Consider the following 144,179-nt stretch of genomic DNA (forward strand, 5'->3'; position numbering starts at 1 on the left):
CAAGTAGCTCTAACAGGGAAGCACAGTGACTTATTCATGATGTGTGTACTAAAACCACTTTCAGTAGGAAAGCATAAAGCAGGGTGAGCAAGGAAGGAGCTGTTAGAGTAGCAGGTACCCGACCACATCTCTTGCAGCCTGAATTCTCTGTTATACAACAGACTGGTCCTCATGGACAGACAGATCCTTATAGGAACAGAACACAAAATCCTTTGATGTAATAGGGAAGCTCTTGGCTCTGACTTGCTGGGCCACAGATTCATGAGTATGAACCTCCTTGATAATGCCCACAACAACGATTCTCCTCTTAGGTGCACATTATAATAAACTTTAAATGTAGTCTACAGTTTAAAGTACCTGGCTTGGAAATTGAAAACAGCCAACACATTTTATTGCATGTTTAAACTAGCATTTGCTGAGAGCTTACCCTTTACCAGGGCCTGGGCTAAGCACACGTGCGTAGTTTACCAACGAGAAAGCTGATGCTAACAGCTACTGAGCAACTTACCTAAAGCCACACAGCTAACAGGTGACAGAGGCTGGAAGCCACACAGTCTGTTTCCTTATATCATTAACTCTGCTCTGTGAAATGGATGGAAGTATGATGAAATTTTAAATTCAGTTCAGATTATTCAAGTATATAGTTCTGAGTCAATATTCCAAGTCAAATTTTTGCAGTCATACTGCATATTGTAATACAGTCCTGGAAAAATGCTGAGTCTCAGTAATTGATGTCCAAATGTTCTGTGATAAATTACTTATGAGATGAGAGATTTCAAAGACAGAAAAGAAGCAGAGTGCAAAACTGCTGGAATATTCACATCATTAGAGAGGTTTCCTGGCCCCTTTCCTCTTTCTTCTAAGGTGAAAGTATAAAACTCACTCTTATTGCAGAATTCTTAATTCTCTAAATTAGGAATCAGCTGTCACTAATGGAAGTGGGTGGAAATGAAAAGTTGCTAGCTACTGGCAGGAGAAGAGCCTAAGGGCTGACACATGGCAGTCACAGTTAGGGGAAAAAATTAAATACAGTATAAAAAGTAAAAGCAGTCACCAATATCAGGAAGTCAGTTGAAAGCATCTGGGTCTAATGAAGAATCCAAGTGTAAAAGCTGAGAAAGTTTCGCCATAAGGAAAGTATCAGGAATTAGAGTAAGAATCTAAATAGGAGATGTGGATGAAACATAAAAAGAAATAAGAATTTATCTAGGAATAATGTCATGTAAGGTATTACAAGTCCTACGTCCCTAAGATTACCAACAGACCCAGCCATAAGTATAGGCAAAAGACAGAGTGTTTACATCTCGTTGTTCTTTAAAACTCTATTTTATTTAAAATAGTTTCTACTGGTCACTGGCATATTCATATTCTCTCTAGCTTAAACATCTCACCTTAAGCGTCGCCATTCCTTTAGCTTAAGACAAAATTTATCCTTATAAGTCAATTATTAGATTCTGTATATATCAGGAGAGAGTTGGCAATTAATAATTCCTGGTGAATATATTAGTATATTAGTATGGATTTGTTTATTCAGTTTGGTAAAGTTGTTGCTTTGAGGGAAAGAGAGACCGTAGGGAGTAGAAGAGAATAAGATCTGATGGGGATTCAAATGTGGTGATGCATTGTTGAAGGATAGGAGGAGAAAGCTGATTGGTCTAGATTACATACACAAGACAGAGCCACAGGATTTGGATAAAATCTTGGAAGTCAAGTATGTTTTAGAATGCAGAATTTTTCAGCATTTAGGGTGTTCGTTACTATTAGCCATTTTTACAAAAAAAAATATAGCACAATAAAGTTTAGACTCATAACACATCTACTCTGCAGACAGAAGTTAATCAGTACTAGATGGATTTAACATATCTTAGGGGTGTTACATGTGAACTGCCAAGTAATTTAAATAATTTTACTAGGCAGTAATCAAATGTCAAGTTTAGTTATCTAGGTAGATAAATTTATAATCCATCTTAATATATTTAAGAATCTTTTCTATTCTATTACCAAAGTTACTACTCATTCCTAAGATTATATTTATTTGTGTATTATATAATTATGTGATTATTTATATATATACATATCATTATATGATTATACATGTTTACATAGAAATACAATTTTGTATGATAAAATAGTTCCCTTTGTTGACCATTATCTTTTGATTACCTATAAAGATGCTTAGTCTAGTGATAACCTAAAAAAGGGATGAGAATAATTTATATTTGCCTTTGCCTTTACAAATGTTAATTATGCCTTCTACAGTAGACTAACTTCTTAATTATGTTCTTCTATTTTTTGTGGGAAAGTGGTACATTCGGTAAACATACACAAAGCAGTGGGTAGGTCCAGTTTTGGAGGCCATTCACTCACCCATTATGCTCTGTATACCTCCTAAATGTCAGGCACTATATACATTCTAAGTGGTATAGATACATGTATGGGTTATATTCAAAATATTCAACCACTGGTATTTACTATGGGTACCAATTAATCAGAACAGACACGGGCTCAATACCACCCTGGAAATGACTGCATACAAAACAGAGTCTCTGCCTCCAAGGATCTTACCATTTAATGGGGAAGATGGAGGAGTTAATAGCCAGTCACTAAACAGTATGACAACTGACCTAATGAGGGTAAACACAGGACAGTAAAACTTCTTCAAATAATCCATAAAGTTGTTTTCTCCCTGTTTATACTTTCGCCTATTCGATAATACTTGATGCATTAAAAATTCACAATCCTGAGGCATCTAATTAACAAAAAATTATCTTCATTACATGTGATTTAATTCGAAATTACTTTTAAGAGGTTTTTTTTGAGAGAGTTAACTTTTGAAGGTAACAGTTTTTTTTTTTTTTCTTTAAACAGGACATAAATTTCTCACGGCTGCTAAATCATCCATTCAAAACTACCTTGAAGATTTTTTGCTTTCAAGTTCTGTTATTTGAATATAAAGATTATAAAGATTATAAAGATTACCACATGGATCATATTTCATGTTGAATTGCTTTCAGAAAATGCAGTGGTTCAAAAACAGAAATTGAAGCAAAGAAAAATAGCCTATATTTACCTGAATCAACCAACTAAATTATCTCTCACTCTACTTGTTCTGATTTGGGACTTAGGCAGAAATGCTCAGAAGCAAATGAGTTTAAGGAGAAAATGTTTTTGTTAATTTCTAAGACTAAATTGACATAGAAATATTTGACATGTTAGGCTCAAACATTTTCAGGGTCCTAATTAAAATTCCTCCTCATTTTTAATTTTAAGTTGAAGAATTTGCCCCCAATGTAATCAAATGTTAGGATACCTATTTTCTAAAAGTATTTCTAGATATTGAGGAAAAAATTAGAAGTCAAGCCCTAATGCATAAGCAAACCTATATGCAGTTCTAATGTTACTTACAAATAAACATAAAATTAGACACAAAAAAATATTCTAGGGCCACCAGTTAGTATGGGTTTTGTAGGTGGTTCACCTCATTTACTGAAATATGAGAACATTTTACATGTTTTTATTCTTAAGTATGTCACCAGGTATTATGCAGCATGTGTGGTGCATTGCAGATGTTGCTTTGACTTATAATTTCCCCTAGGTGGCGATCTTTTCAAAGAAGCGTTGCCTGCACCTGCACCTAAAAGAACTGAGCTGGTATCAGCACCTAATATTTATACCCGAATCTAGTTGCTATTTTCATCTCCACCGGGAGAAAAAGAAGATACAATTTGGGGACACAATATGATTTTGAATTTTGTCTCCAAAATCTCAATATATTGAAGAGATGAATGTTATCTACTTTAAATTTTAAATGCATGTTTGAGAAAAGATGTTTCAAAAACATTAGTTTGAATTAAGCTGGGGTTTTAATTAACTAAGGTGGTAACTGAAGCATTTTACTCAAATTTTAGTTTCTGAACTGTCTAAAACTCCTTTTCTAAAATCCTGACATTATTATTTAATGAAATGTTCATCGATCTCTTTAGATTGGTAAATTTATTTTTTTCTTTTACACTGTCCACAGTTGCTCTTTTGTGGGTATACCACTGGTGAGTGAGAGAAGGTGAGTAAGTAGGGCTAAGCCCCCTTGCATTTTAGACTCTTCCATACTATATTGAAAAAGAGAGAGAGAGAGAAAATAACACAGAAAAAGAGAGACTACTTAGATGTAAGAACATGATATGAAGTGAAAAATATTCTAAAATTCACAAAGATACAACCTTTTTTTTTCCTCTTCCCACATTCTTTTTACCCTGATATATATCTTCTAGGACAGTCACTCATTCACAATTGACATTCATATATATATCAACTTAGTTTTCATCTGATTTGGAACTTACCTTTTGTTTTTGCTTGGTTTGTGTTTAAATTTTTCATTTCGTCATCGAGAGGTTTAACCTTCAAGAGACATAGGGCTGGCAATGATGAAGCATGACTCCAGCATCTCTCTCCTAAATGCTGTTACAGAGTAATTTGAAGTATCCCATACTCCTTCAAAAGAAAAAGAAAAGAATATAGAATTAAAGTACCGATTAATATTTATGTAGCTGTTTGCAAGGCAATTTCACATTTATTAAATACTTTAATGCTTAAACAATCCTGAGCAGTCAGAAAGCAGGAATTATCACTATCCCCATTTTACAGATAAACTTCAAAGAAATTAAGGTCTGTAATCAGAGTTAAAAATTGGGGTTTTTTTTAGCACTCAAAGCCTGTTCTTTTTTCCTCTGTAAGCTCAGTGGTTTGGGTTGTATCCAGCTCTTTACAATGAGACCCAAATTCTGTCCCCACTGCCTCTACCTACCCACTGGCCTCTACCTGCCCACACATACCATGAGTTTACTGTTATATTCCACGAGAGGAGCTGTTTCCAATATGAAGTGCAGTTTCTCTAGCTAAATGACCCCTGGGAAAGGATTTATTGAACGAGCTTGTAAGAACCTCTCAACTTTCTGTTTGGTACCCTGAGCGGAAGCCATCAGCAATAAAACTGAGCATTAGAGTTCAGTCCACCTACACTAGACTTGTCCTAGAGTTCCATTTAGATCTGTGACAGGGTAGCTTCCATGTCTTTCTGTTCCTCAGCCACTGCTCAAAATACAACGTCCACCATCCCCTGTTGTCTCAGCTTATCAATCCATCCTCCTCCTCTCCTAGGGTCTAACTGATGCCTCTTCTCACCAATCCCTCTACTCACTATTGCTCTCCTATCATCTTTCTCGTTACCTTTGGAAACCTCCAGTCAGGACCTGCTACATAATTTGCAGGACCCAGTGCAAATGAAAATGTAGGTCTCCTTGTGCAAAAAAACAAGGGGAAAAAACTTATTTTTTCCTTTCTTTTGTGATCTCTCTCTAAACCCATTCTGGTGGGTTTTATTATTATCATTCTGTGTCAAGCTCCCTTAGGCAAGGGGTGAGTATAGACTTGCCCAGGAGCCCGGCACAAGTCTGAGTGTGGGGCTTGCATTGCTAATCCCCATCCCTCCACAAGCCCCTTGCTAGGTCCCCTGGAGGTGGCAGCATCACTGGACAATGGGGTGGGAGCCGGGGGAGCAGGTGGCTGAGGTCTTGCCCAGGGAGGCAAGATAACAGGTGAGCTGAGGTTCTAAGCCCCCTATGCATTCTCCACCATCCCACCAGATCAGATTTCACTTGGAAAACACAAATTCAGGAATAGAATTGAGAAGAATTTCAAGGTGATATCCAGAATGCAGAGTCCCTTTTGAGAGCGAGATCCTGTTTGTGGGCCCTAGGAGCACACATAGGAAGCCCAGTGGACCCCGCCATGGTGAGCAGCTTTCCCAGCATTCCCAGCATTTTCTCAGACAGAGCCTTCTGTCCTCCTGAAATCTGGTGCTCCCTCGAGGAACTTGGCATCTTTTGAAGCTGCCTGAGGGCGCACTGCTTACTCTCACATGCCCATGGGAACTGGGGTTGGGGTGGGAGACACAGCTCCCAGCTCCATGATGCTGCCTCACTCAGAAACCATTACTCTTCCAACCTAATGTAAACGAGGTGCACAGCATGATGGTAGCCACCATACACTTTCTCTTCATCCATCAGCCTCCTGTATGCTGTCCATCTTCCATTGATCATTTACTGCCTCTAGATCACAATCTTCCTTTCCACCCCAAACCCTGCCATCTTCCCAGCCAGGTTAGAAACCATGCACCAGTCCCTATTTCATGGGCTCTTGGCCTCAACCCCATTGTCCTTCAACCCCACCTAGTCACTTAATTTGTTGTCATATCCTCAGACTTGCCGTAATTGAGAGCCACCAGGCCAATGAAATCTTAAATTTTAACCTCCTGTACTTTGGCAACTTTCTTCTCTTATTCTGTTCTCTAACCCCTTATGCTCATAAAGAGTGAGAGGAACCGATTCTTTGGATGCAGTTGATTTTGTCTTGAGGGTTTTAAATTGTCCCATATCAAATTATCCTGTGTCTTATATTTGACAACTTTTGTAGTTGATATCATGTACTTTTGATAATGTTATCACACTTCAAACTATTATAGACACACACACACACACACACACACACATACACACACACACACACACACACACACTTCCATTCCAGAAATTAGAGGAAAGGGAACACACTTTCTTCTCCACTCTCCATCCTGCCAACTCTCCATGTAGGCTCACTACACATTTTTCTTTGACTTCTTTGAGACTCTCAGACCCTCCAACACTCATTTTTCTTTCACTCTGCCAAGTCTTCACGTTAATCAGTAATATGTCTAAATTTCACGATCTATTACTTGAACTGCTTTCCTGAAAATATCCTCAAATCCTTTGCTTTTCCATTGAACCAGCCCAGAAAACTGGTTGAACCCAAGGTTAACAATGATCAAAAATAGTACAAAACATCACATGCTTTACATGTATTGTCTTGATTTTATCTAATTTAATCTTCACAATGATTGAATGAGGTGAATATAATTATCCCCAATTTACAGATAAAGAAACTAAGGATCAGTGAGGCTCAGTAACTTATTCATGTTATTTCTAAAGTTAGAATTTGTGGTTCTCAAACTTCAGTATATGAAAATATCATCCGGAGTTCTTGTTAAGTAGGGTTTCTGGGTCCTGCCATGGGAATTCTCATTTGGGAAAGTCTGCACGTGGTATGGGATTTCTGCATGTTTCATAAGCTCCCCCAGTGACTCTGACTGTGACACTCACTTTGGACTTCCATAACTATCTTTCCTGTAGGTGTTTGTTTGGACACTTTTGGTGAAGGGGAGACTTACCCAGAGGGGGATGGCAGCTTGGCGAGCCTCATTTTTACTTTTGGACCATGGCTGTCCTATTACTATTGCCCTCTTGAGAGCAAAGTGAGATTAGAGTGATCTGTGTCCAAAACCAAATTGACTTTGAAAAATAAATCATGCAATGAATACCATAAAATATCAACTCTCACTACCAATCATATGAAAAATAATTTTATTTAAATTATTGACTCAACTTGAAATTGCAGTATTATTTATTAGTAAGTATAATGCTTTTTCCTTTGTTTAAAACTGTTTTTCTCTATTGTGAGTTTAAAAAATTTTTCAACAGTATCCATAAACTGTTGCAGCACTTCTTGTTCTGACCATGAGAAAGTAAAACACGTGGAGATATGCACTGACTTCTCTGTATAATTATTTGCATAGTGCTATGAGTTAGAGAAACGTTATAAATACTATCATAATGAAGTTTTACATGAACATCCTACAGATAAACATGTCGTGATTTTAAATACATCAATAGCAGAAACATCCAGCATTTTGTTTTTGTTTAATAATCTGTGATTTTTTTTGTTGTTGTTAATAATGTATGTGTAATAAACAGTATTGGCTTTGAAAGTCTGGGATTCTATGTGCATTATAGGGAGTTTCAGTCTTCCACAGTCCCTACACTTGCATGTCAACCTGATTTAACTGCATTCACTTTGTTCAAAAGTCTGCAGTGTATCTGAAGAACCCTTGAAATGTTATATTCCATTCCTTTTTTTCCCCTTATGTCAGTGGCTGCTTTATTAGATGTAGACAGCTGGGATAGCATATGTTTCTTTAAAAGAAACCTTTAAAATTAAAATTTGGAGAGCACACTTTTAAAAGCCACCAAAAGTAGGGTGAGTTTTCCTTCTTATGAGACATGAGATGTCTGGAAGGATTCAAACATCAACATGTAAGAAGCTTCACTCTACACTTGAAGGTACACTGTAATAGAAGTTAAGTCCAGAGATATTTTAACTTTTGCTGCAGTTTCATATAAAACATTTAGATTAATGGTATTATATGTCTTCACTTATAAATTAAAGATAATAATGTTTGCCGTGTTACCTTAGAGTACATTTTTAAAGACCGAATGAAGTGATGAAAGTAAAAGCCCATGGATAAAGATAGGATACAAGAGAGGGGAGAAGAAATAGTGTTTATTAGATGTCCATTGTGTTCTAATCATTATGCCAAGCACATCACATATATTTTTTTCACTTAATTCTCACAATCTGCTCACTGGGGTAGACATATTGGCCCATATTTTAAGGAAAGAATACTAAGGCTCTAAGAAATTAAGTAGTTTGCTTAAGGCCAAATAGTAAGTTGTGGAGCCTTGATTAGCAAATTCTTTTAGTTCCACCTTCCAAATGTATCAAGAATCCAACCACCTCTCACCACCTTCACTCTTACCACCGTAGTCCAAGCTATCACCAGTTCTCTTCTGGACAATTGCAATAGCTTAACTCTTATCCTATTTTTGTCTCTGTCTCCCTGCAGTCTGTTCTTAACACATAAGAGGGAGCCTTTTACATTTTGTCAGATCATTCACACCTCTGCTCAAAACCCTCAGCTAACTTCCAAACTCATTCAGAATAAATGCCAAAGTCCTTAATGAGTCACAGAGCTCCTGCATTATGTGGGCTCCAATATCCTATTATTTCTTTGGCTTTGATCTCTTACCATTCTGTTCTTTGTAGGCTGTGACTCGGCCACACTGGCCAGCTCCACGCCCTCCCCTCACCTGGCAATTCCTCAAACATTGCAGTCATGCCCCTACTTGGGGCTTTTGCACAGGACTGTTTTCTCCAACATAAATTCTCTTTCCCCAGCTGTCCTCATGTATCTCCTCCTCGTCTCTTTCCAACCTTTGCTCAAATGTCTCAAAATCTTAATGAAGCTTTACGTAAATTGCCTCATACCCAACTTTCCCCCTTGAACTCCCTCTCCCTTGCTTTACTTTTTTTTCTTACAGCATATCACCATCTGCCATAGGGAAAAAAATCATTACGTTGACAGTTTCTCCCATTTATCCACTAAATAAGCACCATGAGGGTAGGTAGTCTCACGTATCTTTACACTGTTTGTATCCCAGGCCTCATCCATAAAAGGGATTATAATAGTACCTTTCTCAGAGAATTTTTGTTAGGATTAAATGAGATAAAGCATGTAAACCCCATCCTGGTCCCTGGAACATTTTAAGTTCTTGGTAGCTACTATAGAAATAATTATTACTGTTACTATTTATGCAAGAGATGTAGTCAACTTTCTAAATCAAGAGTCTTTCTTCCCATAGCTTGGTTCAGATCTATTACCAGGTGAGAATATTAAGAAGGAAATAAATGGAGACACTTTTCTTCATCTTCCTTAGGAAAATACGTGTGAGAGTGAAAGTGAGAAATATGAAAATAGTCATGATGGACACAGGTTAAATAGATTAAATAAAACTATAGTCACAGATTTCTAGATCAGAAAAATAATGTAATATACCAGTAAGTATTATAATCCTGTTATAGTGGTTAAAAGGGCAATGAGTCCAGCCCACTCTTCCTAGGCTGGACTTAGTTAAGTCATTCAAAGCGTTTGTCATCTAAATGATTCTAATAGATAGGTATGAAAGAATATTTCAAGATCTTTTGCTGAAGTTTGTTCCAGTGTTTAATCACTGGATCATCAGATTCTCCTTCAAATAACTTCTCATCTACTTCTAGAATTTTAATCTCTTTTACCCAGTTTTGGCTAGTATACTAATGCAGGACCACTGGTATCTGTCCTTTGAGCCTCAACTTGAGTACTTCAATTAATCAATGAGCTATTTACTGAGCCTTGTGCCAAGTATGGGGCTGAGCTTAACAACAAGTTCTAATTCATGATCCTCTTTGCTGTTCTCTGACCTCCTTGGAGTCCCCAGAGGCCCTTTCATCTTTTCTAATGGTCTCATTTTCATTTTTGTTGATCTTCTTTGAATGAGCTCCAATTTCTCTACAACTCTCATAAATACTTCAGGAAAGCCTTGATTATTGCCAAATATGGGAGAAAGACTACTACTTGTGATAAGCCTGACATACTCCTATTAAAATATATTCCAGCATAATGTTAGCTTTTTAAATAATTGCTTTATGCTGCTGAGTCATCAACTTGTGTTATATGACGAGGATTAAGCCATCCCCCCACCTCCACAGTACTTGAGCACACAAAGTCTTTCTTAAACCAATTGAGTTTGTTTTTTTTGTTCCTCACTGTACTATCTTTCACTCAAACTGATTAAATTCAGTCCTATTTTTTAAAGTTGTTTTTCTACATATTCAAGTTACATTCTCATCGTTTTTAAAATTAGCTCTTCTTCCCACACCCTTCCTAGTTCAGTTCAATGCAATGCAATATTTGGCACGTATTATGTTCCAGGCATTGTGCTAGATATTAAGGCTACAAAATGGGTAAATGTAAGCCTTATTAAGAAGTTCTCAATATAGAGGAGACAGAAAATGTATTAAATTCCATGTGCCAAGATAGAGGAACGCATACTTTCAGGAGATCACTTAGTAGGCTTCCTGGTGGAGCTATACTAACTTGAGCTGTTAGGATTAAATGGGAATTAAGTAATGAAGAAGATAGTACAGCATTGCAGGCAGAGGGAACTATATAATTAAAAGTTTAGAGGCTTAAAACAGTGAATATATGTGGCAACTATAAACAGCTCCTTACCTTTAGTATAAAATGTGAGCTGAGGAACTGTGAGAAACTTAATAAACATCATTTCAACTTCAGTAAGAACTAAAAAAAGATTATATAATCTTTGGCTGCCTGGTGGTTGAATTGTCCTTAGTACAAATGAACCTCATAATTTGCAGATTCCATATTTGTGAATTCCTCTACATGCTAAAATTTATCTGAAACTCCCATATCAACACCTTTTACCTAGACACGTGCAGAGTGATGACAAGTTTAAGTCACCCAACCTGCACATTCCCAGCTGAGGTCAAACAAGGCAACTCCTCCGTCTTCTTCTTTCAGCTCTCATACCGTAAACAAGTATCCTGTTCGAGGTCTACTTAGTGCCATGTGCTTCGTGTTAGTGGTTTCGCTACTTAAAATGGCCCCAAAGCATAGTGCTGAAGTGCTATCTGGAGTTTCTAAAGTGAAAGAAGGATGTGATGTGCTTTATGGTGAAGATATGTGTGTTTGATAAGCTTCACAGTTAATAAGACTTAATTAACAAGAAGTGAGCTCCATCTCCCAACAAAATCATGGCAGTGCCTAAACGTCTGCATTTTATCAATGTGAAGAGTAGCCGTAGCTATCTCATTTCATTATTTAAATGCATTGACATTGTCACCAAAACTTGCTTAACTTTGACCATCACCACCAATGAAATCAGGGAGTAAAATCTGCATTGGGTCTGTGCTGACAGCACTCAGTTCTACCAAACTGGGCATGCCTTGAAATTGCAGACATTCAATGGTTCTTTCTTGATAATGAATATACTGGTGGTGATGTTGATAACCAAAAGCAGAAAGGTGCCTGAGAAAATCTTTCACATTCACCTAAAATGGAACAGCTATACCCCCATTAGGAAAATACATGCTTTGAGGGTACGTTCAATAAAATTAAATAAATCTGATGCTTAGTGAACTGCTTCTGCATGCATGATTCTGCAGTAGCATCAGTTATGGACAGCATAGCCTCTGCCCACAAGAAGTTTAAAATCTAGTGCATTTTTGAGGATAAGACAATTATTTACTATAATGTACATTAAAGACGCACAGAAAGAAGGGATTAAAATGCTGTGGAGTTTTAAAAATAGAACTACCACACAACCCAGCAATCCCACTACTGGGCATATACCCTGAGAAAACCATAATTCAAAAAGAGTCATGTACCAAAATGTTCATTGCAGCTCTATTTACAATAGCCAGGACATGGAAGCAACCTAAGTGTCCATCAACAGATGAATGGATAAAGAAGATGGGGCACATATATACAATGGAATATTACTCAGCCATAAAAAGGAACGAAACTGAGTTATCTGTAGTGAGGTGGATGGACCTAGAGACTGTCCTACAGAGTGAAGTAAGTCAGAAAGAGAAAAACAAATACTGTATGCTAACACATATATATGGAATCTAAAAAAAAAGAAAAAAGAAAAAAAGAAAGAGAAAATGGTCAGAAGAACCTAGGGGCAAGACGGGAATAAATATGCAGACCTACTAGAGAATGGACTTGAGGATACGGGGAGGGGGAAGGGTAAGCTGTGACAAAGTGAGAGAGTGGCATGGACATACATACACTACCAAACGTAAAATAGACAGCTAGTGGGAAGCAGCCACATAGCACAGGGAGATCAGCTCGGTGCTTTGTGACCACCTAGAGGGGTGGGATACGGAGGGTGGGAGGGAGGGAGACGCAAGAGGGAAGAGATATGGGAACATATGTATATGTATACCTGATTCACTTGGTTATAAAGCAGAAACTGACACACCATTGTAAAGCAATTATACTCTAATAAAGATGTTTAAAACAAAAAAGAAGAACCAAAGATACATTTTATCAAATTAAATAATTTCTCTTAAAAAAAATGCTATGGAGTTTTAATGGTGATCGAGACCATAGTTGGTAATGGGGAAAAAGATATCAGAAAAAAGCTTCATAAGGGAGATGATGTTCCTGGAAAGAACACATTCCAAGTCCGAAAAATATGAGGCATACTAAGACTTTGTGAAGGTAAGAGATAGGAAATGTGACTGAAAACCAGGCTGTGCTTGTAAATGTAATTGGAGGTTTTTGATCAGAGGAATATTATGAGGAGCGTCCACTTTAGGAAGGGTCATCCTACAGCAGTGTGCTGGAGGAAGCCCATGGAGCAGGTCAGCGGATTTGGATATAGTTCCTGAGCAATTTTGAGGCCTATGAAAGGGTGAGAGCAGGAGAAACAGAAAGGAGGACAGGCACGTGAAGCTTTGCAGAGGTTTCACACCTAGAAAGCTAAGCCTTACAGCCTGAGTTACTAAAAAAACATGTGAGCCATTCATGGTCATAGGAAATTCAGGAGAAGCAACCAACTAAATTTCTTTTCCTACCAGATATATGTGCCAACAGACATTTAAGTGGAAATGTAAGAGTGGGAAGTTGGTAAATTGGGTATGGATCATGCAGGAAATTGGAAGAGGGTTGATTACTTGGAAGACATCTTCAAGAAACAATCTTAAGTCCTTTAAAGTAAAAATCCTTGTGCTATAAAGTGAAAGCAATCAATGTATGTTATAAATGTAGAAACATGTTTGCAAAATACATAGCATATGTATGTTGTTAATTATGTGTTCAGATGTGCTGCTTTATTGAATCCTCAGCGTAATTCTGTGGGACAGTTGTTACAGAATGAAAAGTAGGGGGAAAAGTCTTTCATTTAGAAATCGAGAAAAGATATTTTTTAAATGATCCCCCCACGTCCCCCCTACCCACCAAAAAAGAATGAGGAGGATGAAAATGAGGCTGGAGGGTGGTAGAAATGGCTTTTATTTGTCAAAGACCTTTCCTTGCTTTTGTCTTACTCCAGGTGCCTATTACCTCTCATCTGGATTGTTAGGAAAGGATTCTTACTGGGTTTTCCTGCCTTATAATTCATTCATGCTCCCTTCATCTGCCAGGCTAATCTTTAAAATTTCGGCTATAACATTTTGGCCTTCTGCTTAAACACCTCCAGTGGCCCCTTCTTTTTTATTACAACATTAAAGTCCCTCCCGTCTCATTCCCACCATCCTTAGCTCCAAGCTCACTCTAGGGCACTCAGCATTTCCCAGACCCAGCCATGTACGTTCAGATCTGTGACACTTTTCTGGTGTTGTTATTTCTGCCCACAAACCTCCTTCCTCCCAGATACTCCTAGCAAAATCTTACTTAGCCTACAAGTTCCAGATCAAATGTAATACCCTGAGACCATTTTCTGATTTCCATACCCCAAGCAAATGTTTAGTCCCGTGTTGCCCAAGTAGCCAGACCAGGCTGATGTTGGATTAACAACTTGAGCTAAATCTCTGTGCTCATAAAAGCCTGTCAGGACTGAGTCCTTTGAGGGTACCTTATTGCATAAAATTTAGCAAACGGACATGGTATAACTCTAGGTTTGTTTGTTTCTTTGCTTTTAGCAAATGTATTAGGACACTTGCAAATTTGAAGCTATACCTATGTTAATATTATCAGAATAGATTTAATTGAAACTGGCACTGGGTGTATATGAAATCAAAGTGCAACCAGTATTCTTTGCATTTTGTACAACATACACCTGCTCAGACATGAAGAGTGTCATGACAAATGGCAGCTTCAGCAAATATTTTCTGCAAACCAGGGTCTGCTTTAATGTCTGTCTGTTTTGGAAAAGATTGTATGGTCTTTCAGTCAGACTCTCTTCATTACATACACAGTCAGATTATAAACATTGTCCACAAGGTTATATTTGCATTTCGATCACATCTGTAAGGGTATGATTTATAAAATAATAAAAATGTTTAGTTTGATTCCTTTGGGACATGACTCAATAGGCAGGAAGCCCATATTCAACTTCTAAATATTACTCAATAGGTGTGATCCTAAAATCAGTGGTCTAACTGCCTATGAATTGAATTCTCAAAGCGGATAAAAGAATGTTACATTAATGGAGACACAGCAGAAGCAAGAGAAATTTTCAGAGCTCCGAGCCATTAACATTACATTTCACTTTTGTCCTTTTTAAAATGGACAAAATGGTATATGAGCTCCAGCATATACCATGTCACATCAGAGTCAACACAACTTTCTAAGCTCCACTATAAAGCAAGAGTTCTGTGTGCTAGCTAAACTGTAATGCAAATGTGTATTTAAAAAAGTTAATCTACTGAAGATAATTTGCATGTTGCACTTTCTAAGAATTTTTCCAGAGAGTTTTATTGTTGTTGTTGTTACAGAACTGGGAAATATTAAAAAACATTATGGTTTGGGGAAATAAACTTTGCAAAAAACAAGTTAATTAAAATACTAGTGAACACTGAAGAAATTTTAATAAGCATTAGGAAAAGGTCACAACTTCGGACCTTAATAGAAATTCTATTTCATCTTTTGTTCATGATTCCTTCAATCCTTATAGTTGACATTTAGATTTATTTTATAGAGTTGAGACTATTTGTCACAAACAATCAACACTAGGGCTTCGGATGCTACTGCATGAAACTGAAGGACGCTAGGACTGGAAAACAATTACTATACAAGATGATTCTAACACATAATCAGAGGGTATACAAAAGGGAGGATGATTGGCATGCAGTCCATAAAGGCAAAGAGCTTGAGAACTTTCCACTTGAGGAATAAGAGTATAGAGTATTCTAGGCCATCAGCATAAGGAAGGAGGTTTAGGGTGGTAAAACAGATCCTCCTTGAGGGACTTGGTGAATATCTGAAAAGCCATAACATAGGATCTAAAATATAGGCTGGGAACATGGGAGAGGGACAAAGGAAAAGAACTCTCATCACTCAGATCCAAAGAAGGTGGGAGCATTACTAAGCACAGCCTGAGCAGTAGGTGTAGAGCCCAGGAGCAAGAATGATCTTGATGCCAAATAATGTCTTATGAGGTCAGGAGCCTAGAGCTAAACCAGTTCTAGGAGGCAGGAGGTAAACTGGATCCACTAAGAGTAGAAATAACCCTATGGTGGGAGGGAATAGGGATGAGGATAAGAATGAAGAAGTGAAGAGAATAAGCCAAACAGCACCTTGGCATAGGTTCTCTCATCCCTCTTCCCTCATGTCTTTGCATCAACATATATTTATATCATTTTAAAATTTTCTTCAGATTCACAAGAGAAAATTTCTCCAAAGATAGCTATTTAACTAACTTTTTTTTTTTTTTTTTTTTTTTTTTTTTGCAGACGGGGAGTTTGATCTTGAAGAGTCCATGGAGGATTTCTTGAAATATTTTAATATTCTCTACTTAAAAGCTGTGTTTTACACCAGGACAGACTCATGATTTTAGTTATCCATGCACGGTTAAGGGAAAAAGAAGACAACAAGGAACTTATTATTATATTAACATTTTATTGACCTAGGAGGAGTGAACAATAGTCTCAATTTAGATTCATTGAATAGTTCTTAGCCTATAAATAGCTGTGGTTTCATATGAGTTTCTCTTTTTATTTGTTGTATTTTTAATACTTCACACCATTCACTTGGATTAGAATATGGAAATCACTCTGCAAAACTAGAGAGGCTTATTTGAAGGTTAATTAATAGCAAAAAAAAAAAAAAAGGAACAAAATTATAGGATGTTCCTGAGTCTCTAACAGCTGAGGCCCCCAACAGCCAGTACTTGCAAAATCCATAATAGTCTACTAATAAAAAATAAAGGTCACCATTCCACCTGGATTGTAAAGCAATCTCTTTCTACTTCCTTCTAGAAACGTATTCTTACAGTGCTCTCTCTAGCAGTCTCATATGGGTTCCTGACCTGCCTTCAATTTTCTCCACTCTTTGTCTTATAAAAAGTTAATTTTTTTTTCTACTTGACTGTATTTTCATTTTAACTCTCTCTCTTCTTTTTCCCGGCAGCTTTTAAGTCAAGCACCTGCCATTGTTAGAACGATATTGAAGAAATTGTACTAAGTCATGTGGACCTCTCTCTTTAATATAAAAAGTCTAGCCAATGATTCTTAAATGTTTTCTTGTAACAAAGTCTTATGATTCTGAAAACATAAGTTTTTAAAGAGCTACAGTTTTAGAGAATTTTTAGAACTAAAAACTATAAAAGATAACTTAGTTGAACTCCCCATTTTACAAAGAAGAAATTAATTATTGTTTAGGATATAGTATATGCTTGAATAATATAGTTTTTCTTCACAGATTTATACTTTCCCAATTCATAACATCAATATATTCTAGGTGAAGGACTAAATAGGGATCTGTATATCTTACTTTTAAGAAAATGAAGTACAGCTCTTTAAGTACATATAGTAGAATACCATTGTACAAATATTATACTCTTTTTCAAGGTATCTGGGATTTAATACATCCAGTAACTGTTGCACTAAAGTTCCAGTTTGAGAAATGTGTATATCTTTTGTGCTCATTAATTATGGTAGAGGCTAGTATAAGGTATTTTGACCTATTTACTCACTTTACTGGGTAGAACGGGAGACCAAAGGATGTCATAAAAATATCCAACATGTATACAGTACTTACTATGTGTCAGACACTATCCTAAGCACTATATATACATATATATGTATGTATGTGTGTGTATATATATATATATATATATATATATATATATATATATATATTCATTCAGTCCTCACAACAACCCTACAAGATACCTGTTTTTGAGATGAATAACCTAAGGTTCAAAAAGGTTAAGTAACTTTCCCAAGGTATGTGGAAAATTTGGAATTCAAATATAGCAGTGTTTCCCATGATTTTTGCTTCTAAGGATACATTCCTATGTCTCTTCTAAGGATCCTCTGTCTATTTCCCAGCTCTGCTTGTCTCTTCTTAGCTTGATTAACATGCTATCTCCCTTATTCCAAAATGGCCACTGGCAATCCTGATGGAAAGATAGAAACTTTACTCGCAGGTGAAAAGCTCCAGGAGGGAATTTAATCAGTCTAGCTCAGTCACTGTAGCCAAGGAAAATGTGGTACTGTGATTGGCTGGGTTTCAGTCATGGGACAACACTTTAACTGATCAAAATCGATTCTACAAAAACCACTTCAAGATAGATATTAGGATATCCCTATAATTTTAAATATAGCAATCTTTAAAGTAGAATGTGGATTGGGCTAAATGAGAATTGAGGACTCTGAGGAATAAACTCACCTCAATTCACTGGGATTTTTCTTTTTTCTGGTCAACGTAATTCAAATGCAAATTTTAAGAGCCAGAGAGAAACCCAATCACATTCCGTGAGTTCTCAGTTAATTGGGCTGACACAAGATCTTCTGGTCTGGTTATAGAAGTTTTTATGGCCCCAAATCTTTCATGGTCTTCCAGAAAAATATTTGTATATTACATATGCCTCTGAAAGATATTGAAAGGAAAAGAGATGGGAAGAAAAGACTTTTGGTATGCTTTATGAGCATTGTTCACTTTTTGGTGTTTTGAAAAACAAATTTAGCATAAAGTTGCATTTTTCTCCAATTATTCTAGATATCAGACTAACGTTTCTTTGAATGGAAAATGACAAAAAGAGCCACAGGATGCTTGGGCTTTATACATTTTATTATTTATATATAATTTATAACATTATGTTTGCTCAAGACTACTGTGCCTATTAAATGACGTAATGTATGTAAAGAACATAAGAAAAAATTAGCATAGGTTCTTTCCCTTTCTTATAAGGTTAGAAATGGGGACAGGAAGAATCAGTCATCTGCATTCCTCTTTTTCATTTTCTAACTTGATGTGTGTCACCTCCACATTCTTGTTCCTGAAGTTCTCAAAAATACTAAGTCCAACATGCTGCAAAGGGTGATTGCAGAATGTGGTTTCTCAGATCAGCATTATCAGGATCACCTGGGCACTTAGAAATGCAAATACTGGTGCTCCGTCCCAGACTGCTGCGTCAGAAACTCAGGACAAGGGGTCCCAGCAATCTGTGTTTGAACAAGCCTTCCAGGTAATGCTGCTGTACACTGACAAGAACCATGGGCACAGGGACTTTTTCCTTTGCAGGGCCTCCTTACCTGGCCTCGGGGATAAGAGATTGCATTTACTAATTAGTATTAAACAGAAATTTATGCCATATATTTAACACGATCCATCCCATATTATTCTCTTCCCAAACACAGAAGGTAAGCCTAGTTCTTCAACACCAAATTGAGAAAATATTTCTTGTCTTAGCTATTTTGTGCTTGCCAACAACACTCTAATTTGACATGAATACTATGTTCCCCATGTCTTGTTTATGGTACAAGGTGTTTATCCCTTTGGGGAATGTTATGGTCTGCTTCGATGACTGATCCATAAGTTCAATGGGATTCTTTTTATCCATAAATTCAATGGGATGCAGTTTGATTTCTCACTGGGTGAAGTTCCCAGAGTCTCTTTGCATGGCCCATGTAAACTGCAAACATTCGAACAGTAGAACAGGTTATTGAGAGTCATTTTTAGTGACTACTCTGGACAATTTATCATTTTTCCTACAGTATATCTCCAGCATATTATTCATAAATATTTGGTTGACTCTCACAGGCTAGACATCTCCTAGTGGATGATATAAGATGATCTAAAGTAGATGCTTTTGTAATAACCAGCTAGATCATCACGCACAATAACTAGCTTACAGTCTTCCATTGACACAGTGTACTCAGCTTAGAATCAATATACAACAAGCCCCATGGAAGACAAATAGGTCTTCCTGGTTTAGGTAGGTTTATCTTGGCTACAACAGTTAAAGTTATACATCACTATGCATTTACTCTCTAGTTTTAAGAATGAATCCATACTTACTCACCTAAGTAGCTTAATAGCTTGACAATTTGCAGGTAAGCTATTCAACAGTATATACTTTTCTGCTGTAAAGGACAAGCGTATGCCTCATATTTGCACTGGGTCTGTACAGAGGTCTACCTACATCCAGCTATTTCAGTTACAAATAATATTTAGTTGAGTGATTTCAAGAAAAATATTTGTTTTAAGTATAACATAGGAATCTATTTTCCAATATCTTAGGTGGGATGCCATACTATTTTTATTGCATTATTCAAATAATTATGCAGAAGTTCCTTTCAACATTCTACTTAGGGTCTAGTCTTCCCTGTTGATGTCACAGTTCATGAAACCAGCTTCTGAGCATTTAATTATGTTCCAGGCATTAATTTCAGAGCTGAAGGCATATTGTGGGGAAGCATCCCATGGGAGAGTTCAGAGGTGGCTTGGGTTTGACATTATTCTAGACACACACTTGGGTGCAGGTGGTTCAAAGCCTGAAAATGCTGAAAATGGATGACTTCTGCATAGATGATCCCCTTCAGGTGAGGCTATGCAGGCAGTCCTCTAATGAAGACTTTGCTCCCACACAGCTCCTGTCATTCAGACAATTCTTCATTCCCTGGTTAGTACCTTCTGGGTCTCATCTTCACTTATATTTGCTCTCCAAGCTTGGGCCTCCCGGCATTCAGGCTTTCCTCCTTGCTCTTCCTTTCTTCCCGGACTGCTTTGGCATTTTATACATACTCCTTTTTTACTCCTCCATATAAAAACCAATGGTTCTTTTTGGCCAATAAGATGGATCCTGCTCATCCATTCAAACTTGCACCCCAATTATTAGCAAAGGAACTACTTCTTCCACTGCCACTAGAGGGCAGTGAAAGCTCAATCTTCCTAAAGACAGCTGCTTGGTATCCTTTGGAGAGTGTCAGGCTCTCAGGTGGTTTTAATCAGATGGCTTATTCTAGAAAGAGTTCCAGAAAAGGTGAGGAGGGTGTTTAGGAGTAGGGAATGGATTCAATATAAACTCCTCCTTTGGAGAAATACTTTTTATTCCTAAGATCTAACCAATGGGCTTTTCTACCTTCCATGCCCAGTGTGTAAACAAAGGAAGCCATGGATGGCCTGAGTTCTGAGTGCATTATAGGAAAACATCAGCCAGTGTGCTACATAGACATTGGCTGTAGCACCTTCCCTGACCACACTCACTTCTAAACAAGCCTACCTCTGTGACAACATTGGCTGCTTGAGCTGTCATGTATCTCACAAATGGTCCTTTGACTATAGGCTGGCCAGGCAACAATAAGCCCTATGGACTTGAAAAGATGACTCAGTTCTGTCTAGTTCTTGCTTCTATAAACTTAAATTTGGAATGAGAAACACATGAAATGTTTTCCAGTGAGCAGTGTGAGTTTAAGGTGAAAAGTTATGATATAGAGAAAAGGTCCAACAAATTGATATACAAACTCAAATTATGAGGAGCATAAAATAATGAGAAAGCTGATGCGGTGTAGAGAAGGAGATACAACCCGAGGGAGGAGAAAATAGGTGATCGCCATAATGAGCTTTTTATGGCTTTCCGCTTACAGTATATGCATGTCTTTCTTTATATAACAGGATATGTACTCTCAACCAGTTTTGATTTTAAAAACTCAGCTCCTTTTTGATATATTTTAAATAGTCATTGATCCTTTCTGGGTCATTCTCTACCAGGTTCCTCTTGTTCCCAACAGTATTCAGAGTCTTATCAGTTTCCTCATCATGCCAAAGGCCTTCCCTCTATAGTTAGAGCTAAAGCCTTTTAAACCTGCTGTCTTACTGCTGGTAATAGCACCACCTTCCCAGCACTCTGCTGATGACCCTTGTCAAATGGCCTCTTGCTAGAAGTCTGAAAAACTCTTTTCACCACAGAGATGGAGTATTTGGTTGACCTTTCCCAAGATGATCCCCTTAATTGGTGATTTCTCAGCTGGACATCTCTTAGTTCCTTTCCCTCTTTGCTTCTGGCTCCTGGCATGGTCTTCTCTTTAAGACTGTCTTGCTCTGAGGAGCTTGTAAGCAGTCTAAGCCTATCTTGTCAGATCTTTCATGAGCTAGCCTAGAATTATAGGCTTTCATTTCACCCCACTTCTTTCCATAGACTCTACATTCAAGGTCATTCAAGTTGTTGGCCAAATTCAGTTCTTTGTGGTTGTATGGTTGAAGTTGTCATTTATTTGCTGGCTGTCAGCTGGGGGTCGCCCCTAGCTTCCAAAGTCACTTTCTGTTCTCGCATTTTCTTGTAGGAGCCTTGCATGTGGGCTCCCACATCTCAGAGCCAGCACTGAATCCTTATCCCTTGTAGACTCTCTTGGACATTCCCTTTTTCTGTACCTCCCTTTCCTTCCTCTTCTTTCACATCTCTTTGACTCCACCTGAGAATGTTCTCCACTTGAAAAGGCTCTTGTGATTAGATTGGGCCCACCCAGATAATGCAAGACAATCTCCCAATTCTAAGGTGCAGGTCTGTAACCTTAATTACAATGGCAAAGTCCCCTCTGCCATTTAACATAACATATTCGCAGGCTCCAGGAATTAGGGTTTGGACATCTTTAGAGGTCCATTCTATCTTTCATGTTTGTCTAGTTCCTGTATATGAATCAGTTTTCAGACCCAATCTTATTGATCTTTCCCAGCAGGAAATATCTTGCAATACTTTGACAAATGAACATGGTAACAATCTTCCCCATTTATTCCCAGAGGTAACTATGGCCATTTATTCTGGTAACTGCACTGGGGAAAGGGTGATGCTTGTACATTTGGAGGACTATTGAACTTACCAATCGTGGCCTTCCTGTTTGAGTGTGTACATATGGGACCAGGTAATAAATGGGGTTCTGGCCAATATAAGACCACAAGGGATCCACTGAGCTTATAGACACAGATGGTGGTTATTTTATCACTCTCTGAACGTATAATTGGAATAGGCATACTTGGTAATTGGGATAACTCTCACATCAAGTCCTGCTCCTGTGAGGTAAGAGCTATCATATTAGGGAAGGCCAAGAAGAACCCTCTGAAAATTTCCCTCTCCAAGATAGTAAAAAAACAATATATCTCTAGTTTATCATCAAACACTTGATAAACCAGACCAGGTTCCCACATATCATTAAATCAGACCAGGATGATACACTTTACATCAAAGGAGAAGTGGGAGTAGGCTTATAACTATGGGAACTACTAGTTATAGTACATACCAGATCACTCAGAAACTGCAGCCTGATAGACCATTGGTAATACCTGTGAAAGGCACTGCAGAAACTCCAGCTGCTCTGGATGTAGAGCCTGTGGGATGGCCTAATAATCATCCTGCACCCCAGCTCTATCTTAGTGTCTGCCTCTCAGACAAATCAGCCTGCTACATGCTTTCTAGCTATTCAGCCAACATTTGTTGAGATGCACATAGCTAAAGTTTCTTCATAATCCGATGCTAATATACTCTGCAGCGGACATTATGCTCAACTCCTCCATATGAATGCCTTCCAGAAGATCAGTTTAAACAATGAGGGGTAGTCCACTCAGCTGGCTAGAGGTTAGCCATTTCACTAGTTTCACAATGTATTCTCAATCCAAACCACTTCTGATCGTCACCACTATCATCCTTCTCCAAGCCACAATGTTCTTTTCACCTGTACTTCTGTTCTAGTCTCCTATCTCTGATTCTGCACTTGCCCCCCTACAATCGATTCTCTGTGGGCAGAGTGATCCTTTTCACAATGTAAATCACATCACACCACTCTCCTCTTCAAAATCATTCAATGCCTTCCTATCCCCCTTAGAATAAAATCCAGCATCCTTACCAAGGCCTAGGACCCATTGTGATCTTCCCCCATTGCTAACTTTCTGACCTCACATATTCCTTACATATTCTAGTTTTCTTATCCTGTTCTAGACACTTTACCTTCCACAGTGTTTCTTGAGCTTTGCCAAACTCATTCTTGGCTCAGGGCTCTGGACTTGCTGTTCTCTCTGTATAGAAACAGCTTTTCTGAGATATTCACATGGCTCCCTCCTTCAGTTCACTCAGGTCTCTGCTTAAAAGCCACTTCCTCAGAGACTCTTTCTCTGCCCACCCAAGCCCAAACTCTTCCCCTGGTGTATATCTATTCTTCTTTCTCTATTACACTACCGTGTTTTTGTTCACAGAATTTATAACCTGACATTGTATCTGTTAATTTGTGCATTTTTGGTTTCCCCAACCAGAATATAAATTCCACGGAGGCAAGGGTTTTACTTTTTTTAATGCTGTAGTGTTTAAAGATGCCTAGGACAGTGCTTGGTGACATTAGATGGGCTCACTAAGCATTTGTTAAATGAAGAAGCTACTCAGAAATGGGCACGTGGTCTAACTCTGGTCTATGACATGTGAGGGTAAGTGTGTTAAGTGTCTTCTGAGAAGGTTGATTATTTCTTAATGTCTTCTGAGAAGGTTGATTATTTCTAAGCTAGACCCACAGGAAGAGACAAGAATCTCTCTTCTTCCTCTGGATGTGTTAATGTTGAAAATGTGAGGCCTGGAATTGTAGCAGTCATTTTGGAATCAACCTGAGGAGGAAGCCTATGTAACAATTGAAGGGCATGGAGAGATGGAAAGAACATGGGTCCTTGATGATATTACTGAGCTGCTGACTCATCTCAGTCTGAGGCATCCCTTCTAGGGGTTTTCAATTGTGAGAGGGAGTAAATGTCTAGCTGTTTATGCCAGTGTTTTTTTTTTTTTTTTGAGGTACGCGGGCCTCTCACTGCTGTGGCCTCTCCCGCGGCGGAGCACAGGCTCCGGACGCGCAGGCTCTGGACGCGCAGGCTCAGTGGCCATGGCTCACGGTCCCAGCCGCTCCGCGGCGTGTGGTATCTTCCCGGACCGGGGCACGAGCCCGTGTCCCCTGCATCAGCAGGCGGACTCTCCACCACTGCGCCACCAGGGAAGCCCTATGCCAGTGTTTTTAAGGGTAAAATTTCATTCACGGTTTTAGTCCTCACAGCCAAGAACAATCTGGCTGATGCATGTACCTTTTCTAGCTCTTCTCACTACACAATCCCGTACACCTGATTTTTAGATACATCAAGACTCCAGATGTCCAGCTAACTGTTCATCTGTGCTTTAGCTCAGTCCTTCGCTTCTACACATGTAACAATTTACTCATTTCTAACACTTCCTCTTACGTGGACCAGCGTAGAATTTTCCTTCCCTGTCATGCCTCCCCAACAATTCACTACTGCGTTACAATCACTTTCTCTGCTGTAGCCCCATAACTTAGAGTTTATCTTCTTCCTGGTTCCTATTAATTCAGGTTTCATGCTACAGTGGTTCTCCCCCATTCTCACCTTCATTCATTCATGTAATCATTTGTTCATTCATCTGCCAATATTCATTTAACGTTTATTGCCAGGCTTTGTGCATATGTCCATAAACAAAACATATAAAAATTTCTGCTGTAACAGAGTTTATATTCTTGTTGATGGGGTCGGGGTGTCCATTCAATAAACTAATTAAGCAGCACATCAGGGGATAAGTGATATGAAGAAAGGTAGTGCAACAGAGGGGTGAATAAGGAATAGCAGGGTGTGGGAGGGAAGATTGTAGTTTTCAAAGTGGAAGTTCAGGGAGATAGTTCACCTCATTTAGAAGGTGACACAAGAGCAAAGACTTGAGTAATGTGAAGCAGCAAAAGCCATCTATCGGGGGCAGAGTGCTTCAGGTGTAGACAATAGGCCCTAGGGCAGGAGCGCCCTCATGAGTTTGAGGAACAGCCATTTTTGCCCGAGCAGAATGAGTACTGTCGTGAAAAAGCACACTGCCCCAAGGACCCAGCACAGTCACTCAGCCACTGAACCTTCCATAAGTGATTGTTTAAAGGGCATCGCATTTTGTATCAAATAGTTGTTTCTATTGACTGGATTTGTGATTATGTACGTCATCCAAGTATTATTCCTAATTTAAAAGTTAATAGGCTATATTATGAACCAGATTTGTTTTCTACCATTCAGGGAGCTTTCATAAGAGAATTACAAGTCCCAGTGTTCAGACTCACACTTCAGTCTTAACCCCTCCCGCCTCAACATTAACTCCAGGTCTCAGATTCATTGACCTAAGGCTAACAGATATCGCAATCACACTTAGAGGTAAAATAAGCCACAACTGCAAGATGGACAGTACAACGAGTACTCCATCTGCTAATCCTGTGACCTCCTCTCTTGCCTGTGTGACACACTGCTTCTCATATGAAAGATTCTGTCCTGACTCCACCACTCCAGGCTCATCGTAGCATTAGTCATCAGGTGTGCCCCTTGCAGCAAGACCATCTCAGCTTCTACTGAGTCACCATACCACAGCCATTGCTCCTGCCATTCTGTTCCAGTAGCATCACTCTAGATGTCTGGTCAAGAACTGAGTTATCTTCGTTACTGCCTTAAAGAGCACTATATCATTCCCATTCCCCATTGGGAGGACTGGGGCAGAGCTGTCCGTCAAGAAACTTTTCCAGGACAAAGTCCCACCCCACTCAAGATAATCTAGGCCTTGGTGGTTAAGTCTGCACCATAAGTCTAGGTGTCTGTGCTCTCAGGAGAGCCTTGGACATCCTTTCCTGTAGGTCAGGATTATCTCAGAATACCATTGTGCCACAAAGTGTTTGGATCCCATGATGGGACCTAAAGGTTGAAAAGGGTTCAGTCATGAGGATAATTCCAAGAAGAATGATTCCAAAAAAGGGAAGATGCACAACCCAGACTGCAGTTACAGATATCACTGCACGAGGAAGTTTCAACTATCAAACGCTTCCAAATTCTTTAAGTAAATATATAGAATCAAATTATCTTCCAAGAAAAACATATCCTCAGACTATGATTATAAAATTCTCAATTTTATCACTGTCATTTCCCGTTGTGATCGTGTAGCAGATACTATTTTGGATGTTTGGATGATCCGACTCCTACCCTCCATGGCCTTGTTCCTGGAGGTGACCGTCTGACACAGCTCTGGCCAATAGAATGTCAAAGGGAGCAAATTGAATGGGGCTTCCTAGAAGCTCTGTGCTTTTCTGATAAAGTGTCTTTTACTCATCTGTTCTGTACTCTTTTAGACAGATAACTAAAGCCTCCTGTTCTTTAAGATGAGAAACATAGGAAAAAACCAAGAGGATCATGGAGATTCTGGATATTGCTAAGCTGAGGAACCATCACCAGTAGCTGTCAACCTTCAGATTTCATATTATGCATAAACAAATAAACCTTTATTGAAAGTGTTACTATTTGCATATTCTGTTACTAGCAGCTGAAACATTGCTCACTGATACAAGCATGTGTGTTCACTTGGTCACTTTGTTGTGACATCTATTCATTCCTCCTTGCTTATGCCCTTACTTCCATTAATTTTTTTCTTCAGTGATGGGGAACTAAAGCTTAGGGGAAAATATTTAGCTTTATGCTTTTCATGTATACTCAGATTTTATGGTTAATACTGTTTCTTTATGAATGATTTTTAAATTGTGTTGTTAAAGTCTTTCCTTCATGTCCATTATTTCTAAAAGAAAAAAAAATAAGAATCATGCTTATTTTAGATATTTTTCCATAGGTGTAGTATTGATTAGCTTAGAACTGAAACATACAATATTATCATCTTTCAAAATTTGATAGATTATAGAATTGGAGCTGGGAAAAACCTTTCTCTAGAATTCATGAAATAATACTTTACTTTGTGGTTCTCATCTTTCTTGCGATGATTCTGCTTTCACACAAATTGCTGTTCAAGAAGGATGACTGAGTCTAGAAACGAAAGAGGGAGGTGAGTCATTTTTTTCCATCCCTGCACAGAATAAATGTTACTGAATTTAGCATCTTGATTTGGTTTTCCCAAAGCATTGACTTTCTTAGATTATTCTTGTATTTAAATTTGAAAATAAAACCAAATAACCAATTATATTAACAAATATTTTCATTTCACCTATTACATTATTTAAAAGATTTTGAAAATCTCATTTTTACCAGATTTAATTTTTTTTATATTTCTTCTATATGGAGATTATTGTTAATAAAGGTTACTAAAACCAATTTTTAAAAAATTTTTATTTATTTTATTTTTGGCTGTGTGGGTCTTTGTTGCTGCATGTGGGCTTTCCTCTGGTTGCGGCGAGCGGGGGCCACTCTTCGTTGCGGTGCGTGGGCTTCTCATTGCAGTGGCTTCTCTTGTTGTGGAGCACGGGCTCTAGGCACGCGGGCTTCAGTAGTTGTGGTGCGTGGGCTCAGTAGTTGTGGCTCGTAGGCTCTAGAGTGCAGGCTCAGTAGTTGTGGCGCACGGGCTTTGTTGCTCCGCGTCATGTGGGATCTTCCCGGCCCGGGGCTCGAACCCGTGTCCCCTGCCTTTGAAGGGGGATTCTTAACCACTGCGCCACCAGGGAACCCAAAACCAAATATTTTGAACATATTTCTGTATTGTATGTTTGTTAGATAAAGTAAGAGGAGACCCAGTGGTTAGAGAATAATGCCTTGGTGATTCAGAAATCTGAAGGTCAGCCTCTTTCTGTATTATTTTTTTTAAATAACCTCAGACAAATGGTTTCACGCTCTGTTTAACTTGTTTTAAATATGGTTATTCGATTTGTCTTCTACCAGATGTACTCATTCAATAATTTATTTATTTTGAACCTAGAAAAAAATGTTATGCCAGCCTCTGTAGAAGAAAATTTATGTATATACATACATATATGTATATATGTATATATGTACGTATATATATGGTATAGTCACTTATTTTACAATCTAGCTGAGTGAATAAATAAAGTCTATGTGAGATAGTGTATGCTATGTTTCATGAGTGGTACTTACCAAAATAACTACAGGAAATCATAAAGATCTCCTTTAGTCAAGTAATAGAGAAAGATTTCACAGAGGGGATATGTTTTGAGCTTTGACCTAGACATTTTTGAAGGCATTGAGAGCATGGATTCTAGAGTAAGACTACTTCTGTTAAACTTCAGCTCATCTAGACTGTATGCCTACTTATTTGTAGACATAATAATACCTATTTTATAGAGCTGATAAAATACCTAAAGAATTTAATATATGGAAAGTCTTAAAACAGTGTCGCTCATGTTATATGAGCTTAAAAATTCTACCTATCATTTTAGTAGGTGGAGAGGTATGGTGAGCATCAAGGGAAACCACAGGAACAGACATCTTCAGGAAGACTTGATTAAGTCTACTGTGTTCGTTTCCTAGGACTGCGACAACTCAGTGCCACAAACTGGGTGGCTTAAAACAAGAGACATTTATTCTCTCACAGTTCTAGAGGCCATGAGTCTGAAATCAAGGTGTCAGTAGGGCCACACTCCCTGGGGAGGCTTTAGGGGAGAATCCTTCCTTACTTCTTCCAGCCTCTGATGACTCCTGGTGTTTCTTGGCTTAGATAACTTCAATCTCTCCCTCCATCTTCACATGACCTTCTCCTCTATGTCTTCTCTCCTTCTCTTCTCTTGTAAGGACACATGTAATTGAATTTAGGGCCCACCCCGATCTAGGATAGCCTCTTCCAAATAGGATCACATTTACAGGTTCCAGGTAGACATATCTTTTAGGGGGCCATCATTTAAGCTAATACAACTATTTGTAGGAATTTAAAAGTATATAAAGGGGAGCTTTATAATAGACTTAGAAAAGTAAGAAGTGGCTTTCAATACCTGGGCACAAAGTTAATAATTTATTTTATAGATATTGGTAAACCACTGAAACTTAGAGTCACAAGATAAGATCTATCATTTAGAATAGTAATCCGATGGTAGAGTCCAGAATTTGCTGAATAGGGAAGAAACAAGGAAAAAGTGGTGGAGAGAGCTATTGTGAGGAGATGATAATTTTTTTGTGGGACATTTGAATTTGTGTTGGGAATTCAGGGCTATATCCTAAAAAAGAATAAGGACCTGAGATATAGGTTTGAGAGACACTTTTATAATTGTGATACATGAAAAAATGAGATTAGGTAATGTTCCTGAGAGTTTATAGCCAAAGGTTTTGAGAGAGAATCTGTTCAGAGATTATCTTTAAAATGCCATATACAGTAATGTTGTTATTTGGGAACCTGGCTAACAAAAGAGGGAACCTATAATTTATCTCTAATTCAACCATTCTGCCAAAATTGATCCATATAAGATAAAATAAATACAACAACTTGCCTCCCTTTCCACCTTTATTAGGCAAATGGCTTAACTTCAACTGGCCTTGTTTCTGAGCTGTAATTACTTCGGTGACTGTGGTATCTGGTCATCTCAGCATAAGCAGCCTGTCAACATTTTGGGTCATTTCAATCCATCATCTTGATAAAGGTCAAGCCTGACTTCCCCCCACCACACACACACACACACACACACACCCCAAAATTGTTTTTCTCTTCTCTTGGCCAACATACTTGCTTTCTGTTTCTTTGCCATCCTAATATGACAGCTGATATCAACTTTAGAACCCCTCTCAGTATTAATAGCATGATGATATGCTTTTCCAAAAGAGTAACACTTCTTTTAATGAAGAAAATCTACTCTCCTATTGACTACATTATTGTCAAGAGCTGTATCATCAGAGACAGAAAAAAAATATGTAATCTGTAGAGCAGAAAAACATAAATGACAATTCACAAATAAATGATAAATTACTAACTCAAATAACATCAATGGGTTGGTGAAAGAGGGGAAAGGAAAGTGGGTGGAAGTTTAGCAAAAAGTGGTAGAGATGCAGAGAAATCTGCACAGAGCCCACATCAGCAGGTGTACAGTCAGAAAGGACCGTCTGCAACTTAGTGTTTCTCAAAGCATGATTCTTGGGCCACCACTACCAAAATGAAATTAAGGGCTTGATAAAAAGGCAGATATCTGGACCCTAACTTTAGGAATTATTTTGTTTCTGAAAAAATATCTGCTCTGTAACTATAAAAATATTACTCTAAAGCCCTTTGGAAGAAGCCAGTGAAGAAGGAACCTCAGCTAGCCAATAGCCAGGAGAGGCCCGAAATAGGCAATTAGAGCAGTTGCAGCCTCTCCCGCCCTCAGGTCATTCTCCACCAAAGAGCAGCTCAGCCTGTTGGGAAGCAGGAACCTCCTTTCAGCCTGCAGTCACCCTCAAAAGAGGTTAAGTGAGCTTTACCTTCAAAGCCAACCAGCTGATCCTAATAGGGCTTTCCAATCCCTCACAGCTCATCTGCAGTCTGAAGCTTGTTTTCAGTAAAGTGGAATTCTTTGACTCTTTCAGATCACAAGGAGACAGGACCTGTTTAAAATAAATATGTCCTGTTTTAGGCAACCAACTGTTGTGAAGTAATTTTAGTCAAAGTATGAATTAGATTGTGTGAAATAAATAGAAATGGGCTTGCATTTTGACAGCGGCAGGGGGCAGTAAAGAGACCTGGAAGGCAATAGATGACTAACACGATATAATGGGGACAAAGTGGACATGAGGATGAGACATGGATTCAACTCTGAAATCTTATGATGTAGAAATGACATTGATTCTTTTGGACCCTCAGTTTCCCAACCTATGAAATGGAGATTGTTACCACCAGCATCAGGATTGCTGCATGGATTAAATGTGAAAATATTGTCCTGGGGCACTCCAGGTGCTCAATGAAAACTATTTCTTTTTTCTTTCCTGGATTTGAGGAATATTTTATTCTCAAGAGGAGACAAATGGTTTAGAATGTAGAGAAGAATAAGATGTAATCACACCTTAAAATCTTCACATTTTGCTCAAGATATGCCAGGCAACAGCAATGGAAACGGCAGGTGGGAATGATATGACTGACACTTTAAAAAGAACCTACTCCCAGGCATTAGCAACATGACCTGGTTCTTATGGAACCAGGAAATATGAGATAGGAAATATGAGATAGCCAATTTAGGACAAAGGTCCTGACTCAGTCATTTTTAAAGGCCAGTCTCACCAATCTTTTTTTTTTTTTTACACTCCTGTCCCACTTACTTTTTGATTCCCTGACTTTAATGATCCTCATCTAGGATATCAGCTAAATGACTTTTCCTGTACCCAGATCCATGAACACTTTGTCCCTTTCCCTCGGTTTTAATAACTACTTTATACATTTGTCTCAGTCCACAGTTGCCTCCATAGGTAGGGAAGGTATACTGGTTTCAAATAAAATACTTTACAAATCAAATGTCCAACAATTCTATCAACAAACGGAATCTTGGCAATGCATTCATTGGTTGGTTTTTTTCTTAGATTTTTAAAGCCTGAAATACATTTCTCACATGATTAATGATTTATTTTTAACAAGGCTGATTTTATGGAGAGAAAGTTTGGATCCAGAGGTGTCTTTGTAAACTGATTGAGATGCTAGCTTTTCCCCTTGAACCCAGCCAAGTGTAGTTGAAATAAAACGTTTTAACCAGTGGAAGTCATTAAATTGAATAAAAGTTTAAAAAGGGTTTAGTTGTTTGTGAATATAATACATAAAGATGTCCAAAATATATTTAAGCGTGTTTTCTCGTGTTGTTCTTGTATGTGGTTAGGCCATAATTTTAAAAGTATTTAATGGTCAACTACTGGACAACTTAGCTATGAAGGAAAAAAAGCACTGTGCTATGAGAGTTTGTAATAGGGATCGCTGATTTACTTCTGGAAGTTACACAAGCCTTCTCAAGGAATTGTTGATTGAATGGAAATCTGAAATATGAGTTAACTCAGATACAGAGTTGGGAACTTCCTGCAGGGAAAAAGCATTATGTACATGGTCCTGGTGTGGGAAAGGGCATAGTGCCTACCAAATGACCTGAAAGAAGTTGGGCAGAAGAGTAAAAATTGAGTGTTGATACTGAAAAGATAGGCAAGAAGTACCAGCATATGCAGCCTTGCAAGTCTTATCATAGATTTTGGTTTTTCTTTTAAGAGCAAAGAAAGTTACTGAAAGGTTTTAAGCAGGAAATTGACACGATCAGACTTGTATTAACAAAAAAAAAAAAAATACTACTCTAAGCTACTGCGATTAGAAAGGCAAAAGTAGATAGAGGGAGACCAGGGATGGAGTCCTTGCAGAATTCATGAGTAAGAAGCTAACTTCAAGGGTAGAGGTAAAGGTTGTCCTAAGGGCATTTATAGGGGTAGTGGTAAGAGTCATGCCTTGGATGCAGAGAAGCAAGTAACTTTTAGAAGCATTTTTAATATAATATGACTCAACCATTGATTACATTGGAGGAGTGAGAGAGATATAGAGATTTCAGTTAACATCAAGTTTTGGCTTCTAGCTTGCTCAGCTGATGTGTGGATAAAGCTTTGATTCTGGTATATACACATGAGGATATACAGATAAACGCTAGATAGTTAGATAGGTTTTATATTCTGTGTAGTATTACTCCAAACATACTAACAGAAAGGAACATAGTATGAGCTTATTCAGGAAGACTTTGGGCACCCTAGGATCAGGACTCTTCCCTTCTGGTCATGGGAAGCTGATATTCTTTTCAACAATCCCAAAAGATGTAAAAAATGATAGCACTGTCAAATCACATGTTGCTGCCCACTGTGGTTCTTACCAAACACATATGTATATGAACAGCTGTGTCTTTTACCCATCCATCTCAACCAAATACATTCAAAGCTCAAACCAACAGTTGCACCAATGAGGCAGTGTAAGAAAATAATTAGCATGGGGATTTTAGGACACATATTATTGATATACAAAACCTTGTTTTGATATTAGGATCTTGAATAATTTATATACTCTTTGTATGGTACTTTTCTATAAAAATAAAAAATTATTATAATAAAACTTATTTCATAGAGTTGTTGTGAGAAGTAAATGAGTTAATACACGTAAAGTACTTAGGAAAATGCCTTATGTTAGAATTACTGGTCTCTACTTATCTTTTCAGTGTTGTGGTGACTGTATTGAGTCCTATACATGTCACTAGATCTTGGAAAAGTCTAAATCAAAGATTTTCTTAGAATATATTCCAGCTAAACTAAGCAGGGCTGCAGGAGGATAAAGTTTCAGAACAGAAATCATGACTTCCATTTGTGGTATGTTTATTTTTAGCTGACTATGAGGTATTAAAGTGAATATTTTGAGACATCTGTGAGATATATTGTCTGGCTTTTGGAGGAGGTCTGAGATAGAGATAGAAATTAATGATTGTTAGCATATAGATGAGAAAGGAAACTATTGATATAGATGAAATCACCAATGGAGAGAGCATACAATAATGTTGCACTTTGAGTTTCACAGGAAACAAACTCTGTGATGTGAATTAGCGTGTAGGCAGTTTATTAGAGGGTATTCTTAGGATCAAAAAAATATGAAAAAAAGAAGAGTCAGGATAGGGCAGTGAGAGAAGTTGCACTATGATGCAATATAAAAGGCCTCAGAGAACCTGAAACCAGAACAGAATTTCAGAATTGTTCAAAGTTAAGGGAAGGTTTCAGGACTTTATAGTCCTATGTAGACCAGTCATTGAATGAATCCTCTTCTAACAGACAAGGGCTCTCTGACAGATATTCCCAGAGAATGGGCCCTACCATGCTGAATTTGAGAAGCATCCACCACAAGTGAAAGAAAAGATGCTACAACCAACCCTTGAACACCTCTAATTTTTAAAGTTCCAGGATGTGAAGATAAGCCAGGAAAATAGAATTAGAAGGGGAGGGGAGGCCAGATAATTAAAAAGATAAATGATACGTTGGGTAGGAGACGCTAAGAAAGGGAGTATAGTATAAAGGATGGAGTGTTATGCAGTGTCAAATGTTGCTGGGTTTGGAATTTAAAAATTCATTGTAAAGAACGAACTAAACGTAAAAGAAGAAGACAGAAGAAAATACTAAAGTTTAGAGTAGAGATAAAAAGAATGCAGAAGAGAAAATCTATCAAATCAAATGTATTTCTTTGAAAAAATAATCAATAGAGTTGACAGATTTGAAGCAATACTGACCAATTAAAAACCAGAGAAGACTCAAATAAGTTAAATTGAGAAGGAAAGGGATCCATTACTACTGATCTTATAGAAATAAAAGGGCTTATAAAGAAATACTGTGAACAACTGAGAAATTAGTTGATGTAGATGAAATGAGCAAATTTTTAGAAGGACGCAAACTACCATAACTGACTCGAGAATACATAGAATGTCTAAATGGGCCAATAATAATTAAAAATGTTGAGTTAGTAATTTAAAATTTTTCCCACAAAGAAAAGTTCAGGACCTGATGGTTTAACCAGTGAATTCTACCAAAACTTTAAAGAGGAATTAATATCAATCCTTCCCAAACTCCTTTAAAGCATGGAAGAAAAGAGAAGATATCTCAGCTTATTCTGTGAGGCCAGTACTAATCTGACACTAAAACTGGAAAAATACAACATGAGAAAACAAAATTATAGACCAATATTCTTTATTAATATCGATACCAATATCCTCAACAAAATACTAGCAAACCAAACCATTAGCATATAACAATGTTTTTATACCATGACCAAGTGGGATTTTTCTGAGGAATACAAAGTTGATTTAACACTCTAAAATCAATCAATGTTACAATATTAATATAATAAAGGACAAAAGCTTCATGATTAACCCAATAGATTCAAAAAGAGTATTTGACAAAACACGTGATAAAAACACTCAACAAATTAGGAATAAAAGGGTTTTCTTAACCTGAACTTTCTTAACCTGATGAAGAGCATTTATGAAAATGTGGTGAGATCTTAATTCCTTTTGAGTTGGTGTGTTGGGCAGGGGGAAGGGCATAACTTGTGTATTAAATTAAGATTATGCAGATTATAACTTTTAAATGAGGAGGCATAAGCCCCTCACATAGGGCTGGCAGACAGCTCCCTCAGCTTCTGAGCTCTCACTTTTGGGAAGTAAAAACCCCTTGGTCATTTTGATTGAAGGTGCAGTTTCAATACACCCACACAAAAGAAGTCAAGTCACCAGATTTGTTACTTACAGATTCCAGAAAACGGGCTAGGGGCATCCAACGAGCTAGTGGAAGGGCAGTCTTCCATCCCAAGTCACGATCGAGCAGGAGAGAGGGAGCAGGGTAACAAGTACCTATTACTTATAAGATGTTTGGGTGGAGGTCACTAACTTTTTGTGGACTCACCTCTAAGAGGTTATTTTAAAAGGTGCCTCAAGAAAAACAAAAAGGAACGTGTGGTGGGAATCCTAAGCTCAGGTCCTTATTTAACTATCCAAACTCTGGGTAAATCAGGGTTGTCGTACTGTAAAATGCCTAGGCAGCAACTAAAAACAGCTGTTTTCTCATCACATTTCTTGGACATTCAAATGGAGATATTGCCTAGGCAGTTAGATTACTAGTTTGGAGTTCTGGAGAAACATGAGAGATGAAAGTGTACATTTCACAGTCATCTGCATACAGATGGTATTTAAAGCCAGGGGACTGGATATAATGTAAATTGAACATTATAGAATTTACAGAAATGATATACTTGACGGATACCTTATTGGATATATTGTGATTCCAAAAATGGGTAAGGTTTGAAGCATAAGTAGGTTGTGATTATAATAAAACTAAGAAAAACATTGAATTATGTAGGTGGGCACATCTGAAGGATGATTGATGCCTTTGATTTTAGCTAGTTGAATTTTACAAGATATAAAATAAGTTTTGTAGCAATGTATTAGTAGGCAGTTGGGGTAGAGAGAGCAGAATTTGGAAGAGAGAAAAGGGTAAAATATGAAGATGTTGGTGCTCTCAACCAAGATGCGATATCTGAAGTTAAGAGATAGGATATAATGTCATGATATCAGCAAGAAAGACTATGGAGGGATTTTCAGATTCATAACTGATTGCGGCTGAATAATAGCATTACAAAATATATCCATGTCCTAATCTCTGGAACCTGTGAATGTTACCTTATAAGGCAAAAATGACTTTGCAGATAGAATTAAGTTAAGCATCTCAAGATGGAGAAGTTATCCTGGATTACATGTTGGACCACACGTATCCTCAAAAGAAAGGGACGTAATCTGAGAATACAGATTCCTTGAATAGCAATTTTTATATTTAGATCTCTATTAAATATTCTTATTTTTATATTAATGTATATAGTATAAATGTGACAAATTGTATCAATCTGTTATCAATAGTTCCACGAATGTTTATGGGAAGAAATTAAAATTTAATATACATGAGCATTATAGAGATGTACCTGAAATGAACAGCCATATAGGAAAAGAAAACGATAAGAAAACTATAAAGAGAAGCTTGCGAAACAGTGATGATCACAGTAAGGTAGTTATCTGTTTTTGTCTTAAACAGAGATGTAACTGAAATATATTTACTAATGACAAATTAAATCAACAGTCAGCAGACACTATATTTACTGGTTGCCTAATACATACTTACACCTGATGCTTGGAGCTACAACAATGAACAAGACTGTTCCTACCATGAAAAAACACCACACATTAGGGCAATGTTCCTTCAAATGTGATTATAAGGAACCAGAATCATCAGTAATCCACTTCAGCCCTCTTACATAAGAATCTTTTGGGGAGGTCTCAGAATCTACTTTTTTCCCCTAAAAATGGACTTTATCTTTTAACAGTTGATTCAGGTATACAGAAAAATTGGGAAGATAGTACAGAAAGTCTCTGTATACACCTCACATATTTTTCCCCTATTATTAACATCTTACATTAGTATGATATGTTTGTTACTACTAATGAACCAATGTTGATGCCTTGTTATTAAGTTCATACTTTATTCAGATTTCTTTAGTCTTTCAAACCTCATGTCCTTCATCTGTTCCAGGATCCTATTACATTTAATAGTCACATCTCCTTAGGCTCCTCTTGTCAGTGAATGTTTCTTAGACTTTCTTTATTTTTGATGACCTTCACAAATTTAAGGCATACTGGTAAAGTATTATGTACAGTGTACCAACATTGGCAGTTTGGGGATTTATTTGATGTTGTTCCCATAAGTAGATTAAGGTTATGGGTTTGGGGGAAGAAAATGGAAGAGATAAATTTCCATTTACGTCACAGATCAAGGGTACATACTATCAACGTGCTTTATGATTGTTGATATTGACCTTGATCACCTGGCTGAGGCAGTGTTTATCAGGTTTATTACGTTACTCTTTTTTCCCCTTTTTCATACTGTACTCTTTGGAAGGAAGTTTCTATACTCACAACACCCTTAAGCCCACAACTCCTTTTAGGGTAGAGTATCTACATAAATTATTTGGAATTGTTATACATGGGAGATTTGTCTGTTCTCTCCAATTTTAATACTTTATTCAACCATTTATTTATATCACTATGTATTCATGAACATTTATTTTATACTTTGGGCTATAATCTTATATGACTTTATTCTGTTTGATCAAATTATTCCAGTGTTGGCCATTGGGAGCTCTTTCAGTTGTCTTCTAAGCCCCTTTGATAGTCTCTATTAAGAAGGATTCGGTTTTAGCACTTTCTTACTTTCTGGCAGTGTGAGATGCTCTTGGGCTCACTTTTCCTGTCCCAAGTGTAGAATCAGCCATTTCTCTGAGGTGCCATGTTTTATTTTATTGCAGAATGGCATTATACACCAAGATCTCTGTGCTAGGTGTGCTCATTACATCTGGGGTCTCACTTTTTATAGGTACTCTCAGCTGACAGAATAAGAAAATATATATGTTTATACTAACCTGTGTACATACACATATCTATAAGTATTTCAGTATGTAACCATCTGTGTTTAAGCTATTAAGCTAACTATATTAAACTAAACATGAGCTTTTCCTGATGTCTTCAACTCGATTCCATCACTACATGAATCATTCTTTTTCTCCTTGCTTACCTGTAAATTCTCACTTCAACAGTGAGAAACCTGAATCTTACCACCCACCATCCATTTATTTAATTGTTCAACTGCAGTGTTCATTTATAGCAGTATCAGAATTGTTAACCTGTACTCCCACACTCTACATTTTTTTAGCAAGCTTTTCCAGTGCTTCTACACATCAAAGTGATGATGGGTTAACCACACTGAATAAATAATTTCTGAATCTAATTATCCATACTTTTTTCTTCCTTTATAAGATTAAAAATATGTCTTCTTAAAATCATAATTTTGATTTTTTTGTATTTTAAATATTTAATACTAAGCATTAAAATTAAATGTAATTTATATTAGCTTTAATTTTGAAATTAATCAGTAATAAAAGGGAAGTAAATAGTCATAGCAACAACCACAATAATTTTTTGTTTGCTGCATTTCATCTCTGTTTGTTAATAACAGGTAATAGATTTCTCACTTTGAATGTAATTAAGTGATATTGTCTGCTTCTGCAGACTCTACTTATTAATAGAAATAATGTAATTCATTAGGAAATGTAAAAATGTGAGTAGTTCACTGCCTAAGAGATGAAATACTTGAGTTAAGCTTTAGGATTTAGCTATCAGTGACCTATATAAACTAGTTTATGGGGAAAATAATGCAGAAGTGGTTTAGATTAGGGCTGTCTCATGGGAACTCAAGGGAGGAACTCAGGCAGGCCTCAGAAACATGCTGAAATAAGGGACTGCCATGCCATCTTGACTTTGGTTTCACATCTCTGTTCTTCTCTGTGTACCTTCTTTATTTTTCCCTCTTGGCTTCTCTAGTTCATATGTCTGATAAAATATGGTCATTTTATGCTTCCTGTACTTGTACTTTACTGTGTTAGTTACCCAAAACAACAGTCTCTTCTATGTACATATTCTCAGTCAGACTCTCAGTGGCTTCTGTTTTAATCAATCAAGACTATAAGCAGAAGGGATGTACTGATCTAAATGGGTGCCAAGGTTGGTCATTGTGGAGGAAACAGGATGAAGAAATTGTGGCTGTAACTGGGCAGTATTTCCAAAAGCGTCTGCTACAAAGCTTAATAAGACATTGAACGTGGAGTTCTGTTCACCAATAAAGTAGCACTTCTGCCTAGTTCAAAATGATTGGTTGATTTCTACCTTCTGAAGGTTAGTAGGTATATTGCCTAAACCATTTCTCTGGTATGTTATTTTTTCCAATATCTTTTTGTTTAATCCCTGTAACATTATATTCATTCATTCTTGATTAGTTATATCCAGGGCCACCCTCTCCACATTCAGAGAATCGCTACCCCCAACATCTATCTGGCTGTGAGAATTGTTCCTCTCAGAGTTCTCATAGACTAAAAAAATTGCCCGGTGTGATTCCTCATTATGTGTCTTATCCCAAAGGATAAACATCCCTGCTTTTCCATGCTTCTCAAAACTCAAGATGTTCTACTCCTAGACCATTTACTGATCATGAAATAGCCATCATTCTAATACATTGGAGAGAGCCCAGCTAAACTCAGTGAATATCTAAAAAGAACAAAATAAAAGTCAACACAAACACTGCACAATACCTATGTAAAGACACCTTAAGAATTCCTTTTCTCACTATGTTTTGTGATTGAATCCCGCAAGTGAGAGAAGAATTAGCCTGCGTGGTTTACAAATTAAAGTACCTGCTTCAGGAGTTAATGAAATGTGAGGAACACATACTTTTCCACAGGAATATTTAAAAAAAACCCAAAACTACTTTGTTCTGGCCCATCAAAAGATAATGGAATCTTATCTTCCTATCTCCCACTTGACTTAAAAAAAAATCAAGTGCTGTAGAGGTTATATAATGTGTTCTTATATGCCTAAAAAGAGATCTCCTCACTTTTTTTTTTTCTCCTCACTTTTTACATCTATTCTTTCTTTAATTTCTAGAGTTTACCTGGCTCCAAGTCATGTAAGATGGCATACTTATTAGCAGACAACAGAGCTGTACTCTTAAATCACACATGCTTCTTGACATCAAGCATACAGTCACAGTAATACATTCATAAAGAGCACGTTGGCTTTAAGAGGTTTTGTCATTGAGACTTCCTAAGTTGCTAACATTCCTTCTGAGCCCTTGCATACCATCAAGAATCATCCATTTAATGTCACGTTAATTTATTAACTTTACAATTCATTCTTAGGGACAGGGTTCCCTAAGGCTGATGCTGTCTTGAAATTAATATTAGACTAATACATAAATATATGGTCATCAAAACTGGAACAACTTAAAACCAACCAGGAACTTCCTACAGAGACAGAGAAAGGGAGAAAGATGAAGGGGATGAGACAATTTCCTTTCTGAAATACAGGAGTTAATACTCTGTATAGCTGCATATGGAATATATTGCTTACATCCATTTTTAAGTCTGAGTACAGTAACTCATAAGGATGGACAATTTTGCTGGTAGCAAATACAGAGAGGCCTTAAGGCAGCAAGTATATGCTAAATATTAGGTCCTAGGGGAACACAGCACTAGTTACATATGGCCACCAGCCTTAAGAATGTTACAGTGATGCCAAAAGCAATGCCAATTTTTTAATATTAATACTAGTTAAATTGAACATATTTTACAAAATATTTTTTTTAATGTGAGAGCCAAAATATTACGCATTCATTGGTATTGGCAACCATGACAAGAGAATATTTTAAAAGAAACATACTAACAAAAAGAAATAAAGATGAAAATGTATTTCTAACTGTGTTTATAGAGTTCCTGAACATGAAAGAAAGGAAAGGTGGTGAAAAGGGGGAAAATCTCTATTTTAGGTATATATGAATACGTTATGTAACTACTGCAGCACTGAAATTTTTAAATTTGCATATAGCGTCACTTGCCAGAAGCAGATATTTTATGCATAACCACAGATGGAAGCTGTTAGCTGGGATTTTGTCTTTAGTTTATCATCATCATTAGATATTAATTGGAATGGATTGGTACCTACCTGCAGGCTTTCACAAGAAAAGGAAAAGGGCAAAGTTGATCAGTTTGCAGATCACAGTAATAACATCACAAAAATTTTTATGGGAAATATTTGGCATATATTCTTTAAATTTAAATTGGTGGTACTTGATTTGTTGCAGAGTGTTTAAAAAGAAAATCTGATACTCCAAGAAGCCAAAGTCAAGAATATGGAAGAAATGAGATTCACCATACTCTCCTACTGGTTCCGGCATAATCCCCATGAAAACCACTTACCAAGACAGAGGCAAGAGAGAAAACTGGCCCTAACATTTCAAAAATAAGCTCCCTCCCTCTGAATTTTACCCATCTAAGAACTGTTTGTATTAATGTAATTCACATATATCCTATATTAAGGTATTGTTCACATTACAGTATATAATCCATCTATTCATTTTATTCACATAATGAAGGATATAATGTTTTTTTTAAAAGAAAACTGCTCTATGCCTCAGCTTTTATCTTCGGAGTGTTTAGTGTCTTCTATTTATTACTTAATATTTAAACAACCTCAGTGTAGTAGAAAGGAAATTTAAGGACTAAAATTAAAAAGAAAGAAAATTAGGATACAAAAAGTAGAGAAATATGTTATTATTATTTGCCTCCTGGTTTTATATAGTTACTTGAAGAAATTTGTTTCAGAAAGTCTAGATTCTGAACCCACCTCCATCACTTTCATTCACCTCAATGCTCAATTTCTTCACTCTGCACCATTTAGATGCTAAATTCTATAGAATTCTATAGAACCTTCACAAGGTTCTTAGGCAGATCAAATGAGACTGTAACTCTGAAGTGCCATTCAGACTGCACATGAAAAATCATTTCTCGAGCCTTATGCTCAGGTGGGGGAAGAGATAAGAAAGAAAGACATACTTAGAACAAGGAGACTGTTCCAGATTAATTGGTGGGGGAAGGAGAGATGGTATAAAGAAAAGAACTCTTACACACCATTTGTCATCAAAGTGCCATTTTCCCAACTGGTTTCTTCTTTCTTCCTCCCGCAGGAGTGTGCACTGGTAGTCCAAATTTGTTTATTCATTTCCTGGAGGGTAGGTGTGTGTAAATGTAGTTCTTAAAGACAGAAGGCAGGGCTTCCCTGGTGGCGCAGTGGTTGAGAGTCCGTCTGCTGTTGCAGGGGATGCGGGTTCGGGCCCCGGTCCAGGAGGCTCCCACGTGCCGCAAAGCGGCTGGGCCCGTGAGTCACGGCCGCTGAGCCTGCGCGTCCAGAGCCTGTGCTCCGCAGCGGGAGAGGCCACAACAGTGAGAGGCCCGCGTACCGCAAAAAAAAAAGACAGAAGGCAGAGAAGCATGATGGGCATATTTAGGAACCTTCTCTGGTCAAGTCTGTCTACCTGGAAAAAGCTACGTAAAGTTCTGACAGTTCCATACATCTCTCAAATATCAGTTCTTTGCAATGGATCATTTTGCAATGAACTTTGCAATGAATGAAGTAAAGCAATGGATTCCTTTTATACAATAATAGTAATAATCATCACCTAATTGTTTCCCAAGCTTTAGTGTTTAAACGTTGGCTTTATTAAAGGAACCAGAAAGTATCAAGTGTGGTCTTGGTATTACTAATCGGTAAGTGAGAGAGAGACTAAAGGAGATTAAGTACAGCATCTTCTTGAAGAATTTGCAATCTTTTTTTTCTAAAAAAAGACAAACATACATACATATAACCTCCAAGCACCAAGTTATATGATAGTAGGTCTAGAATGTTGTAGGAAATCAGAAAAGAAAGGGTAAGATAAGGCAAAGAGCTCTGTGGCCCATACAATTTCTAAACAGGAAAGGAACTTAGAAATCATCTACATAAACCCTTGTTTTATACACAAAGAGAGTTCAAGCTCATAATGCAGCTTAAGTTAGAAGTGACCCAGAACGAGAGAACCGTTATTTTCAATATCCTAGGCACCTAACAAAACTGACCTTGGTAGTGAAGGATGGGCAGGCTTTAGATGACAAGAGGAATGAGTATTTTAGGTAAGCGGTGGGATAAACTGTCAATAGAAGTGTTTTATGGACTGACTACATTGTATTGCATCAATGGATCTATTATGCAAGTAGTTTTACCGATTTAAAGTTTTACTGATGCAAAAAGAACTTTAACACATTGCAGAGCCACCAAATAAATATTTGCTGGATTACAACATGAAGATAATTTGACCATGCAAAGAAACCTACTTTGTGCTTCTATCCTTTACAAACCTATAAGAGTAGATGACAGAAACATTAGTAGCCTTACCATCAATATTTTTGACTGAGAAAGAATGATTGTGAATTGTATGTTTGGAGATTGAATTTCCATCCCTCAGTCTACCGCAAATGCAGTTGTACAACCTTAATATTATCATCTGAAAAGGAGGGGTAGATAATCTCAGATTTCCTTTCTGAGTCATCATTCAGACTTTATGAATGAAAATTTGTTTGGGTGATGCAGAAACATTATAAGTAAGCTAATAGTTGAAGAAAGAACAATGCAATAGAAATTCTAAATGCTTACTTTATATTCTTCAGACTAGTTTTTTCTTTGATTTCTAATTGTTTAAAATTCTTATTCATAATTTTGATCCTGCTTTCATTGGTTTTCTATTGATTCAGGAAATATTTAGCTCATACTCTAGATCAAACATTGTACTAGATACTGAAAATATGGAGCTGAAAGGCAATTGCTTCCCCAAATAAGGAGATAATTAAGGTACAAAAAATAAGGCATCTTTTATGATCTATTATACCCAAGATAACTTAGATCTTATTTAATTTAATTCTGATAAAAATCTATAAATTATTATCCCATTTATAGGAGAAGAACTGAAACAGTACCTAACATAGAGTAAAACTCACACAAAATTAGGCAGAAAATAATGTACATCTTATATAATACAAACAGAAAAATGGTTTTGTATTTTTTAAAAATCTTTGAAAAAATCACCTTAATTTTCTCATCTTATATTGAATTTAAACCTATAAAATTTACAAATGCAATTTAAACATTTCAAAAATGTTCACACGCTGAAACAATTACATTTAAATAAATTACTGAAAATAAGTGTGTTTTACTTATTCTTCCAATTGTTTTTGGAGACACTTCTGCTTAGGAAAGTGCATAAGCTTTTACAATGCAGTGAATAAATGGAAACTATTCATTTATATATTTAAAAAATACACAAAGAAAAATAGAATAGTGACTGCAAGATTAATTGGCACGCAAACTGTTTAGCCTTTGGTCCTGTGCTCTAACAAGCTCTTAGTCATCCTTTAAGACCCATCTCAAATGCCCCTCCTATTCAACTGTCAACACATTTTATTATGAGTCATATTGATGTATTAGATGTTGAAAAAACTAGATGAAAAGATAAGTTCCTTGACCTTAAGATGCTACTGTTCTATTAAAGAGACAGATATCAAGGAAATCATTAAAATATAATGCAAAAATTGCTTGAGGTTTATGTATCAGTCAGTGGAAAAAGCCACTTTTAATTACCCAAATATGAACACTTAATATAAGGAAATAGAAGCTTAGAAAGTTATTGGGAGGAGGGGTAGACATTCTCTTTCAAAGAAGTTCTGCAGATATTTGGGTGGGCAAACAGCTTCAGGCTGTCATCATTTTAAGGACTGTTTCAGTTTCGAGCACCACCCACACCCCCATCCAAGGTCATGCTATTCCTGGAACAGCCACCTCTGATAACTGAGCCAAGAATGGTTATACCTACACAGGAAAACAATTTGAAAAAAATAGATACATGTATATGTATAACTGAATCACTTTGCTGTACACCTGAAACTAACACAACAATGTTAATCAACCGTGCTCCAATATAAAATTAAAATTTTTAAAAAGAGTGGTTATAAAGTTGAACTATTTTAACCCAATGTAGAACAACTTTAATACTCAACAATTCCTCTAGATCTCCCTATCAGATTGGCTAAAACTGTTTCAGGTCTGCATCGAAGTTTGGCTTCTTTTATTTTTTCCTATATTGCTTCTTCCCTCTTTCTTGCACAGCAGATCTGTGATATACAGCTCACATCCTAAATATGGTCTCAGTGTTTGATTCTGGAAAATCCCTACCTGTGTAGAAGGACTGGGGGATCTGAAGTCAGAAAATTTGCCACGGAGGATGTCAATGGGCAACACCAAAGCCTGCTTTTCTGTCTTCATCGCCTCATTGACACTGTTCTGATAAAAGTTAGTAATGATATCCTTGTTGCTAAAACTAATGAGATTCTTTCCTCCCTGTATTTAACCTGCTGACCATTCCCATTCTCAGAACTATATCTTCCCTTGCCAGGGTGGTGGATAATGAACTCAGACTCAAGTCCCGTCTCTATTACTGATGAACTGCGAGACCTCAGGCATTTCACTTAGTCTCTCTGTGCCTCGATTTCCAGTCTGTAAAATGGTGATAATCATTGTATCTACTTCATAAGGCTGTTGTAAAGATCAGATGCTTAGAATAGTGTCTGTCACATAATTATCACTATATATCTGTCTTCTATTTATATCCTGTTATACCATTTTATCTGTTTCTCCTTCTTCCTCTCTGACAGCTCCTTCTAAGCCCTGTCCCGTTTTCTTTGTGTCCCAATCACCACCACAAATCTTGATGCTATCTTTCTTTGACTTTCTTATCTTTCTCTAAACCATCTGACAAATGTTTAGTTTAAATCCAGCCTTCTAAGTAGCAGATCCATATTTTCAACTCTGCTGAATATCTACATTTAATGTCCATAGGCTTTGAAACTCAACATAGCTTAGTATGGATTAATTTCTCCTCCTCCTTCCCCTCAAAAGCAAACACAAAACAAAACACAGTGAATGGTACCACTGAAGGTACATATACTCAGGTGCCCAAGTCAAAAGTGTAGAAATAATTTCTAACATTTTTCTCACCCATATTTGCCTTTTCCCTAGAGCATACAGATATATACATACTTAGCATCTTCTGGATTTCTTACCTCCTCTCCAGATCCATTGCCATTACCATTCCCTTAATTTAAGTATTTTTTGTTTATTTGTTTGTTTATGCAGTGTTTACCAACATCATCAGCTCCTAACTTGTCATCCTTAGTCTAATCAATCACTTTCTCCAATCCGTTCCCCGTACTGCAGTCTGCATGACTTTTTTGAAATGAACATCTCAGCTTGTCACTCTCCTAACTTAAAGCACTTTTTTTGTTCACCTATGTCCTTAAGGATGGATACTTATATCTTTTATGTGGTGTATAGTACCCTTAATAATCAACCCCGTATTAATGATTCCATCATTTTAATTAAGCTTCCAACTTTAGTTAAGCGCCAATAAATTTAAAGAACTTATAGTTCTCCAAGTGCCATTCAATCCTTTACACATATTCTTCTATGTGTCTGAAATACCATCTCCACCACCAAACTTCCTGCATCAGTTTGCTTCACTATTTATTGGACAACCACAAAATCTGAGTGGTATTTATTTACACATCTGGGATTCAGCTAGGATTTGGCTTATTTAGTCTGGGCTTTTTCCTCTGTGTCTCTCTTCCTCCTCTTGGGGCTTGTGGGCTATCCTGTGGGCACGTTCTTTCCATGGTGATGAGAGAGGTGCAAGAGGGAATGTGGAAGCATGTAAGACCCCTTACAGCACAGTCTCAGAACTGGACTACCATAAATTCTGCCTAATAATTGGCCAAAGCAAATAACATGTAGGTATCCAGAGTCAAGAGGAGGGTAAATATACTCTGTCTCTTTTGTGGAAGGAATGGCAAAGTCATATGGCAAAAGGTGTGAACATAGGGAGGAGTGCTGCAGCCAGTAATGCTATCTACAGTACATCACTCCTTGCCTTGCCTACTGGTTCTATAGGTTTCATTTCAGCCGTCGCCTCTTCCAGATACCCTCACTGACTCTAAGTTGGCTTTTGGTGCTCTGAGGTGCTTCCCTAGTTGCCTGTGCATACCTATATTTGTCATCAGGAGCAACTTTAGAATTGTAATTTCCAGTATCTATTTTTTTCTTTCCATTACACTGAAGATTCATTGAGAGTAAGAATTGTGTTTTGATTTTATTTCCACTCACTTATCTAGAACATATGATGTGTATTTAATAATGGTCTGTGGTATTATCAAATACTTGAATACATAAATGACTGAAAGAAAATGTGAATGAATGAATATTGCAAGGAAAAGGAGATAATGGCCTGAACCAGAGCAGTGTCAGTGAGAACAGACAGAAGGAAATTAATTTAAGCCATGTTTAGGAGGTAGAATTGTCAGGCCTTGGTGACTGAGTATAGGGGAAAGGGTAATAAAGATAAGCAAGACATTTAGGATATCAATTCTCCAACTGTTCAAGCCTAAACTCTATTCTCCACTACCATCTTCCAAGAGATTAATCTGTTACATATTTCCTGCTGTGTGTAAGGCAATTTTGTACAGTTGCTAGAGATTACCAATATCTCTAATTGATTTGCATAATTTATGACCTTTCTAATGTACTCACTGAAATTCTTCCATCAGCAGTAGTTGTAACACAACTTTTACTATTTTTCCCTTCCCAGTTTTTGTTTGTCCATATGCAGATAATAAAACAAATAGAGCAAAATTTCTGTCTACAGATGACGTAATTTATGCTTTTCTTATTCTGACATAGTCCTTCATTGCACCTGAGCAAAAAAAGGTTATTAAAGTATTAGATGAATGTAAATTAAGGTCAGAGGAAAAGGTAATAAATACTTAGAAAATAACAGTTTCAGAGAAACTCAAAAAATTAGAAGAAAAAAGCCTTACTAAACCCTTAAAAGCAACATTCACTTGCAAAATTTCATCTTGTAACACAGCTAGTTTCTACAGAACTCATGAATAAGCCATCAATTAGCACTATTACTGAAATAATGCATTTGAATATAATTTTATCTTTAGAAAATCACTACCAGGTTAATCTTTGCATAATTATTTCAGTGAAAGGCAGTGTTGCAAACATTCACTTCATGTCACTTTTGACCTTTAGGTTGTGGACTCAATCAAGCCTTGGAATTTCTTTCTTTCCCCCAAACTTGATGGTGCTCCTAAAGTTAAGGTTTTGCTTTCAGTATATATGTAACACTCTCAAGGTAAAACATTATCACCTTGGAAATCATTTTATGATTATTGCATATTTTAGTTCTCAGTTTAGACTGGAGTCTTCCATCTTAATTTAATTTGTGAATTTCAATTGATTGCCAAAATGCTATAGAAGCAGGGAGGGGGAATTGTGGACAATTCCTGGGTTGTGGGATTCCAAGCTGCTGTTTAGCGGTTTCCTATGTTTGATGAAATCAGCTTGCAATACTGCTCATTTTTGGAAGCTGCTTGATCTAAGAAGTGGAGAAATTTAAAGATATTTAGAAATCAATTCTACTTTGTGTACTGAAAAGCAGGTTGAGATTGCTAAAGGGATGCAGTAGCAGGGAGATAACTGAGCCTTTTCATCTTTTGTATCATTTTGGCAGAATCATTCTAGAACCAAATGTTTGCTTCATTCCAGAAGCTGATAACTATAATTCATTTTGCATGCATACACTTAACACTTGAATTTGCTAATGAATATAGTACATTACTTTTCAAGTCAGATTCCATGTCTCTCTTGTTCGAGTGCATAAGACTGTAAACAATTTTTGAATGCCCTTTCAATCATTTTATCTACATTTATACCTCCCTCACCATAGAATCTTTCGAGAATAAAAAGTCCATGAACAAAACAAAACTCATAGAGGCTGTGACCAAACATAACAAAGTGAAATGGAGAGTTGAGAAATTATTGAATGAGTTCAATCTCTCCAATATACCATTTCTTCACAAAGCAGATAGTCTTCCTGCCCTCTTTTCCCCTGACCTTCCATCTCCCTCCCCCATCTTTGCACCAAATTATCTTGTTGCCATACTCATTCTTCTGATGTAATGGTGATGATGATGACGTATCACCATCTACCAAGCTTGTATTATATAAAATCTTCTGTGCAAAAGCATTTGGCACTTTGCAAAAGATGAGACTGACAAGGGGTTAATCTCCAAAACATTAAAATAGCTCATACAGCTCAATAGCAAAAAAACAAACAACCCAATCAAAAAATGGGCAGAAGGCCTAAATAGAAGTTTCTCCAAAGAAGACATACAGATGGCCAACAGGCACATGAAAAGATGCTCAACATCGTTGATTATTAGAGAAATGCAAATCAAAACTACAATGAGGTATCATCTCACACTAGTCAGAATGGCCGTCATCATAAAGTCTACAAATAATAAATGCTGGAGAGGGTGTGGAAAAACGGGAACCCTCCTACACTGTTTGTGGGAATGTAAATTGGTGCAGCCACTATGGAAAACAGTAAGGAGGGTCCTTAAAAAACTGAAACAAGAGTTACCATATTATCCAGCAATCCCACTCTTGGGCATATATCTGGAAAAGATAAAAACATTAATTCGAAAAGATACGTACACCCCAATGTTTATAGCAGCACTATGTACAAGAACAAAGACATGGAAACAACCTATGTTTCCACTGACAGATGAATGGATAGAGGAGGTGTTATATATATATATATATATATATATATATATATATATATATATACACACACACATAATAATGGAATACTATGAAAAGAATGAACTAATTCCATTGAAAAGAATGAACTAATGCCATTTGCGCCAACATGGATAGACCTAGAGATTACCATACTAAGTGAAGTAAATCAGACAGAGAAGGACAAACATCATATGATATAACTTATATGTGGAATCTAAAAAAATGATACAAATAAACTTATTTACAAAACAGAAATAGACTCACAGACATAGAAAACAAACTTATGGTTACCAAAGGAGAAAAGGGCGGGGAGGGATAAATTGGGAATTTGGGATTAACATATACACACTACTATATATAAAATAGATGAACAACAAGGAACTACTGTATAGCACAGGGAACTATATTCAATATCTTGTAATAACCTATAATGGAAAAGGATATGAAAAAGATTATATATATATATGTATGTGTAACTGAATCACATTGCTGTACACCTGAAACATTGTAAATCAACTGTACTTCAACTTACAAAATAAAGCACTCGGCACATTTTGTCTCTTCTAATCCTTTGAATAACCCTGAAGTTAGGTAGTATTTTACAATTAGGAAAAGAGTTTCAGAGAAACTGAACTATCTGAGTTAAAAGCACATGTACTAAATAGCAGAGCTAGGATTCAGCTTAGGTAGGTCTGTCTGCTTCAGCATCTCTGAAGACTCAGGACTCAAAGGACCTAAAAAATTAGACAAAATATCCAACTTAAAATTTCACACCCTATAAGAATGCAGTTTTCTTCTATTCAAAGCATTTTTTTGTATCAGTCTGAGTGTGGTTAATTGTAGCCCTATTTGTATGCATGACATTGATGATTTTACTACAATTTTTAAGTACAAAAATAGTCTTATTGTACAATTATATTACATTAGATAGCAAGAAAAATCTTTATTAGTTAGCTTTGGGATATAGTGCATTTTCTCTCTTTCAAGTTTCTCTCTTCAAACTTCATCACATTTCTGAAATATATAATAAAGTTTATACTGAGAAAAAACTTAAATATCTCAAGATTCATGTGTGTGTGTGAGTACCTATATTGTCACACATACATATTGCATATTGCATGCATATAAATAACGTACATACACATTTACAAACCTACCTAATGCATATATGTAGTATCATATTTTCTTTAAGGAACATTTTTTAAATGCAAAAAAGCATTAAATATTATAAAAATTAGAAAATCAATATTCTTTAGTACAGTCCTAGGTATTAAACTAGAGTAAAATAAATTCTAAAAAATGAAATTGAAAGAAAGATGCTAAAACCATGAATTTAAAGTGAACCTAATTTGTCCCTAACTGCTGATATCGAGTGATATTTATTTGTTTTTACAGTGAAGCAGAATAATTATCACAACTCCCTTAATTGTATACAGTAAAGGAAATGTTGGTTGTAAAAAATCATCTGATTTTATATTTGACTTTTACAATCTCATGGCGTTTTAACCTTGATTATCAATCTGGATTTTTACCTTAAAAAAGAAAAGAAGAAAAAAGAAAAGATCTTAGCACCTCAGAGTAAATTACAGGAAAGTGACTTGTTTTTTCTTGTTTGCCTTGAAGAAGTATTGTGCTCTATAAGGTTTTCATGTAAACAGGACCAACTGACTCTTTCCTCCCTCTCACCCTCTCTCCATTCATCCCCTCATTCTTCCTTCTTTTCAATAGTACTAACTTGTTTATTGTGAACCAATACTGTCCACAGTAACCGCCATGGTTTGTGCAGCAGGAAGTTGTGGAGTGAATAAGCACACACGATGTCTAACTTCTCACTCCTTCTCAGTACCATTGATTCCAGAGCTCTGGGACCATCTTTTAGCTGGAAGCTGAATTGATTAAATACTGATCATAGATTTCTTCTTCTGTAGCAAAGATTTTTGTTTGTTTAATTTTGTTTTTGTTTTTTAAGACAAATGATGGTAAAGCTTCTAAATGCTGATGATTCATTTTCGGACATTTGGGCATTAACTTGTAAAACTAAGTTCATCAAGTCTCTCATTGTGCCAAAGGAGCTGCAGCATCCTCCCCCTTAAGGACCACAGTTTGTTATGGAAAAGAACCAAATAATGTCAGATAATTTAAAATGTATTCTTTGGGGCTTCCCTGGTGGTGCAGGGGTTGAGAGTCCGCCTGCCGGTGGAGGGGACACGGGTTCGTGCCCTGGTCCGGGAAGATCCCACATTCCACGGAGCGGCTGGGCCCGTGAGCCATGGCCGCTGAGCCTGCGCGTCCGGAGCCTGTGCTCCGCAACGGGAGAGGCCACAACAGTGAGAGGCCCACGTACCGCAAAATAAATAAATAAAATAAAATAAAATAAAATGTATTCTTTGTAATACATTCAGCGTCGGGAGGGAGGACTTTTTCAGGAGCAATTCTGTAGGAAAAATCAGGAAGCTTTGCTAGGAGGAAGGCAATGCAGGAGGTGACTGCACTTGCTTTTCGGTATGAAACTTCAGAGTCATTTCTGTACGTTTTAGAAACATTAAAACAATTGGCAGTCCTTTTGAAGAAAATGCCAGGGCTCCAGTAAGAGGAGGCTTGCTGAAAAGAATTAAGGTGCAATAGACAGAGATGCGGCAGCTCTTGCAGAACTTTGTTCTATGACTCATCTGCAACATTTTGCAAAATTTGATGTGGCAAAAGTACTGCATTATTATGATGTACCATGTGGTATCCTGATTTGTCATCTTCACTTGACATATCTTTTATTGAGGGGTACAAGAAGAAACCCCACATTGGCTGAGGAAAATTTTTCTACTTACATCCCACACGGAGATTTAAAAATATATTCCTAGAATTTGGCATTTACAGGAACATGTTTCACTTTTGTAGTTCTGGAAGAAGAGAGCATTTTTACCCTTTGAGTGTAAGAATCTATAATCCTAATATATCACCACTAGAGGGCCAATGGAATGCACCTTAATTTGGTAAATGGTGGTGGTGAAGGAGCAGTAAACAAACATCTGAATATACTTTGCATCTTTTTTTTTAAAATAGATCACCAGTTTATTATTAAAAGATATAACTCGAGAACAGCCAGATGGAAGAGAAGCAGAGGGTAAGGTATAGAGAAAGGGCACAGAGCTTCTATCTCTCTCTTTACTTTGCATCTTTATCTTTTTCAGTTGACTGGTTTATTATTTAAAATTATATATATATTTTTTGCCTTGTCACTTTGTTTATTGAGTTGAACAATATGTTCATTTTTTTCATGCACTAAGCCAGGTCCAATTTAAATTTTTTTCTTCCACAGATAAAACTATTGCCTTAGAAGACTCTACCATCTCAAGCTCCATAATTTTCCCATATAGTTATTTAAATTATTATGCAACATAGTTGCTACAATGGCACTTGATGTGTGAAGGTAAAGAGAAAAAATATTAAAATCTACTCAGTGTAACAGCGATTGAAAAAAGGCATTCCTTTCATTGTGAGGAATGGAGTAACTTCCATGGTACAACTTTATGGATGAGAATGCCTTGTAATAAAGTTCTTTGACATATTCAGAAATTAAACTTTATAGAGACAAATATAAACATCTCAAACATAATGCTACTAAAAGCACTCAGTAGAAAATGTTCTCATACATTTATTACTATACTATGTCTAATTCTAGGTAACAAGTCGACTTTAAGAAACTTAAGACAATGACATTTCTGCTTTCATGGACTAATTCTTATTAATAATACTGTATAGAGATAAGATGAATGATGATAATTTTCTAATATAAACTTTGCAGTTAACTTCAATGTTTTAACCTTAAGGAATATTATTCATCTTTCTAAGTGTAACAAATATGTCAGAGATAACCCCAATATGAAAGACCCAGATTAATTTCTGGGTTGTATCGAATTTCATTTGGTTTGATTTCTAACTAAACACCTGGATCAAGTAAAGTAATTATTACATATATTTTATAATGTATATTATCTATGTATTATATGTACATAATATAAAATATTTATAATATACATAATAATTATTTTACTTAACAATGTGATGGCCTGACTTGCAAGTACACTTAAAATGAATAAATAAAGAAGCAAAGAAATGACTTTCACTATAATATTTTCCTTGCAGTTTTTCTTCTTTGATTTCTGGAAGAATTAATCAATTATATACTATTTCGTCATCCTTTATACCTATTTTAATGTAATTGCAGCATGGCTTTAGATTGTTTATATGATGGTTTCCCGTATTGACGCATGAGTTTCTTGAGGGAGCAGACATTAATCTCTGAATCTCCATACCCATTTGTGGTGTGGCCCTATTGACGGAAATGACCAATAACTAGTCTATAATAAGAATAGAAGAGAATGTTATTCTAGCTAAACTGAGGACTATGGCCTGGGAGACAGCCCCTCATACAGCTCTGAGGAACTGTTCCAAAGAAGCATGGTTTTCAGCACTGTTTTATATCTTGTCAGAACAAAGAACATCAAACATGACAGGTATATTCCCTTAAGGTTTCAAAAAAGGCAGATCAGCATGTACAAAGAGAGTATAGTATGGCCTCCCACTTGGGCACCTGGGAAGGGAGCCTCATCTTCAAAGGAATACTAGCACTTACATCCCAGGAAGGGAGACATTTATCTCTATCTTCAAAATGAACATTTTTTACTTCTGGGCAATGTACGGTTTTCTTTAATAGTTTAAAGCAGATGTACAATGTATGCTTAATAGGCCACAAAACAGGCTGTCCTAGTTAGCATAAAGTTTAAGTTAAATCATGTATAAGGTAGAATGACTTCTCCATACTTCAATACATGAAAATGTCTTCCATCAGCCCTTAACTTAGTAAAGTTAATTGGACTTCTTTTAATGATGGTAAATTTAAGACAAGTGGTATAGACTTAATCTTTTTCCCTCAGTGTCCTTGAAGGATGCCTGTTTTCTAGTCACCTAGAAAGTCACACTCTCACATAGAGAGCAGGTCATTTATCCATCACATGCTGGCAATGTGCCCCAGTAGTGCCACATCAGGGCTGCTTTCCACTGCGCAGCAGGCATGTCTTTCATGCTGTCTTTCTTCATCCTACTTACTAAAGAAAGCTTAAAGAACCTTACATTTTACTCAGAAGCTTCCACTTGTTTATAGATGTTTATTATTCTTTTGAGATAGTTTATAACCTAAATACAAAAGCACTGCTAATTTATAATGACCCTATGATGTATAAGATGCTCTTGTGTCTGACAGAACATGTTCTAATTTTTCTTCACTACTTTATAGTAACAGTGATGTTAACAACAGCTAACACTTACTGAGCAGTTACTGCAAGTCAGGAGCTCCTGGAAACACCTTCTACATGCTTTAACTCATTCAATGCCTTGCTAAAATTGGGCAAAATGCCCATTCTTCATTTGTAAACTTGAGGTTTGTCCTTGTCTGGCATTAATGACATGCTGAGTATAAACACCTGTCACAATTGAGTTTCCTACTGATAATAGTTTCCCTCCCCTCTTTCCATTAATAAAGCTCTTCTTGTTCAGTGATGGTCATGAATCCATCATTCACTGCTCTACCACCACTTGAGCACTTGCACTGAGCCAGGAATGCCACTAGATGTTTTATGTAAAGTACCTTATTTCATTTTTACAATAACCATAGGTGGTAGCTAGCATTTTCTCCACTCAATATTCTAGGAAAGTGAGGCAGAGAAAGATTATGTAACTTGCCTATTGAAAATAATCATGTTGGAATTCAGAGTAACAATCTGACACAGAAGACTGGTGTGTGCCTACCCTCTACATTATCTGTTTCCTAAATCCACAAATACACAGTTTATCACTGATCAAAACTTCTTATTTTTGGTATACTTCAATAAATAAGTTCTGGACCAGATTTTTACACTGATAACTTTCTACTTAGATTATAGTATTATTTTATCATCAAATCATTATTTTGTCACTGGTCTTTGGCAATACTACTTTCATATGAAATTGTTAGAATCACTTGGATTATTAATTAGAAGGGCATGAACAAATTAAATTTCCTCCCTCTGCCTCAGTTTCTGCATCTTTCACGTATAGTTGATCATATTCTCTCCTCTCATAGGGCTATGAGAATAAAATGGGAAAAAAACAGTTGAGAAGAAAATAACTTCAAATAATTATGATCATTTATATTACATTAAAATGAAGAGATTTAGAATATCTTTAAATCTTAATTCACAGAAAAGTTACACAGTCTTTTACCATGTTAGGTCACAATAGTTCTAATGAAGGGCTGCTGTCTTAAAACAACAACAAAAAAATCCTGTTAAAGATCTAAGAATTAAGATAGATTTCATACGATGACACTTTTTAATAAAGAAAGTTTCTTTGACGAATTAATAAGACCTGTATGAACTTCATTGATTTCTAAGCAGTTCTTTGAAAAATGTGGGCTTTTCCGGAATCATTCATAAATAGGTGATTAATCATTATAAGATATTACACACAATTTAAATTAGAATAGCCCCTTAATTTAGTTTATAAAACAATTTACTTTTGCACGTATATATTAGGTCATGTATATTTGTTATGGTCATATGGTCATAATCATTATTTATGAGCCTTTGAATACTGACCTTTACTATGTTATGTAAAATAATCTACAATGAAGTATGGATAAGAAAGCTCACTTTTTGTGTTCAATTTTGGTTATCTTGGAATGTTACAGGATTATATTGTGAAATATAATTTGTTTAATCATAGGCAAATGCCTGCTTAGTTGTGGGCCACATACAGCCAGAAAAAAGTAAAAGCAATAAAGCTTCATGGTTAAAAGTGAGGATTCTGGTCTCAAAATCCAGGTGGTTCAAATCCCAGCTCTATCATTTAATAATCATCTCACAATGAGCAAGTTACTTAAACTCATTCTACCTCGATTGCCTTATTTAAAAATGGGAATAATAATTATACCCATCTCATAGTTTTTTTTAATTAAACTTTAAAAAAAAATTTGAGATAATTATAGATTCACATGTAGTAGTAAGAAATAATACAGAGTAACCCCATGTACTCTAATCAGTTTCTCTCAAAGATAATGTCTTGCAAAACATAGCACTCTATCACAACCAGGATATTGATATTGATACAGTCAAGATACGGAACATTTTCGAGGAGTCAGGACCCCTCATGTTACACTTTTATAGCCACATTCATTTCCCTCTTACTTCCACACCTTCTTTAATCCCTATCACTAATCAGTTCTTAATTTCTATAATTCTGTCATTTCAAGGATGATACATACATGAAATCATACAGTATGTAAACTTTTTGCATTGAATTTTTTCACTCAGCATAATTCTCTGGAGACTGAGTTAGGTAGTTGACTATCAATAGCTTGCTGCTTTTCATTGCTTATTAGTATTCTATCGTATAGGTGTACTACAGTTTTAAACATTTGCCCATTACAGAAGAATGGATAAAGAAGATGTGGTACATATATACAATGGAATATTACTCAGCCATACAAAGGAATGAAATTGGGTCATTTGTAGAGATGTGGATGGACCTAGAGAGTGTCAGACAGATTGAAGTAAGTCAGAAAGAGAAAAACAAATATCGTATATTAACGCATATATGTGGAATCTAGAAAAATGGTATAGATGACCTTAATTGCCAAGCAAAAACAGAGACACAGACGTAGAGAGCAAACGTATGGATACCAAGGGGGAATGGGGTGCAGTGGGAGGAATTGGGAGATTGGGATTGACACATATATATTATTGATACTATGTATAAAATAGACAACTGATGGAAACATACTGTATAGCACAGGGAACTCTACTTAATGCACTGTAGTGTCCTAAATGGAGGGGATATATGTATATGTATGGCTGATTCATTTTGCTGTGCAGTAGAAGCTAGCACAACATTGTAAGGCAACAATACTCCAATAAAAATTAATTAAAAAATAAAAGATATTTGCATTTTTTTTCCAGTTCAGGACTATTACTAACAAAACTGCTATAAACATTTGTAAACAGGTTTTTGTATGAATATATGTTTTCATTTCTCTGGAATAAATGCCCGGAAGGCAACGTCTAGGTCATATGGTACTTGCTTATTTATTTTTTTAAAAGAAATTGCCGGGGCTTCCCTGGTGGCGCAGTGGTTGAGAGTCCGCCTGCCGATATAGGGGCACAGGTTCGTGCCCCGGTCCGGGAAGATCCTACATACTGTGGAGCGGCTAGGCCCGTGAGCCATGGCCGCTGAGTCTGCGCGTCCGGAGCCTGTGCTCCGCAACAGGAGAGGCCACAGCAGTGAGAGGCCCGCGTACCACCAAAAAAAAAAAAAAAAAAAAAAAAAAAAAAAGGCATTGCCAAACCGTTCTCCAGACTGGCCATTACATTTCCACCAGCAATGTATAAGAGATTCACCTTTTTAACATCTTCACCAGCATTTAATGTTGTCAGTATTTTTTGTTTTGTTTAGTCATTCAGATAGGTGTGTCATAGTATCTCATTGGTTTTTTTTTTTTTTTTTTTTAAAGTTTATTTATTTATTTATGGCTGTGTTGGGTCTTCATTTCTGTGCGAGGGCTTTCTCTAGTTGCGGCAAGTGGGGGCCATTCTTCATCGCGGTGCACAGGCCTCTCACTATCGCGGCCTCTCTTGTTGCGGAGCACAGGCTCCAGACACGCAGGCTCAGCAATTGTGGTTCACAGGCCTAGTTGCTCCGCGGCATGTGGGATCTTCCCAGACCAGGGCTCGAACCCGTGTCCCCTGCATTGGCAGGCAGATTCTCAACCACTGTGCCACCAGGGAAGCCCTCATTGGGTTTTAATTTGCATTCGCCTGATGGTTAATAATGTTTAACATCTTTTTATGTGCTAATTTGCTATCTGTGTATATCATTTGGTGAAATGTGTCTTCATATCTTTGCTTATTTTCTAATTGGATTTTTTTTTTTTTACTGTTGAGTTTTGAGAATTCTTTATATTTTTTTAAATACTAGTCCTTTGTCATATACGTGGTCTGCAAATATGTTCTCCAAGTTGATAGCTCATCTTTTCATACTTTTAACAGACTGTTTCACGTAACAAAACTTTTAAATTGTGATGAGGTCCAGTTTATGAAATTTCTCTGTGAGGGGTCGTGCTTTTAGCATCAAGTCTAATAATTTTTTGTCTAGTCCCACACTGCAAAGATTTTTACTCATGTTTAGAAGTTTTATAGTTTTACATTTTATAGTTAAGTTTATAATCCATTTTGAGATCCACATGTTTTTTGTTGTTGCTTTTTTTTAACTTCCCTTGAAACTTCCTCTTTGATCCATGGATTATTTAGAAATGTATTGCTTAGTTTCAAAGAATTTAGAGATTTAAAAATTTTCTTTCTGTTATTAATTTTAATTTGATTCCATTGTGTTTGGAAGACACACTCTGTATGATTTCGATTTTTTTATTTTTTGAAGATTGTTCTATGACCCAGTGTATGGTCTATCTTGATATATTACACAGGCACTTGACTGGCTCCCAAGTTCCCTACACTGTTCTTTTTGTAAGCCCAACTCTCAACACAATGAATACGAACATAAATATATTTTATCAGAATCTCTGTTTATTTTATTTCTTCTGTTTTTGGTGGTTTTATGGTAGAAAAAGAATTAATTAAAAATCCTGGGACTTCCCTGGTGGCACAGTGGTTAAGAAGCCTCCTGCCAATGCAGGGGACACGGGTGCGAGCCCTGGTCTGGGAAGATCCCACATGCCTCAGAGCAACTAAGCCTGTGTGCTGCAACTACTGAGCCTGCACTCTAGAGCCCGCAAGCCACAACTACTGAAGCCCACGCACCTAGAGCCTGTGCTCCACAACAAGAGAAGCCACCGCAATGAGAAGCCCATGCACCACAATGAAGACTAGCCCCTGCTCGCCGCAACTAGAGAAAGCCCACGCACAGCAACGAAGACCCAACGCAGCCAAAACTAAATAATAAATTAACTAATTAATTTTTTAAAAATCCTAATATTGCTGTTAGCTAAGATATTCAAGTCACAAACTCACTTTATTCACCCATTCAACAACTATTTCTAAAGTGCCTACTACTAGGCCTTGAGGATACCACTGTGAGCCAAAATCTACCACTTTGGTGAGTGGGACAGGCATCAATCAAAGGTCATGGTAGGGAATGTAAAAACCTGAGACATATCCTCAGATGGACAGGAACTTAGTTCCAAGACAGCATATAACAAAGAAAGCTCTCCTGGACAGTAAAGCTCTGCTGAGCAATACCTGAAGAATAAGCAGGAGATACATTCTGGTGTAACTAAATTTCAGAGCAGAAATTTGCTTAACTTAGAGTAGTGGTTCTCAAAATGGGCTCAAGATGGTAAGTTATCATCTGGGATGGTAGGATGACTTTGATGGGAGATGAAGAGACTATTTTGATAATACAGTATTAAATATCTCTTTGGGGTTTGTTTCAGCTGCTGCTGGCCAGATGTCCTCACACAAATCTCAGATAAGCACTTCCTTCCTGTTTCTCCCACTTGGGCAAGAGTTAGCTCACATCCTTATGAAGTGTCTTTTTTTCTGCAGAGATCTCTTCAGGAGGTTTCAGGTCTCATGAATATTTCCTGTATATTCCATCTTTTTATTAGTTCCTTCCATCTGAAATTGAAAAAGGTTGAGTGTTTCTAAGGAACCTATGTGATTTTTTTTCTGGTTTTGTCCATGTGTGTATAATGGAGTGATACTTATCACACAAGACAAAGCAACCTTATTATATATGATAGGTTTAGTGGAAGGGGATAGGAAATATGATGAGAAGTTATAATCAGTAGAGAAGAAAAATAAGCACAAATACAGATCATTAAATTCAACCTCTTCTTTTATATTTCTTTTTTCACAATATGTTCTCACAATCTTTTCTTGCCAAGGGTGTATTAGATATATTCACAAGTCTTCCTCAAGCAGTGTTTTCCTGAAATGTTCTTCCTTTCAAAAACCAAAAAGATTTATTTCAGTCTAGGACCTTTGATGTCAAAATGCAGAAGCTTTCCTTTAAAGGTGAAAGGAATTTCCATTTCAACTTCCATCTTTACTTTTACAACATCCCAAGAAATTTGTTTGGATTTGAAATTTTACAGCCTTAGTCTTAATGAGAGATGTTATTTTTTATTTGTTCCACTTTCTGTTCCACTTTCTGGCCACCATTTCTCCCCCCAACACCCTCATTTTAGAAAGAGTAAATTAAATTAGCTCAGTTATTTTTGAGTTATGAGACAGCAAAAAAAATTTTTTTCCTCCCCTTAAAAATTGCTTGAAGCTTTATTTGAACTGGTTTAACACAAAAGTAGATTTAAACTTCACACTTGGCAGTATTATAAGAGGGGGGAAAATCTAGCCAAATTTTTTAAAAGTTTATACATTCTAAAGCTTAAAACATAAGTATTTTGTCCTGAATTTTTGTTATCCAAATACATTATGTAAAAGTACAGGTGCACAAAGAGAATATTATAATTTTGTTTACTTGAATTAAATAAAATAATCATTGACTACATGCTCTAAAGGAAGGGCCCAAAACCAGGAGAAAAAATAGAGATGAGTAAGATTTCCTCCCTGCCACCAAAAGAGTCTAAAATTGAAGTACAGGATTATTATAGCACAAAGCAGGGGTATAAACAAAATTTTATGAGTTCAGAGAAGAAATAGATCTCAGTCAGCCTGAAATTCTACCACAACCATCCTATTCCAAGCAGCTATCAATTACTGTTTGGACCAAAGCGATAGCCTCCTGACTCATCACTCTGATTTCACACCTATTTTCCTTTAATCCCTTCTTTCCAAGTACCCAGATTGACTTTTGTCATGTAAATATAATTATATCACTGCTTTGCTTAAAACTCTCTCCTTGTTTCTCATTGCACTGAAAATGCAGTCCAGATTCCTCACTACACCCCACAAGCTCCCAGCCCTGCCACCTTCTCTTTCAGACCCTTAAACATGCTAAGCTCCTTTCTGCCTTTGATGTTTTGCCCTTGCTGATCCTTGAGTTTAGAAGCTTTTCTCCAAAATTCTGCTTTGACTTGCTCCTTCACATACTTCGTGTCACACATCAAATATGCATATAAAGTGCTGAGAATAGTGCCTGGCACACAGTGAGCATTGTAGAAGTGTTCGCTAATAACATTTGCACCAAAAAAATTTTTAATAAGACATCATTTGATGTTATGGTCTCAACACTTCACAATATATAACCCATGGGTTTTTAATTATTATTATTATTTGTCTGCTGGTTTATGATCTACCTCCCCTTACTACTTTCTAAGCTGCATGGGTCAATGACTTTGTCAGTTTTGCTTTCAGTTGGATTTCCAGGACCTAGAAGTGTGTCTGTTACATTGTGGTTACTTAATAAAAATACGCCACAAGAACTTTTTGAATAAAATATTAAAAGTTTAATCATTTCAGCTTGTTTTAAAATGAGAAGTCCTCTTTAGACAAAGAGCTATGCATGTTACTTGTTTTGGCTCAGAAACTGTGTTTGTGTTAGGAGTGGGAATGGATGGTAGAGATTTATTTTAGGGTATAGATGATTGCAATGATCACTGGGAAGATCTCCCCTGACTCATAATTTTCCATCAGAATGCCCTTTCCCCCTCCCACAGTCTGCTAGTAGAATTGTATGTCTCTGAGACCTGAAGGTTTGGATTCTACTTCTCCTCCCCCCAGCTTTATTGAGGAATAATGGACAAACAAAAATTGTATATATTTAAGGTGTACAGTGTTTTGATGTTGGTATACCTTGTGTAATGATTAGCATGACCAAACTAACATATCCAACACTTCACATATTTACAATTTTTTGTGGTGAGAACACAATTCACTTTCTTAGCAAATTTCAAGCATACAATGCATTTTTAGTAACTATAATTATGCATTTGTACATATGTACATTTGATCTCTAAACTTATTCATCTTATACCTGAGAGTTTGTGCCCTTTGACCAACATCTCCCCATTTCCCCCACTCTCCAGCTCCTAGCAACTACTCTTCTACTGTTTATCTAAGTTCAACTTTTTCAGATTTCGCATATAATATGCGATATTATGCAATATTTGTCTTTCTGTGTCTGGCTTATTCACTCAGCATTATATCCTCTAAATTCATCCACATTGTCACGAATGTCATAATTTCTTTCTCTTTTAAGTCTGTAAAAAATTCCATTGTATACCTATACATATAAAGATATATCATCCTTTTTTATCCATTCATCCACTGATGGACCCTGAGCTTGTTTCCATATCTTGGCTATTGTGAATAATGCTGCAGTGAACACAGGAGTTCAGAGATCTTTTTGAGATAGACTTCATTTCCTTTGGATATATACTCAGAAATGGCATTGCTGGATCATATGGTAGTTGTATTTTTAATTTTTTAAGAAAATCATCCTGTTTTCCATGATGGCTGTACGAATTTACATTCCTTCAAACAGTGCATGAGGGTTCCCATTTCTCCACATCTTCACCAATAATTTTGTCTTTTTAATAATAGCCATTCTAACAGGTGTGAGATAAATATCTCATTGCGGTTTCCATTTGCATTTCCATGATCATTCATTAGTGATAACCTTTTCATGTAACTTTTGACCATCTGTATGTCTTCTTTTGAGAGATGTCTATTTACTTCCTTTGCCCATTTTTAAATTGATTCATTTGCTTTTTTGCTATTGAATTATTTGAGTTTTTATATACTTTGGATATTAATTATCAGATACATGATTTGCAAATATTTTTTCCCATTCTGTAGATTATCTTTTCATTTTGTTGATGGTTTACTTTGCTCTGCAGAAGCTTTTTAGTTTTATATAGTTCCACTTGTTGATGGTTGCTTTCATCGCCTGTGCTTTTTGGCGGTTTTTGGTCCAGAAAAATCTTTGCCAATACCAATGTCAAAGAGATTATTTCCTATATTTTATTCTAGGAGTTTTACAGTTTCAGGTCTAACATTTAAATCTTTAATTCAGTTTAGCTGATTTTTGTGTAGGGTGAAAGATAAGGGGCCAATTTCTTTCTTTGGCATCTGGATATCCATTTTCCCCAACAACATTTATTGAAAATACTATCTTTTCTCCAGTGTGTATTCTTGGCATCATTGTCAAAGATTAATTGAACGCATCTGTGGGAGGTTGTTTCTGGGCTGCCTATTCTGTTCCATTGGTCTATGAGTCAATTTTTATGGCAGTACCAGGTTGTTTTGATTACATGCCTTTGTTTAAAATCAGGAAGTGTGATGCTTCCAGACTTATTGTTCTTTCTCAGTATTGCTTTAGCCACTCAAGGTCTTTTGTGGTTCCATACAAATTTTAGGATTTTTCCATTTCTGTAAAAAAATGCCATTGGAATTTTGATAGGAATCGCATTGTGTTGCTTTGGGTTGTATGGACATTTTAACAATATTAGCTCTTCCACTCTATGAACGTGGAATGCCTTTACATTTATTTGTTTCTTCTTTCATTTCTTTCATCATTGTCTTATAATTTTCAGTGTACAGGTCTTTCACCTCCTTGACCTAACATATTCCTAAGAGTTTTATTTTTTTTTATGCTATTGTAAATGGGATTGTTTTCTTAATTTCCCTTTCTGATAGTGTATAGAAAAAACTGACTTTTGCATGTTTATTTTGTATCCTGCAACTTTACTGAATTTGTTTATTAGCTGAAATCATTTTTTGATAGAGTCTTTAGGATTTCTCTCTGTATAAAAATATGTCATTTGCAAACTGAGACCATTTAAATTCTTCCTTTCCAGTTTGGATTCCTTTTACTTCTTTTCCTTGCCTAACTGCTCTGGCTAGGACTTCCAAGTACCATGTTGTTGAATAGAAGCTGCCAGAGTGGACATCCTTGTCTTTTTCCTGATCTTAGAGGAAAAGCTTTTAGCTTTTCACTGTTGAATACAATGTTAGCTATGGGTGTGTCATATATAGCCTTTATTGTGCTCAGTACATTTCTTCTATTCTAATCTGTTGAGAGTTTTTATCATGGAAGGATGCTTAATTTTATCAAGTGCCTTTTCTGCATTTATTGAGATGAGATGACCGTACGAGTTTTATCTTTCATTCAGTTAATGTGGTGTAACAAGTGTATTGATTTGTGTATGTTGTGTAACAAGTGTATTGATTTGTGTATGTTGAACCATCCTTGCATCCCAGAGATAAATTTTGCATGATCACGGTATGATCTTTTTAATGTGCTCTTGAATTATTTTGTTGAGGATTTTTGCATTTCTGTTTATCATGTATATTGACCTGTAATTGTCTTTTCTGGTAATATCTTTATGATTTTTGTATCAGGGTAATTCTGATCTCCTAAAATAAGTTTGGAAGTGTTCCTTCCTCTTTGATTTTTTTGGAAGAGTTTTAGAAGGATTGGCATTAATTTTTCTTTAAGTGTTTGGTAGAATTCACCAGCAAAGCCATCTGATCTGGGCATTTGTTTGTTGGGACTTTTTTTATTACTGATTCAAACTTCTTGCTCATTATTGGTCTGTTCAATTTTCTTTTTTTTTATTTCTTCATGATTCAGTCTAGAATCATAAGTTGCATATTTGTAGGATTTATCCATTTCTCCTAGGTTATTCAATTTATTGGTGTATAAATGTTCATAGTAGGCTCTCCTGACTGTATTTTGGTGGTGAAAGTTGTAATGTTATTTCCAGTCTCCAGAACCGAAAGAAAATAATTTTCTGTTGTTTAAAACATGCAGTATGTGGCATTTTGTTATGACAGCTTGAGCGGATTAATATAATTCTAAAGGGTATTTTGCCGGATATAGATTTCTGGGTAGAAAGGTTTTTTTTTTTTTTTCTCTTTTATTTTCAGCCCCTTAAACATATCCTACTGTTTCTTGGCCTCTGTAGTTTTATAGTTTCTGGTGAAGAATTAGCAGTCCTTTAAATTGCTGCTCTCCTGTATGTAATGCAACAATGATGAAAGTCTACCTTAAAGTTTTTCTCTGTTTCTTTGCTAATTAGCATTTTGACTATGATATGGATAGATGTGGTTTTCTTTGTATCTATTCTATTTGGGAAATCTTCTTTAATTTGTAAATTTATGCCTCACATTAGTTTTAGGAAGTTTTAGGCTATTATTTCCTCAATTGTTTAGTCTGCCCCATTATCTCTTCTCTTCCCAGAACTCCAAATAAGTGTATATTGGACAATTTGATATTATTTCTCAAGTCCATGAGTATTTATTCTTTCCATTTTTCTCTGTTCTTTAAATTGGATCATTTTTATTTATCAGTGTTCAAGTTCATAGATATTTTCTTCTTTTATTTCCTTAGGTGTATTCAGTGTTGTTTTTTTTTTTTTTTGGTTTTTGTTTTTGGTATTGTTAAGTTATAGAATTTTCATTTGATTCTCTTTTATCGTTTCTACTTCTCGGCCAAAATCTCCTACCTTTTCATTCATTATGAGAATATTTAACTTTACCTGATTAAGCATAGTTATAATATCTTTAAAAATCCTTGCATATTCACTAAAACATCTGGATTATTTCAGGGTTGACATCTGTTGATTATCTTCTCTCTTGAGAATGTGTCAGATTTTCCCGATTCTTTGTGTTGGTTAATTTTAGATTGCAGGTATTATGCTGTGGATTCTGTTATATTTTTGCAAAGAGCACTGACTTTTGTTTGTTTGGTTTTTTTGTTGTTGTTGTTTTAATAGGCAATTAGCTTGACTGCACTGAAACTGTAAACTGTTTTTGAAGAGGCAGCTCAAATTTTAGTTTCTTTAAAATATTAAGCTGGAATTTGTCCTTCTATTTGTTAAGCATCAGCTAGAGGTTTTGGCAGTTTGTTTACATAATTTGGGGCTTCCTCTTCTTAACGTTTTAATTTTCAAAGTTCTACCTCTTTACCTCTTTACCCCCTACTCTCTAACAGGTCTGGTTGTCCAAACTCTGTACTGCAATCCAGAAAGTCTATGATTTTCTATTGAAGTTTTAGCTGCCTCATGTGGCACTGATTTCATGAAGCCTGACTGACCTACACCACTAAATCAAGAAATTTACCCTTCTTCCAAGACTTGACTCGCTTCTAGAATCTCATGTTAGATTTTTAATCAAAAAAAAATTTTTTTTGGTTGGTTGGTTTATTTTTATTTTGTCCAGAATTTATAGTTATCTTTGGAACCACTGGTTTAGAAGATGCTTACTCTGCCATACCAGAAACATAATTTCTCTTTGTTCCAGATCTTAAATGACCCATTAATCCAAAGAATCCAGGTTCCTTTAAGTGCAGAATGGTATTTAGCAACAAATATATGGTGCTAGGTGTGCTCATAGCTTTTGAAGTATCACTGATTCCATGTCCTTTCAATGAACAACATCATATATATATATATGAGAGAGAGAAAGAGAGAGAGAGAGAGGATGAGTTTACATTGACACCTGATAGCTGTTGTGTGCTGAAGAAGTGTGTCTCCCTCAGTTTCGTATGTTGAAGTCCTAATCCCTAGTCTCTCAGAATGGCACTGTATTTGGAGATCAGGACCTTAAAGAGGTAATGAAGAAAAAAGTTGTCATATAGATGAGCCCTAATCCAATTTGACTGGTGTCCTTAGAAGAGATTAGGACACAAACAGCCCACAGACTGAGGAGTGACCATGCTGTGAGGACACAGTGACAAAGCAGCCATCTGCAAGCTGAGGAGAGAGACCTCAGAAGACTTCAAACCTGCCTACACCTCAATTTTGAGGTACATTTCTATTGTTTAAGTCACCTGCTACACTATTTTTGTTATGGCAGCCCTAGGAGATTATTACAATACCATGAATTCTAAACCCAAACCACAGGGAGTATTCTAGTTTACTCCCTATCTACACCTGTAACTTACTTCTCTGACCATAAGTAACATGGCTCTCATCATCCTTAATATATTTATTTATTTGATCAATCTATCTATATGTAATTTACATTTCCACTTCCACTTCCTCTCTCACATAGATGACCTCCTGTCTCAGCTTGAGCTCTAACATCTTGCACTGACCCACAGCCCCATGTAGACACAGTCATCCCCTGTTCAGGCGATGACTCTCTGCTTCACATGGATACCTCCTCACTCTGCACAGACTCTCACACTCCATGTCAAGCAGCCCTCCTACGTAGAAGAATCCTCAAGTCACTTGGGCTTTGACACCCCATTCAAGACTACTATAACTCTCCCCTCCACACCCTTTCCATCACCAGCTTGGACACCTACTTTGCTATACCCTACCTAAGTCTGAAGACATAATTTTTTCTAGACAGAAACAGAACAGGGTAGGAAAGGAAAAGAAGTAAGGAAATTGATACATTCTCCTTTATATTATAGTCAACTGAACTGCTTTTTATTAGCATTTACAGCTCCAAACAAACTTAAACATTTAGTACAAAAAAAAGGTAGCCCGGAATTTTGTGATGAAAAGAAAACAATTGCAGTTTTATTAAATTAAAAGGTAGCAAAAGCCTAGAAAAATATTACTAAGCAGATGGCAGTCAGGGGTTAGAAAATAACATTCAGAGTCATACTTGTCAGATTGTGGAAAGGGTTGTATACATATTTCCAGATAGTATCTTGGAATAGTGATGCTTAGCTTTTCCTCATTTTCTTGTATAAAACCTTTCCCTTATCCAGTTAGCAATATCCACATTGCTTGGCAGAGAGGTAGAATTATTATTGTAGGAATGAAAATATAAAGAAACAGCCAATACTCTTTGATGTCTAAAATAGGCTTTTGAGACACAGAAGAGATGGCCTGAGGAAAGAAGAGCATACATTCTACATTATAACTGTAACACTGGACAGAGATGAGAAAGAAGCTGTAACTACCTCAGTTCTTACTCCTGGAAGATGGTGACCAGGACTGGAGAGCTGGGGATTGGAGTGGGCCACAGGGGTGAGACATGATGTTAGACAAGGTCAGAGCAGGGGACCACATAGAGAGGAACCAAATTAACATCAATGACTGCTCAGCACTGGGGCAGGCTGTGCCAGCAAACTTGGAGGAGCTAAGCCAGTGCCTGTAGATCATTTGTTAACCAACTTAGGGACCAGAATAAGTCATCTGGCTGTTGGGCTCCTCCTGTCTTCTCTCTGGATGTGGGTCTTCTACTGAAAGCTGTCTTGGGGAATGTCCACCAGATGAACACCTCCTTATGCCCTGAGACTATGTCAAACCTCTTCTACCTGCCCCATAAAAAACTATCTACTACATTTTCAATGAACAAGGGCACTCAAAAACTTCTAAAATTTGTGGTTTGGGTTCTTGATGCAGAGAGCTGTTGGGGATATAGAAAGCAAAGCCTCCAGGATCTGCACTCTATTTGGACTGTAGAATGTTAAAACCCACCTCTAATGTACCCTCAATATCTTATATCCAGGTAGAAGTCCAGAATCTGTTACTTTGAATAGCTCTATCTATTTACCTTTAAACAAGTCACTTTAACCTTCCCGAGTCACAGTTTCCTTATTTATATAACAAAGGTAATAATACCTAACTTTTAGGGTTATTGTTAGGAATAAATGAGATGGCCTGTTGTAACAAACCTGGCACATAGCAGACCTTTAGTAAAAATTATGACTTCTATCATGAAAAAAACTAATAATTGCTTCATTCTGTCGCAAAAGTGACCCTGTTCAAAGGACAATCAATAGCTAGTGAAAGACTTTCCCACTACTATTGTTAAAACATTCATGTTGAATTCATTCATTCATCAGATATTTATTATTACTGTGTGCCAGATACCTTAATAAGTATTTGGGACACAGTAGAATCAAGTCAAACATGATCCTTGTTCTATGGACCTTATAATACAGCAGGAGAACAGACATTAAACAATTAATCAGCAATAATTTAATTACAGTTGTTAGAAGTGTTGCAAAAGAGACAGACAAGGCTTTCAGCTTCCTACGTACAGCCCTTGGAACGTTCCGCCTTTGGAGTCTTTAACTTCTCTGGAAGAAGTTTGACTCCCTGATTGGAGAGTGCAGATGGAGAGATTCTGAGACCACATGGAAAGACAGAAGGACCCAACTGAACCCGGTTTTCTGCTTTTCTCCAGCAAGGTGCCAGGCATTTCAGTAAAAACATCATGGCGCTGCAGACCAGACCACACATTCACTGCACACATATCTTCAATCAATATCATGTGGCAGCAAATCACCCAGCCAGGTCTAATTGAATTCCCCATCCAAAGTAGTAATATCTGATAAAATGGTGGTAGTGGTTGTTTTATCACTAAGGTCTGGCCTAGTGTGTTATGCAACAAAATATAAGATAGATTTTGAATTCTACTAAGGGTAAGAATTGTGTTCAATTCATAAAAATTTTAAATTACAGGCCATATTTATAGACATGATAAGAAAAATAAATACATAAACAATTAAGAAAATTTACATTAGTCAGAGGTTTGCTTTATTGGAAAGAGTTGGGGAAATACAGTCTGTGTGGGACTGGGACCACTGTTGTAACTTTTTCTGAGATGAGTCTAATGTCGAGTTTCCTATCATTGAACAAGTCCTGTTGTATATCTGGCAGAGGTCACTTTCAAGTAAATACTGTCAAACAGAAAGTCTAGAGAGCAGGCTTGTTGAGACAGGGCAGGTTTTCTTCCACTGGCTCTGTGCAGTGCTGAACTGCTGACTTCAGAAAACATTCTTGCTGATAGGCATGTAGAGGAACCATATGATGACACACAAGAACAGTGTCAATAGCCTCACTATCCAACACTTACGCAATAAAATTCTAATCTTCACAATTTGGTTACTGGATTCTCTGTTGATCACAGTGCTCCATGTTCAGACAGTGTGTAGCTTGCTCCATGTTCTACATTGGTAGGTTTTATAGAAAGGGACTCAGCGTAGTAGCAAAGAAACAAGGGCATCAGGAGTCAGAACTAAACCTGTGATACAGCTCTGCTACTTCCTAGCTGTGTGGCTTTGGAAAAGTTACTGCAACTCAACTCTATCTATGGGTAACAGGCATTTTCTTTTTCAATATCCCAAAGATTTTTCCCTTCAGTCTTGCCTGTAATCTTGTAGCAGAGCTTTCAGAAAGTCAGTCTAAAATATAATTGTGTTTTAATAAATAGCAATTTTGTAATAATGTTTCCCTTTGCTTCTGAATGCTCATCTTGAGGGTTTAGCTTGCTTTTCAGTTGTACGAGTGTCTATTAAAGTGAAGGAAAAGCATTTTGCCTTTGAAAATAAAAAAGCCTCAGTTTTTTTTTCCCAAAGCTATTCAGCCGTTTAAAAACCCATTTAAATATTCACTAAGTAAAGTAACAAGAATCAAATGTTCATGGCACTTCATGAAGGTACAGTAGTCCCACCTTATCTGTGGTTTCACTTCCCAGGGTTTCAGTTACCAGCAGTAAACCATGGCACAAAAATATTAAATGGAAAATTCCAGAGACAAACAGTTTGTGAGCTTAAAATTGCATAGTGTTCTCAGTAGAGTGATGACATCTCATGTTGTCTAGTTCCATCTTGCCTGGGATGTGAACCAGCCCTTCGTCCAGCATATCCTACCTGATAGTCACTTAGTAGGCACCTCCGTTATCTGATTACCTATGGTAGTATGGCAGTGCTTGTGTTCAAGTACCCTTATTTTACTTAAAAGTTGCCCCAGTCACAAGAGGAGAGAGGCTAGCAATTTGAATATGCCAAAGAGAAGCTGTAAAGTGCTTCCTTTAAGTGAAAAGGTGAAAGTTCTGGACTTAATAAAAAAAGAAAACAACCATATGCTGAAGTTGCTAACATCTATGGTAAGAACAAATCCTCTATCCATGAAATTGTGAAGAAACAGAAATCCATGCTACTTTTGCCATTGTACCTCAAACTGCAAAAGTTATGACCACAGTGCATAATAACTGCTTGGGTAAGATGGAAAAGGCATTAAATTTGTACAAGATATTTTGAGGGAGAGAGAGACCACATTCACATAACTTATTACAGTATATTGTTATAATTGTTCTATTTTATTATTATTGTTGTTAATCTCTCACTATGCCTAATTCATAAATTAAACTTCATCATAAGTATGTATGTATAGGTAAAAACATTATATATAGAGATAAAATAATGTTTTTATATGTGTTTTTAAATATATATGACAGTACTATCCATGGTTTTAGGCAACCACCGGGGGTCTTGGAATGTATTCCCCACAGATAAGGGGGGACTACTATACTTCCGAATTAAGCTCACAGCATCATAGCTGGTTCATAGCCATTTTCGCATTGAGGTTTTAATACAGATTTTAGATTCTAAATGGCAGAAAAATTGACAGCTTGGGGAAGTATTTATTAATTATCATTTATTTCTAGCAGAAAATTTGGGTTATTTATCTATAAAATATATAACATGAACTACTTGGTTTACTGCTACCCTAAAATGAAATCCTTAATGTATAATAATTTCATAAGACTTAAAAGAGTTGAAGTTATACAGTTAATTTTCTTAAACTACTATTTTATGAAGTGAAATCTGTGGTGAAATTTTACTATGATTTGATTTAAAGTATCAATGATTTTGCCAGTCCTGGGTTAAGGTAATTTTTTTCAAAGACAGTAATTCAATTATTTTAGATTATTTTTGTTACAGTTTAAAAAATAAAGTGTCTGGTAGTTGATGTTAATACTTTTTTATTGTACTCTGGAAATAGAAATATAACTGTTCCTTCAAATAATACATTTTATACCCACTGAGAATAAGGGTATATGTGGTATTTAAGTAAAATTTGCAAGCAATCAGTAACAAAGTGTTCTTAAAAATGAAGGCAATAATAAAGATTGCTAGATGTTATATTCAAGTTCTTTTGATAGAGAGAAAAATAAAATGTCAATCATAAGACTTTGATACCTACTATTTCAATATTAAAGAAAAGAGAACAAAGAGACAAATGTCAAAAATACTCCAGATATTCAGATAAGGTTTATAAAGTGATCAAATCTGTTTGTAAAAGGCTCTTATTAATATTTGTCTTGTGCAATGATAAGTGAACAGGGTGTTCTGACATACAATTGTTAAATCATTCTAGGAATATTTATATTAAGAATTTTACAAAAAAAAAAAAAAAAAGAATTTTACACATTTTGTTCATTTATTGTGCTGTGCTCGTCGATGCTTATATTCCTTGCTCAGGAGAGGTTAAGGGGATAGAGTTCCAAAAGATTTGAATTAGAAGTAATCCAGGGGCTAAAGTTGGGACAAAAAGTTACTTGGGACATTAGGAAGAATCATTACCATGAATAAATTATCTCTGACCTATGTATCAAGTTCAATTCCTGTGATGAAACAAATGGTTTTTCCACTTTGCCACATGCTTCTTCCTTCTTATTTCTTTTTGGATCCAAGAATGTATTTGATTTGTGGAAAATCTAGTGGCAAAGACATTTATACAAAATTGTTTGCAGTACCTTAGTTGCTAAAGGTCTGATAGGAACCATTTGGTTAGAGAAGAAAACAATCTCCAGGTAATCTTGTTTTTTTGCTTCCCTCTCCAACTTCTATGGACTGTGTAAAGTATTCAAAAAGAGCAAGAAAAAAAAGACAACTATACATGGCAGGTACCACAATATACTCTATATTTCATTTCAACTAACATCTGTAGTCTGATACGTGGATTTTCTTCTATCCCATATTCCCCATTGAACATAAAATATTGTCGTACCAAGATTAAGAATAGAGAATATTGGGCTCTTGTCCTAAAACTACTATTTGTCTATACACAGTTAAGTATAAATTTAAACCGGATAATAACAGGTCTTCTATGGCTCAAGTAATTTAAAAAATCAATTTATGAAAAAAAGTGCGTACCTACCCTTTACAAGATACAGTAATTTAGTTAATGAAGTATGATGACCTTAAAAGGAAAGCATCTTTCCCCAGGAAGTATGAGTCTATTCAAGAAGACCAGACATGAATACAAGCAGAATTTAAAATAATATAATAGGCAAAACATATAGAGCACAAAGTAGTGTGTGGTTGAATTGATAATTACTCTGACTCCAGTGAGCAGCCCCAGACTCCTGAGTATGTCCATCAGTTTTGAGCATTTAACCCTGTCTAGAGAGCAAAACTAAGTGCCTCTATCACATTCCCATATACAGTAGTCAAAACAAGAGATCCTTATCTTCTTAGTCCAAATTACCCCATACTCTGATGTACCTCTTCTGATCTGAACTCAACCTCTCAAAAAGAAAAGGAAAAGTCCTTCTCTTAAAACCCCACCACTTTGCCCTTTTGAACTCTAAATCCATAATCAGTGAGCTTATTTAAATTCTTAGTCTCTTCTCTGATTGTTCCCTTCACATCTGTGTTTTTATTGAAACTGAGCTGTCCCCTGAGGAAACTGCTTCTCTTCAAATGGAATCAAAGCTGTTTTTCTTTTCTCTCTCATCTCTATTCCTCAGGGCCAGGAGGAGAAGGGGACATCCTCCTTGCTCTACATTGATGGCTTCCAAAGATAACAACCTCTTCCTTCTGCCAACACCTTGCTCATCTGAAGCGTGTGCTATCAGGTTACACGGCCCACTCCCTCACCTCATTGCTTTACCCACCAATCTCTTGTTAAACCCTCCATTCATTCAAAGATTTAGCTCTGCTTTATTTGCTCAAGAGTCCTTAGAATAATTATTTTTTGTTCTCACCAAAATCTCTAATCCACTACTTTCTTATTATTCACCAGTTCTCACCTGTCTTCACTTCCTGCATTGTCTAACAGAGATGTTATAATCCATAGTAAGTAATATGATGGTATCGAAGTTAACATTTATTGAGTACTTTCTCAGTGCCAGGCACACTACTCAGTGTTTTACACGTGTTACATTCAACTCACCACAACCTTATGAGATAAAGTCTATTATTATTCCCATTTCACAAGGTCAGTCGTTTAAATCACTTTTTATTTATTACTTTTTGCAAATGATTCTCAGTACCCATACCTGCTTCCTTTTCACCACTGTTCTACCCTGCATGGCCCTGACATTGGGGGAACCCAGGCATATGTCTTCTCCCTATGGCACCCAAACAGGCAAACATCGTGGGAATAAACAGTGCAACTATTTAGACTGATTTCACTTTCAATTAATTTATGTTCTCAAGTGGGCAACTCTGGACTGCTGACCAGGGCTAACTTCCCACTCTTCAAGACAACTATTTCATCTCCCACACCTCCCTTTCCTCACTTCTCTCTCACCTGATGACTTCCCTTCAAACATCATTTAGAAGTAAGATGCCATCCAGAAAGGAAACTCCCTTATTTTCACACACATAAATTTGTGACCATAACTGCCCCTGAAGCTTTCTGACCTCCCTCTCCCCCGCACAGTGATAGACTCTTTGTTCTTCCAATAAAAAACTGGGCCTTGTGCTTCTGAACTAAATCCCAGCCCCATCTCAGCCTTTCAAAAATTTTAGTCCCTTCCTCCTTTGGAATTATTAACATTTCATCAAATCTATTAATAAAAACAGCATAAATTGTAGGTTGCATCATCATTTTGTGTACTTTATATTGTTTAATTGTAGTAAAGCATACATAAATAAAATTTACCATTTTAACACTTACTATTTTTGAATGTACAATTCAGTGGCATTAAGTACATTCACATTGTTGTGCAACCATTACCACCATCACCTACAGAACTTTTATCATCCTTCCAAATTGAAACAATAACTCCTCACTCTGCCCCTACCCCAACCCTGGCCTCAGCAACCACTGTTTTACTGTCTGTCTCTATAAATCTGACTGCTCTAGGTACCTTCTATAAGTGAAATCATACAATATTTGTCCTTTTGTGACTGGATTATTTCACCTAGCATAATGTCTTCTAGGGTCATCCATGTTGTAGCATGGGTCAGAATTTGCTTCCTTTCTTAAGACTGAATAACATTCCATTGCATGAAAATACCACATTTTGTTTATCTGTTCATCTACTGGTGGACATGATTCCACTTTTTGACTATTGTGAATAATGCTGCTATAAACATGGGTGAACAAATATCTATTCAAGTCTCTGCTTTCAACTTTTTCAGTAACATACTTGGAAGTGGAATTGCTGGATCATATTCTATGTTTAGTCTTCGAAGGAACCACCATACCACTTTCCATAGCACCTGCAAAATTTCACCTATCCATCAGCAATGCACAAGTATTCTAATTTCTCCACATTCTTGTCAACACTTGTTCTTTTCTTTCTTTTCTTTTCTTCCTTTCTTTTTTCTTTTTTTTGTAATAGCCTTTATGTACAATTTTAAGGAAAAAACTATATATGCTTAGACAGGAAATCTTATCAGAAAACTCCCAAACACTGGGACAACAAAGGCCTGCATCCTCAGTATAAGGATATGTGAAGACAAAAGTCCATTAGGCAGAAAGAGACAGCAATAGAATCAGTCAATCTCAACCTTGACACAGAATGTAAAGAAGAGAAAAAAAATTGGCCCAAGAATTGAACACAAGCCAGTCTTCAAGCAAGTTCCCAGTCTAAATTCATGCTACCACTGATATTTAAAGACCTCAAGTAAAAAATTTAACCTAAAGAGGAGTTTGGTGAATATGGACACAAGGTAACTCGTAGAAGCAAATGCAAATATTCTATACTTCAATTAATGGGTTATGAGACATGTTCACGAAATCATTAAAATGTGATCCTAGAATTGAAGAAATATGGTATTTCTATTTAGCAAATCATTTACAATGAAAATATAAACATGTTCTATGTCCTTCATCTTAAGAAAATACTGAATCTGAACCTCTCAAGTGTAAACCAAATTCTTTGATCCCCTTTGTTGATAAAATTTCTCCAAAAGTAATATCTACAAGGCTATATTCACTTAGGAGGTTGGGATTAACATATACACACTACTATATACAAAATAGATAACCAATGAGGAGCTATTGTATAGCACAGGGAACTATACTCAATATTTTGTAATAACCTGTAAGGGAAGAGAATCTGATATGCATATATATATATACAGACACATATCTGAATTTCTGGGCTATATACCTGAAACTAACACAATATTGTAAATCAACTATAATTCAATTAAAAACAAAGTACAAAAAAAGAAAATTAGAAAAAGTACACATGTAGGGACCTTTAAACTCCCAGTTATTTATCTTACTGTTGCAGAAATGTCCTTTAAATTTTCCAAAATGACCAATTTGGGGATTACAGAGTAGGAAGAAAGCTCCGAGATTATTCTTGGCACCAGCAATAAGACAGAGAAGGAAAGACACAGAATTGAAAAGAGAAATCATGCAGGCTGCTTCCTGTGATGCATGAAGGTGGTAATAGGGAGCCATGGCTTAGCAGGAGTCAGCTTATGAAGTCACACTGACAGGAAGTCCAGACCTTCCACACACAACCACACTCCTAAATTCTTTTGAGCCTTTTGAACAAACACCTCTGCTTGAGTAGATGTCTACTTCCACTGTATTGCTTTTTTATGTGCAGAACATTTTTCTATTATGAAAAAGTTGCCAGAATACTTTAAAAGGCCACTTTCATGGTAGGGGTTGAGAGGTGGAGATGGAAAGGGTTTCAGTCATCAGTGGAAACTTAGACAAGTAGGCAGAGAAGGTAGGTCAAGCACAGAGGGCTTGATTGTTCACAGGGTTCAGAGCCTTCTACAGGAACTTAGGGGGAGGTCAAACAGAAGACTCTGAAGCATATCCTGTCTACTGAAGGATGTTGGAACTGCTGATAAAAAGCAAATGGGCTCCAGTGATGATGGTGCCTGCCACATGATCGCAAGTGAGACTGGACCCAGATGCTGGACCCAGACGCTGAAGAAAATAGGTAAAGAAATGAAGTCTCATCTAAAGAAAGGATCATCCTTATCTTAGCTAATGACTATGCTTCAGACAGATTCAACAGGTCCAAGACACACAGACATAAATGAGTTTCAGGGCCTAATCCCTTAACCCCTTAAGACAGTTATTGATATATCAGTACTGGAAGGTTATATTTCTAATCTAGAGATAGATGACTACCATGCAGGTAAATACCTCTCCCACTAATGATACTCTAACCTATTTACCTTTTGACAGTTTTTCCCAAGCCGTAGATACTAGCTGGTAACCTGACCACTCAGACCGAAGTTTCTGACACCCATATCTGATATATTATGTCACTCATTGAATTGATTCCCCCCCTTTCCTATCCCATTTGTCCTACCTGTAAATATAGGTCCCATGACTGAGTCATAATTGTGAATACTGTATATTGGAAAATCCATTTGCCATTTTTGCATGTAGCTAGTATCTAAGCATCGTCAATCATGATTTTAAAAAGCTCCGTGAAGGTAGGGATGACACCTGTTTTGTTAGCCACATTATTCCCACCTGCAGCATATTAATTCTCAGTGAACAACTGAATGAACGAACAAATGAATGAATCAGGCTGACAGCAGACACGATGCATATCTGATTACCTTTTCGACAGACATATTGATATAAGTCATGGATTCAATATCATTTGTATATTACCTACATCAGAAACACTCTTAATTAAATAGGACTATATGGCCTTACCTGAGAACACAGCTGACAAGTAAAACATTGTTTCTACAGAGAATGTGTTCCTAACAGCTGGTCTGCAAATGAACTTTTAGGACACAAATTATCTGTCTGTTGGAGATGCCTGTCTTTAAATGTATTTATTGAATAAATTTTTCCTCATCTCAAAATTTTTCCCTCACAGGATGTGTCTTAATATGTTGCTCTGAGCTTTTTTCTTTCCTTTTGTTCCTTTTTTCCCTCTAAAAATGAATTCTCTGAAGGTCTTGGCCACATGCCAGTGCTGTATTCACAAGGATTAAGGATCAGCAGGGCTGCTGTGCAGCAATTCAGAAACTGAGTACATCCTGTGGATTGGCAGCACATAGCCTGCTATTGTGCAGGAGGCACCGGTGTTCCAGTAAAGGCATGTTAAATTTAGCAGCTGTCTTGTATTTGTCACTGGGGATAGGGTGGAGGCAGTTGGCTGTAATCTAGATCCATTTGGGAGTTTTACTTGAAAGTTTACTTTAAAGGATTCATCTGAAAGGGGAACATGTTTCACATATTCTTTTTTTCTGTAAATTGTAACAACTTTGTGATAAAAACACACACACACACTCATACAACATGTACTGCACACTGGTACTCTTTATGGTTAACATTTCCTTTGTTGTAAGGATTCTTTGTAATTCCATATAAACACTCAGGCCACTCAAAGGGAACCTATGGAGGCCATCACTCTGGTTATTTTTATTCATAAGCTAAGTCTGTTTATAAAACAGAAATAAATCACTTTGGAAGGAAGTGGGAGAGGTCAACAAAGGAATTAACAGTGAATCATTTGTTTTGATGACATGCAGGGGGTTGTTCTTTTTCTAATAAACATTCATGCAGGTGGGTAATGACAGTTAAACTCGTTAATTTTGTATTCCTTCCTTATCCCATCTATAGTCTAATTATGCTAACTGTGATAGAATCAAGGAAACTTCATGATGGAAGGAGCCTCGGAAATCATCTATCTCGATCAAGCCCCTATTCTTACAACAAAGAAAAACTGAGCTATGAAGAAAGGAGGAACAAACTAGAACAAAACAGTGATGGTATAAATGAGAACAGGACATTTGACTTCCAGCCTGGTGCCTATTTTACTGCTTACAATAATTTCTCACCACACGGGTATAATATAAAGCCCTTCTCTACACCCAGGTCTGAGACTGGGTTCTTTCTGTATTCTTGAAACTTGCAGATGCACGGGGAGTATTTCCAGAATCCTTTCTTATAGTCCCTTGCCAAGATTCCCAAAGGGATAGAAAAACATACCAACCATAATGTCATCCTCCTGGAGCTCAAACCCTTGGCATTAAACCCTATATACAGAGTGAGGAGAGACAAGTGCCAAGGTAGAGGGAAATCAAACCCCTAACCCTAACAAACAACCCAAGTGTTAAACCTGTATTCTACTCTATGTATCACATAGTAAAAAGGTATTTATGAAACATAACAGTTTAGACACTTCTGCTTTACTCTAATTCTCAGGTTTTTAAATAGGGGTGAGCAGGCCTTCTACAAAAGGAGTATAATGAGAATGACTTCTGTCTTCAGGTGTGCAGAGGAATGAATGGGCAAAGCTGCTGGTGGTGGTGGAAAGAGTCAACACCTTCCACACACTTAGATATCACATATTTATTTTATCTACTAATTAAAATCATTCAGAATCATAAGCTTCTGTTTTAGAACACATCTATTCCTGAAAAGCAATTTTCATAGGATAAATACCTCAGTCTTTGGGGTAAATTTTTTGTCACATAATCTAACTTCAATGAGATAAATATTCAGTCTTCAAAGAAATTCAATAAGCTTGTGCTAATTATGAAGCCCCAGGGATCCAAAGATGAATAAGGCACATCCCTTGTCCTTATGAGACATGATTTTCCTGACTCATCTGTAGTTTCTGTAGTATTACTTACTTTGGGTTTTTCTTTGAATCCAATCAATTTTTAACTTAGTTTTACCCTAAGTAGTAATGCCTGTAAAGTCAAAGGTTTCAAGTGAATCTTTTACTTTTCCTATCCTACATTAAAATACACACACAGCTATTAACATGAAATAGAATGCTCATTAATGCCTCATCTAGAATCACTCGTATACCACTAGTGTTACAGAAATAATATTTAGGTAAACATATTTCTTTTATTCCATAATACCATTGAAAGAAACACAACTGACACAGTAACGTCATTTAGGGGAGCAAAACAAAACATTACTATGTCAATTATACACATCAAATACAAGATGTAAATTCAGAAGCTACTAAATGAAAAAAATATGCATGTTAGAATCAATGAGATAGGATGATAGAAAAATGCATAGACCAGGTTTAGTAATACCACCAAAGAGTGAAAGAATTATTACAAAAACTAGCATTTCAATTTTAAGGGGAAGTAGAAAGAAGAAACATTAATGGGAAATATGTAGTGCAAAGAAATCCTAGATGATACCTTACCCTAGGGACTTTGAAAAGGCAAGAGGGAAGATAGAGAGCACTGGGTACAGGTAAGAGTGCTCTAGAATGTTGGGAAGGTGAAAATAAAGTTTTATCTAAGACCCTGTAGGCCTGAATTCAAGAGTCAGTGATAAAGGTCATTCACTGTGTCCTTACTGACACTAGTCCTGTAGAATTGCTGAAGTTTCCTTATTATTTATTAAGCCAGGGATTTTGTGGGCTCCAACTACATTTTCAGTAAAGGGAGAAGAAACTGTTTTTCTTGCTCTTAAAATGTGTTTTTAGCAGCTGATTTCATTTTTTTCTTAGTTAGAATATTTGCGTCAATGGTATGGAAGTTAGGTAGAGCAGTTAGGCCTGAATATAGTCCCAGATTATGAAATATCTAAGGAAAAATAGTCTAGAGATGATCCATCAACCTTAAGATTCTACCCAAACCTTTGGCTAAATCACCCATCTAATAATAAGTCTTTTTTTGTTGTTGCTTTGTTTTGGTTTTGCTCTTCCATTTTAAGGTTTTCATTTAAAAAATAATATAGATGGCGAAAAACTGAAAAATCCAGTGTGTTTTCCTCAGCTGAAAATGCTAGTAATCTTTAAGCAGGAAGACATTAGAAAAATCAAGCACCTTTAAATTTACTTTTGGAGTGAAAATTGAACACATCTAAATAAAACAGAAATTCAAAGATCATAGCTTAAAGGACAGATTCTTATTTTTGTCTTAAACCGGAGCCAAGCCATTATCATAAGTTCCAAAGTCCAATAAATTTATTTAAAGCTCTAATTTATTTTACAGACTTTCAATTTGGAATCATCATTACTTCCATTTAGAGAAATACTTAGAAATCATTTTGAAAGGAAAATGTGATATGCTGAAATTCAGTAACCATATGGTTCATGATGAAAGTCATTCTGACTTTCAAAGGCTGAATGGCCTATCTTTCATGTTGCCCTGTCCAGTAATGTGTATGTGATTCCAGTAGTACGTGGTTCTTGAAGACACTGAAAAACATTTGCTTATTTGATACTTGCCGTAGGTGACAGCAATAGGTTGTTTTTTAACAAAAACCTGGACTATGTTTCCATCACTATAATGCATACTAAGCCAGCTAGGGTAGGACTTGACTTGGTTGCAAGAAGATAATCAAAGATATACAATATTTAGACTCTTGAAGCAAAAATATGAAATACTAAGTGAAATGTAATCAATTTGAAACCTTTTCTTATAAAAATAATTTAGAATAATCTTAAAGTCAATGTAACAAACCATAGGAAGGAAATGAATTAAGAGAAGGTTATTTAAGGATGATTTTTTAAATCAAAATTTATAAAAAATTGTTTCTCTGACTCAGAAGGATCAATCCAAGGTTAAAGTCCATGAATTATAAAAGAAACCATTAAAAGAACATTTGGGTTTCAACTACCTAGGTATCAAATATAAAAGATCAAGGGCTTCCCCGCTGGCGCAGTGGTTGAGAGGCCGCCTGCCGAGGGGTTAGTGCCCCGGTCCGGGACGGCAGCCCGTGAGCCATGGCCACTGAGCCTGCGCGTCCGGAGCCTGTGCTCCGCAACGGGAGAGGGCACAACAGTGAGAGGCCCGTGTACCGCAAAAATAAATAAATAAATAAATAAATAAATAAATAAATAAATAAATAAATAAATAAATAAAAGATCAAGACTAAATAGTTCCTTAAGTAGCCCAAAATAACACACTGGGTAAATCTCAGATCTATCTCCTGCCTAAGCAGACCTCTGACCCACAGCATGATGGTCCTCTTCCGATCTGCAGCAGTGGAGGGAGGGGTGCCGCGGGAAAGAGGATGCAGAGATGCTGGGTTCACCTGCCCCCCTACCAACCCCTCCACTCCTTCTGGCAGAGTCTGGGGCAAGACAGTCTCTGTGTGTGTGAAAGGAACTCAAAGACATCTCTAGACAGCACCCTCTGGAATCACCATGGTTGGTGAGCAGACCTAAAGTCTGGGTGTCCCCAGTAGTGTGCTCCCTTCCCTGCCTCCAGCATATCTTGAACCCAGTTCATAGGTGGGATTTCTGCCCTGCCTCTGCCCCATGGTCGCAGTTCTGCTCCTGTTTCACTGGACCAAAATCAAGGTGTGGGCCAGGCTGCACTCCCTTTGGAAGCTCTAGGGGATAATCTGTTCCTGACCTTGTCTAGCTTCTGGTGGCTGCTGGTATTCTTTGATTTGAAGTCACACCTGTGCCTTCTGCTCTGTCTGTGTAAAATCTCCCTTTGTCTTCCTCTTACTGAGGATACATGCGATTGTATTTAGGGTCCACCTGATAATCCAGGATAATCTCCCCATCTCAAGATCCTTAATTTAATCACATCTGCAAAGGAGCCACCCCCCCCCCCCCACACTTTGCCACATAAAGTAACATTCACAGGCTCCAGGGATTAGGATGTAGGGGTCATTTTCCCACCTACCACAGTAGGTGATCAACAAAAAGGAATTTCCTTCTCACTCCTGCTGCAAATCATTCTCTGGCAATGTGCAGGGCTAAGAAGAATTTTGTACAGCTGGAGATTACCCTGGGCCCTATCGGAAGAAGTAGGATGCATGCTTGTTGAATATGGGCTGTGCATGGGCACCATAACGTATCGCCTGGTTAGGAAGTACCTGTTAATATTTACATTTGACAGAAGGGAAACTGAGACCCAAAGAGCGAGTGGTCAATGAAGGAAAAGCAGGGCAGTTGGAAGCAAATGAAACTGATGGTTCAAACTTTGGTTTCTGATAAACTTTTTTTACCTTATCAAGTTGCTATCAAAGACTAGGGTAACTACTCGGTGGATGGGCGCCACCTGGTGTCCATGCAGAGTAACTCTTCTGGGAACCGGCCTGCTCTGCGTTGTGGGACTGGCTTCTTCACTGCTTTCCTACTGTGGGACAGGTTATTGGGAGTGCTGTGGACATTGAGGCTTTCTGGCCCTGGAGATCTAGGTTTGAAGTTCAGCTCTGCCACTGACTGAATGACCTGGGGTAAGTCACTTCTCCTCTTCTGAACTTTAACTCTAAAATGAAAATGACATCTCTGAGAGTTATGGAAAGATCTTGGGAAAATACTTTGTAAATGGAATAACTGGAGGCAATGAAAAGAAGCATTATCTGCAATAAAACAGGTCTGGATTCATTTAGAAAAATACTTATTGTGCACCTTCTGTATGCAAGGCACTGTTCTGGATGTGGGAATGTAAGAACAAATAAAACAGACAAAATTCATGTTTTAAAAAAAAAGACTAAATAGTTCTTACTTAGCTTTTAGTTTGGTTACTGGCAAAGATTTTTTTTTTTTTTTGGTTACATTTTGGTCAACTTGGACTTCATCTTTATAATGCATCAGAGTTACGTCATTTTGACTACCTAGTCTTAAGAAAAATGACATTGATTTTATACATTTCACAGTCATAAGAAGACCCCACCCTCCACCTTCCTAATGGATTCATGTCCACTGATGCATTTTTTTAGTTTGTGATCTGTTTTCCTCTTCCTCACTTGTGGCATGGACTAATGGATTATATCTCTAACATGTATTTACAATATTGTGGATGATTTTCACTCATATGCAAAAGGCAATATAAATGGAGCTAAATAGGGCTGGAAAGCAATAGGATGTTGAAAGCAAGTAGTCAAAAGAATTTGTATGCAAGGCTGTTTCATTTATCCCCATCAATTTTCAGTGCAAATAAGAATATGCAGTCCAGTTAACTACACCATGAATATTCACGCTGCATTATCTGTATTTAGAATCCAAAGAGCTATGAGCATATTTTCACATAATGTTGCATTAACATATATTTGTTTATATAATTTTGTTTTTCTTTGAATAAAAATAAATAAGTGAATACATTACAAGACTGGCAAGATGGGAAGGGTAATGGGGCCTTAGTAGAGGGTCTATAGTTCTCAAACCTAACTGATGATCAGAAACATCCTCAAAGACATTAAGAAGTCCCACTTGTACCATTGAGGAATAACTACAGGACACTAGTGATTTCTCCTCTCTGCTCTGGCCACCTCTTCCCCAAATGTGTAAAATAGTTCCCAAATACTGAAAAGGTACATAAGGATTCCTTTCCTCCAACAGTAAGACTGTTTTCAGATTGTCAGAATCTCACCATCTTTGTTGTATTTATCTTGACTGTTAAGTAACAGTGTCATGGTAGCATTGTCCTGACATGTCGTACACAGATAGCAGGTAAATAGAAGAACATGCAGTAATGAAGAATACTGGTGTCTTACAGGTTTACAATGTTAATGCGTGAACATTCTATATATTTTGTATTTGAAATAAAAGGTATACTTTTGCTTTATATAAACTGTACACTTTTAATTCTATCTAAGTTCTTTAACTTAGCTTTATTAAGATGTTCCAAGTTACTAAGATAAAATAACTGTCCAGAGGCATTTATCAGAAAATAATACAGATTAAGTATCAGGACCCTTGGAAATCAGGGGGGAACAGCTGACATAATATGACTCAACTGAATGGGAGGATGTATTTCTTGTCTAACAGTCTTTCCTTTGTTTCATTTTTCCTTTTTTTTGAATTGCACTTTTGTTCTGTGCTTTCTCTTTCACCACGTTCAATTTATTCATATGAACTAATAAAAAATAGTCAAAACATGAAAGAACTCACATTATCCGATTTTAAGATATACTATAAAGCTATAGCGATCAAAATAGTGTTGTATTGGTGAGAGGCTATTCATGTAGATCAATAAATCTAAAGAGAGCATCCAGAAATAAGGGCCACCCCGCTACACAATGATCACTTGATTTTCAATAAAGATGTCATGGTAATGGAGAGAGAATAGTCTTTTCAAAAAATGATGCTGGAAGAATTGGATATCTATATGCCAAAACAAAGGTAATTTGAAATATACCACAAAGCTACACTAATACAATAAAACTTTTAGAAGAAAACATAATCATATATTAGAGAACAAAAATCATGAACTGCCAAAAAATTTTTTGATAAATTTAACTTCACAAAACTAAAAAAAAAAAAATTCTCCTTGAAAGATACTATTAAGAAAGTAAAAAAGTTACACCATATACTGAGATAAAATACTTGCCATACATATTTGATACAAATACTTGTATTTAGTATAAAAACTTTTAAAACTCTAAACTCAGAAAAAAATCTCAACTAAAGAAGGGACAAAAGTTTTGAAAAGTCACTTCACCAAAGATGAGATAGATGTCATATAAGCTCATGAAAATATGCCCAACATCACTTATCATTAGGGGAATGCAAATTAAAACCAAAGTTTACTACAGATCTACTGGAATGGCTAAAGTTAAAAACAGAAAAACAAATCATACAAGTGTTGGTGAAGGTGATGAGAGACTGGAGCTCATTTACATCGCTGGTAGGAATGCAAAGTGGTACAGATACTTTGGAAAACAGTTTGACAGCTTTTTATAAAGTTAAGCATACACTTACCAGATAATCCTACAATACCACTCATAGCTATTTTTGAACGAGAAAGAAATATATGTCTACACAAACAGCTATACATGAATGTTTATAGCACCTTTATTCATAACATCAAAAACCGGAAATAAATCGTGTCCATCAGTAAAGGAATATTACTCAGAAGTTTAAAAAAACAAACTACCACTAAACCCAATAATACAAACAAATCTCCAAAGCATTATGGTAAGTGAAAGAAATTAGGCTCAAAAATTAGACTTCATATTTTATTTGTGTAACATCTGAAAAAAGTAAAAGTATAGTAGCTAAAATCAGATCACTAGTTTCCAAGAGGTGGAGGTAAAGCAGAGGTTTGACAATTAAGGGTTATAAGAGGATGTGGGGGGAGATGATGGAAATATTCTACATTTGATTGTTGTGGTGGTTAGATTATTACATGCATTTGTCAAAACTAATTGGAGGCCACACAAAGAAAGGTGAATTTTAGTACAATTTTATGTATGTAAATTCTATCTGGGTAAACCTCACTAAAACAATGAAAACAGTGACTCAGAGAAGGAAAAAAGTGTGCATCACTGTGGAACTAAATTCAGACACAACTTTAAAATTCTCTGTTACCCAGTGCATTCAAAGAGATGACCAGGGACTTCCCTGGTGGCACAGTGGTTAAGAATCCTCCTAACAATCCAGGGGACATGGGTTCGAGCCCTGGTCCGGGAAGATCCCACATGCCGTGGAGCAACTAAGCCCGTGCACCACAACTACTGAGACTGTGCTCTAGAGCCTGTGAGCCACAACTACTGAAGCCCGCTCACCTAGAGCCCATGCTCCACAACAAGAGAAGCCACGACAATGAGAAGCCCGTGCACCACAACAAAGAGTAGCCCCCACTCCCCGCAACTAGAGAAAGCCCGTGCGCAGCAACGAAGACCCTACGCAGTCAAAAATTAATTAATTAATTAATTAATTAATTTAAAAAAAGACAGATGACCAGCAAGAATATAAATCTGCAGCCTGGTTGGGAATTGGAGGTGATTCCATTGCAGTAGTATAGCACAAGATCAAGTCCAGTCTTGAACAAAACTTCATCTGGAGGACTGTGGTGAGAATAGAGTTGTTGGTTTGCATTCTAGAATAATTCATGGAGAGGTATGAAACTTAACTACTGTTCTTGACGCTCACCCAGTCAGATCTGCCATTTCACTGATCTCCTGCTATCCCATATTAAAATGAAATATACAGGAGTAGTAATGAGTGCAGGGAATTTGAGTAAACATTTTGCATGTTACATATTTGTTGTATAAATTGGAGTCGAGCCCTTCACCACTTCTAAGACTAGATATTTTTCATCTATAAAATTAAGGTACTAAAATCCACCTCACAGAGTTATCTAATAAGTAGAATAATGCACCTGGAAACATTTTGTAAACCACACAGCCCTATTTAAATACCACTAGTAGTAGCAGTCTGAAAGTTGCCCTTACAGAGTTCTAGAATCATTCTACTGTATTCTACATTAGTAACAATCAGATTATTGTGTCAGTTTTCAATAGCTTTAAGATGATGAAAAGAATCTGGTGGATAATAAAAATGAGTCAAGGGATGGAGAAGAAGCACTCTGAAGAAAGGTTAAAGTGGTGGGAGAGAGTTAATCTGAAAGAAGAAAATGATTGGAATTGGTTCCATCATTGTTTTGACATGGAGAATGGAGGTCACTTGTTAGTCATTACTGAGTCATAAACAAAACAGAATAGGCACACATTGACAAATCATAGAAAATACAATAGAGTTCACATAAGCATGAAAACTTCTTGAATACAATGACAATTATATACTGGAACAGCTTTCGAGAGGAAGCTTTACTTTCCTGGAAACCATCAGTAAAATAATCTAGAATTCATATACACAGTGAGTGGGTAGGCCAGGGTCAATTGGTGAGGTGATGTCTACCTGTCTGTTTTGACAGTGAGCACAAATATGTTCCTTTACACAGGGCAATTATGCAGAGCTGCCTGAGAGCTCAAGTTTGGCCCCATTTTCAAGATTATTTCTCCTGGTCTGGTCTGTGGACTACTTCAATCAGAATCATTACTTTCTTGTTAACAATAGCAGATTTCTGGATGCCACCACATCAGCAATACTTAGATTCTCTGAGAGTTGAACACAAAGTTTAAATTTAATAAGTACTGGGCTTCCCTGGTGGCACAGTGGTTGAGAGTCCGACTGCCGATGCAGGGGACACGGGTTCGTGCCCCGGTCCGGGAAGACCCCACATGCCGCCGAGCAGCTGGGCCCGTGAGCCATGGCCACTGAGCCTGCGTGTCTGGAGCCTGTGCTCCGCAACACAGGGAGAGGCCACAACAGTGAGAGGCCCATGTACCGCAAAAAAAAAAAAAGAGTACCTAACATGATTTTGATGCACAATAAAGATAGAGAACTGCTGTTTTAAACATATAACCTAATAACCTGAGTCACTGCTCTATTCCTATAAAATTATGTTAAACTTGCATAGTATTTCCCAGATGTCATTTCTAGCTTCTACCTGGCTTAGTGAACCTCCATAATACTTTATTCGTAGTTAATACTTTCATACTTTTATGAGCAGTTAATAAGTTTTGCTTCTTTTTCATTTGGCTCTTTAATTGTCCAGTTGTAAGAGAGCAAACAAACACTCTCTCCCCACACTCCACCAGGTGACACACATACTCTTTTCTATATATATCATATCTGGTTGTCTTTTCCAGAGGCAGTCGGAAGAAGGGTGTTGGTAAAAGCAAATATTTAATAACTGCCTGAAAAACTTATTAAAAGGATATACAGATTTTTTTCCTTAAGTAAGACAATAGGAGGGGACATAGGAGATTTTTATGGCAGTGAAAATATTCTATATTGTACCCTAATGGTGGATATATAACATCATATGTTTGTTAAAACCCATAGAATGTATTACACAAAGAGTGAACCCTAACATAAACTATGAACTTTTGTTGATAATCATGTGCCAATATTTGCTCATCAATTGTAAAAAATGTACCACACTAATCAAGATGATAGAACTAAGAGGAACTGGGTGAGGAGAGAGTATATATATATATATATATATATATATATATATATATATATATATATATATAGTTTGCCTGTGTTCTCTCCTCTCTTACAGACCCAAGAAGAATTGTTGATTTTTCAGTCTGTTCAGTTTTTTCCTTACTGTTAGGATGGAGTGGCAACTTCCAAAATCCTTACATATGGAGCTGGAAACCAGAAGTTTGAGTTGCATAGTTTTGCTAACGTAATTTTAAAACTCCAATTTGCAAAAATAATTGAAATTAAAAACTAGCTGTCCTATGAGTTTATGACAAACAAGCATGACTCATTTTTCTAAAATTTTTTAAATGTTTAATATGCCTCAGTTTATATATTTTTTAAATTTATTTATTTTATTTATTTATTTTTGGCTGTGTTGGATCTTCATTGCTGCACGCAGACTCTCTCTAGTTGTGGTGAGAGGGGGCTACTTTTCATTGCGGTGTGTGGGCTTCTCATTGCGGTGGTTTCTCTTTGTTGTGGAGCATGGGCTCTAGGCAAGTGGGCTTCAGTAGTTGTGGTGCATGGGCTTAGTGGCTCGGCGGCATGTGGGATCCTCCTGGACCAGGGATCGAACCTGTGTCCCATGCATTGGCAGGTGGACTCCCAACCCCTGCACCACCAGGGAAGTCCCGACTCTTAGTTTTATATTTTTATTTTTTGTGGTAAGCGGGCCTCTCACTGTTGTGGCCTCTCCCGTTGCGGAGCACAGGCTCCGGACGCGCAGGCTCAGCGGCCATGGCTCACGGGCCCGGCCACTCCGCGGCATGTGGTATCTTCCCAGACTGGGTCACGAATCCGTGTCCCCTGCATCGGCAGGCGGACTCTCAACCACTGCACCACCAGGGAAGCCCATCGACTTTTATTTTTAAGTTAACTATATTGTGTTGCTTACAAATTTTCTCTGCATTCATAAATAAGTTTTATTTCATATTGAAAAGCCAATAATCAAAATAATATGGGGTTGAAAGAAATATCTCAGGCTTAAATGAATTTGTATTCCTAGAAGAGGTAAAGCATTAAGTCAAAAGGAATGAGACCATCCTCTTCTCTGAGTCTTATGAGAAAATAAAACTTGATAGGTTTTTACTTCTGATTTCATATATTTGGGAAAAGGAGACCAATGAAAATGCTGGTTGATGGAAGGCATGATAGAAACGTTGAGCTCTGTTGACAGACCAGTGCTGCAGTTGTTATATTCTGTCCATTTGATTGGCTCTCTGAAATTCATTCTTTAGTATTCAGGCTCAGGCTTTTTCAGAGTTTCCCCCAATTCTTTGGGTTATATTAGTTGTTTTTCTATCATATTCTATCCTTACACCCATGCATAGTGTCTGCTTCTGTGTCAATCTCCTCGAAATCCCTGCCCTCATGAAGCTTATTTTCTGGTGGAGGTCATAAAATAAAATCAAAGTGGAGAGGAAATATAGCCTATATAACATAGTCAAATGGTATTAAATGCAATGGAATAAAAGCCAAGGAAAAGGGATATGTAGTGTGTATGAGGGGTCAATCAATTTTGAAAGGGGACAGGTAATGCCTTATTTAAATGTGACATTTGAGAAATAACCTGAAAGATATGAGGAAGCAAGCCCTGTGGATCTGTGTGGAGAGAGAATTCCAGACTGAGGAAAGATCAGGTGCAAAGACCTTGAGACTGTCGTTTGATTGGGCGTGTTCCAGTAAGAGCTGGAGTGGAGTCAGCCAAGGGCAGAGTGGTAGGACATGAAATAAGAGAGATGGTAAGGGAGGTTTAGTGAGGGGGCAGGCAGTTTGCAGCAGAGTTTATCAACAGGTAAGGATTATAACCCAAACTGAAAACATTAGAAGTAAAGAAGAAGGAAAATATATGGTATTTATTGCACACTTCCAGATAAAAGAAATATTTGTGGGCACATCTTCTTTCCCTATTGGATCTTGAGTATGGGTACCTAGTCCTACAAACATTTAATTCTTATAAATTGGGATACTTACCTGCAAAGAATAAGCACTCAGAGTAAATTCTGTTGAATAAATGAATAAACTGAGTGAATGAAATGTAAATAAATAAATACTCAAAGACACTGTCTTAAGCAGAGTGGGAATCCATTGGCTTTTTCATTGGGAATCCCAAAATCTGAGTTGGCCTCTTGACACTGCAAGAGCACCAGGGCCTGATTTCTCTCCCTCTCCTATCAACTCTGCTCTCTTTGCTGTGTTGGCTTCATTCTCAGACTTCATGTAGTGAAATGACATGGGGAATAGCTCCAGTGTATGCACTTTTGGATTCAAGATGACAGAAAGAAATTGAGAGAGAGAGGTTGAGACAGAGGAAAGAAATTGATTCTCTCCTTCAGTTAAGAGGGTCTTGGGCCTGGTTCCTATTGGCCCAAACTGAGTGAACTAATAGAGCCAAGGAGAAGGAATATGATAATTGACTAATTAGGCAATCAGAGCCCACTTCTAGAGCTAGTTGCCCAAGAAAATTCAATTCATATTTTATGACAAGAAAAAATAGATCCAGACCAATAAAATAATAGCAGATGTTCACTTAAAAGAGGAATTTGTACTACCTTAAATCTGTAGATCTTAATTTTATCTCCTGTGCAAGGCCAGATACTGTGAAATCACAAAGGACATGCTGGTCTTCCAAACTAATTCTAACATGAGCTCTATTCATATACCAGCATGTTCCAGTGGTTAACAGAAAGTGATTATTATCATTAATGACATAATAATATGCATAAAGATGAAAGTTTAAAACATTACGTAAAATCCTTTTCTCCAATTTCAGGAACAAGTAAATAATCAATTAAAGAATTTAGTTGTTGAGGCTTGACTATAGTCTTACCTCCTTTGCATTTATCCACCCATTTTATGTCATCAGTTTTTGGACTTCTGTGTAATGTTTCATTAAGATCTTAATTTATTATTAAGATCTTGTGAGGATGGAATATGTCCTATGTATTAGTTTTCCATTGTTGCATAAAAAATTACCCCCAAACTTAGTGGCTTAAGTAACAAACATTTATTATCTCACAGTATCTGTCTGTCAAGTATCTGAATTTGGCTTTGCTGGGTGCCTCTGGCTCAGCTCAGGTTTTCTCATGGCTCAGTCTCTCATGAGGCTGCAGTCTCCAAACTGTCAGCTGGGGCTGGAGTCATTGGTCATATCAAGCCTCGATTATAGGAAGATTTGCATCCAAACTTATACCCAGGGCTGTTGCCAGGTCTCATGTAATCACTGATTGACCACACACATCAGTTTCTTGCCAATTGGGCCTTTCCATAGGGCAGCTTGCAACATGGCAGCTGTCTTCCCCAGAGTGAGGGCTCTGAGAAAAACTGAGTAAGAGATGATGCCAAAGATGGAAGCCAGAGTCTTTGTAATTTAATCTTGGAAGTGACAACCCAAGGTTTCTTCACTATTCTTTTTGTGAGAAGAAAGTCACTAGGTCCCACTTATATTTGAGAGAAAGGGATTACACAGGGATACAGACACCAGGAAGCAGGAATCATTGGGGACCAACTTAAGGTTTCCTACCACAATCTGGACATCTCATCTATCTACAAAGTAATGAACAGAAGGAAGTCTCAATAAATACTTGTAAATTGACAAGTACTTCTTTAAAATTAATGATATCTCTATAAAGAAATGAAATATTTTATCAGAGTTTAACCTAACAATCTAATTTTAGAAAAAGTCATACTTATCTTCAGAAAGTTTTGTATTATTTAGTATATTAGTGGCATTAACATATTTTGACACGTCTATAAGGAGTTAAATATAATTTGGATGTATGATAAGCAAAATTAGGTGATACTTCATTTTAACAAGATTATGCTAATAGGTTTTTGTCCTTCCTAACTGAATACTTTGATTTGAAATTCTTTAAGATATTTGTTCTTCTCTTAGGTTTATTTTATCCTTAAATTTTCTAACACTTGTAAAGCTTATACAAATAACATTGGCATTTACTTTGAGATTCTCTAGAATTCCTGTAAAATATACTCAATTTTTGTTTCATATTAGAAGTATAATCTGTAGAGTTTACAAAATTAGAGCTAGTCTATGAGTATATTTTCGAACCATAAATTTCTCAATTTGCTAGATAATGGAAAAGGTCATAAGACAGAAATATTTCTATTTTTTCTGATTTGTTTTCCTGCCTCAGTATTCACTTTCTAAGCAGAATGACTGAGAAGAAAGAACATAAGCGATGGAGTAAGAAGCTGATCAATCCTGATTTTAACACCTACTAAATGTGATTTTGGGCAATAACTCTGAGTCCCTATATGTAAATCAGAAGTAGATACAGCTCACATAGTTGTAAAACCTGGATAAGATGAGGCATATGAAGTGCTTTGTAAATTGCCAAGTGATATAGAAATAGAGTTTATGACTACTAGGTTACTGAAAAGGCACAAAAACATAGATGGGCAAGGTTCTCTAATGCCTTGATACTTGCTTTAATAAATTAGGATTTCTGAATTGTAATAATACCTATTTTTACCGTTTATTAAATGCTTTCTCTGGATCAGCTTTTGCAACAGGAAATATGAAGATGAAAAACACACAAACCTTTCCTTCATGTCACTGAAAGTTTATGGATAAAATTGTAGTACAACTAGACATTTAATAAAATTGAGGAAAGTTTCAAAGGTCTAATATCAGATCATCTCATTAAGTCTTTTTTTTTTTTTTTTGTGGTACGCAGGCCTCTCAGTGTTGTGGCCTCTCCCGTTGCGGAGCACAGGCTCCAGATGCGCAGGCTCAGCGGCCATGGCTCACGGGCCTAGCCGCTCCGCGGCATGTGGGATCTTCCCGGACCGGACCGGGGCACGAACCCGTGTCCCCTGCATTGGCAGGCGGACTCTCAACCACTACGCCACCAGGGAAGCCCTCATTAAGTCTTTAGTTAATAATTATAACTAAATCTTGTCATAAGCAAATATAAACTCTTCCCAAATCAATTCTGAGGGAAATGACCAGGAAAAGAATACCTTTAAATTGCATCATTCTGCAGATTTCATTTCAGGATGTAATAATGTTTTTCAGATGCAGCAGTAATTTTACTTGAAACTCTTTGGGAATTTTTTATAAATATATTATTTATGGTAATAAACGTAGATACTTAGGATGTTGACATTTTAAGACTCAATAATGAATTAAGAAAATTATTTCTTCCCAACTGTGATAATAAATGACACTGTTTTGTCATCCATTAAAAACCAAACTTTTGCAGTTGTTCAGGTGGATGCTTCTCAAGGAGAAAATAACCATCTACTTAAATAATAATATTATATTCATTTTAACAGTTGATCATTATAACAACCTGTATTAGTCAGCTTTGGCTGGATAACAAACAACCCAATAAATCAAAGTGGTTTACATAAGCAAATATCTATTTCTTTCTCACATTTCATGAAGCTTGCAGTTTGTCTCTTGTCTCTGCTATAGGTCTATGGGTTTAACTGAAGGTATGCTCCACTTGACATTTCATTCTATGATGCAGGCTAAAGGAACAGCTTCTATCTGGGATATTCTGTTCTTGTGGCAGAGGGCAAAAGCACAAGACAGACCAAGCTGAATTTGCATTAAAGCTTTTGTTCATTTGTGGTATGCTGTCATATCCACTCAAAAGCCATTAATCAAAGTACATCACAAGACAAACCTGCTACCATTGGGGTGGAAAGGAAGGATACATTTTCACACAATTAAAATCTACAACAAAATTCTATGAGTGGATACAGTAGAAATTATGTCCTCATTTTAAAGATGTACAAATTGAAATATACAACTTAAGGGTCAGTATGGCTTAGTAGTTGAGAACATGAATGTGCATCAGACAGATCTGAAGCTGATTCCTGACTCTGCCACTTACTAGCTTTTTGATCTTTAGCCATGACCTCTTTATCTGTAAACTGATGGGAATAATCCATATTTCAGGATATTTATTAATATTTAATCAAATAAAAAACACAAAGAACCCAGCACAGTGTCTAGAACATAGCAATTACCTCCTAAGTGTCAACTTTACTTTCATTGAAATAAACTTCCTAAGTCACTTGGTGAGTGAGTGGGAAGAGCTAAAATGGAACTCAGAACTGGCACTTCAGTCTTGTGTTCTTTCAGAATGCTTATTTGTCTCCATGTTAAATGGTCCTTCTCAGATAATAGTTAACTAATAAGTCAGTCAAATAGATACTACATGGAGATATCAAAAACATTATACAGAATGGTTCCAAGAAAGTATGAAAAGTTTGAACTGGGGTGTATCTGTATTCTTATTTCATAAACTATGAATAAAAAAGAATGTTATGTTACAGATTTTTTTTTTTTTTTTGCAGTATGCGGGCCTCTCGCTGTGTGGCCTCTCCCGTTGTGGAGCACAGGCTCCGGACACGCAGGCTCAGCAGCCATGGCTCACGGGCCTAGCCGCTCCGCGGCATGTGGGATCTTCCTGGACCGGGGCACGAACCCGTGTCTCCTGCATCGGCAGGCGGACTCTCAACCACTGCGCCACCAGGGAAGCCCTGTTACAGATTTTTTTTTTAAAGTATTCATATATCCCACAACATCGTGAAGCACTTGGTAAATTGCCATATCCTTTTTCTTTCAAATTATTTTAAAATAAATATCACTTGACAGCTTTTCCCTCTTACTAACTAGTAGGCATTTTATTAACATTTTAATCAACTCTCTTGAAACTTGCATTTAGCACATGAGATATTTTCCTTTTTGAATTTAAACGTCAAATACATTTGTTCTTTATCTTGAATTTCATTAAATTTGTTTTTTTAAAAACTAAAAGGTATTTTTAAATAACCTAGTCATGTTCCTCTGAACAATAATTTTATTATATAAATCATACAAATCAATTACCTAGTGTCAAATTGTTCTTTTTATATATAGCAGCGGATAAAAATAATGTTACAGGCAAATCCAATAGAACAAGTCGTATTACAAAGCTGTAATTTGAGTCCAACCGGTTGTTAGAAAACCTCGTATGGATAATGTTTACTAAGATGAAAGAGCTCTGCCATGTTACAAAATTATTTTGGAAATTGATTTTCTTTCTGATTTATGATGAATATCTAAAATGCCAAAGGAATCAAGTAAAGAATAATGTAATGCTGAAACTTTTATTTTTCAGTTAACTGAACTAATTCACTAATGCGATAATAGCTCATCATTTTCTTTCCCTGCATTCTCAACATCAAAATGCCAGTATTTGGCTGAACAATTAAAGTTGAGACACACTTTGGACAAATTGATGTAGAGAACTAAAAAAGAAAGTGGAAAGCATCACTTGGCTTTGTATGGGAAAACTGATGACCAAACAAGCCATTTAAAAACAGAAAACCAAACAGTCAAACAACAACACAAAAAGATGATAAATAAAAATGGCTAAGTCTGTTGTTTCTGACAAAAAAGAGTTGTTACTATAGTCAGGATGACTAAAAGTGTTTTTCCAGTCCACTTGCTTAGGTCATTGTCTCCTTATATACTGTTAACACAGTTTTAAAAAATAATAATTCCTCAGAAAACCACAGAATGCAACCAATATCAGAACAACCAGATGCTGAAATTAGAAATTCTGAAGCAACTTCACAAAGAGTCATCCTCAGCATCATTTCAGTTGTATGAGAAGTAGAAATATTTGGCAAATGGCATTTAATGACAAAAAACTCATACAATTACTTCATGCTTTAAGAGAATTGGGAACCAAGTTGGTTGGGTTGAATCTTTCACGAAGAGAACTATCTCATGAGATGATTAGATAGGATCCTTGACAAAAAGAATATTGATTTATATGAGTCCAGTTAACATCTGCTAAATGTAAATGCAAATTATAGATGTCTGGAATACAGGTTTACCCTGCTACCCCAAAGTAGAGCATTTCTATGAAAACTTTTGTAAGCTGAAATGTCTGTAAAGCAAAGAAGCAAGTACCTTAAAACATATCTTGCTAATGGATGCACAAAACAAATTGAGGTAAAACACAGATGGTCACAGACACTTTCCAAACCTATGGCAGCTTGATATTGAGATGCTAACTGTAGATCCCAAGGAAGGTGCTTGGTGCTGCCTCTATAAAGCCTTGCTGCTGAACGTTATTTTTGCTTTTTGACTTTTTTTTTTTTTTTTTTTTTTGGTAAAACCTAACCCCCCCTTTGGATTTCTTTCAGCTAGCAAAAAAGGTACTAACGTAGGTCTTTTGCAAAAGACAAGTGGCATAAAGTGAACTTTCCAAAAGTGAAGATACCTATATAGGCAAATGTCAAATCATTCTATTTTTTACCCCACAATATATCTTATTAGGAAAAAGAACTTAGAGTACTGAAATGTGAATTTTAAATTTTTTAAACTCAGAGTCTCTTTATCCATCAATAAACAAATTGATGAAAACTCTGAACACTGAAATTGTTAGTATCTAACTTCTAACCATTTATTTTACAATGAATTATTACTCTAATATATCTGGTTTATAATTTTAATACTTGGCATGGCTAATTATAACCACCACCACCACCATCACCATTCCCTTCCACTAGCATAATACACTACTGACCCTGTCACTTTATTCTATTATTAAAATATGTTATTTTGGCACAATTACTTGGACATTTGAATAAAGGTAGAAAATTACTATTTGATCCCACTGGAGACATCAGCACTATATATTGCTAAGAAACAATGTAATAATAATTACTCAAAAGATTCTTAAGCATACAAAAAATAACATTTCCGTAATTTTATTATTAAAAAATTAAACATTTTTGCAAAAGTAGAACTTTGTGCACTTCCTCTTTGTTTCATGAATTGTCACTACTAGAAAAAGAGCATAAAAATTCAAGGATGTGGGCTTCCCTGGTGGCGCAGTGGTTGAGAGTCTGCCTGCCGATGCAGGGGACACGGGTTCGTGCCCCGGTCTGGGAGGATCCCACATGCCGCGGAGCGGCTGGGCCCGTGAGCCATGGCCGCTGAGCCTGCGTGTCCGGAGCCTGTGCTCCGCAACGGGAGAGGCCACAACAGTGAGAGGCCCGCGTACCGCAAAAAAAAAAAAAAAAAAAATTCAAGGATGTTTCATCAATAGTCATGCCAACAGAAATGTTAAAGATATTCATATTTAGTAATAAATTTTGCTTGTAGAATCAAAAACCTTCCATTTTCTAAAAACATTTTAGGGATTTGCCAATATATGTGATGGTATCTGGAGGCTACATAAACACATGGTCCATAATGGAACAGGTAGTCTCTTTAACAATTATGCTGGAATAAACATGCAAACCAAGCTACCTTGTTGAAAGTTAGCATTTCCTAAGACAAGCTTCTTTAATTGATTATAAATGTCAGGTTTGTACTCTATCTTAACCTTTACACAAAAGCTGACTCTATTGTTAGTTACAGTTAATGAAAAGCCCACATAATTCCCACATGTTTCTCATACGTCTCTAATAGGGTAGTCCCTTATGCTCTTTAATTAGGTAATTCCTTGAATTTTTATCACTAAAGGCATTCCTTTGGATTGAGGCCATGTTTGAACTCTTCTGTAAACCAACAAAAGTTCAATCAAATTCCAGGCAGCTTTTAGAAACTTGAAAGCTAATGCAAAACTATATATGGAAAGCAAACAAGTTAGAACAGATAATACAATAAATTTAAAAGATAAATGAAGTTGGAGGATTCATCTGATTTCAAGACTTAATCTGAGGCTACAGAAATCAAGACAGTGTTGTGTTGGCAAACAGATCAATGTAGCACAAAATAGAGTACAGAATTTATATGGTCAATAGAAAGTTATTCACAATTTGATAGTCAATTGTTCCTCTTGGAAATTCATATGCAGAAAAGTAAAACCTTAAACTTTATAATACATAAAATGAAACTCAAAACATATCACAGGTTTAAAGATAGGAGATGAAACTTTTATAAAACTTTAAGAAGGAAACAGTAAAAAAAAATCCCAAACATTTGTGACATCGGGTAGGCAAAGATTTCTTAAATAAGAAATAAAGACCACAAACCGTAAAGGAAAAAAAAGATAAATGTGATTTCATTAAAATTAAATCTTCTGCTCTTGGAACACACTGCTAAGAGGATGAAAAGGCAAGGCACAGACTAGAAGAAAATATTGGCAAAAAATTCTTCTATATATAATAAAAAGCATGAATCTAGAATACTTAAAGACTTTTAAATTTTAACAAGAAGAACACAAAAAGTACAACTTAAAAATGGGTAGAAATATCTCAACAGGAAATTCCTCAGAGAAGATATATGGATAATAAATAAGAAACGATGCTCAACATCGCTAGTCATTAGTAAAATAAATATTAAAACTGCACAAAGGTATTCCTGTATAAACACTAGAAAGGCTGAAACAAACAAACAGGCAAACAAACTGATAACACCAAGTATTGGTAAGGATGTGGAGCAACTAAAACACACATTGATGAAGGAAATGTAAAATGATATAGTCACTTTGGAGAGCAGTTTGACGGTGTCTTTTAACATTATAAATACACTTAAAGTAAACCCAGCTGAGGTATTTATCCAAGATAAATTATATGTTCACACAAGTAAATATGCTAATGTTCACAGCAAGTTTGTTTTTATAATAGCCAAACACAAGAAGAGACACCAAATTCCATCAACTAGTGAATGGATAAACTGTGGCACATCCATACAATGGTGTACCACTCAACAATGGAAAGGAATGAATACTGAGGTATTCAACAAAATGGATGAATGTTAAAAGCATTATGCTAAGTGAAAGAAGTCAAACACAAAATTTTATATACTATGATTCCATGTATGTGATGTTTGAGAAAAGATGAAAGTATAGGGATAAAAGCAGATTAATGATTGCCAGAGGCTAAAGTGGGGAGAGAAGATTAACTGCAAAGGGACCCATGGAAACTTCTCAGGGCCATTGGATATTTTATATTTTGATTTTGGTAGTAGTCGCACAACTATGTACAATTGTCAAAATTCATCCAACTGTACACTTTAAAAGGATGACCTTTATCATATGTATAATATAACTTAATAAACCTGATTTTAAAAAGAGAAAATAGAAATCTTCCCATTTGATTCCATTTCACACCAAAATATTACTTCCTAAGGTACACATTGGGGATTAATTGGATTGGTGTTTCTTAGAGCAACAGAAGTAGACCCAACCTGAAGTACAGTGTAGAACACAATAGAAAAGGAAAATGAAATATTCAATGTAATAAAATAATCTTTAATAGGTAGATCAAACACCTTAAGTAAATATTATTCCCAAGATGTGATAACGGGTCAGGAGCCACCAATCCTAAGATAAGATGGGAAAATGTTCAATGCCAAGTGGGGAACATAAATAAAGCTAGGGTACTAGGCAATCATTAACGAGTATGTATTGATTGCATGATAAAATTGCAGTTGATAAGATTGCAGGTGTGCTGGCAAAGATTAAACTGGTAGTTAAAAAACAAAAAACAGTATAACAGTGTTAAGTAGTAGACACAAACATTCAATCATTGATTTTTTTTTTTTTACTTACTACTTATCAGCAAGCTGGGATCAAGTGCTGGGAGAGAGTAAATCACACAATAAATATGATTTGATGTAAAGAGTGAGTCAAGAAATATCTAGAGCAAGGGACTTGGCCATGGGAGCTACACTGGCTTAAAGGAGGTCCGTGAGAGACAAGGTGAGGACTAAAGATGCTTGTGCTGGGAAGAAGTACAAATATATGAAGGAAAATATGGGGAAAGGGACTCATTAACTTTATGGTTTCATGCCTTATGTTTTCATTATAAAGACATTAAAATTTTAAAATAATAATTGTAGAACACATTAATTTAGATGCACTATGTTTATCTCTATCTCTATAGCTATCTATCTTACTGGAAAGTGATGTATATGCCACAATTTTAATATATTATAAAACCCTATATTTTTAGAGTTTTTATTCTGTACTGTGAAAAGTTTGATGCTTCGTTTGCAAATACTTTCTCCCACTCTGTGAGTTATCTTTTTGCTTTGTCTATGGTTTCCTGTGCTGCACAAAAGCTTTTAAGTTTAATTAGCTCCCATTTGTTAATTTTGTTTTTATTTTCATGACTATAGGAGGTGAATCAAAAAAGACCTTGCTGAGATTTATGTCAGAGAGTGTTCTGCTTATGTTTTCCTCTAAGAGTTTTATAGTATATGGTCTTAAATTTAGGTCTTTAATCCATTTTGAGTTTATTTTTGTGTATGGTGTTAGAGAATTTTCTAATTTCATTCTTTTACATGTAGCTGTCCAGTTTTCCCAGAACCACTTATTAAAGAGACAGTCTTTTCTCCATTGTACATTCTTGCCTCCTTTGTCATAGATTAGGTGACCATAGGTGCTTGGGTTTATCTCTGGACTCTCTGTCTTGTTCCTTTGATCTATCTTTCTGTTTTTGTGCCAGTACCATACTGTTTTGATGACTGTAGCTTTGTAGTTTAGTCTGAAGTCAGGGAGCCTGATTCCTCTAGCTCTGTTTTTCTTTCTCAAGATTGCTTTGGCTATTCAGGGTCTATTGTGTTTCCACACAAAATGTAAAATTTTTTGTTCTAATTCTGTGAAAAATTCTATTAGCAATTTGATAGGAATTGCATTAAATCTGTAGATTACTTTGGGTAGTATAATCATTTTGACAATATAGGTTCTTCCAATCCAAGAACATGGTATATCTCCCCATCTGTTTGTGTCATCTTTGATTTCTTTCATCCGTGTTTTATAGTTTTCTCAGTACAGGTCTTTTGTCTCCTTAGGTAGGTTTAATCCTAGGTATTGTATTCTTTTTGATGCGATGGTAAATGCAAGCTCATGCAGCTCAATATGAAAAAAACAAACAACCCAAACAAAAAATTGGGCAGAAGATCTAAATAGACACGTCTCCAGAGAAGACATACAGATGGCCACAGTGCACATGAAAAGATGCTCAACATCACTAATTATTAGATAAATGCAAATCAAAACTACAATGAGGTATCATCTCACACTAATTAGAATGAACATCCTAAAAAAATCTACAAACTGGGATCTTCAAGACGGTGGAGGAGTAATACGTGGAGAGCACCTTCCTCCCCACCAACACATTAAAAATACATCCACATGTGGAACAACTCCTACAGAACACCGACCAAATGCTGGCAGAACACCTCAGACTTCCCAAAAGGCAAGAAAATCCCGACGTACCTGGGTAGGGCAAAAGAAAAAACAGAGATAAAAGAATAGGGATGGGACCTGCACTTCTGGGAGGGAGCTGCGAAGGAGGAAAAGTTTCCATGCACTAGCAAGCCCCTTCACTGGCAGAGGTGGGGAGTGGGCAGGGTGGAGGAAGATTCAGAGCCACGGAGGAGAGTGCAGCAACAGGGATGCAGAGGGCAAAGCGGAGAGTTTACTGAACAAAGGATCGGTGCCGACCAGCACTCACAAGCCTGAGAGGCTTGTCTGCTCACCCGCCGGGGCGGGTGAGGGCTGGGAGCTGAGGCTCAGGCTTGGGAGGTCAGATCCCAGGGAGAGGACTGGGGTTGGCTGTGTGAACACAGCTTGAATGGGGCTAGTGCACTACAGCTAGCTAGGAGGGAGTCCGAGAGAAAGTCTGGACCTGCGTAAGAGGCAAGAGACCATTGTTTCGGGGTGCATGAAGAGAAGGGATTCCTTCTCTGTCTGCCCACAGAAGGCAGAGTACCGCCTAAACGAGCTCCAGATACGGGGGTGAGCTGCGGCTATCAGCTTGGACACCACAGACGGGCATGAAATGCTAATGCTGCTGCTGCAGCCACCAAGAATCCTGTGTGGAAGCAGAGGTCACGATCCACACCCACCTCCAGAGCCTGTACAGCCCGCCACTGGCAGGGTCCCGTGATCCAGGGACAACTTCCCTGGGAGAACACACAGCGCACCTCAGGCTGTTGCAACGTCACACGGGCCTCTGCCACCACAAGCTTGCCCCACATTCCAATTATAACTACCATACCCCTCCCTCCCCTGGCATAAGTGATCCAGAGCCACCTAATCAGCCACTGCTTTAACCCTGTCCTGTCCGTGTGGGAACAGAAGCCTGAGGGCAACCTACACGCAGAGGGGAATCAAATCCAAGGCTGAAACCCTAGAGCAGTGCCAACAAAGAAGAGAAAGGGAAATTTCTCCATGCAGCCTCAGGAGCAGAGGATTAAATCCCTACAGTCAACTTGAGGTACCCTGCATCTGTGGAATACCTGAATAGACAATGAATCAACCTAAGATTGAGGTGGTAGACTTTGGGAAAAACTGTAGACTTGGGGTTTGCTGTCTGCGAATGACTTGCTCCTGATTTATGTTTACCTTAGTATAGTTTTTAGCGCTTGTTATCACTGGTGGATTTGTTTATTGGTTGGGTTGCTCCCTTCTTTTTTTTAATTACTTTATTTTTGTATTTTAATAATTCTTAAAAATTTTTTAATTTTAATTATTTTTTTAATCATTTTTTCTTCATTTTTTTCTCCCTTTCTGAGCCATGTGGCTGACAGGGTCTTAGTGCTCCAGCCAGGTGTCAAGCCTGAGCATCTTAGGTGGAAGAGCCGAGTTCACGACATTGGACCACCAGAGATTTCCTGGGCCCACATGATATCAATCAGTGAGAGCTCTCCCAGAGATCTCCATCTCAGCGCTAAGACCCAGCTACACACAATGGTCAGCAAGCTCCAGAGCTGGACGCCCCATGCCAAGCAACTAGCAAGAAAGGAACACAAGCCCACCCATTAGCAGAGAGGGTGCCTAAAATCATAAGTTCACAGGCAGCCCAAAACACACCACTGGACTCAGTCCTGCCCACCATAAAGACAACATCCAGCCTCATTCACCAGAACACAGGCACCAGGCCCCTCCACCAGGAAGCCTACACAAGCCACTGAACCAACCTTACTCACTAGGGGCAGACACCAAAAACTTCGGGAACTATGAACCTTCAGACTGCAAAAAGGGGATCCCAAACACAGTAAGTGAAGCAAAATGAGAAGACAGAGAAACACAAAGCAGATGAAGAAGCAAGGTAAAAACCCACCAGACCAAACATATGAAGAGGAAATAGGCAGTCTACCTGAAAAGAATTCAGAGTAATGATAGTAAAGATGATCCAAAATCTTGGAAACAGAATGGAGAATATACAAGATAGGTTTAACAAGGACCTAAAAGAACTAAAGAGCAAATAAACAATGATGAACAACACAATAAAGAAATTAAAAATTCTCTAGAAGGAATCAATAGCAGAATAAATAAGGCAGAAGAATGGAGAAGTGACCTGGAAGATAAAATGATGGAAATAACTACCACAGAGAAGAATAAAGAAAAAGGAAAGAAAAAAATTGAGGACAGACTCAGAGACCTCTGAGACAACATTAAATGGAAAAATGTTCAAATTATAGGGGTCCCAGAAGAAGAGAAAAATAAAGGCACTGAGAAAATATATGAAGAGATTATAGTTGAAAACTTCCCTAATATGGGAAAGGAAATAGTCAATCAAGTCCAGGAAGTGCAGAGAGTCGCATACAGGATAAATCCAAGGAGAAACATGCCAAGACACATATTAATCAAACTACAAAAATTAAATACAAAGAAAAAATACTGAAAGCAGCAAAGGAAAAGCAACAAATAACATACACAGGAATCCTCATAAGGTTAACAGCTGATCTTTCAGCAGAAACTCTGTAAGCCATAAGGGACTGGCAGGACATATTTAAAATGATGAAGCAGAAAAACCTACAACCAAGATTACTCTACCCAGCAAGGATCTCATTCAGATTTGACGGAGAAATTAAACCTTTACAGACAAGCAAAACTTAAAAGAATTCAGCACCACCAAGCCAGATTTAATTTTTGTAACACAATATCTATGAACGAAAAGAGAAATTGGAAACTTGCTTAAATAAAAAAGTCATGATGAACCTTGTTATTAATATTTTTGGCTAAAGATATTTAGAAAAATAAATGAGGTAAGGGAAAGCATAGAGAGTCCTCTTATTTATTAAAAAAATATTACTGAGTTAGAATGAGTACCTAACCATGAAACATAGGTAACAGTATCTCTGAATGTGTTTGTATTTTTTAAATTAACATACATTAAAATTTATTCTTTGTCGTTTTTGACATGAAATTTTATGAGCTTTAACATATGCATAGCTTCATATAACTACTATGACAATCACAGGGTATGCAATTGTTTATTACTCCATGCTATATATTAGATCCCCAGAACTTATTCCTCTTATAACTGAAGTTTGTACCCTTTGACCAAAATCTCGTCATCACCAGCCCTCACCCCGCCCCTGGAATTCACCAATCTACTCCATTTCTATAAGTTCAGCTTTTATAAATTCCACATATTAGTGAGATACTACAGTATTTGTCTTCCTCTGTCTGATTTGTCTTCCTCTATAATGCCCTCAAGTTTCAACCATGTCTTTGCAAATGGTATAAGGAAGTTTCTTTTTGTTTCTACTGTGCTGAGTTTTTTGTTTTTATAAATGGATGTTGAATTTTGGCAAATGCTTTCCTTGTATCAGTTGATATGACCTATGTGGTTTTTTTTGTTGTTGTTGTTAGTCTGCAAGTACAATTGGTTACATTGAATAATTTTCAAATATTTAACCAATCTTGTATTTCCAGGATAAATTGCACTTGGTTGTGGTGTTATTCCTTTTACATGTTTCTGAATTTGATGCACACTAGTATTAGGCTGAAAATTATTTGAATCTATGTTCACAAAGAGTATTTGTCTGTAGTTCTCTTTTCTTGTGCTATCTTTGTGGGGTTTTGACAGCAAAATAATTCTGACCTCATAAAATGAATTGTAAAGTATTCTCTCCTATTATCTGGGAGAGATTGTGTAGCCTTGGTGTCATATCTTACTTAAAATGTTTTATGAAATTTTCCAGTGAAACTATTTGGGAATACAAACTATCTTGTTTAGAAGGTTTTGAACTACAAATTAAAATTTCTTGGGACTTCCCTGGTGGCGCAGTGGTTAAGAATCCACCTGCCAATGCAGGGGACAGAGTTTCGAGCCCTGGTCTGGAAAGATCCCACATGCTGCGGAGCAACTAAGCCTGTGCTCCACAACTACTGAGCCTGTACTCTAGAGCCCGCAAGCCACAACTACTGAAGCCCGTGTGCCTAGAGCCCATGCTCCGCAACAAGAGAAGCCACTGCGATGAGAAGTCCGTGCACTGCAACAAATAGTAGCCCCTGCTCGCTGCAACTAGAGAAAGCCTGTGCCCAGCAACAAATAAATAAATAATTTTATTTAAAATTTCTTTAATTATTACTATTCAGTTTACATATTTCTTCATGTGTGAATTTTCATACCTTGGGACTTTCAAAGAAATGCTTTATTTTGTGTAAGTTTTTGGATTTATGTGTTTAAGTTCTTCGTATTATTCCCCTATTTTTCATTATCTGTAGGGTCTGTGGTGCTATACCTCTTTAACTTCTGATATTGGTGTTTTTTATCTTTTCTTTTTTTTTCTTTGTCAGTCTAATTAAAGTTTTATCAATTTTATCCATATTTGAAAATATAAATGTATAGAATATATATTGCAAAGAATATAAACTTTTCTAAATAATTTGAGGGTGAGTATATATGTTCATGATATACATGTTTAGATAGATAGATAGATAGATAGATGATAGATAGGCAGACATGCAGATTGATAGATATGATTGGGGCAAAACATAAACAGTTGGTGAATAATAATAATTTCTACTAGTTCCCAAGCATCCTTTACAAGTATTTCTTTAATAACTGATTTAAGGGACTACACTATATTTACCAAATTCCATTAAGACATTTAATTTTTTAAGACTCATTAACATGATTCCTGTATAACACAATCCAATGTATTTAATGCTGAGCCTTTTGAGGAACTCAGAAATGGCCTTAAGTACTATTTTATATTGATTATCAGTCTATGTATACTGGTATGCATAAAAAGTTAAATGAATAATGATTGATTTTAATTACTAAATATTAAGTTCAAGTGAGAGAATATGGAAAGGTTCACAGTCACACACTAAGATACAATAACAGATTTAATGTTAAAAATACTAAAAATAACATGGGCCCTGTCTTTGTTTATAACTATGGCTGGAGATTTAGTCTTGAATGTCATCAAGGTTGCCAGGATATAGAAAGTACAAGAAGAATTCTAAATAACTCATTTTTTAAAATCTCATTTGAAACTTTTATTCAGAATAAATGCATGTGTGTCTTGTCAAAAAGCAGACTAATTACTTTTGAAATACTGCTTTAAAGAGACCAGGCATTCTTTCAAGGACAAGGAAAGTGATGGTGAAATTTTATCTTACATGTCATTAAGCAAATAAATATATTATGATGGCTAGAATTAATGACTTCTCATCAATGAAGCTTAGAAAATTAACCATTTCTATCTGGAAAGGAATAAAGGGGAATGTTTAGGTAAGTTACTCTGTATCTCACATAGGAAAGCCCTTTATTTGTAGAACAAGTAATCCCTTCCAGAAGTTCATTTATATGTTTAGGAAGCATTGAAATATGCCCTTTAAAAATATTGCTTGCTTCAAGTCTATCAAGCTTAATGATAATGACACTTTACAAACTGAAGAATAAACAAAATACCTCAGCAGAATTTTTTCCCTCTTAATATTGTATAAATAGCTTTTTCACTTGTTAAAAATTGTTTTGCCCTCCTAAAGTTTACTTGTCAGAAATGATAATAAAAAACGGATTTTATACTTTAAATTATGCTAGCCTTAGGTAAAATATCTTTTAAAGCCCACTAATTTCTTCTTTTCTAGTATTAAAGGTTACTGGTAATGTGGAGATACATTAAAAAATCACTTTTATAATATTGTATAAATGGGGGTAAAAGATTCATAAAATAGTAATGTGTATATCAAATAGAATTTATAAATCAAGGGAGGTGTTGTTTATTTTTTCTCATAATGTCAAAACTAAAGTACATGCAAGCTTTAAATAAAATAATTTTATTTAGGTCATCAACAGGATATTGACTTATAATTTTCTTCTCAGTATAAATTTAAACAGAAATTATATGAAAAATAAATTGTCAATTAGAATTATAATAATACTGGAAAAAAAGGTCCCATCTGGAATTATTATTGTGAGCTTTATTTATTATCACATCCAATCTTCTTAAAGACCATTTGGGAGTAATTTATGGGAATAGTAACCAATGAGTTATAAGAAATGGTCATTTTTGGAAAGTATGGTACCATTTTTGGGAATACAGTACATTAGCAACATTGAAAAGTTAATACATATGAACAAACATCTGTATTTGGTGGTAATTTAAATAGATTACTGTATTTATGAGAATATACAAATACAATAATATTTTACTTTTTCTTATCATTAGCTTAATGTTTAATAACACAATGATAATTAACATAATTTCTCTTAGTATAATTAAAATGAAATATTTGTCTTATGAAAATATTTTTTTCTGAAAACATCTTTTACATTTGAATAGTAACAGTATTTCTATAAGTACATGTTTTCCCAATTTTTTTTTACAGGCTTTATTAATGTCTAGAATTTAAAATCTAAGCATGCTAATGAATCATGATCATGTTTGGCTTTATAATCCTATAATTTGATAATAAACTGACAGGACTCAGCAAACTTACAATTTGCTTGACATATCAGAGGAAAGACAGCAGGTACCCTGAGAACTCGTTCAAAAGTGAAGGCCTCCGAGGAAAGCTAAAAGTCACTTAGCTCTGGAGAAAATGCTGTGTGCTTTACACAGGGCAGCAGTAGAGAGGGAACAGTGGAGAGAATGGAGGAATATACTGGATGGAAGATAGATAGCAACTGTGAGTAAAGGAAAGATCCTTAAGATGATATTCCTTTTTCCAGCAAAATTTAAAATGTGTTCAGGTTATGATTTTTAGGTTTCTATATAATGAAAGAAGTCAACACACAGTTGAAAATTCCTACTGACCTCCCAGTGGCTTTGACAGCTTAGCTATAATTATTTCATTCTCTGTTTTCTGGTGAGAATAGGAAGTAAGGTAAGTTGAATGAGGTTAAGCTCATTATGTATAAAAGAAGCCAGTGTAGAAGACATGTGCTACCCAGAAGTACAGGTGCTATTGGCATTAAGAAAGTACATGATATCAAGAGTGAAGCTGGGTAGAGAATGAATATATAATATTGATAGAACAAAAAAAAAATCCAGTAAAATTGTAAGAAAATAAAGGTGCCTTAGACAGATACAAGGATCTGGAATGCAAAGCCAAAATGTTGGCTACATCAAACAGACAAATAGGAGGATAGCTTCAGATATCCAAGAATTTCAACTGCTCTTAAAAGCTCCATGAACTTTAATGCTTGGGCTTGTCAACTATGATAAAAGAGCCAGGAAAGATGTGGATAACACCAAACTTCTTTAACCTCCTCAGGCCTGAGAACTTCATATGTACTGGAATGTTTTGAAGTGGGAACTTTCTCCAGGTTTAGTTCTTTCCCAGTGCACAAAGCACCAGAAGTGACTATCATGTCAGTATGAATCTTAAAGCACTTTATGGATGTTCTCAAGCTCCTTATTCGTAATTATGGAGACTGAACACTGGTTTTATGGATGGAGGGTGCGGTCATTGTACACTGCCATAGTATTTGTTCTGATTCTCCTCTTGAGGGACTGACTGAGGGCTGAAAGTTTTGGAAACATATTGAAGTATAATCCCAAGGTTGAGAAATAAGGCATTCTGGATGGGGGGTTTCAGTGAGCTTTTTCCCCCTTTTAATTCAAATTTAGCCTTGATCGAGTAGATGGAGTAGTTGTATTAACTATGGAAGGCATAGGAAATGAGGTACACATGGACAAACATTACACCAGGTAGAGTTTATAAGAGTAAACTGTAAGAGTTCTTAGTTATTCACATATTCTGGTATTTAGATGCAACATGCCTTTTGGCCATTGATCTGTGGGTGTCCAGTGGTATATTTAGATATGAAAAGTTCTCAGTGTTATCTTCTAAATCAAATACAAATTGAGAATATTGGTTGTGTTTTAAGTGCTTGGCTTGGCAGAGAGGAACATTCTTTTAAAAAGAAGAACATCTTTACAGGAGAAAATGAGAATTTGATGACAGTAATTCCATCACTTCACTGAAAACATTTGTTTACTAAGAGTATGGTAGAGCTGTAAGAAGATATTCTAATGAAATATATACTGGTTGGCTCTGGGGTGTTTGGGTTTACGATTAAATGTAGTAGTACTTCAGTCTACTGAGAAGTCTTTGCCCTGGGAGTGTGTATCACAGGTGTGTATACTATCAGCCAATAAATATCATTAATATCTGGTCTAAACAGTGGTCTAACATTGTATATATAACAGTGAACTAGTCAATGTCCATTCTCTTCAGAAAGTTGAAACTCGCAGGTCTGATATAGGGCTGTTAATAGTCAATGTAAACTATGTTTAAAATTTAGAACACAGCCTAGTGTCCTGCCAGGGTGGCATTACTACCAGCATGCTAGTCAGTAGAACAGCTCTCTGCTCTCTCCCCATCATGGGGTTATCTCTGAATGGCTCTGGATCTTGCTCAGTTGTATCACAGAGGACTCTTCTTACTACTGGTCTTAGATCATCATATTTAATTCTAGATGTGGTTATATAGTCATAAAGTTCTCAGATTGGAGAATTTTGTAGACTGGGTCAGCCTCTCTTATTCCAAAATTAGATCTGGAATAAGCTATCTACTCTTTGAGTTAGCTCTTAATGTATATGTTATGAACCTGAATTACTGAATTTCTTAAAGAAAGTAGACTAAATTCTCTGGCAAGAATTACATGCCTGGCTCTACGTTTGCTGCTCCAGGATATGGTAGTCCAAATGTAATATTGAGTGTCCTAAGGACTACCCAAAATAGCACCTGATGTTTCAGTCATAATTGTAAATAACACTCAATACCATATGGGTTAATTTACCTTAACCAGAACTAATTACCTGCAAAAGCACACGCAGAGATTTAGGAAGCTGATGCCTGGATCATACTATGGAAAAGAGCCTTTCCCATTGTTTGGAAAAATCTGTTTTGATGGTTTAAAACCAAGGATCAGGGAAAGCCATTATTGGGGGCAGAAGTGAAAGGGATGTGGTGGATACAAGACTAGGAATTGACAAAAGGCCTGACATTTCACTTATCTTTTCTGATACAGTTATTGAGGAGCATGGGACAGAAAAATGGAGTATGAGAGGGGGTGACAATAACCATGGAACCTCAGGAAGCTCTGAATAGCATTGAATGTGCAGGGCTCTCCAGATGGGACTACCAATATCATGTTGATGCCTTGGTTAAGCAGGAATTTCTCCTATTAACTATCAGTACCCAATAATACACATTTTCTGGAGCTAAGCTGGAGATGGTGCTATTGCAAAACACCTACCCAGATCAGGAATTAATAGAGATCTGTCAAGTACATTCCAATGAAACTTCCATTCAGGAGATCATGTGAATCCAATCATTAACTACTTTTATGTCTGAATTTTATGAAAAAGTTTCTTCAAAGGGACACTCATAATCTCTCAAAGGATGCCTTAGGGAATGCTTATACAATGTTAATAATTGAATTTTTATGAGAAACAAAGTGACTACCTATTGATATAACATATATTTTTAATCCTTGAGGACACCTTATTGGAATAAGGAGCATAAAGAAATAATTTTATATCCCTTTTAACATCTTGCAATGTATCCGTTTTAATGAAGTTTAAAGTTACAGTCCAGTATGTTCTAATTTTGTAGTTAAAGAAGCCATATGTGTGGTATTTTGAGAAGTTAGATTGTAAACGTGGTATACGGGTGTTTATGGGATCATATAGTATATAAGAAACCTCCATTAGTGCATTACCTTCATTGTCCCCTAATTATCCATTTAAATGTTTACACATTCCCTACTCTTCAACAACTGTAAGTCATCTTGCAGTGAGGGAACAAATTTTAATCTTAATCATTTTATGGACTAACATCAGCCTGGATCTATCCTATTCACGTTAGTAACTGGACAATCCATACATTTCATGCATCAGCTTATGACTCAGGCAAATTTACTGCTATACTATCTAGTGAAACACCACATGGTGGTAGCTCACTCAAGTTGTAGACAAAATACTCAGGTGTAAATAAACAGGCTTTTCATTATTACATTTGAAAAGGCAAACCTATAAAATGAAGGCAAATTTTATATGTAGTTATGCCTTTAAATGTTTAATAAATGACACAGATGGAAAGGAATTATTAACAGGAGTTACACACTGCAAGCCAAATGAGGTGCAGAGGTGTTAAGGTCAAGCTTGACTACAACATAATGAAATGTACATGATTTATGGGGATATAGTTAAATATATAAATGAAGAGAAGTAATGAGATGTTTCAAAAGAGAGGCAATTGGAGAACCATATATAAGAATGATAATGAGGTGCCTAAGCCTTAGAAAAGTTAGATTTTAAGAAAGAAGAACTGCAGTCAAGCATAAGGAAGCACATTTTGATCCTTGTTATTTTATATAACCACTAGGAAAAGCTCTTTCCACCCTCACAACTCCAGCATGCTCCTTGCTTTGCCCCCAGCAAATCACTTTATGATCTTTGTGCTTTGGAAAATTATTTACATTTCTGTAATATCACCTCCTAGTAGGGTAAGGTGATTTGGTCAAGAGGTGGCTAATAAAATTGAATTAATTAAAGCTGTGCTTTAACTAAGGTAATTCTGTGTGAATTTTTTTTTTGCATTTAAATAGCAAATGGATCCAAATGTCACAGCCAATAATGGAAAACAAAATAAAAACAGCAAGCTATTTCTACTGAGTCAAATTAAGAAGAAAAATCTTACCTTAACAAAAAATATTTTAAAAGATTCCAATAGCAAAACTTATAATCATGAGACACAAATTAGGCTAATAGAGTAGTTAAATCTAAGTTATGCACTTTGTTTATAACTTATTTTAAGTCTGGGAAATAATCATATTTACAGAGAGTAAACATCACTTTGAATTCTCTTTTTCAGCTAGCTTAAGTAAAGAAAAATAACCTATCTTTACATGTGTAATATATGCTTATTACTACACAGAGGAGACAAAACTACCTCTACCCATCTTAGGTTTTCAGCTCGAATTCTTATACAAAAAAGATTAACAAGAGAAAAACAAGTAATTTTTAATGCATGCAGAACACATCACAGAATACATTACTAAATGATTGGGCAAAATGTCCAAAAGGCAGAATATTTTGTGACATGTAAAAGTTATAGGAAACTCAGCATTCATAGAGTAAGTTTTATGGTAACACAGTCGTACACATTTGTTTACTTATGGTCCATGGCTCAGGAAAAACCTAAACCAAAAGTTATTCAAAATGATGACTTAGAATTCCAGCTTCTATAGTATCTTTAACAAAGAACAATATGTTTGTAGAGAAGTGACAGGACAGAGGAAAGCCATTTTAAGCTCCCAAGGGCAGCAAGCTGTGGGAAGGTAAATATATGGGAGGAAACTAAGGGAGTAAGTTTTGTTTACAGGTTCCTTCGGTGCCATTTCTGTGTTGATAAGAGTCTGTCTCCAGTTAAATGAAATTTGTATCCTGCCTTTGAGCAAAAAAGGGAGAGCTTTTGCTGGGTTGGCTGTTTCTTAATTGCCTTCAGCTCAAATGATTTTTATGTCAAAGAGGCATATTTTAGGGTCACATATTCTAGTTTCTTTCAACTAGAAAAAGAAAAGAATATACAGATAACCAAAAAGAGGAAAATGAAAATCACATTCCATTTCAACCAAGAAAACTGCTGTTAAAACTTTGGCATATATTTTCATCTAGATACAAGTTTATTTCCTGAATATTTGTAAATTAACTTCATTGTACTGCTCTATTAAATAAATCACACCCTTCAAAATGTTGGTAGCAAGGACTGTGGTGTCAGAAGGAAGTTTAAATTTTGAAGTAGTTATGTAACTTTAGATTATTACTTGGTTCTGTGGTTGTTGTCATTTGCTTACTTGTTTATTTTCTGTGAAAGAGATCAAAATGCATGTTTTTATTATAAATTTGATTTGATATTGTACTTTTTCATTTAAAAATTTCCATCTGACACTTTTACTACACTTTCTAGTTCTCAACCAAGATTTTCTGTCTTTTCACTCATTATGAGTATATTTTTTAATCTAATTGAGCTTAGTTACAATAGATGCACCTTATTTTTAAAGGTGCATCTTTCAAGTCCTTGTCTGATCATTTCAACATCTGTATCAACTTTGTGTTGTCTCCACTGATTATCTTACCTTGAGAATGGTTTACATTTTCCTGTTTTTTTTTTTTTTTTTGCCGTACACGGGCCTCTCACTGTGTGGCCTCTCCCGTTACGGAGCACAGGCTCCGGACGCGCAGGCTCCGGACGCGCAGGCTCAGCGGCCATGGCTCACGGGCCCAGCCTCTCCGCGGCATGTGGGATCTTCCCGGACCGGGGCACGAACTCGTGTCCCCTGCATCGGCAGGCGGACTCTCAACCACTGCACCACCAGGGAAGCCCTTCCTGGTTGTTTTTATATTGAGTAATTTTGCATTGATAACTAGACATTTTGAATGTCATATCGTGGAGACTCTGGATCCTGTTATACTACTCTGAAGGATACTGATATTTTTTCAAGCAGGCAATTAATTTGATTGAATTCAAGTTGTGAACTCTAACTGTTTGGTGACAGCTTAAACATTCAGTCCCTCTCCCCAGCCCTTAGCTGGGCTTTTTTTCAATCCGCCTCATGCTTATGTAGTTCAGGGTTCAACCAAAGTGTTGGAAAGAATTTAAAACACAGGGGCACCTCCTCTCTGGATTTCTTTTTTCCCTCACTTTCTAATAGATGTGATTGTTCTGGAATCGTTTTGTTCTTCAATCCAGAAAGACTGTGGCTTACCAGTTTTAGCCACATCTGAGACTCCATGACCTCCTTCCCTTAGGCTAAAATTAGAAGAAGAAAAGAAAAAAAATTTCACACCTTGTGCTCTTTGTGTTTCCTTCTTCCAAATTTCAGCTCTCCTCTGGAATCTGCCTGGTTTTGTTCACTCTCCAGAGGCTCTAAGTATTTATTTTTTAGGTTTTTTAAGAATTTATGCTGTTATCTGTGGTATTATCAAGTTGGTTAAGAACATGCTTGAGCACATAGAAAGTAAAAAATGTATATACATGGAGAGAGAGAGAGAGACTGTTAAGATGTAGTATAGTGAGTGATCAAAGTTTGGTTTATGCATCTGGCTCCTGGGGCACTGGAACATGAACTACTCTAGGAACTCTGCTGATACCCTGCCCAAACTAGGGACAATGTTATAAACTGCAACTAGCTGCCATGATAGATATCCGGGTAGTCAAGCCTCTCCTTAACTGCTTTCAGCCTTTATGGTGGATCAGTAATTCCATGCAATTTCACAATGCTTCCCAGTTGTATAGACTGTGGAGTGGGCTATCAGACCCCACTCTAGTCTAACTCCCATTGGAGGAGTCCCTAATGTGGTTTCATCCTCTTAGAGGCAACAGCCTAGGGGAAACAGCAGACCCAGGCCCAGTCTGGCTAATCCAATACGGGAGGGAATCAGTGAAGCTTTGCTCTGGCTACTCTAAATTTTTGAATATCTTAGAGAATAGCCTTAGTCTCTATTCCCTTCTCTTTTACGTTTTCTTCCTAGATGATCTCATCCATTCCCAGAACCCTAATTACCATCTATATGCTAATGACTGCCAAATTTATATCAGCAACCCACTTCTCTCCATTGAGTTCAAAATTGGAACACCCAACTGCCTAATTTACATCTACTTTGAATGTCTCACAGATATCTCAAATTTAATATGTCAAAAATCAAACTCTTAATTTCTATCTCCCTTTTCCCTAAACCTTCATGTTCCCCAAACTTTCTCTGCTGAGTTGTTTAAGTCAAAGACCTGGGTTAGTCTCACTCGAATTTTAAACACTCCTAGAAATCTATGTGGAAAAAACCACAAATAACCCATTTCAAAATTAGGCAAAGAATATGATAGTACATTGGGCAAATGTATGAAAAGATACAAAAATTTACTTATATTAAGAGGAATGTACTTATTCTAAAATATCAATGGACAAATTATACAAAAATTTGAAAATTACTGTATCTGTGAGGCCAGCACATAAACAGTGGAATAGCTCCTCTGAAGGAAGTAAATATCGAGCAATATCTACCAAAATTACAGATGCATTTACCCTTTGACCTAAGAATCCCATCTCATGTCATCTAAGTAACAATTGGAGTATTCTAATATATATACAATGTTGTTAAGTGTGGCATTCTTTAGAATAACAAATTGGAAACAATTTAAGTATCCAGCAATAAGCAACTAAAGAAACTATCTTCTTTACTGCAAAGAGATACAGTTAAAAAAAAAATCAGAAAATTTCTAAGTACAAATAGGGAGAGATTTTGAGAATATTTCTGTAAAGAGAAGGAAAAAATTAAGATGCATTACTGTGTATATTTTATGCTACCATTTGTAAGATAGGGAGGTGATAAGTATAAACAAGTTTTTACTTACATAAAAAATGAATAAGAAACTAATAAAAATGGTGAAAAGAGTTGGTGGGACAAAGATGGGAGTGAGGTTTCTCAGTATAAATTTTTTAAAGTTTTGTCTTTGAATCACATAAATATAGTAACCAATCATAAACTTTACATATATTAAATTAATAAAATTCAACAGAATAACAGAAAAAAGTAGCAATAGATTGTAGCCAAGAAAAGCTCATCTAGGAATCATTTAACATTAGAAAATATGCTAATGTAATTCACAGGGTAACATTTTAAAGTAGAAAATTTGTATCATTATTGTCAAAGTTTCAAAAATAAAGAAGGGTGTATTAGAACATGATACTCATTTTTAAAACACAGCTGTTATCATTTTCTTTCTTCTCTGTGTTTCCTCAAGAATTCATACAGTATGGTTTTCCAACTCTAGTAAATTAACAGTCAAGCATCCAGTACTTGAGTGAAAACTACACATTAATTTAGCAAAGTTAATACTGGAGAGTTCATAACTATAGATAAGAATTTCTGAATATTCCCTGAATGCACATTTTCTGAAGGTATTAATTATTTTAAGAGATGTAAAAACGTCTGACCACGTGTAAGAAATCTTAGAAATCATAGAACAAACACTAAAGAAACAGAAGACATGTCTTACAAAATATTGATCTAAAGCAAAGAAACTGCCAGTTTTTTCTCCACCAAAAAATGGGTTTATTCAGATCAACAAAGAATTGCAATTTGGGTTAGTCTTGTGAAAGTACCTATACAACAAGGAAATAAGGACTTTTAAAACTGGGAGGGCTATAGTAAACAAAGAGTCCATTGGAGGAATTGAGAGTTTAAAGTATAGTGGCTTTTCATTGGCTGAATTGTGACAGTCTCTCACTAGCTGAGCTCTTGCAGGCAAGAAGAGGAAGTCTTTCTTCTTCCTGTTGGGCTCTACTATCATCAAGGACGTGAATTCTCCCCCAGCTGGTCTCCCAACTCTATTTTAATTTGAAGTTTCTGTTTTGTTTTGTTTTTACAAAAACAATGACCATGTATAAGAATAAATAGGAGGGCTTGTTAAAACATGGATCCTTGACTTCACCCTCAGAAATTCTGATTAAGTAGGTCTGGAGTGTGGCCAGAGATTTGTGTTCCTAACAGTCTACCAAGCAGTGCTGATAATGCCTGTCAAGAGAATAATATTTTGAGTTGGACTGAACTAGACCACAGCACTAAGATAAAACCACAAAGATGTACAGAGGAAACTTGTAAAAGAGAAAATTAATTACAAACAATAAAGAGAGAGAAATTTATCAATTGGATGAATATACATCAGACTTCATGGCCTATATTACAGTAATACAAAAGTACTTGGAGATCTCTGAAATTATCATACTTTTTAAAACTTTCTACATCCTTGCACATCATATACTTTTATGTTTATTTTTCTGCCCTCCTTTATTTGTCAAAATTGTAAAAAGTAGTAAAGAATGTGAATGTGTCAGATTTATTCCATGGTAAGTAGAGAATCTTGAAGAATTAAAAGTAGGAAAATGGCATATGTAGGGGAGGAATTCTTCCCACTGCCTTCCTAGGTCTGAACCTAAGAATTAAACTAACATAAGAGATTAACAGGAAAAAACATACAAATTTTACTTAATATTTTTAAGTGTACGTGGGAGTCTTCAAAACGAAAATGAAGAAAAACAAAAACCCAAAGAAGCTGTTATGCCCCAAAACTTAAATACCCTTTTAAACAAAGAAGGACAAATTGTAGGGATGTTACAAAACGAAAGGGCTTGGGGCAGTAAATTGTGAGCAGGGACTAGGAAATATATGGAGAACAGGGAGTGTGACTAATGGATAATAAGAATATTTTAGTGAGTTTGTTTGCACAGGTCCATTCTGGTGTTGGCTCCCAGTCTCTGAAAATGTTCTCCCCTTCTTGGTACAGGAAGGGCACCTTTCTCGAGGGAAATTTTATGACCTGCTTTTAGCTAGAAAAGGGGAAGTCAGAGAGCTCTTCCTATATCTGCTATTTCTCAAGTACCTTCAGTTCAAAATAATCAACATGCCAAAATAAAATATTTTGGGTGTCACTTTCTGAAACCCTTCATATGATAATACTGTCTTTTATTTGGATAAGTGTGACAGAATGGATTGCTAAGGTCAAGTCAGAAAAGGCACTTAAAAATTACAAACGATACTTACGTTGCCAATTAATTTTTGACAAATGTGCCAAGGAAATTCATTAGGAAAAAGATCGTCATCTCAACTAATGGGGCTAGAACAATTGGCTATCTTTATAAAAAAAAAATGAACTTAGACCCTTACTTAACACTACACACAAAAACTAACTTCAAATACGTCATAGGCCTAACATAAGACCCCAAACTATTAAATTTCTAAAAGAAAACATGGTAGAAAATATTTGTGCTATTGAGTAAGGCACAAATTTCTTAAACAGGACATTAAAAGAACACAAAATGTGACAGAAAACATTTGATAAAATGGTCTTCATTAAAATTAAAAACGTATACTCTTCAAAAGATACAGTTAAGAAAATGAAAATGCATGCCAGGTATTATAAGAAAATAAATAATGTAAAATACATATTTGACAGTTTGCATCCAGAATATATTTACAAAAATCAAAAACAAAACCAAAAAGTTTGGGGCTTCCCTGGTGGCGCAGTGGTTGAGAGTCTGCCTGCCGGTGCAGGGGACACGGGTTCGTGCCCCGATCTGGGAAGATCCCACATGCTGCGGAGCGGCTGGGCCCGTGAGCCATGGCCGCTGAGCCTGTGCGTCCGGAGCCTGTGCTCCGCAACGGGAGAGGCCGCAACAGTGAGAGGCCCGTGTACCGCAAAAAAAAAAAAAAAAAACCAAAAAGTTTATACAACTCAATAATAAAACAAACAACACATTTTGAAAAGGGCAAATTATCTGAATAGGCACTTTACAAAAGAAGATCTCTGAATAGCCAATAAGCTTATGAAAATATACTCAATATCACTAGTCATCAGGGAAATGCAAATAGAAATCTTAATAAGATCCCACTTCTCACTTACAAGAATTGTTAAAGTTGAAACAAAACCAAAAACAAAACTGACAATGGCATGTGCTGGAAACAATGTAGAACACTTAAAACCTGCATTCTTGCTGAAATACAAAGCATACAGCCACTTCGGGAAAAGATGTGGCAGTTTCTTTTAAAGTTAAACATATACCTTCCATATGATTCAGGCACACTCTCAGTATTTTCCCACTAGAAATGGAAACATATGCTCACATAAAGATTTATATGTAAATGTTAACAGCAGGATTGTGAATAATAGCCGAAACTGGAAACAAATCAAAAGTCTGTCAACTGGTTAATGAATAAAATGTGATAATATCTATAATATTCAGTACTTTGTAATTTTAGGAGGTTTAAAGGATTTGGGAGTTGATCAAGGTAAAAAATCTGACAGTAAATATATGACCACAACAATCTTTATTGGGTAGCTCTTTAAAAGGTTTGTCTGTGAGAAATCCTTCCCAGCACGAGACTGTCCTGAGGCATGCAGCGATGGGTCTACCATCCAGAAGGGGAGGAGGGCAAGGAACTGCGAGGGGACAGGGGATCAGAGACAGGTCTCCCCCAACTAGGTGACGTCTCTCAGCAGCACAGTGAGCAGTCTCTGGATCAGTGACCAGTGACCTCTGAATGACAATAGGGTCTTGGGTTCTTATAAACATAGGCTCTATCTTATTAATGGTCAGCAGATGCTGGGTGTAGTTTCCCAGGGTATATAATACAAGCAGACTCTTTATATGGCTAAAAACCTGCTAGCATGGTTGTTTTTAAAACAATTGAATGTGTGAAAATTTGAGTTTGCTGCCAGTGGGCTTTTGAGCTAATAGATTTCAGAATGTTGTGAAGAAACAAACAATTTAGGAGCCAATACACAGGGTCTGTCTTTGGTTCATTTATATAACAGTAATGAAAAAGGGAAAAATATTGATACTTACAACAACATGCATAACTCTCAAAAGCATTGCTGTAAGTAAAGTAAATGCAAAAGAGAATATACTGTTTGATTTTGTTTATAAGGAATACTAGAAAAGACAAAATTATAATGGCAGAAAGCACATTGGTGGCGCCCAAGGCCAGCAGCTGAGAACAGACAGCAAAAGAGGAAGAGGAAATTTGGGGGGAGATAGAAATGTTATGTATATTGATTGTGGTAGTGGTTACACAATTGTACACAATCACCAAAACTCATAAAACTGTACATCTAAATGGGAGAGTTTTATTGTTTGTAAATAAATAAAGCTTAAAAATTAATAATGAAATCTATTGTAATTAAGAATTATAATTCTACAATGTAGGGAATATAGTCAATAACTATGTAACATCTTTGTATGTTGACACATCTTAACTAGACTTACCATGATGATCAGTTTGAAACTACAGAAATATCAAACCACTCTATTGTGTAATAAGAAGTAACATAGTGCTGTAGGTTAATTGTACTTCAAAAACAAACAGACTCATAGAAAAAGAGATCAGATTTGTGGTTACCAGAGGCGGGGCAGTGGGTGTCGGGGTGCGGAGAGGAAGAATTGGATGAAGATGTGTCAAAAGGTACAAACTTCTAGTTATAAGATAAATAAGTACTAGGATGTCACATACAACATGATCAATGTAATTAAAATTGCTGTACATTATATATGAAAGTTGCTAAGAGAATAAATCCTGAGTTTTCACAAGAAAGCAAATGTTTTTTCTATTTTTAAAATTTTGTACCTAAATGAGATGATGGATGTTCACTAAACTTATTGTGATAATCACTTCAAAATGCATGTAAACCAAATAATTACACTGTATGCCTTAAACTTATCCAGTGGTGTATGTCAATAGCATCTCAATAAAACTGGAAGAAAAAAAAAAGGAATTGTATCTCTAGTGAAAATATCAATTCAAATTCATTCTTAATCATTTTCATATTTTAATCCTTTCCAGTAGTAAGAATTGTTAGCCCTTAAGACAGTGATAGAAACATGTTTATTGATTAGGTAAGTGCCAGAAAAGAAAGCATGCTCTTTGAAATGGGATATGGGCCACATAGCTTTCAAAAACGTAGACAGCAAAGTAGGACTATATATAGAAAAGCTTACCTTCTTCAGGCAAGATAACAGTTTACACTGGGCAACCAGTGAGAGCCAGGCATTTCTGGGGGACACACATTAATGCTTTGATTGACGGATTGAGCAGTTAAACAATAAATTAAGTGGGATTGGACAGAAAATTAATTGGGAAGTTAATTGGAAAGTTCTAGTTCCCTTCTAGAACACCAGAAGGAAACTTCTTAGTGTATAACCCCCCACCTGACCTTTGCTGTATTGCAGTTTACTTGTTATTATTTCCCAGTGTATTATGATGCAGCTGGAAGAGTTGATGGTGTAGCTCACCGATATTCTAAAAATCCTTTCCATTATTTTTGGAATTCAACATTCAATGCAATTTGCTTAGTTAGGAAATTTGGATCTACTAAAATTAAAAAAATCAAGAACGGGACTTTCCTGGTGGTCCAGCGGGTAAGACTCTGCGTTCCATCCCTGGTCGGGGACTAGATCCCACATGCATGCTGCAGCTAAGGGTTCACAGGCCACAACTAAGAAGTCTGCATGTCACAACTAAGAAGTCCACAGGCTGCAATTTAAGATCCTGCATGCCACAACTAAGACCTGGCACAGCCAGAAAAAAAAAAATCAAGAACAACAGCTATCAATTGTTGTTATCCTGAAACCTTATCCATTCTTCCTTATAGCCCATTCTATGAACTCTCAGCTCTAGTTTAGCACAGATTTATCCTGACTTAGGTCTTCCAACATTTATCTGGAGCAGGGACTTGTTAAATTCTGTGGTTTCAAGGAAGATCATCAGAGATAAACAAAATAAGGCTTAATATGGAGATATGAACATAACTAATAATTATGTTTATAGATTTAATGTCCTACTTCTATTCCAATTTAGAAAGAATTCTGAAACAACAGGTAATTGTGTAGGATGAAGCAAATATGGATTAAAATGATTTTATCATTTTAATGATTTTCTGAAGATATGTTGCCCACAGATAACAGACTGTTCAAAAAAGTTTAAAATTTATTCTCTTGAAAGTCCACTGTTATATTTACAATTTGAGTCTAACCTGCAGGGATATATTCCATATTATTTTGTATTTCTTCTTTCTCTACTGTGAATTCAAGATGGATAATTCACCTTATTTCATAGTAGACCTCTCAATTTCTCCTCATCCATATGTGATAGATAGCATAAAATGTAAGGTCACTTTATATATTTTTTTTTCTTTTTTTTTTTTTTTGCGGTAAGCGGGCCTTTCACTGTTGTAGCTTCTCCCGTTGCGGAGCACAGGCTCCGGACATGCAGCCTCAGCGGCCATGGCTCACGGGCCCAGCTGCTCCACGGCATGTGGGATCTTCCCGGACCGGGGCACGAACCCGTGTCCCCTGCATCGGCAGGCGGACTCCCAACCACTGCGCCACCAGGGAAGCCCTCACTTTATATTTTGTTATTCATGAAGTCAGGAAACCTGAGTTCTGGTCTAGTTTTATATCAGAGAAGTTAGTATCTTTTTGCTCTTAAATGCAATGCCCTCATCTCTAAAATAAGACAAATAATATCAGGTCTGTCTGCTCCACAGTGAGGTTATGAATACCAAGTGATTTTGAAAGAGCTTTAAACAGTGTAAGGCCATCTGTAAACAGAAGATGTGCTCAGCTCCAAAGTGGAATAATAGTAAATATAACATACAAGGTCATTTTTATTCATTCACGTAGTCAATAATTCAACCTCTTTTTTTCCTTACTAAACAAATAATAAGTGTCTCCTGTATGCCAGGGATTATTCTATGTGCTAGAGATGAAGAGATTAAAGGACACAGAGTTTATCCTCAGGCACTCAAAGTCTATCTAGGTTGGGAGACAGAAATGTAAGCAACTAATTAAAATACAAAGTCATAATGGCCATAATAGACATAATAACCAAATGCTGAAGAAACAGAAGAGTCTAATAACTCTGTGCAAGAGAAAGGCTTCATAGCAAAGGCAATAAGAGGTGAGTTTTGGTAGTTTATTGTAATCAGAAGTTTGATTTGGGGTAAGACAATAGGGGTGAAGGTCAATATTTTAGTTGAGTTCTGGGGATGGAAGGCTTGGTAGACTATTATTTTGCACTGAGGTTTTGCATGAAGAATTTGCACCTTAGGCAAGATTGCTACACAGGCTCTAAGCTGGGTAAACCAGTAACAGTCATCAATAACAGACCTCTGAATGGTTCGGAGTAATGAATTCAATCACATAATTTTATGCTTTTAGAAGATGACTGACATCCAGCCTCACTGTAGAGAGCATAGGAACCAACAATCTAGGGCTACCGGAATATACATGTATATGCTGTCTTCAAGAGGGATTTTCATGCTAAATTGCAAAGTCTTATGAAAATTTCAACCCAATCTGAGAGGAGCTGATAGGGAGACATGGAGGCAAGGTATGCATATACAACTTCCCGAAGGTGCTGGAGAAACAGCAAATGCATAAAGGGCTCTCTGACCTCCCCCTTTCTATCTAAAAGCAGTTATAAATTTTCCCATGAGAAAGACGCCCTTTCTCTGCTAGGAAGAGAACATTCCTATCACCAGAGACTGGGAGTTGACACCAGAATGAACCAGTGTGAGCAAACTTGCTAAAATAACCCTTATCATCCATTAGTACCAACACCCCTGACACAATATATTTCCTGGTCACTGTCCCACAGATTACCACCCCTCATTCGAGACCTTTTATCTTGTAACATCCCTGCAATTCACTGTTCTTTGTGTAAAAAGGTGTACAAACATTGGCCCTAACAACTTTTTTGGATCTTTATTTTCCCTCTGAAGACCCCTGTGTGCACATTAAATAATTAAATAAAATGTGTATTTTTTCTCCCATTAATTTGTCTTATGTCAGTTGAATTCTTAGGCCCACTGTAGAACCTAAGAAGATAGAAGGAAGTTTTCCTCCCTTACAGAGGGGAATGAAATAGTCTACAGACTTCTTTAAGTTATTTGGTTGACTCCAGAAGTGCTTTGCAGCTTACTCCTTCTTCCAGACATAGACCAAATGGGAAAATAGTTGTTGTTGTTGTTTCTGAGATATTAGCATTTTTGGACTCAACTGCTAACATTTTCATTAAATTTGAGAAATCTTAACCAGGAAAACTGATCTGAGCATTAATATTTGATAAAAATCTTGGATTTTACCTTATAGGCAATGAGGATATTTTCAGAAAAAAATATGACAGTTAAATTAGTTTTTGCAAATAACTATTCTGACTGCATCAAGGTCAACAGATAGAAAAGAGGATGGGGCTGCAGTCGACAGGTGAAAGGGAGAACAGTTAAGAATAATATACTGACTTAGAAGTAAGATCATCCATGGGGGGATTGGTGGTAGTAAAACTGTTCTTAGAAATACTTCTAAAGTAATATTGACGTATGTGATTAAGACCAGTGTGGAGAGGAATGAGGAGGAGCTAAAAATTCTGGTTTTGGAAACTGTGTAATTAACTGTACCATTAACTAAAATATGTCTTATAAGTGGGATGGGTATGGCAGGGAAGATAATGAGTGAAATTTGGATATGTTCATCTTCAAGGTATTTGTGGGATATCCAAGGATAGATGCCAACATGACAGTTATAAATATGATTCAGATGCTCAAGAGGAAGATCTAGACTGTAAATAAATATGTGAAATCATCAACTTGGTTCAAGTCATAGAAGAAGACAAAATGTTTTTAAAAAGATTTTAATTTAAAAGATGGCAACATTAACAGAGAGCCTGAAGATGAGACACCAACAAAGGATTCTGAGGAAGAAAGTCACAGAGTAAAGGAAAGTAGTGCAATAATTAATGAAAAGAGAGTTTTAAGAAAAAGAAGAGGGAAAGTGGGTGCAGACAAGAGAGCCAAATTCTCCAGTGATATTGGTAGATGAGAAAAATGAAAAAGATTCTCAAAGAAAACTGAAGGACACTGTTAACCTTAATATAATAGTCTGGCATGTGGTTGAAGAAAAATTCAAGTTTTTATGCGTTAAGTAATAAATAGATGTTGAGGAAGAACACAGAAAATGTACTTCCATGTTTCAGAAGGTTTGTCTAAAAATATAATAGAATAAAAAATATAGTAGCTTGAAAAGGAGTTGGTGTAAAGGGAAAGGGATTTTTGTAATTGATTTATCAATTATGAGTTGATTTTGTTTTATGGAGGGAGGTATATTGTTAATAAAAGAGGATATCAGGACTGTATTCTGGATCCAGTTTTTCTATTGTCAAGGAGACAGTGTATAATAATGGTTAAGGGTGTGATTTTGGAGTTAGGCATCTTGTGTTCAAATATCACTTAACCAGTCGGCACCTCAATTCATTTACATATAAAGTTAAAGGAAATGATTATTCCTATCTCACTTGTTTGTTACATCTGGCACATAATAAATATTCAATGTGTGTTAATTATTTTATTATGAGATTATTATTGCATATTTCTTTCTATATAAGCATAGAGTATTTTTTAAGCAAATATATATATATATTTATTAGCTAAGAATTTGGCTCCAAATCAATTGCTGATTAAGATTTTATGCCAATGCAAATGCTGTTCTCTCCCTACATGAGAGGATTACATTTTCCAGGATAAGTGGAACCTGTTAGAGCATGGAGTTGTCAATCGGGACTTTAACTCCACAGTAAGTTCTATTCATGTTAATACCAAAATATCACTAGAGATCAAGATCTTTTCTCAATGTTAAAGACATGCTCTGAGTGTAGGGTACTAGTATTCAATAAATACAACTGTTCTTTTAGTTTGAGGTTTCTGCATTTGCTGAAATACCTAGCTCAGCAAATTTGCCCAAATACCTAGTTCCCTGGATATATATATATATATATATTTTTTTTTTGTGGTACGCGGGCCTCTCACTGTTGTGGCCTCTCCCGTTGCGGAGCACAGGCTCCGGATGCGCAGGCTCAGCGGCCATGGCTCACGGGCCCAGCCGCTCTGCGGCATGTGGGATCTTCCCGGACCGGGGCACGAACCCGTGTCCCCTGCATCGGCAGGTGGACTCTCAACCACTGCGCCACCAGGGAAGCCCCCTGGATATATTTTTATTTTAAATGGCAAAAGCACACTAGATGCTCAATTAAAAAAAGAAAGAAAGAAAGAAAAGAAAGCGAATAAAGATGGCCAGAATCTCAACATCCTTAATTAGGTGCTCAGAGAGTATAGCATAGTAGTTAATCATGGGGGTTATGGAATCAAACTTATTAGCTCAGACGTGGCTCTAAACATGCATGGAAACTGAGTGTGATAATAAGAGAGCTGAGTAATAGATTTTTTCCTCTACAGGTTTAAGGAATCTGATCCATATCCCCTTTCCCAGAGGCCCACCCTGATCCTACTTGACAACTTTTTAAAGACAAGTATATAATTTCAATTAGGAAAAGACACCAGACATGTTTTACCATGTCAGTTGAAGGCAAGGTAAAACAGATGATAAGGTGATCTAGGAAAGACTGACTTCAAGTAACAGAGAGAAGATATAGAAAATGGAGAAGAACACAGAGAGAATGAAGCACTGATAACCAAAAGAGGAGTTTGGACAATCTAAGCTGAAGGTAAAAGGTAAAAAAATAGAGATTAAAATAGGAAAAATATGATATTTATGGAATAATCCTGGAGAAAGAAGGAGACTCCCACTATAGCTAAGAGAAGAAGGAGTGTTGATGAAAATATGTGTCTTGAAAAAGTGGAGGAACTATAGACCTAATCTTCCCATGGCCTCAGACTCTGTGAAAATGTGCGGGAAACTTATCTAATCGGAGTGAGAGGGCTTGAGGAGATTTATAAGTATCTGCAACAAACCATGGAGAATCCGAGGGTCAGGGTTGTCAAGGAAGAAAAATAATTTTTCCTCTACCCTTCTAGGTTCTTGGCTGAGAACAACCTGTAATCAAAGACTGATTAACAGGAGAAAAACAAAACAGAAGTTTAATAACTTATATACCTCCTTTATACATGGGAGATACCCAGGAAAACTAACTCCTGGAAATGGCCGAAGCCATCACCTTAAATACTATCTCCAGCTAAAGACAAAAGAAATATGTTGGGGGTGGGGAGAGTCAGTTATGGGAGGTTATCAGGCAAAGCACAGTAAACAAGGATGTGGTTGTCATGTAGATTTAAGTCCATGCCTTCTTTGTTAAGTTTCTAGAGATTGTCTTCCTCCTCTTTTTGGCACAGAGAGGAAATACCCTTACAAACAGTGATTTTCGTTATACATGTAAATGTCTCCTACAAAAAGTAACGTGTTCCATTTTCATGACTGCTCTTTTTTAAAAAATACCCAGTTCAAAATAATCCTTATGCCAAAGAGGCATATTGTGGGGAAGCATATTCTACTCCCCTTCAGGAATCAACATTTCCAATCTAGTTTAAGAACATAACACCCTCAAATAGGATTTATCAGGCTAATCAGAAATTAAACAGAATGATTCCCTATGCATAGCAATATTTTGAGAGAAACGGTCTATCTTGCTAAAGCATCTTTCTTTTTGATTTGGTACACAAGAGACAAATTAAAAGCTTCCTCTGACACTTCTGACTATTCAATATCTGTGCTAGTAATATAAACTAAATAAAAATAAGGAAATTCTGTTTTGTGTTCCATAGTCATGTAACACCAATTGAAATATCTATCACTCTAAAATATTTGAAGTCTATTGTAAAAATTGTTAGAAAATTATATCAGTTTTCTTTTCCTGGTGAAATAAACAAGCTCAAGGAATGTACCTTTTGGGCTTCCCTGGTGGCGCAGTGGTTGAGAGTCCGCCTGCCGATGCGGGGGATACGGGTTCGTGCCCCGGTCTGGGAAGATCCCACATGCCGCGGAGCAGCTGGGCCCGTGAGCCATGGCCGCTGAGCCTGCGCGTCCGGAGCCTGTGCTCCGCAACAGGAGAGGCCACAACAGTGAGAGGCCCGCGTACCGCAAAAAAAATAAATAAATAAATTAAAAAAAAAAGGAATGTACCTTTTGAAGTGAGTTTATGTTAAATTAATTTTATTTGGTTTAGCACATAAGCAGATGTGCTATCTATTGGGAGACTTTGGTTCTTCCTATAAAAGAGGTAACACAAAAAAGTAAAGAGTGCACACACTTTGGTGTTGGGATACTTGGGTTCCAGACTGAACTCTAGGTGATGCCTAAATGTTCCATAAAGATTTTAATATCTACCCTACTGTAAGCAGATAAGGTAGGGAGTCCCCGGAGGAAAAGAACGAAGCATAGCTTTTTGACATAAGAGAAGCCATTTTAAGTCTAAGCCATTTTGTGATCTAAGCCTGGCCACAATGCTTGCCTTTGAACAGGTCTCAGCAATAACATCTTAAAGGAACAGAAGAACAGACAACTGTTATCAGGCAAGAGAAGTAACAATAGCAAAGATGATGAATCAGTTATAAAGACTCCCGGTTCTGTTAACAGAATTATTTAACTTAAAGCACTTTCTTGAGTTGTTCTGCAGAATTTAAACCCCCTCAAGCACTAAACCACCAGATCAACTGGAACTTGATGATGATGTTGACTTTTTCTGATCGTTGAGACTTCAATCACCTAAAGCTTGGACTCTGTCAACCTTTGATCCAATTCTCTGCTGAATTCTTCTCCGCCCAAGCCCCTTTAGGAATATGCACGTACGCTTAGCTTAAAATTTCCCCAATTTTGCTATTCGGGTAGACTGCTTTGGGAAAGATCCCCTGTGTTCTCCTACTTGCTGCAAGTAATAAATTCTTCCTCCTCCTGCTCTTTGGCTTGGCTGTGTCTTTTGGCTTGACACTCATCAAGAGGCAAACCCAGTTTTTGGGTAATGCTAACTCCCCACAAGACATGATAAACTTTATAATTGAGTCAAGAATTCCGATGAGCACTCTAATGATCAGGAAGTTAAAAGTCCATTGGGGTATGAAAGCAGCAGTGACAATTCTGAAGGACATGAGCTAATTTCAACCTAAGCCAGAAGTTGAAGGAAATAAAATGTAAGAACAAATTTTCTGTCACTTTGCAAATCTCTTATGCCTAAGCCCTCTGTTTCTTGTTCATAGAGTCTCTATGAACAAGAGTCTCTAGCTTGTAGGCATTGATACATTCATGTATAATCATGGCTGCTTTCCTTCTGTACAGTATGCCTGCTTTGAGATGTATTCTTAGGAATGAATCCTTAATGTTTTATGAGATGTGAAATGGTTCAAAATAGTAACAGTAAAACCGAGCAGGACCCTGTGAGGCTCCGGGGCATGAAAGTCTTTCTATGGCCCTCATTTCTTGTTTATAGGGAATAGGCTTCAGTCTCCATTACCTTCTCTGAGTTCCAAAGGGCAGGTTCAAATCGTTGCCAATCAGGGGAGGGAGGGGATGCAGAGACAGTGGGAGGAGCAGTCAAGAAACAATAGTGCAGGGCTTCCCTGGTGGCGCAGTGGTTGAGAGTCCGCCTGCCGGTGCAGGGGGCGCGGGTTCGTGCCCCGGTCCGGGAAGATCCCACATGCCGCGGAGCAGCTGGGCCTGTGAGCCATGGCCGCTGAGCCTGCGCATCCGGAGCCTGTGCTCCGCAACGGGAGAGGCCACAACAGCGAGAGGCCCGCATACCGCAAAAAAAAACAAAAACAAAACAAAACAAAACAATAGTGCAGCCTTGGGGCAGGGTCCTGGTGCCCCCTCAAGAGATACACATAACAATATCTTTGGGCTCTTCTATAGAACTAAAACCCCCAACAAATGGAAGATGTTTACTACTTGATGAAGCATTCTTCATTCCAGAGAGGTTACAGTTTGATAACCTTGAGAACCACAGAAGCTCATCAGGAGGCCACCTAAGGCCAGATTAAAGGAATAGAGGCCCTGCACACACACTGATCCTTATCAGCAAACCCGCCCTTGAACCATCGCTATAAAATTCCTTATTAAATCCCCCCAGGTTGGGACACACGGTTTTGCTTTTTTTTAAATTGGAGTATAGTTGCTTTACAATATTGCGTTAGTTTATACTGTACAGCAAAGTGAATCAGCTATACGTATACATTTATCCCCTCTTTCTTGTATTTCCTTCTCATTTAGGTCACCACGTAGCTTTGAGTAGAGTTCCCTGTGCTATACAGTAGGTTTTCATTAGTTATCTATTTTATACATAGTATCAATAGTGTATATATGTCAATCCCAATTTCCCAATTCATCCCATCCCCCATTTCCCCCTTGGTATCCATATGTTTATTCTCTATGTCTGGGACACACAGTTTTGAGGGCAGGAACACATGTATCTCCCTTTGCCTGGCAAAGCAATAAAGCTATTCTTTTCTACTTTACCCAAAACTCTGTCTCTGAGATTTGATTTGGCACCGATGCACAGAGGCCAAGTTTTCAGCTGACAAGAATTTTCAATTTAAGCCTGTCTTCACTAAGGAGTGATTAACTCAAAAATCAAGTTATATTTATGTCCATACATATACTGAAAACATATGCACAGTAAAATGACTTAGAAAAAGTAAATAAGCCAAAATATTGGTAAGTGCTGTGATTCGTGCATTTTAATTTTCTTATTTATGCCTTTCTATGTTTTCCAGATTTTCTATAAGTATTGTAGGGGTTCAGAACAGGCCTCCAGAAGATATGCCATTTGGGCATGTGGATTATTTTGAGCTAAAGACAATGGAGATCCTGTTGGCTCAAGAGAAAATACTGCTCCCCACTCCCTTGACTACCTAGAACAATTTAAATTGGGAATTTTTCTCAGAAAAAGAATTACTACTGGAGATAAATTTTATCTGTGTCCCCATCTATATGGCAGGGCAAATATCTAACTACCAAACATCTTCACTTCTTCTTGTCCTGTGAATGACCCTCCTGTCCTTGGAAGCCCCAGGCCCCTATCCCATTCCTTAGCTCAGGATGGCATGTATACCTCATTTTACCTTTCTGTCTTTAAACCTCTCATATAAGTGGGGTTTCTAACTTGCTCATGCATGTGGGGTTCCTGTACATATGTCATTAAATTTGATTTCCTGTTGTTAATCTGTCTATGTCAATTTAATTCTTAGACCAGCCAGAGGAATTTTGAAGGGTAGAGGAAACTTTTCTTCCTTCCTGGCAATATCACTTTTACAAGTAGTAAAGACATGTGCTAGACTGGAACCTGATTACAGCAGAAAAGAGTCTGGGTGTTTCTGTTGGAATGTTTTGATAAGTTGGTAGGCCAAAAAAGGCCGCTGAAAGTTTATTTCTTCTCCATTCCTGATTTCAAAAAGATAAATTTTATAAAGTTCAAGATAGGAAAATTCTTTCAAGTATGGATAAAAATTATTTCTTTATAAGCACATAATAAAAAATTTGGGTGACTAGTAAACAAGTTTCTGCTTCTATGATTTTATTTAGAATATAGTTTTGCTTTTAGGAAATCTAATATTAGTATATTCATATGGTGATGTTAGGGAACCATTGACTGAAACCTCCTGCCTTGGCTAGGCACAATGATAACTGCTTGCCTGAGTTGTCTCACAACAGGAAGTCCTGATAAAGAACACCATGCTGCTGTCGAAACTAACTGGGAAGATTCAGGAAGGGCTGAAAGGAGGGAGGACATGCCAGCCCATAGTATGTCTTGTAAAGCTAAGCTAGAAGAATTTGGGAGGGGTCAAAAGGAAGAGGGAGGAGATGATATGTCCTGCCAACCTCCCAGAAACCCTCACGCTGGAATCCATCCTGGCTGAGAGATGCACACGACACCACAGAAGACCCTGGGTCAGATGAAATATGGACCAAGCCAGATGATTGGCCAGAGACAACCTGGAAACTAACCCCATTACCATAAACCTGAGATTATGAGCCACATGGCAGAGCAGTCCTCTTGGGTTCCCTTACCCTGCTGCTGTCTGCCTGGGCACCCCTTCCCAATAAAGTCTTTTTTTTGTCTGTACGTGTGTCTCCTCGGACAATTCATTTCTGAGTGTTAGACAAGAGCCCACTCTCAGGACCTGGAAGGGGTCCCACTTCCTGCAACAGTAATATTTGTTTGCTTATTCATTTTTATGATTTTCTCCAATTCAGCTTTTTTCTGTATAACTTCTTTTAAAAATAGAAAATTACATTAATGTACTTTCAAAACAATGTTAGTTTAAAAGCACTAATGGGCGAACTTTCTCTCTAAAGTACACAGTGACTAACTCTTTCACTGTCTGGGGTTTGATATAGTCCTTGGGATTACGCAAAATGTTTCATTCACCATCCAAGGATTCACTGTAAGTGGATTCTTTTTTTTTTTTTTTTTTTTTGTGGTACGCGGGCCTCTCACTGTTGTGGCCTCTCCCGTTGCGGAGCAACAGGCTCCAGACGCGCAGGCTCAGCGGCCATGGCTCACGGGCACAGCCGCTCCGCGGCATGTGGGATCTTCCCGGACCGGGGCACGAACCCACATCCCCTGCATCGTCAGGTGGACTCTCAACCACTGCGCCACCAGGGAAGCCCTGTAAGTGGATTCTTTAATTTCTTTTTTCAGATGGTGAGATGTGGCTCTTGGACAAACACAAAGATCAAATGTGTAAAAAATAACACAAGCTAGATTTTAGATCCAAGTATGCCAATTAATTTAAACTTCCAATAAAATTAATCAATAAAAATTTTAAAGCATATATTAGACAACTGGTTTTTGATTAGGAGCCCCATCCTTCCTCCCTCCCTTCCTTCCTTCCTTCCTCCCTCCCTCCCTCCCTCCCTCCCTTCCTTCCTTCCTCCCTCCCTCCCTCTCTCCCTCTCTCTCTCTTCCTCTCTTTCTCTCTTTCTCTTTCTTCCCCTCTCTCTCTAACTTCATAACAAGCAAACAAATATTTGAAGCAGCTATAGCTTGAGGTGTAAAAGAAGGAAGTAGACTTGCTTGGGTTGAAATGGGGGCTGCCTGTTTGTCTCTTGGTTCCTGCTCTTTCTACCCAAGCTGGAAAAAAACGTTCTTCAGAAACATTAGGACTTCTTAAAGCCCAATTAGAAAATTCTTCTTATAGACTAAGATTTATGACAGTTTCCTAATGTTATACTGTAAGGGAATAAAACTTGCCACCCCAAAATGTCTCTTTGGCAGGAGGATTAATTTAGGTTGATTATTTTTAAGGCCCAAAAAACTCAGGAAGAACCTTTGAATTTCCCTCTAACTGCCTAAAGAATATAGATAGAGGGCTTCCCTGGTGGCGCAGTGGTTGAGAGTCCGCCTGCCGATGCAGGGGACGCGGGTTCGTTCCCCAGTCCGGGAAGATCCCACATGCCGCGGAGAGGCTGGGCCCGTGGGCCATGGCCGCTGAGCCTGCGCGTCCGGAGCCTGTGCTCCGCAGCGGGAGAGGCCACGGCAGTGAGAGGCCCGCGTACCGAAAATAATAATAATACTAATAAAAATAAAAGAATATAGATAGAAGACCTGTTCCAGGAAGGGAGCTATCACCACAGATAACTATAGTATGAACACAGTGTGGTAGACAGGGAGGAACTTAGCAAAGTCTGTTAAAATCCTTCTCTGTGTCCCATTGTCTCTGCCTGCCCAACAAACATTTGTTTACCAAACATTTGCTTTTCCATCTTCATGTGAATTGTTTTCCTTCCCTTCAAAGTCCCAAACCACCACTCAAAACATCCTCTTACGTCTTTAGCTGAAGATGGTATATAAAGTGAGGGTTTCAGTCATTTTGGCAAGTTACTCAGTTTTCCTGGGTCTCTCCCATATATACACGTTATTAAACTTTGTTTGATTTTCTCCTGCTAATCTGTCTCACGTTAATTCTTAGATTAGCCAGAGAATCTAGAAGGGTAGAGGAAATTTTCTTCCTCCCCAACAATACACATAATTTTGGTTATTTTTTGGTTATTTGCGTGATTGGGAGGCAATGACTGAAAAAGGGAAGCAGCTAGTCAGGCTGTAACATCTACTTTTGTCCCAATTCTTAGCTATTCTCCATATCATTCTAATAGACCTCAAAAATGCTACTTGGTAAATTACTAGCACCTGATAGAATGGGAAACATCAGCTAAATTTCATCCCATTACTCTTGCAGCAAATAGACAAACTAATAAACAGATAAGTTAATTTAAGTGCAAGTTCCCATTTCAGGGACAGGATTTTGGAGCTCTCAGTTAATCTGGCAGTTAACAAGCTGGGCAGACTATGACTTTTGGCTGAAATTCACAGGCATTGAAGTACATTTGTCAAAAAATGCAAAAGGCATTGGAACTAGTTTTTACCCTGTGGAAGAAAACTGAATTTACGGGTGGGATATGTTCAAGTATCACTGAATTAAATATTGTCATAATTTGAAATTTGGTCCCAAAGTAGAATCTTTTTAGAGCTGCCACATGAGTGGGTGCTCAACAAAAATGACAATAATCATAACCACAAACACAATCATAAAAAAACATTTTTTGGCTAAAATTTACGAGACTATTATTTTTCTTGGTCCCATTTGTTCTCATTCTCTACTAAAGCCTGAGCTGGTAGAATTACACTGAGTATCCGGAATGATCACGGACTTCATTTAGAAATAAGACTTTTATCGCATTGTAAAATATTAAATATTTAAATGACATATAAGCCCTATAAAAGGCTCTGGCAAGTCTCTGTGATCTATAGCATTTGTGTAAATGACAATAGCTCTTAACAACCACCGTTCCTTACTATTCCACCCTAAGCAACAGATAATAGCAGCACATTCTCATTTCTTGGACAACAAATATATATTTCTTTCTGTATATTTCCTAAGATTTGGGTGGTTGAAGGACATTTTTCTCATTTGTAAGGATAACACTGAGAAGAAGCTGTATTAAAAGTGACTTTAATATAAGTACTACTGGGAAAAAAATGATTGATGATCTTTGAACACCTGTTTTACAAATGAGAAAAAAAGATTCCATTTAATGGTATTGTAATATAAGCTTAATTATCCAAGCCCCCAAACTCCAAATACAAGCCCAACATTACACTAAGTAGTTAAAATTTCTCTTTTTGTATTTTACATCGAATAATCAGTATGCATATATTCAGAGAATATTGCAATAAATGATAAATGTCCACATTGTATTTATGACCTTTTTTCAATGAGTGTTGATCCTATTTCTAGTTTTGACTGGTTACACAGGCCTGGTCATTTTTTATATTGATAGTAGACTCTTACTGATAAAAATTTTAAATCAACCTTTATTCACATGCAGTTTTATTTGCTTCATAAAACCAGTATTGCCATCACTTAGCAACATGTTCAACATTTTTCACATGAAAAAGTGAGTTTACTAGTTTACATCCATGTGCTTATCATTTAGAGAAATAATCTCAGCAATTTCTCTTGAGATTTTATTCACTGAAAAAAGGGACTTTTTAAAAAGCTCTGGACTTTGAGGCAAAACAATCAGCATTGTCTATTATGCCTGGATAAATGTTTGTACTTTATAGCAGTTTCCTACCATTCTCTTTTTAAACAATGCCTGTCTCAAAATCAACATTGCACTCAATGATGTTTCTATTTTTGTTTTCCTTGATCAGTACCAGGGGAAGAAGAATATAATGGGCCCTTCAGAAAGCCTGTTCAGAGTAACATGGAACTCAAGGGAAAGCTAATCATCGAAAGATTTCAAGGCAGTTTAAATTCTCTCTACCCAGTTCACTTCTGTAAACAATCGGTGCTTGATGAGTGCCCGAAGGGCTAAAACACTGACTGCACATTTCTGCTACATTTATGGGAATAAAGCAGTACACATGTACGAAGCATGTGAGACAAGAACTACCCTGTGCTTGTGCCAGAGCTCAGCTCAGAAAACAAGACCAAATGAAACAGGATACAAAACAGGTTAAAAGTATATGTGCTAGTTTGAGATTTTTAATATGAGATATCCAAAAGAAAATACACAATTGTGTTGAGTAAGAACATATTTTGAAATTGAAATATATATAAAAAACAGAATGGGGATTTGGAATTGTTAAATATTTAATTTGAAGGAAATATATATTAAAGTAACACAATTTTTACAAAACCAAGTTTGTACAGGGAAAATCCCAAAGATTGAATAGGAAAGCATGGGAAATGAAATACATTTTTACCTAAAAAGCATAGTGACTTGGAGGCTGAAAACTCTTCAAACAAAAAAGTTTTTTATGCAATATGTTTTCTTACCTAAACTTTTTTAATGTTTAAAACCTGCATTTGTTGGTTTTTCAGTGTTATCACGGTGTTTCCAAAGAGAATGGCCAGTTTCATAGATTCCTTTTCCTTGAACCAAAATGAAATCCTTTAACAAAACGTAATTTTAGTTAATCACTTACTGAATCACTAGCAGTGAATAGCTCAAGGCCTTGTTTAAAGAACCTCAATAATACCAAAAAGCAGAAGAGAATATGAAAAGAAAGAAAATCTGGACTAAGTATGATCTGAAAAATTAATTTAAGACATTCTTTTTTCCCCTTGCTTCTTCCAACAAAGTAATAACAGTTGGGAGTCTTTCACATACAATTGGCCTCAAGCAGTCCATGAAATACAGAGAATGTAGAGACAGAGAGTTGAAGCTGAAATTGTTTCAAAGACCTCAATCTACACTATCCTTCAATATGCAAATAAAATACATTAAAGGTATAATTAGGAAAGCCTGGTTGTAGGGGAAGAGAAATGGAATCCCATGTAAATATTCAGACTCACAACTGAAAACATACTACAGATTATATGATCTAAAATACTTCACCTTATATTCTAAGGGAAACATATCACAGTGGCAAAAATCAGATATCATTAATGGAATCTCTAGTAAAGAAACCATGGATAATGCATTTTTTTTAATTATAATTTTTAAGTTTTACCATTAATCTACACAAAAAAATTATATTAAAAGATTGTACTTCATATAATACTAAAAGCTAAATACTTTATATATAAATAGACACATATGGATTATAAATAAACATACAATATATTCATACTCAAAATCATATCCTCCCACACCACACTCACAATTTGTATGTGTGTGTATATATATACATATACTATGCATTATGCATATATGTGCATAAATATACACATATTATATATTATGTTACATGTGTACATATATGTTATATAAGTCTATAAAATATACATATATGATACATGTATATTTTACTAACAGATGCCAATTTCTTACACTTTAAGACACACAAAAACGATTTCTTCATATAATGGCATGAAATATAAAACAGAAAGAACTAAGATAGTCATGAAAATTCATTAACCTGAATAGTCAGAAATCAAGATAAAACTTAGGATGTTAAGAGTCCCAAGCTTAGAATACATATATATAATTTTTTGTAAAGTGAGTTCAGGATCTGTTATACCCCACAATTTTGTTCGAGGATCTACTTGTTTTACTTTGCTTATAAAAAAATAAGAAGAGGAAGTAAAAGTTTAAGACAGGGTTAGGATTATATTATTAAATAATTAAATGTAAAATAATTTTTGAAGTCCTCTGAATACTCAATATCTCCAAAATTCTCAGTAATAATAATAGCAAACAGAAGACATTTGTCATATGGTCAGTCTATGTTCTAAAAACTTATATTAACTTATTACTAGGCCTGTAAAGTTTTGCAGTTGACATTAATAATAGTTTCCTCTCCTTCCAACCTAGATTGGTGCCTGTTTAGAGGCAGTATATTATGGTACAGAGTTTATCACTATTGAGCAATGTTCTGCTCTCTTCCCACAGAAAACAATTCTCAGATACTCATTCATATTGACTTAATTTTCTTTAATTGTAATTTTAAGTAAATATGGTCAAACTAGGTATAAACTCTTTGTTTACAGATCTAATAAAACTGTAAAACCAGATTTTCAAATTAAAAATGAACAAATCTATAAAATTATCAAAGCTGTATTGTGCTTGTTGTACAATGGATAATTTTTAAATATAATAATTGCTATTTTGAAAAGTCCATCAATCTAATAGTGTGCCCCATAATGCAACCCAGGAAGATTTTAAAGTTATTACCTAATGAAAATTTCTTCCTTGAAGCAAATAAAAATTCACACACAAAATGTGTCTGTGATAACAAATCACATTTTTGTTTTATTAGATAAATTAAGAAATGAATATGTTACACTACATAAATGTCTTTCTATCAGGCTTGGAAGCCACCACTCAACTGAAACTGCTTGTTGAGGTTAACAGTGACACCCAAATTGCGAATCTAGTGGTCAGTTGTTAACCTTGATCGTATTTAATAACCAGCAACATCTACCACAGTTGACTGCCTTTCTTGAAACATACTTGCTACTTGGCTTTCCATATACCATACTCTTCTTGTTTTTCCTCCCAACTCTCTTGCAGCTCCTTTTCACTTTCTTTTGTTGATTTACCTAATTTCCCTGACCTCTAAAATTAGAGCTCTAGGGATCAGTCATCTCTATACTCTTTCCTATCTATAACCACTATTCAGAATTTCAGTCTCTTCTTCCACAGTCATGCTGTCACATATGGCATGACTGCCTATCTCTTACTTAGATTGTTACAATAGCCTCCTAACTGACCATTGTTCTTATTCTGGACCTTCACTGTTTTTGACAGTGCAAGTAGTGATTTTTTTCCCCCAGATATCTCACATCTCTTTAATCCTCTACTCAGAGCCCATGTGGTTCCCATCATATTCAAAATAAATCTAAATCTATACGGTGGCCTCCTTATTTCTACCTAATCTGGTTCTATGCCTTTTCTGTCCTACTACTTTCCCCTTGCTCAGTCTGTGTGCCCCAGCACACTGACCATTTTGTTGGTCCTTGAGTACAGCAGGTACCCTGCAGCTCAGGCTCTCTACTTAGACTGACTCTTCCCGGATTGTTCTTTTCCCAGATAATTTCAGGGATTACTCTATTCTATTTGATTATGCCAATCAATTCTAGGATTAACTATTACCTTCTCAATGATGCCTTTACTTACCACCCACTTTTAAATTGTAACTCTATAACCTCAGAGATTGCCTCATCTCCTCCCTATGCACTGCTTTATTTTGTTCACTATCACTTATCACCATTTTACATTCTATGCATTTTTATTTATTCATTATTAATTATCTGTCTTTCCTCACCAAAATGCACACTTCAAGCGCAGGCATTTTTGTGTGCTAAATTTCTCCTCTATCCTCAGTTCCCCACAGAGTGACTAGCATATTCTGATCAATCAATATCTTGGAGAATAGTAAAAGTAAAATAATTCATCTTTACTACAATGTCAGATGGGGGCCAGTTGCTGCTTTATTCACTAGAAAATACTGAACTAATGGCAGCCATACAAGCTTACTCAGATAGAATTCTCAGAATCATGAGAATATACTTGCAAACTTTTAAGTAGCAGAAACACTGGCATACAGCTTAATTTCATGGCCTTTGGATGTTGAAGACTTGGTTTAAATCCTGGTTCTGATACTTTCTAGCCCCATAACAGCTGGCAGTTAACTTCTCTAAGCCTCAATTTCTACATCTGCAAAATGGGTATGAAATTTTCATACGATTACTATGAGGATTAAATGAAGCAAATGATTTGCCTATAATAATTATTTATTATTTAATTATATTATAATTTTATTTTTAGTTTTAACATTATTATTATAAGACCTCAACGACGGGGATCTTGGCTTCCTAGGTAGGGATGGAGACTGTGATTACTTAATTTAAAGCAAACCTGGTTGATTCAAGAGAAACTCAAAACTGTGACAGTGTCAGTGTCATCCCACTTCTAACCATTTGAACAAACATCCTCTATTGGAAAAAGATGTTACACACTTATTTTAATTCTGTTCCTGCTAAGAGACTATGAGATAAAAGAAGGCTTTCAGAAATAAAGGATCATTTCAGTTTCATAATTAGATGTTCATTTAGTGTGGTGACTTTGTAAATAAATGTTTCTGAAAATATGTTATACTCTAACAGAGCCCCATGGATCCAGAGTCTTAATTCATATTAATGTATAAGTACTTAATTACCATATAAAAACTGTAAAAGTATAAAGTGGACATTTGTTTGTTTTTCCTTTGTAATTGCTTTGTTTGTACCACTGAGTGACATATTTCTGAGGTTTATCAAGTAGATCATGGGATTCTGTGAGGTTTTTTTAAGCTTTATTGAGATATAATTGACAAATAAATTGTAAGATATTTAAAGCATACAACATAATGATTTGATATATATATACATTGTGAAAGGATTCTCCCCATCAAGTTAATTAATACATCCATCACTTCCCATATTTACCTTTTGTGTGTGTGTGTGTGTGTGTGTGTGTGTGTGTGTGTGTGTGTGTGTGAACATTTAATTCTACTGTCTTAGCAAATTTCAATTATACAATACGGTGTTATGAACTACAGTTACTGTGTTGTAAATTAGATTCTCACCTTACTCATCTTATAACAAAGTTTGTACCCTTTTGTTAGAGGAGGTCATTGAGAGGACAGGACCTGCGTGCTGGTAGACCTGAGAGCTGGACCCAGGCAGTCAAAGGCACCTCACCCCTCCCCTGTCCTTGGAATGTGTACATGTCGTTCCCACAGTGGGAGCCGTTTTCAGGGACATAGCCTTGAGAGAGCAATGTGTGTTGAGGTTATCTGGATGGTATACATGACTGAACCCAGTTAAGACCTCTATATAAACTTTTAAGATTCTGGCAGGTAGGTGCAGAGATCTGTTTATCTTGCAGCTGCCCAAGATAAGCCTCATATATAAGTTCCCTTGCTTATTAAACCCGCGACCTACCAATCTGGAGTGGTCTGCTCTCTCTTTGGTCTCCCCTTGCTCTCTGTGCATTGGAGCCTGTTTTAGATTTCACCAGGGAACTCCTGAGGTTATGAATCAACATCATTTTCCAGCCTCTCCCTATTTCCTGTACCCCGAATTGAACTTTTGTTTTTTTCTTTCTTTTTTTTTTTTTTTTTGGTTCCACATGTAAGTGATACCATGCAGAGTTTGTCTTTCTCTGGCTTATTTCACTTAGTATAATGCCCTTCAGTCACATCCATGTTGTTGCACATGGCAGGATTTCCTTTTTTTTAAGGTTAAATAATATTGCATTGTGTGTATACATATATACATAATCACATTTCTTCATCCATTCATCTGTTCATAAACACTTAAGGTTGTTTCCATACTTTGGCTATTGTGAATAATGCTGCAATGAATATGGGAATGCAGATGTCTCTTTGAGATAATGGTTTCAACTGGGGCTCTCTTAAACTAAGACTTCCTTACCTTCTTTGTCTATGCTGCAAAATATTAACCTTAAACTAAGTAGGACAACATTTATCAATTTATTTAATCATGAATATTTGGAAAGAATCAAATATTTCTCTAGCTTATAGACTCAAGTGTATTACAAAAAGGCAATATATTTTCAGTTTAAATTATTTACTTCTGAAAATATCAATAATTGAAAAGTTGAACATAAAAAATTATACAACAAAATCTTATATTGACTTGGAAACTTCCTTGAACTACCTGTAGAGCCTGAGACATGGTTCCATTAAAGCTGGAAGATCTCCTTTTACTCTAACTTGATTTTATTAGTGAATCATGCCTGATACAGTCAGAATTTATGACTCAAAATTAAACTATGATGACTAAATAATACATCATCACCCAGCTATGGAAGAACTCAAGGTAAAAAATTTTACCAGAATATTTTACAATATAGAAATCCTTAACTAATTTATTGCTTTAGAATTCATGAATTAATTCACTTACTTTTATCTTCCAAATAAAATGGGCTTTTTAATTCCAACTTTGCTTCTAAAGCAAGATATGGCTACCTTAATACATTATTTCTTTCATCTCAGTTCAAAATGAGATGGTCATACTAATGGAAGTACACTTACCTGTCCTTTTTCACCATTGGATTATACTTTAATGCAAGAGTTTATGTACCAAGGCCCTCATTTACTTATTGTAGTCTATGAATAAGTATTTCCAACACTTAATTGCCCTTCTATTCTATTTTCAGAAATAGAATTCCTGAGTTAGTTCAGATCTACTATAAACCATTTATTGAACACTTATGTGCTAGGCACTCTTCTACATACAGAGTCAGCAAAAAGGAAAATTCATAAATTCTATATGAACATTTATAGCATCTTCATTGCCCATAGGATCTGAGATATGTCACAAAATTCATATATAATACAAAGAATAATCCTTTTAATTCTTTTGAAGTAATCTAAATTCAAAAATGATTTTAAAATTGGAATAAAAGTAACAGAAAGATACACTTAAAAGTTATAATGCCCTTAATATTTTTAAGGATTACAGCTTTTCTAGATATTGGGGCCAAAACCATGAAAAAATTCTTTTGGTTATCTGTTTTGATCAGAAAATAAAATTTAATATACACATCTTTCCCAAGTACTTATTTCACATTTAGAATTTTCATACGTACTAGACATTTGAGAGTTATGGTTTATTTTTAGGGTGAGTGTCTGGAAGGTTAATATTCTGTATTTCTAATTAAAGACATATCCATGAGCTTTAGCAGATGATTAGACATTAGGTTAGATTAAAGATGTTTTATGAAATGAAGCTATGATTGGTGGCCTCACTCATATCTCCATGGAGGTGGGACTGCAAAGATAAATAGGCCAATAGTGAAATGAAAGAATAATGTAATTCAGTACAATAGTACCTCAATACAAACATATCTGAAAAGGATACTTCCAAACTGGATTTATTTATTGAACAGCCATTATTAAAACCTCCTATGTACCAGGCACAGAGGATGCAAAGATGAAGTAAAACAGTACCTGCCTCCAAC

General features: G+C 36.5%; 1 long non-coding RNA gene across 1 annotated transcript; it reads right to left on the minus strand.

The window, feature by feature from the left end:
- Positions 1-27,451: 27,451 nt before the first annotated feature.
- LOC141275762 (uncharacterized) lies at positions 27,452-83,945 on the minus strand. Its single transcript, XR_012324050.1, has 4 exons — positions 83,909-83,945; positions 35,684-35,787; positions 30,881-31,003; positions 27,452-27,517 (listed from the first exon to the last, which is right to left on the minus strand). It is a non-coding gene; the product is annotated as an uncharacterized lncRNA (long non-coding RNA).
- Between the last annotated feature and the right edge of the window lie 60,234 nt (positions 83,946-144,179).

Source organism: Tursiops truncatus, chromosome 11 (assembly GCF_011762595.2).
Source record: "Tursiops truncatus isolate mTurTru1 chromosome 11, mTurTru1.mat.Y, whole genome shotgun sequence".
In the NCBI taxonomy this organism is placed as follows: domain Eukaryota; kingdom Metazoa; phylum Chordata; class Mammalia; order Artiodactyla; family Delphinidae; genus Tursiops; species Tursiops truncatus.